The sequence below is a fragment of the Microcaecilia unicolor genome, chromosome 8 (genome assembly GCF_901765095.1).
Source record: "Microcaecilia unicolor chromosome 8, aMicUni1.1, whole genome shotgun sequence".
NCBI classification, from domain to species: domain Eukaryota; kingdom Metazoa; phylum Chordata; class Amphibia; order Gymnophiona; family Siphonopidae; genus Microcaecilia; species Microcaecilia unicolor.
The window spans coordinates 228,736,067-228,880,245 of NC_044038.1; the positions used below are offsets into that span (position 1 = coordinate 228,736,067).

At 44.9% G+C, this 144,179-nt stretch overlaps 1 protein-coding gene and 1 pseudogene across 1 annotated transcript; both read right to left on the minus strand.

The window, feature by feature from the left end:
• Nucleotides 1-3,245: 3,245 nt before the first annotated feature.
• LOC115476894 lies at nucleotides 3,246-32,548 on the minus strand (annotated as a pseudogene).
• Nucleotides 32,549-37,396: 4,848 nt separating this feature from the next.
• LOC115476895 (protein-glutamine gamma-glutamyltransferase E-like) lies at nucleotides 37,397-52,206 on the minus strand. The gene is made up of 3 exons (XM_030213467.1): nucleotides 52,131-52,206; nucleotides 40,247-40,417; nucleotides 37,397-37,560 (listed from the first exon to the last, which is right to left on the minus strand). The coding sequence occupies exons 1-3, from the start codon at nucleotides 52,141-52,143 to the stop codon at nucleotides 37,397-37,399; spliced, it is 348 nt and encodes a 115-aa protein (XP_030069327.1). The 5' UTR covers nucleotides 52,144-52,206.
• Between the last annotated feature and the right edge of the window lie 91,973 nt (nucleotides 52,207-144,179).

Here is a 144,179-nt window from a genome sequence, read left to right on the forward strand (position 1 = left end):
AAGGATTTACTGGCTGCTTGGGGGTTGGCTGCTAGCTTATACTGGTTTAAGTTTTAGTGTTCTCAGTCTCCCTCTGCTGGTACGCGTGCATAACCCCTATCCTGCGGATCTCTGAGAGCAGCCCCCCATCAACCGAATAGCCGTAGCCTTGGTAACCGCGGTCACCACCGCATCCACTGTCGGCGACTTAAAGGAGTCCTTATCCCCTTGCGGAATAGGGTACAGTCTCGCCATAGCTCTGCTCACCCTACAAGGAGAATCTGGGAGGACCACTCCTGGACTATCATATCTCTGAGATCCGAATTCATGGGAAACGTACGCGCTGCCCACCGAATTCCCTTAACTAAAGGGTCAAGCTGCTTAGCATCCGCTACCACCAGCTCAGGCGAATCAAACCTAAGCGTGGACACTACCTTGGGTAAAAACGATGGAACAGGCTTCAAAGAGACCTATGTTGCTATGGCTGAAAGGTATCGTACTTAACTACTACTACCAGAGCCGTAGCTAGGTGGGATGCCAGGGGAGTGACTGCTCCCCCAAATGGATGGCGCCTATTTTTCACTCGATCTGTCGTGTCCGCTCTCCACTCCCCCAATGGCTCAACCTGGCTACCATTCTGACTACTACTACTACATATCATTTCTATAGCGCTACTACACGTACGCAGCACTGTACACTTGAACACTAAGACACAATCCCTGCTCGAACAGAACTTACAGTCTAATCAGGACAGACAAGCAGGACAAATAAGGGATAAGGGAATTATTTAAGGTGGGAATGATAAAACAGACACGGGTACTGAACAAGTGAATAGGGGTTAGGATTTAAAAGCAGCCTCAGAAAGGTGGGCTTTTAGCCTAGATTTGAAGATGGTCAGAGATGGAGCTTGACCTATTGACTCAGGAAATCTATTCCAAGCATATGGTGCAGCAAGATAAAAGGAACGGAGTCTGGAGTTAGCGGTGGAGGAGAAGGGTGCAGGTAAGAGAGATTTACCCTACGAACGGAGTTGCCGGGAGGAGTGTAAGGAGAAATAAGAGTGGAGAGGTACTGAGGAGCTGCAGAGTGAATGCACTTGTAAGTCAATAAGAGAGTTTGAACTGTATGCGGAAATGGATAGTGAGCCAACGAAGTGACTTGAGGAGAGGGCTAATATGAGCATAGCGACACTGGTGGAATACAAGTCGTGCAGCAGAATTTTGAACAGATTGAAGGGGAGAGAGGTGGCTTAGTGGAGACCTGTGAGAAGCAAGTTGCATTTAGAATAATGACATATATACGTATATGTGCATGCATACGTGCAAAACTTCTAAGTGCCATTCTGCAAATACAGATTAACTTACACGGGACTAGGATGAAAGGTCACGGCCACCATATTGAATGAGGCCGCCACCATGGGCAGGAGCAACTGGCATCAATTCTGCCCAACGGATCCCTGCTAGACCACCAGAGATTCAGAAAGGCATTGAGTGGGCCTACTGGGAGTGCGGTGTGTAGGGAGGGAGGCCAGAAGAGGGGACCCTGTTGTTGCCAAACCCGTTGGCAAATGAAACCCTGCCCACTTTCATTTGCTAATGGTAGGAAACGACAGAGGGAATGTCTTTTTTAACAACTGTTCGTTTCTATGATTATTTGACCTTCTCAAAGGATATTTCAAGTCTAGGACTAAATATGGTAGCATGGGCAGCACTGGATATCTAGCCTTCACTCATGCATGCACTCTTTCTCCACAAAATCCAACCCTATATTACCTAATCTACAATAATCACAGACCAAAAACTGGAAAGCAAGGACTGCAGCTTTATTGTCATGACTTAGACATGTAACATTGCTGAACTAATCGATGACACAGGTATTGCCTGAGTGACCTCTCAACTATATCTCAGCAAAAAGGGCTATCTCCAGTGGAGGAGTAGCCTAGTGGTTAGTGCAGCGGACTTTGATCCCGGGGAACTGGGTTCAATTCCCACTGCAGCTCCTTGTGACTGTGGGAAAGTCACTTAACCCTCCATTGCCCCAGGTACAAAAGTACCTGTATATGTAAACTGCTTTGAATGCAGTTGCAAAATACCACAGAAAGGCAGTATATCAAGTCCCATTTCCCATAAGCCAGCCAAATACTGCCATGTCCTAAAACCCTGCCATGTCCCACCTGGGTCACCATCTTCAGATATGACTGCACCTGGTCATATCAATGATCCCCAGTATGTTGCAATGTTGTTTGCTCGATGAGCTGCACAAGTCACATCAAGATGCCATGAACAAGAAATGGCTTGTATTTTTTTAATCCCCCCCCCCCCTTTCAGTTGTGAGATAAATCAAATGAACAAATGCAGCAGTAGAAAAAATGAAAATAAGAAGGTAAGTGGGAGGGATGGCTGCTTCTGAGGGTATATCAACACTGTGCTGAGTAAGAAATGCCTTGAATTTCTCCAATAAGCACTGGACTGTCACTGACTAGTCTATGTCCTACCAGCAAAGCATGAACCTTGATCACTGAACCAATATGTGTTCCAAGGCTTCCTGAAAGGCATTATTGAGGGTCATCTGCCCAATGTCTGAAAAACCAAATCATTCCAATAAAGAAGCCAGAACAATCCAATGCCCAACTGTGAGAGATTCACTGACCATCATGAAACTGCAACCAAGAGCCAATTTGCAGATAAGATTTTCTGATTTTGAAACCAGTGTGCCCTTCTATCAGTCTAGGAATCATATTAGGTCCTTCCTAACAGCATCGATTACTTTCTGGTAAGACCGTTAGTGTAAGTCATGGTCACCTAAGTTTATATCCACCTTCCTTGGACAGTCCCCTTTTTCATAGTGACGTCATCAATGACAATGCCTCTTCATAGTCAGAGCCACGTATCTCTTCAAGCATGATCTGGAAGGGCCTTGATAGATTAATAGAGATGCTTGCTTGTTGCTATACCTTTTCTTTGCTACCACTGCGTTCAGAAGAGTCTCCATTGCATCAAGGTTTCTGACCGACACAAGAATGTTCATTGAGCTGGCTCCACTGGCTCTCTTCTAGGTCAGCTCAGTGCCTTTTGCAATGTCCAGTTTCCCACCTCACTTAGAAAACACAGAAACTTCCCCATAATGAACATATTGGGTGAGCCAGTTACTGAATTGAGTTAGGCCAAGGGGAGCAATTGATCCCAGTGTGTTCCCCATTGACCAAATCATCATACTGAGAATCCGCAAGACCCTAATGACAGTCATATGATCTCAGACAGGCTCACTTATGTGCTCAAAATATAACAGAATGCCCAAGAATCCAGGCAGTTCTCCCTCTTAGTGGAAGATCTAAAAAACAAAACAAAAAAACTATTACTAAATAAACACCTATTCCTGCCAGGGCTTGATGTAGGAAACATTGGTCTCCGATTTCCATCTATCAGTGGGCTGAATGATAGCACCAGAAAACCTCGACCAGTAGCTGCCATAATATGGGGAAAGAGTGAGACTCAAAGAATTGGGTAGCCTCACTGTGTTAAAATCCTACTGTTCAATAACGGGCAAGTCAAACTGCCAACCTTCTGCAGCACAATAAACTCACCAGCCCTTTTCTGCTCTTTCTACGAAAAATGAATCTGCAAATGAATTGGGCCCCCCCCCCCCCCCATCCAGAAGACATGTTCATTGAGGTACCCAGAATTCTTTGCTTGCTTCCTAGTCATTGCTACTCATCTACCCACCCCAGTAAAAGACAAAATTAGAAGCCTACCACAGCAACACATGCACAATAAGCTGCTGCCAAACTTTTTCAGGCTTGGAGATCCTGACCTACCTAGACAACATCTGCTTCATGATAAAACGTTCATGATAAAGTTACCCCAACGAAATGCCTCTGTGAAGGAGAAACCCGTAATGCAACAAGCCACTATTGTCTTTGAATATACAATTTCCCTAACATATATGATTACTAGTAAAAAAGGCCCGTTTCTGACACAATTGAAACGGGCGCTAGCAAGGTTTTCCTTGGATGTGTATGTTTGAGAGAGTGTGTTTGAGAGTGACTGTGTGACGAGAGAGAGAGTGAGACTGTGTGCGAGTGTGTCTGTGAGAGAGAGAATGTGTGCTTGGGGCCCCTCCCTCCCACCCAGTTCCAGTGTCCCCCCTTCCTCCGTGTTCCAGGGTCGTTGTTCCCCCCCTTCCTCCGAATTCCAGGGTCGTCCCCCCGTTTTGTTTTTAGTTTTTGTACAGGTGGTGCATTCCACTCCTCCCCTTTTCGTCCCTGCCTCCAAGATCCTGACCCCCCCAGTTCCAGACCCCCTCCCTCCCTCCAAATTCCAGACCCCTCCCTCCCCCCTCCCCCCTGCAAATTCCAGACCCCCCCCCTTCCGAGTTCCAGACCCCTCCTGCTCTCCAAGTTCCAGACCCCACCCTCCTTCCTCCCTCCCTCCGATTTGCAGACCCCTCCTCCCCTCTCCGAGTTCCGGACCCCACCTCCCTGCCTCCCTCCCTCTGATTTGCAGACCCCCCTCCCTCTCTCCGAGTTCTGGACCCCACCTCCCTGCCTCCCTCCCTCTGATTTGCAGACCCCCCTTCCTCCGATTTCTGAACCCCCCTCAGAGTTCCTGACCCCTGGACCCCTCCCCTGCCGCGACCCTCTCAAGCCCCCCTTCCCGCCGCCAACCCTCAGGGCTTCGGAGCACATCTGTGAAGAAAGTTACGGACACAGGCAGGCAGACGCATAGAATGTTGGAGGTGAGAATTATTATATAGGATTCTATTCTTAGAGCATCAGCCATTGTATCTGTATCCACCTCTTAATAAGAACTTTACCACACTCACTGCTTAATGACACCCAGGTCAGGATCGGGAGGTATGCAATTGGGTTCATGCTGCTGGTTTCCAATTGCTAAAGGTAATTGAGCTTTTGCACTCCTTAAAGTTTCATTCCGGGGTCTAGACCCCAGAATAGAGACCTCTTGGAACAAGGAGTCAGCAATCAAATTGTGTAATCAACGTTTGGGACATGCTGCACCCAAGCAGTAATATTAAACCATAAAATAGTAAGTAGTGCAATACATTCCTATAGTAATAGTGCAATACATTCCTAAAGTAAGTCTGAAACCACAATACATTTTAATAATGGCTAATTAATTATCTCTACCACACAAAGGCTATAATATCAGAATATTATCATCTCACAAGCCTCGTGATCCATACTGTCCTTGGTAATCAAGCAATGAAGTGATGTGCCATAACCCCTAGCAATACACCACAAAACCAGCATCCTTTGCAGCATCTATGCAAAAATGCAAGTCCCTGGTGGAGACAAGATCCACTTGTCAAAAAGACCCTAAATCAGGAAAGAAAACTATCCTATACTTTCAAATCCCCCCCCCCCCCCCCACAAATGATGGTTACCTGAATAAAATTATGTTTGAAGTGCATACCAGACATAATGACATATGAGGGGCATAAGCTAATGGGGGCACCCATCTATAAGGTGCCCATCTCTAAGGATGGCGCCACGAAAGGGCGGGTTATCAGAACAAGATGGGCGTCCATCTTTTGTTTCGATAATACGGTCGGGGACGCCAAATCTCAACATTTGGGTCGACCTTAGAGATGGTCAACCTAAATGTTGAGATCGCCGACCTTAGAGATGGGCGACCTCGGGTTTCACCGATAATGGAACTAAAGACGTCTATCTCAAAAAACGGCTAAATCCAAGTCCTTTGGTCATGGAGGAGCCAGCATTTGTAGTGCACTGGTTCCCCTCACATGCCAGGACACCAACCGGGCACCCTAGGGAGCACTGCAGTTGACTGCACAAATTGCTCCCAGGTGCATAGCTCCCTTACCTTGTGTGCTGAGCCCCCCCCCCCCCCAAAACCCACTACCCACAACTGTACACCACTACCATAGCCCTTATGGGTGAAGGGGGCATCTAGATGTGGGTATAGTGGGTTTGTGGTGGGTTTTGGAGGGCTCACATTTACCACCACAAGTGTAACAGGTGGGGGGGATGGGCCTGGGTCCGCCTGCCTGAAGTGCACTGCACCCACTAAAACTGCCCCAGGGACCTGTATAATGCTGCGATGGACCTGAGTATGGCATTTGAGGCTAGCAAAAAGTATTTTTCAACTTGTATTTTATGGTGGGGGGGATTAGTGACCACTGGGGAAGTAAGGGGAGGTCATCGCCGATTCCCTCCGGTTGACATCTGGTCAGTTCAGGCAACTTTTTGAGTCTTGGACGCAAGAAAAAATGGACCAAGTAAAGTCGGCCAAGTGCTCGTCAGGGATGCCCTTCTTTTTTCTATTATCGGCCGGACGGCCATCTCTTAATCATGCCCCAGTCCCGCCTTCGCTACCCTATCGACACGCCCCCGTGAACTTTGGCCATCCCTGTGATGGAAAGCAGTTGCGGACGGCCAAAATTGACTTTCGATTATGCCGATTTGGGCAGCCTTGCGAGAAGGACGCCCATGTGTCGAATGATAGGTGTCCTTCTCTTTCGAAAATAAGCGTGATAGTCATCTCAAAAGCATTCAACACTGAGGGAAGTCATTTAGCTTCTAAATTTACATTAAAAATAGCAGACCTAAAATTAAGCAGCTATGATCAGGAACATTTTCAGCCAAGCTACTAAGCAAGGATTGCATATAATGCAAAATTACCTTCTTTGATATGAGTTTGTGACACTAATCCCTTTAGATGCCAAAATTTGTTTCCTGACATATGAGAGGTCATTTGAACGAATCAAGTTCCGTTACTACAAGGTCAACTGAGTGGCTGCCCATATGTCTTGATGTGGGTAGCAAGAATACTATTACCCTCAGCCATGTGCAATAAGCTACCCATTACCCAGCTGTTTTGCTACAGTATTTTATACATAAATGTGGTTGTGACAATTAAGTGCGTTTATGACTAAAACAAAACATATTACAATGTAACAAAATGATACTAAAAGGAAATTCATGATTATGCTCATCACAATGGTCAGAGGGCAACAACTGTGAACTTGCTTTTGGTTTCTAAGTCAACAGAATCAATTCAACTGTGCCTGTAAAAACTGAGGTCTCCCCTTAGTTGACTGGAAGAATATGAGGTGCCATGTGGCATCAGCGTCCTACTGCATTTAGCTCACCTGCCTGAAGAATGGTCACTTCTCACTATAGTTATCATCTTGAAAGCTGCCACACTCATATTGCCCGGGAAGGAAATATAAACATTTAACTCACCCTGCACAGAGGCATTGAGACCACAATCCAGTGAACATCTTTTGCCAGGACCGCAGTGTTCCTCTCCTGCTGACTACACTCCGCCCCCCAGATATCCTCTCCGAGTTTCCCGCTGCGGTGTCCCCAGAGTATCTCCAGGTTGAATGCATGTCACCAGGCCACCTACATTAGGAAGACGGGGGGAAAAAAAGAAATAGTTTCATTCCGGAATACCCATAATCTTTTTCTCGGTCCATCCGTGTTTCAGACTGTGAAAGGGCTCTCCAGTAGATGGAGTTATACAGATCTGGGGAAACCAAAACCCAACAAACATTCCAATCCCATCTAGAAAGTTCTCTGTTGTACCACTTCTTTGGGGACCTTCTAATGACCCCTACTGCCATCCAATGTAAAAAGAATTAAACAAATTTCAGGTCTGGAAAGCTACAAAATTTCAAGTATTGACTGCCCATAGAACTTTGTCCCATCCAAGAACTCAGGAAACTATTCACCATTGGTTCACAGCTGTTAGCATACTGGCTACCACATTCAATTGATGAAAGTGCTTCTCTCTTAGGAGTCTGTGGAAGGACGTTTTAGAAGGGACGTCTAACTCAGAATATGGACTTCCAAGTCAGTACATCACACGTGGAAGTACATCTCACATGTATTTTAGAATAGGATACCGCCTGTTTTAAAATGAATTTGAGATGGACATCCATGTGTTGGAGATATCCAGTGTGAACATTCATTTACAAACTGAAACATCCAAATTATGAATGGGGAAAACAAGAATCATAAACATCTGTGTGGCAACATAGCAACATCTATTAAATAACATGGCCGCACAGATGTCCATGCAGAACAGAGGGGTAGACTAATGGTTAGACCAGTGGGTTGAGACTCAAGGGACCCGGGTTAAAATATCCTGGCTTCATATAATCAGGATTTGGACGTTCATGCAATATGGATGTCTAAATGCCAGTTTTCAGACACCCAAACAAAAAAGAGCTTCTAAAATAACAACCTATGACTTCAACTCTCCAATTACGAGTGGGAAAAACATTGCAAGGGAAACGGTACTGGACCCTGAATTCTGACACCAATGGTCCTTGCAACTCATCAGTCACAATGACAATACTCTCATCTGGAAGCTGTTTCCATATTTCTCCACCTGCAGCCTCGGTTGTGAAACCACAAGGTAGCAGCTCAAGGCTACAGGTAACGATGCCATCAAGAAGTAGATTTATCACCACCCAAGGGGCACCAATGAAAGGAGAGCCTTATGCCTCTCACCTTTTTATTTTTGCACCCACAGGTTTCTCCATCTCCTGAGTCTTCCAGGACAACTCATAACCAGAGGTGAATTTTCCTGCTGAGTGAGGACCATTTGTAATTTCATCAGGAGTGTGTATGTTTGTGTTTGGGGGAAGAAGAGGGGACAGACCAGTCCAATCTGGAGGCCTATCGTCTCTGGCAGCTACAGAGCAAGCTCTGCTAGCCCTAAATACTATATACACTCAAGGCAATCTTGAATCCCATCTAAAAGGTCCCCTGATAAATGCCCTCCTTATTGTGAGTAAAAGTTCCTGATTTGCTGAGAAAGCAGATATTTTTTTTTTACCAGCAGTGAAGAAGAGCAGTGTCGGATTGAAGAGAGAAAACATGAGAACGTCTTTTGTTGAGGTGTCATTGGTAATTTCTAAATATTCATACTGCTTCAAGAGGGCATTCAGTGTGTTGCCTGCTTAGTTTTCAAAAGGAAACCCCACTGAGAATTCCCCTTTGAAAATGAGCTTACAGTGTCCAACATATCGTTTATCTAGTGTTACACCATTTTGCTACCCGAATGAAGAATCCCTATATGGGTTCGTAGATTGCTCTTCCATTTGTACCTACCTTGCCATTGTTTGCACAATGCCCATATTTTAATATGTTACAATGCATGAGGCAAAGTGCAAAGCCCAATGGCAAACTTGTTTTGGTAAGAGAGAAAAATGGACCAAAGACCGATTATGTCAATAACGTCTGGGTAGAATGTTACTACTATTTTTTAAAACATCTGCTATAGTGAAAGAGCAGACAATAACCATTCCACATTATAACTATCATGCAGATGATCATGATGGAATCAACTGTGTGGAATCTTCTCACCCAACCATCCAATAAAATTGTCAAGAGATGTTCATTTCAAACTTACGTCATTTTGACTTCCTTCTCAGTCAAGCCGCTGCCTTCTGCAGTTACAATGCAATCATTCAGTTGCTCATTAAGAGGGTTGAAAATTGTGACTTCTATTTTAAGTTTCTTATCTTTTATGGGTTCTCCAAGAACCTGTGGACAAGGAGAAGTGTCATTTTGAGAATTCTTCGACCATGCAACAAGCCATACAAAATTACATCACCAACCCACCCAGTTATTAACGTCCACCTTCTATTCTGCCTAACACCTTCCTTCCTTCCTTCTTTCCTCCCTCACTTAATCTTTGTACGTTACTAATTGTTTCTGATATCATGGAATGATTATGACATAACCAAACTCTGTAAGCCACATTGAGCCTGCAAATAGGTGGGAAAATGTGGGATACAAATGCAATAATAATAATAATAATAACAACAACAATAACATCATACCTATAAAACAAGGATGACTTTGAAACATGAAACAAGTTTTGGGGGGATTTTTAAGGACTGATGATTGGTAATCCATTTCTAAATTGGATGTGCACATGTTCAGTATACTGCAGCACAACCATGGCAACTGTCGGCAGGATGAGCGGAGGCTAATATTAGGGGACTTCCTTGAAAAAGCAATTTAGCAAAACGCATGCCGTGTCGAAGAGTGCCCCTAAGCCGACTAGATCAGAGTTTACATTTTAAAGATGAGTATAATAATAATTTGATGATAATATTTTGAAGAACATAAGATAAGTTTATTCATGCACAAAAAGATTTTGTAAAACATAAACGGCCCTAAGGCCTGCTTCAGGGGTCTTCACAACCTCAGAAAATGTATATCAAGGTATGTACTCCAAGGCAATTATCTGAGCGGAAAATCTCTAAGATCTGTGTACTCCTCTCTTCTAGAAAAACATATATAAAATGTGCTGAAAAGCACAAAAAGCGTATAATTGTAGACATCTCTTTGGAGAGAAGCATTATACGCTTTTTGTGCTTTTCAGCACATTTTATATATGTTTTTCTAGAAGAGAGGAGTACACAGATCTTAGAGATTTTCCGCTCAGATAATTGCCTTGGAGTACATACCTTGATATACATTTTCTGAGGTTGTAAAGACCCCTGAAGCAGGCCTTAGGGCCGAAACACGGCCGTGTCGGGTCCGTTTTATACTTCATATAACCATTGTTATTTTTTTAATTTTGATTTTTTATGCGAATAAACACAATTTTTGGTATCCTCATCCATTTTCCTCACTTTTTTTCTTTCTATCTCACGGTTTCGTGAGGGTTTTTACCTCCTTTTTTTTTTTTTTGTAAAACATAAACAACATAGGAAGGTGACAGTCAAGGGACCAGTGAAGACTTGAGTATGTAAGACACTGTGCATGAGTAGATTAAACATAGTGCATTACTGCTGAGGTTCATTGACCAACCCTTTACTTGTGTTGATTCTCTGGAGTTTGTGGATGCCTATGAAGAATATTAGACATCCCAAAGTGTTTGCTATATAAATCCAGTATTCATTTAAAGTGGTGCCTGGCTGATTTGGTCCTTTGAACATATTATAATAGCCACAAAGCTGTCCATGTAGAGGAATAGTCTAATGCTTAAGCAATCTACTGAGAACCAGGGCAGAGAAGCAAATTCCATTGCAGCTATTTGAAAATTTCTGGGGGGGGGGGGGGGGGGGGGGTTCTTGTTTTCAATTGTGAGACCTCCAGAAACAGAAAAATACCTACTGTGACCTTCCTTACCCATGTGGAGAACTGCTCCATAGGAGCACCTTTATGTCACCAAGACAGAAGCCTAGCTGAAATTGGGTGGCGGAGCAGGTGGGGGGAAGAGGGGTTGGTGGTTGGGAGGCGAGGATAGGGGAGGGCAGACTTATACGGTCTGTACCAGAGCCAGTGATGGGAGGCGGGACTGGTGGTTGGGAGGCGGGAAATACTGCTGGGCAGACTTATATGGTCTGTGCCCTGAAAAGGACAGGTACAAATTCAAGGTAAGGTATACACATATGAGTTTGTCATGGGCAGACTGGATGGACCATGCAGGTCTTTTTCTGCCGTCATCTACTATGTTACTATGTAAGTACCAGGTCTAAATATGGACATCCATCTCTTTGTACAAATGCTAGTGGCACGTACTAGTGGCCCTACACCTTCTGCAATAGGGGTTGGATGTCCATATTTTGGCCCCTCCCTTGTCCCATTCAAAAAACATCCAGATTACGCCTCCTTCTCATATGGATGTACAGCAGTTTTAGATGTCCATATCCTGTCTTTATAAAATTGGAATTTGGATGTTTATACAATATGAATGTCTAAATGCCAGTTTTTAGACATACAAAACATGAATACAGCTTATAACATACCCAGCAAACTATAATATATATGTTCTTCTCTCTCTGTCATTTTAAAGCAAAGACCCTCCCCTATTACGTTACAGTATTTCCAGGATAGAGCTTTGGTTTACCTTAATGATGATAGGAGGTTGTGCTAGGGTGATGACTTTCTCCACTATTATACTTCCCATTTGATCATCTTCACACACAGCTGTCACTTGGATCATATTGTCCTTAGTCAAATTATCTTTATACATGTCATAAGTTATAATTATATCAATTTCCTTCACTGGAAAATAACATGAAGTTTATAAGGTTAAAAGAGTGTTCCAATGTATAGAGTAATTTTATCCATGAAAAACTTTGAAAATTACTCTCACAATCTTAGAATAACTGTGATTTACATAGATCAAACTGTGGAGGAGTGGCCTAGTGGTTAGGGTGGTGGACTTTGGTCCTGGGGAACTGAGGAACTGAGTTCGATTCCCGGCACAGGCAGCTCCTTGTGACTCTGGGCAAGTCACTTAACCCTCCATTGCCTGCCGCATTGAGCCTGCCATGAGTGGGAAAGCGCGGGGTACAAATGTAACAAAAATGAAAACATTAGCAGACTTTAACGAATCTACTTGTTAACAAGGCTGAAAAGTGTATTAAGGATGATACGTGATAGTCAGTGGCGTAGCTATGGGTGAGCCTGGGTAGGAACAGGCCCACCCGTTCTTGACTCAGGCCCATCTTAAATAGCCCACCAAAAACATTCAGTGGCAGTGACCTCGCTCTGCTCTCTTCTGCCCCAGGATCTGGCATTCCCCTGCTATGGTCCGGAAGCTTCCCCTCCCTCTCTGATCTACCTCAGCATCTTCACCGGCAAAGCAGCAACGCACTTCCACTGCCAGCATCAGCCCTGCAGGTTTCCTTCTGCCTCATCTTGCCCTCACTGATGTCACTGTTTCCTGGAGGCCAGCATAGGCAACGGAAGTGCATCACTGCTGTGCTGGCAAAGATAATGAGGTAGACCAGGGAGGCTGCTGGGCCACAGGAGGAGAGCAACTGCTGAATTTGGGTTGAACGAGAGAGGGAGAGATGCAGGACAAATGGGGGGAGAAGTTTTGAAAGGCCCACCCATCCTTACTGTGGGCCCACCCAAAATGATGGTAGTATTGAATTCTTTAGAATTGTACCTTCATTAGCAGAAAGAATAACTGACTGTGAATCCTTCCAGATCTGATGTACTTCTCTCTTGGTATAGGAAATGGAAGCAGCACTCCTGTTTATTTTCACATTCTTTGAGGTATCATTCAAGTTCTTGACAGTCAAAGTTCCTGTGATACTGTCACCAACCACAGGGCTTCCAGACCAGGTGATCTCCCCAGAAATGTGAGGATTTCTTGCCGGGGCAGCTGACGACCCTGGGCTAGGTTGTGCTGACATAGCCCTAAAATGAGGATTTTCTTGGATCATCTTCAAAGCCTTCTGATAGACGCTTCTCTCTCTACTAGACCCTGTTAGTGGAAGGAATAGGCTAATAAGAACCAGGCCGATGATGACATCCATTGCTCTACATCTTGGTTACTAATAATGCACAAAGGAGGCGATTCTATGACAGGACACCATCATCGAGGCACTTCAATGCCCACATAAAGAGACATAGATTCCATTATAAAATAATAGTGCAACCTGGCATCAGTGCGCCTAATATTTACATGTTCACAATTACACCAGCCATAGCCCGAGTGGGCGGCCTGATGGAGCAAGGGTCAGATAACCTACAGTAAAGAGGTCTTTTACTAAGGTGCGCTAGCATTTTTAGCTTGCACTACACATCAGCTGGCACTAAATGCTGAGACGTCCATAGGAATATAATGATCGTCTCAGCATTTAGCGCCAGTCTGATTTGAAATATGAGTTAAAATCGCAAGCACACCTTAGTAAACGAATCCCTAAGTTATATGCATAAGTAGGAGCCCCATCCTTGCCCTTCCCATGCTCCACCCATGCGAATGCTCCCTTACAGTTACACGCTATCGCCTAATTCTATAAAAGTTGTTAAAAATTGCAGACACAAATTTGGGCGTGTGCCCAATTTAATTGAATAATGAGCTAATTAGTGTCAATAATTGGTTTGTTTAACAAGCAATTATTGGCACTAATTAGATTTAATTGGCATTTACACATGATCTGAAAAAAGGGGGTGGAAATGGGAGGGTCATGGGCATTATGGGGGCATCCCTAAAATTAATGCATGTTGTTTAACGCATGTTGTTATAGAATAACAGAGATACGCACCTAATGTAGGCGCATGCATTTCTGCCACATTTCAGTTGGTGCAAATGGCCATGCCTATAGTTAGGTGTGATTCCCGGGCGTAAGCACTATTCTATGAATCACGCCAAACTTGAAGCACGGCTTATGGAATAATGTTTTTTCAGCGTCAATTTTTTTAGCATCATATATAGCCTTATGCCACTTACAGAATCGCGCTTAGGCACTCTGCTAGCGTTTACGCCCCCACTGCTATTGCCTTACCTCTTCCAGGATGCAGACTAAAGTTTCAAGCGGACTCCGGGTCTGCGCGTCCCGCCCTCCCCCTGTGTTGGAGGGAGGGCAGGATGTGGAAGTGCTTGAGCGTCAACCCACGTTTAGAGGGCACATGCTGCTTGGAACTTTGGCCTGAGTCTGGGAAGAGTTAGGGCAGGGGCAGCGGAGGCAACAAATGAAGGCCAATCAAATTTCGGTTTTGGTTTCAGTTACAGTTCTGAAACATCATTTTTGTGCCCGGTTTCAATTCTGGCCGAAAATGACCATGCATTGTCAGTGGAAGTCAAAAATGTGTGCTTTGTCCCATTTGTCTCCCTCACTCCCTCCCTCCCCCTCTTCCCTGAGTGGGATTGCCCTTCCTCCTGGACCCCACGAGTTTTTCTCATCCACCCAAATTGCCCCTGGCCCTATCTTAAAATCCCTAGTGAACTAGGGGTATAGTTGGGGCAGGAATGGTCCCCCCAGTTGCTTTTGCTGATTCCAACTCTGCTTTGAAAAATACTAGGACTAGGGGGCATGCGATGAAACTACAGTGTAGCAAATTTAAAACAAATCGCTTTTGGATCAACCTACTCAGGCAAATTGAGAGCTTATGGAAGGCAAAATGGAGGTATGGGCCACTATTACTGTTTGGCAAACCAGAACTTAGTAGGCCTGGGCCTAAGGGCTATGTGGCCTTCGTGAAGAGAGCTACTATGATGGCAAAGAAAACTATCTTAATAGACTGGCTAGAGATCACAGGACCCTCGATTCAGACATGGCGAAATCAAATGATAAATCTCATGAGGATGGAAAGGCTACAGACAAAGGAGCAGCCACGTACAGAGTTTGACCATTTTATGGACAGATGGAGCCCGTTTCTGGCAACGCTGACCTCTGAATCTAGAAGTCAATTATTGAACATGTAATAGGAAGAGAATGATAATCGTTGTATCTGTCTCACATTAAGATGGGGCGGGGAAGGGGTGGGGGGGGGAGGGGAAGGGACAGGGAGTTAAAGTGTTAAAATGTTGGTATCAGAACCTACAGAATTGCTTGTAAGAATTATTCAGTCTGTTACCAATAAAAATGATTTAAACATAAAACAAATCGCAGAAAAGTTTTGCTCCAGGTTTCGGTATCTTTTCCACTTCCTGCTTCAGGGTCCGTGGTCTTGGCGTACTCTACAGTTGCTATAGAGTACGCCAAGAAACCTGGACCAGAGTTGGCCGTGGCAAAGAGAGCGTTAAAGAGAGCAACATCAGGTCGAAGCTAAGATAAGTGCGAGTTTTGACTCTCAATAATAAGCAATAAAGTCGAGGAGGTTTTTTAAGCTTGTGATGACAGATAGAACTCCTATGAACTGATAGTCGTAGAGGTAAATTTCAGGAGTCTGTTGAGGCGTTTTCCTCCTGTACAACAACACATAGAGGTTTATAGCTTAGGAAATATAGAGATACACCAGTAAACCACCAGGGTTAATAAGGTAGTCCGGGGGATGGGGGGGGCTGCTCTTTCTATTCTTTTTTTATTTGTACTGCAATTGCAAGTAGTGTGGTTTATGATCTTGCACATAAATAAATAGAATGTTCCGAATAAATGTTTTGATACAAACTTTTAGCAGGAACCTAAATCTGTAACTTTGGAATGATAAGCCCCTTAAGGAATTAGCCTGTCCGTGGAGTTATGACATCAGTTTTCACTCTGCGTGAGGCACAAAGTCAGCCTCTGTAAAAGCACTGTGGCTTTCAGTATCAGTTTTTCTTAGCTCCAGTCCATGTGTGTGGAGGCTACTTTGCTTGGAGGTAAAATATGGTCTTTTCATTATTTAAATTATTATATTTTAGCTTTGGGTAATGGGATTTAGCAAACGAATGCAGACTGCAAGCTCTGACAATCCCCAGAGTTGCCCTTACTGGTTCACATTCACGCAACCAAAATTGAGTCGGACCGAAACCAGATGATGAGTTTTGGCTGTAGTTTTGGTTTTGGCCAAAAAAATCTTTCAGACAGTTTGGGTGGCAGTTTCGGTTTCAGGCAAAACTGAAAAAGAAAAGCAGTTTTGATCGGCCTCTAGCAGGAAAGAGGGGGGAGACGCTGAACACAGGATGGGGAGGAAATGAAGGACAGGGTATACAGGGGTCGTACACCTGTCCTATAAGCATTCTGTTATAGAATTACTAGTAAAAAAGGCCCGTTTCTGACACAAATGAAAAGGGCGCTAGCAAGGTTTTCCTCGGCTCCCCTGCAGCTACCCGTGTCCAGCGACCCTCCTCTCCCCTGCCCCCCCTGCAGCCACCCATGTCCAGTGACCCTCCTCTCTCCCCTGCCCCCCTTCAGCCACTCATGTCCAGCGACCCTCCTCTCCCCCTGCCCCCCTGCAGCCACCCATGTCCAGTGACCCTCTTCTCTCCCCTGCCCCCTCCAACCACTCATGTCCAGCGACCCTCCTCTCCCCCTGCCCCCCCTGCAGCTACCCATGTCCAGCGACCCTCCTCTCCCCCTGCCCCCCTGCAGCCACCCATGTCCAGTGACCCCTCTCTCCCCTGCCCCCCTTCAGCCACTCATGTCCAGCGACCCTCCTCTCTCCCCTGCCCCCCTTCAGCCACTCATGTCCAGCGACCCTCCTCTCCCCCTGCCCCCCCTGCCCACCCATGTCCAGCGACCCTCCTCTCTCCCCTGCCCCCCTTCAGCCACTCATGTCCAGTGACCCTCCTCTCTCCCTTGCCCCCCCTCCAGCCGCCCATGTCCAGCGACCCTCCTCTGGACATGGATCAGCTGTGAGGCATGTTTTTCTTTCCCCCGGGTTCTGAAGTTGACATCATAATGGCTACGGTGATGCCAGCCTGATCTACGGAGCCTAGCGGACCAACTCGGAATGAGCCACGGTCCCAGGCAGCAAGTCAGAACGTTGGAGGTGAGAATTATTATAGGACAATATATAAATTTCCTCTTGAGGAGGTAATAAATTGCAGCTGTGCTGACTGCATATGTAATAGCATGTGCTAAGTTCTATGCACAGTGTGCAATACACGCCCAACTCTCCACCCATAACCCGCCCAGTTCCTGCTCTCTAGCACAGCATGCAGTTTATGCATGAATTACCATGTGCCACCATGCTGCTCCGGTATAGTTACAGCATGCTAATTCAGGATTAACTGCTTACTGCATTTTAGCAAAAGGCCCCTCAGCGTTTTCCCCCCTGCTTTAAAAAAAATAAAACTTGCCGGGAACCAGGAATATGTGGCTATCACTCCTGTTCACAATATGTTGCACAACAACTGGATCTCACCAAAACAAGAACATATACACGATTAGGGACAACTCTTATTGATTGTTAAAATGAATGAACAATAATTAAAAAAAAAACTTCTTAGACGCAATTAGAAAATAAACAAGAAAACAATATGGGATAAAAACAATGGATACAGGTTCTCATACCTTCTGCATACTTATAATTAAGTGTAATGTCCATCCGCCCATCAGAGCCCACAGCCTTTGTGCTGATATATTTTCCTACTGCGCTCGTGTCGGTATAGGTTTTCGCTATATAACCATTGTCATATACAATGAAACGTTCATAATCTGCATTCACCTCAGAAAACACGAATGGAGCATCGAAGGGGTGCTGCACTTCTCCTTCCTTGATGGCTTTCACTGAGGTGGGGCCAAGGCAGAATATACCTAAGAACAGAAAGACAAATAGGAACAATCATGTTTTGTAAATGCGCTTCTGTTACATGCGAGCTTGTTGCACTCTCTGTAACATAGACTAGTTCCTTCTATCTTGTTTAACTGTACATAGAACTCGGGTGATTGTGTTTGAGGACCTTAATGTGGCCAAACAGGTAAAAAAGGAGACAGTCAAAGCCAGAAAGATGCTTGGGTGCATAAGGAGAAGGACTACCAGCAGGAAAAAAAGAGGTGATAGTGCCCTTGTATAAATGCCATTTAGAGTGTTATGTGCATTTCTGGAGACCGAACCTGCGGAAAGAAATAGGCCAATCCGATTAGGAGGGGCCGGACACAACTGGGCTGAAGGACAACGAGGGGTAGGATTGGGAGGGGGGAGAGAGAGAGAGGTGTTGCAAGGAAGGAGGAAAGGTGGGAGATAGGTAAGGAAAGGGTTAAGGGGAGGGAGGGGGAGGAGAGAGAGGGTGATAAAAGCTGCTGACATAAGGAGGGGTCATTGTGAGGAGCAGCAGCAGGGTTAACGGAGCTGATCCGGCCCACCCACCCTTGGATAGGGGCAGTTGTCGCAGCTGGGCAGTAAGTGACGGTGATTGTAAGACTATAGTGGGTACACAGCATGTCAGCACATAATAGTGCTTAGCTATTGGTGAATAATTGCTAAAATGTTACTTTCAAGATGAAGTTTAAGGTTACGCTGTATGTTGGCAGGTTGCAGTTAATTGAGTGTGATTATAGGTTGTCTCCTGGCTTGGACGGCCGGGAGGCCAAGATCTTCTGCGGGGTGCATCCTTAATTGGGATGCACCATAATCATCGGGTGCTATAAGAAACAGCACATATAGGAAGAGGTGTGCTTAGACGGCACAACTGGAAGGGAGTTAAAACGCGTTGGGGATGAAAAGCTGTGTACCCAGGGTTTTGATGGGTTGACATGTTATAAGAAGTTATCCAGTTTTGTAACATATTAAGTGGCAGTTTGTGAAATAGAATGTTGAAAGTGCCTGGCTGTGGCCTTAATAAATTTCAAATTCGTTCAGAGGAATGTGGCTTATGGGTCTTGTTGGTTTGCAGAAGGAGAGTGGATGTGCGAGTTGGTGCCGAATGCCCCAGTTGAGATATAAACAGGATGGAGTGGGTCTAGAGGGCGAATACAAAATTAGTAAGTGGTCTCTGCCATAAAATATAGGGACAGGCTTAGGAACCTCAACATGTATACTCTGGAAGAGAGGCGGGAGAGAAAGGCTATGATAGAGACATTTAAATACCTCAGTGGTGTCAATGTACAGGGGACGAGCCTTTTTCAAATGAAGGAAAACTCCAGAATGAGGGGGATCATATGATGAAGTTAAGAGGAAATAGACTTAGGAGGAATCGTTCACCGAAAGGGTGGTGGATGCGTGGAATGGCCTCCCGGTGGAGGTTGTGGAGGCAGTACTATGTCAGAATTTAAGAAAGTGTGGTGCAGGCACGTGGGATCCTTAGGAAAAGGAAAAGTTAGTGTTCACTGAGGATGGGCAGACTGGATGGGCCATTTGGCCCTTAGCTGCCATCATGTTTCTATGTTTTTATGTCTATTGAAACACCCCCCTACTGGTAGCAATGCACCTAAGTTTACATGCAGAGCATTATTATTCTGTAATTATACTTGTAACTCGAGGCCACACCCCTGTTCCACCCCAAAACACCCATGACCCTCCCATTTCCACACCCCTTCTTTGGACTGTGTGTAAATTTTAGGCGCAGATCCTGCGCCTAACTCTACGCACAGCAGTCCCCAATAAATCTAATTCATATCAATAATTGCTTGTTAAAAAGCCAATTATTGGCACTAATTGGCTTGTTATTCAATTAAATTGTCCGTGCCAATTGGGAACACACCTAAATTTGGGAGAATCAGGGTAATATGCGTAAACGTCAGGACCAATTTTACAGAATTGCCCCTTACACCCAACAGAGCATTTGCTTATTTATAACAGATCTGATTTACTTATAGATTATTTTTTACTTGGTGGAGTAGATAGATATGTGTGACTGTCAGGCAGACTGGATGGATCACATAGGTCTTTATCTGTCATCATTTACTATGTTATTATGATATAGTTTTAGTTACAGATATAGTTATAATCAGCGCGTTTTTTTCTAGCAAAAAAAGGTGTCGGTACTCAAATTCCAGGCCACCCGTCAGAGGTGGGGTGATCACTGAGGGACCCACCCCACAATAGCCAGGCCCCCTGCAACCAGTCACAGAATCTATGACAAGGCAGAATTGGTGTGAGAGCCTGAGCTCTTTCATTACTAACTAACTAGCATTTCTAAAGCGCTACTAGGGTTACGCAGCGCTGTACAATTTAAACATAGAAGGACAGTCCCTGCTCAAAGAGCTTACAATCTAAAAGACAAGAGAACAATCTAGAGACAAGTGAACAATCTAGAGGACGAGTGAACAGTTAATCTGATAGGGTGGATAGATTGGGGCATTCTATATATCTCGAGCAGTTAGGCGCCGAAGGCAGCATTGAAGAGGTGAGTTTTAAGCAGAGATTTGAAGATGGGTAGGGAGGGGGCATGGCGTATGGGTAAAGGAAGATTGTTCCAGGCATAGGGTGAGGCAAGGCAGAATGAGCGGAGCCTGGAGTTGGCAGTGGTGGAGAAGGGTACTGAGAGAAGGGCTTTGTCCTGTGAGCGGAGGTTACGGGCGGGAACATAGGGGGAGATGAGGGTGGAGAGGTAGTGAGGAGCCGCAGACTGAGTGCATTTGTAGGTAAGGAGGAGGAGCTTGAATTTTATGCGATATCTGATCGAAGCCAATGAAGTGATTTGAGGAGGGGGTGATATGAGTATATCGGTTTTGGTGAATATAAGACGTGCAGCAGCGTTCTGAACTGATTGAAGGGGGATAGATGGCTGAGTGGGAGGCCGGTGAGGAGTAAGTTGCAGTAATCAAGGCGAGAGGTAATGAGAGTGTGGACGAGAGTTCTGGTGGTGTGCTCAGAGAGGAAAGGGCGAATTTTGCTGATGTTGAAGAGGAAGAAGCGACAGGTCTTGGCAGTCTGTTGGATATGCGCAGAGAGGAGAGGGGAGTCGAATATGACTCCGAGGTTACGGGCAGATGGGACGGGGAGGATGAGGGTGTTATCAACAGAGATAGAGAGTGGAGAGAGGAGAAGTGGGTTTAGGAGGAAAGCGAGGAGCTCGGTCTTGGACATGTTCAGCTTCAGGTGGCGGTTGGACATCCATGCCGCAATGTCGGATAAACAGGCCGATACCTTGGCCTGGGTCTCCGCGGTGATGTCAGGTGTGGAGAGGTATAGCTGGGTGTCATCAGCATAAAGACGATACTGAAAACCATGAGACAAGATCAGCGAGCCCAGGGAAGAGGTGTAGATTGAGAAGAGAAGGGGTCCAAGGACAGATCCCTGGGGAACTCCAACAGATAGTGGGATGGGAGTGGAGGAAGATCCATGGGAGTGTACCCTGAAGGTGTGGGGAGAGATAAGAGGAGAACCAGGAGAGGACAGGGCCTTGGAACCCAAAAGAGGACAGCGTGGCAAGGAGTAAATCATGGTTGACAGTGTCAAACGCGGCGGAAAGATCGAGGAGGATGAGGATGGAGTAGTGACCTCTGGATTTGGCCAGGAGCAGGTCATTACAAACTTTAGAGAGTGCTGTTTCTGTCGAGTGCAGAGGGCGAAAACCGGATTGAAGTGGATCGAGGATGGCATGAGAGGAGAGAAAATCAAGGCAGCTGCTGTGAACGGCGCGCTCAAGTATTTTGGAAAGGAAGGGTAAAAGAGAGATGGGGCAGTAGTTGGAGGGGCAGGTAGGGTCAAGTGAAGGTTTTTTGAGGAGAGGTGTGACAACGGCGTGCTTGAAGGCATCAGGACAGTTGCAGTGGAGAGAGAGAGGTTGAGGATGCGACAGATGGCGGGGGTGACAGTATGGGAGATGGTGTTGAGTAGGTTGGTGGGGATGGGATCAGAGGAACAGGTGGTGCATTTCGAGGAGGAAAGAAGGCGGGAAGTTTCATCCTCGGTGATCTCAGGAAAAGAGGAGAAAGAGACCTGGGTAGGTTGGTTGAGGGAGAGGGTTAAAGGGTGAAGAGGAGTGGTGGCTTGGTCGTGAACTCAAGGTTGATCTTTTGCACTTTGTCGCGGAAATAGTCAGCCAGTGATTGAGGAGAGAGAGAAGGGGGAGTAGGAGCGGGGGGCACTTTTAGGAGGGAGTTAAGGGTGGTGAAGAGACGAGAGGGTTGGAGCTGAGAGAATTGGTCAATTGGGTGTAATAGTCCTGTTTTGCACGGAATAGGGAGGAGTGGAGGGAGGATAGCATGAATTTGTAATGGAGGAAGTCTGAAAGGGTACGAGATTTCCTCCAGAGGCGCTCAGCGGATCGGTGCAGAGCGAAGGTAACGGATGCAAGGAGTCAGCCAGGGCTGGGGATTGGTGCGCTTTGTGGGACGGGAGATGGATGGCGCGAGGGTGTCCAAAGCAGAGGAAGAGCGGTATTGTAAGCGGAGACCGCTTTGTCGACAGTTTCGGAGGACGTGATGGAGGGGAGGAGATTAGAGATAGTAGATGATAAGGTGGAGGGTCAATAGCCCGGAGGACCATGGGTCAATTTTAGCAAACAATGGAAAAGATGCCGGTACTCAGTACCCCCAAGTACCCCCTCAAAAAAAAGCCCTGCCCATGCAAATGATGCTTTGGGCCTTTCCCTTAGATTTTGATAACAATCAAAGATGCTTGAGCAGGAATATGCAGAAATACCCAGTGTACCTGAATGTAACTCACCTTGAGCTACTACTGAAAAAGGTGTGAGCAAAATCCAATAAATTATTTGAGATTCTGTTGCTACTATCTGAGGTTTTATATGGAATGTTGATATTATCTGAGATTCTACGTGGAATGTTGCTACTATTTGAGATTCTACATGCAACCAGTCACAGAATCAATGACAAGGCAGAATTGGTGTGTAGAGCCTGAGTTCTTTCATTAAAACTTGGGGACCATGGGTCAATTTTAGCAGACAATGGAAAAGGTGCTGGTACTCAAATGCCAGGTCACCCTCCAGGGGTGGGGTGATCACTGAGAGACCCACCCCTCAAGCCAGGCCCCCTGCAACCAGTCATAGAATCTATGACAAGGCAGAATTGGTGTGTAGAGCCTGAGCTCTTTCATTAAAACTTGGGAAACATGGGTCAGTTTTAGCAGACAATGGAAAAGATGCCGGAACTCAGTACCCCCAAGTACCCCCTCAAAAAAAAAGCTCCGGTTATAATACCAAATGTATGCAGCGTTGATAAAAGTGACTTTTTTATAGTACTAGTTACAGTTATCCATTATTTTCATAAATGATTAAGCACAGACATTCATCGTGAAGTGTCATCTGATATAAAGGTTGGAAATTATGGTGCACAAACTTTTCTATTTATTTCATCAGTATTTATGGGTCTTGGCCATGTGTTTAATGTCACTGCCCCAGACTGTTCTTTTCGATCCTTTTCCCGCCTCTCATGTGATTGTACTAACTTGCAGGAGGTGCGTGACAATATCTTGAATAGCAGAAAAGATAAAATGTCAGGATTTTAGTGTGGCTTTCTGTGCGAAACCCTATTTGCAAAAAAAAATAAATAACATTTTGGCACCTTGCTGTAGAAAACCTTTCTATGTAGCCTACAATGCATCAAGGTTTATTTAAATTCACGAATAACAAGCTATTGCAATGTGAAAGCTTGCAAAATGGCTCATTAGTTTGACTTTCATTTACAACCAGGGCATGAAAATGGTCACACATTAGTTTTTCCCCCTCCCTGCCCATCTTCAATCTCTGCTTAAAGCCACCTCTTCAATGCTGCCTTCGGCACCTAACTCTTACCTTCAGGATGTCCAGACTGCCCCAATTTGACTGCCCCTATCGAATTGACTACTCACCTGTCCTTTAGATTGTAAGCTCTTTGAGCAGGGCCTGTCCTTTTATGTTAATTGTACAGCACTGCGTAACCCTAGTAGTGCTTTAGAAATGTTAAGTAGTAGTTGTAGTTTTTGCAAAAAGTTTCATATGCAAGTTTCTTATGGATCTCACTTGCAGCAAACCTTTTTCTTCAGAAAGAAGCAGCTAACCCATGGGAAATCCTGTGGTTTCGTTCATTAGCGCCTTAATTATCTAATTTGTTTATATAGAAAAAAAGTAATCACCCAACTAATGAAATCATAAAAGCAAACCTGGTGGGGGGGGGGGGGGGGGGGGGGGGGAGAGAGAAAAGACTTCAAAACTTTTATGTTGCATAGGGCCTGCGCCAGCTATTCCAAACCCATGCGTTAACTTGCACTGTCTTATCGGGTGTCAAAAAGGTCCCACCAGTTGCATCAAACTTTATTACACTACAATAATAATTTATGAAAAGTCTTCAGACTAAGGAAAGAAAAGAAAAGTGACCGCAGTTGTATCAGGACAACAAAAGCCTGTGTTAACCAGGTAAATATCGGGATACTGCTTCTGAATATCGGAGATACTCAAGGAGTTTGATGAACAGGAGATGCCATGACGTCACAAAGCTGATGTCAGTCCACCGAGGAGGTTGTCATTCTCCTCAGTGCAGCCACCACCATCTTGGTGCACCAAACCGCCTCTCACTCTCTCATGCAGTCATTCCTGTGAGATTCTCTTCTCAGCTAATCCCCAGAAATCTATATCTAGCATTTCAAATAGGCATAAAGGGGTAGATGTTGTAAGTGGTGCTTAAAAAATCAGTAACGAAAAAATAGCGGTTAGCGCTGTTCTATAAACCATGCTTAAAGTTAGGCGTGGTTTGTAGAACGCGCTTAGAGTTGGAAGTCACAGCTACATTAGGCGCTACACCCAATGAAAACCTGGTGCAAATTCCCACGTGCAAATTAGGCGTGGATGCCACTAATTCTATAATAAGTGCATAACTTTAAAATGCCCTGACCCCCCATACCCCCCCACCCATGCCCCATTTTCGATCTGCGCACTAGAATTTACGTGCACCCTTTTATAGAATATGCCTAAGAAGATGTGCGCATAAATTCAAATTATTGTCAATTTGCGCCGGTAATTGCTTGCTATTGCCCAATTATCAGGACTGATTGGCTCGTTAATCAATTAAGCTGCGCGTGCAAAATTGGATGTGTGTCCAGATTTGTCCATGCAACCCAAAGCGCCATATATAGAATCCAGGGCAAAATATGCAGCTTCCCTAGCCTGACGTTCCGCTACAAATCCCCTCGCTGTTTTCTAATTCGGGATTTAAAGTTTCTCTTTCAGTGCTTTACACATGTAGAAAAGATAATTAAAGGATAATAGATAGTCATAAGTATATATATATATATATATATATATAGAGAGAGAGAGAGAGAGAGAGAGAGAGAGAGAGAGGAGAGAGAGAGAGAGTATTCATGCATAAATCTTGGATTACCACCACTAGTCTCCTGGGGTTGAATCCAAAACTTGCCATCCATCGTAGGATGGTCCAAGGTCAGGTCGCCGAAACCAACCTTCATTCCACACATGAAAATTCCTGTAACAATAGCAATGGAATGGGACAATGAATGACTGGACCACCTTGGTGGAAGATCCCAGGGCTGTCAAACTATTTACTATTGTCTTCTGACATGGAAAGTGACCAAAGCTGTATGGCAAGATGGCCAGTCTTATTAATGGAGAAACATTCCTCCACAATGATATGTATCATATTTGAATTAATTTCGGTTATAAACATTTTCGATATCCTTGTGACCCTGGGCAAGCCACTTAAACCATTCATTGCTCCAGGTATAAATACACTGGCCCACTCAATAGTTTAAGTAGACAGGAGTCTCTCTTTCTCCTTAAACCCACCAATGAATATCAACCTGTTCCTGTCTATAAAGTTACAACAATAGGGAAGTTAAACACAGGGCCCTGTTTATATAAGGTGTGTTAGCATGTTTAGCTCACGCTAACTGTGTAGGTGCCCCTAGGAATATACCATAGGGTATATATGGGATAGAGGGTAGTGGCATTCAGAAATTAGTTACAAGGAATAAAATGGAGTTTCGTATTGGGCATCTCTTTTGTGACGTTGCTGCTGCTGATTTTCACTTCCGGTTTGGTGGGTGGCGTTTAGGCGTTAGCGCCATCTTGTAAATGACATGCAACGCCGTGAAGTGTCAGTGTTTTTATACCAGGTATGTGAATGTATCCGTTAGAACGTGTTATGCTATGACTGATTTTGAAATAATGGAATCATGTATTGAATTGGGCATATTTATGTATTTAGGGCCAGTGTCCTGACGCAGCTATGGTGAAACGTGACCATGTTGACGTGGGTCCTGATATTTTCTATAAGTGAATAAATCATTTTTTATTTTACATACCATTGAGTGTTAAGAAGAATTTTTAGCACTGGGATGTGTAACTTTTTTGAGTGAAAGCCTCCGCTGGTGAGAAACAGGATCATTTGATTTGAATCATAGGACTATTATAGGCATCTATATGGTCAGCATGCTCTAATGTTAGCGTGCGCTAAAAACGTTAGCGCAGCTTAGTAAACAGGCCCACAGTTTGTTACATTCAAACCTCTAAGATCGATATAGTGTGCACTTAAGTGGAGGGGCATAATCGAATGAAAACGTCTATCTCCATGAGCGTTTCTCCGAGAACGGGTCCGTGAAGGGGCGGACCGAACCGTATTTTCGCAAAAAATAGACGTCCATGTTTTTTCGACAATTTGTGAGCTGGGCGTTTTTGTTTTTCAGCAATAATGGAAAATGAAGCGCCCAGCTCAAAAACGAATAAAATCCAAGGCATTTGTTCGTGGGAGGGGCCAGGATTCGTAGTGCACTGGTCCCTCTCACATGCCAGGACACCAACCGGGCACCCTAGGGGGCACTTTTACAAAAACAAAAAAAAAGGTAAAAGAGCTCCCAGGTGCATAGCACCCTTCCCTTGTGTGTTGAGCCCCCCAAATCCCCCTCAAAACCCACTGCCCCAAGTCTACACCATTACTATAGCCCTAAGGGGTGAAGGGGGGCACCTACATGTGGGTACAGTGGGTTTGGGGGGTTGGACGACTAAGCATTACAGCACAATTGTAAAGGTGGGGGGGGGGGATAGGCCTGGGTCCACCTGCCTGAAGTCCACTGCACCCCCTAACAACTGCTCCAGGGACCTGCATACTGCTGCCAGGGAGGTGGGTATGACATTTGAGGGTGAAAAAAAAAGTTGTGAACATCATTTTTTTGTGGTGGGAGGGGTTAGTGACCACTGGGGGAGTCAGGGGAGGTCATCCCCGATTCCCTCTGGGGGTAATCTGGTCATTTAGGCACTTTTTGGGGCCTTATTCGTGAAAAAACAGGGTCCAGGAAAAGTGCCCTAAATTCTAGCTTCAAATGCATACTTTTTTTCCATTATCGGCGAAAGGCACCCATCTCTGTTCGGGTGATAACCATGCCCCATTCCCGCCTTCACCACGCCTCCGCCCCCGTCAACTTTGTACGCTTCCGCGATGGAGTGCAGTTGAAAACGTCCAAGTTCGGCTTTCAATTATACCGCGTTATTCGTTTTTGTGAGATAAACGTCCATCTCCCGATTTAGGTCGGAACTTGGGCGTTTTTCTCGTTCGATTATAAGCAGGATAGTTGTCCTATGTGGGACCTTTGTGAAGTTAAATATGTTGAGATGCTGATAGTTACCAAATGCTGTCATCACGCATGCCTGCAGGCACTCCAGACACATCAACGTAAGATTCCAATCTTCAAATTTTATTTGTGTCATGGGCAGAGGCAAAGTTTGAGATACAGCGGGCCCCAATTCCAAGACATCTTAGTGCTGGAAATTTAAAAAAAAAGTTTCATTTCAATTACAGAAGTTGCTCTTGATTTTTAAAGACAATCTGACTGACCTCTTGTTGATATGCAGTTTTCTTGATCTATAAAACTCTCTTCACCACTAGAGTGCACTAGACATCAGACAAGGATCGAATCAGACATTGCAACCAATTCTTTAAAAATATGTGACTACCTCTAGGAAAAGGTTACTAAAGTTACCAGAACAAAAAAAATGAGGTTGAATGAATTCTGTTAGAGAAAACAACCTGTAATACAACAGTCCAAATCTCATCCTTTTATGTAAAAAAAAAAAAAAAATAACAGTTAACGAAGTTTAAACATTTAGGGGCCCTTTTACAAAGACACATTGAAAAAATGGCCTCCGGTAGCGTAGACACGTGTTTGGGCGCGTGCAGAATCATTTTTCAGTGCACCTGTAAAAAAGATTTGTACATTTGTACCCCGCGCTTTCCACTCATGGCAGGCTCAATGCGGCTTACATGGGGCAATGGAGGGTTAAGTGACTTGCCCAGAGCCACAAGGAGCTGCCTGTGCCTGAAGTGGGAATTGAACTCAGTTCCTCAGTTCCCCAGGACCAAAGTCCACCACCCTAACCACTAGGCCACTCCTCCACTTTTAAAAGGCCTTTTAAAAAATGTTTTCCAAAAATGGACGTGTGGCAAAATGAATTGCTGTGCGTCCATTTTGGGTCTGAGACCTTACCACCAGCCATTGACCTAGCGGTAAAATCTTATGCCATAACCAAGCAGTAATGACCTATCCGTGTCAAATGCCACTTGGTGCGCGCCAATATGCGCGTCTGAAAAAATTTTTTTTCGGACGTGCATATTGGACGCACACTAAAATGAAATTACCACAAGAGCCATACGGTAGCCGGGCGGTGACTCCATTTTGGCGTGCATTGGGCACACGTAGACGCTTATGCAGCTTAGTAAAAGGGCCCCTTGACTTTTTCAGCTTGCTTATGGACCCATGACACGAAAGATTAGTCATTCTCAACATTTTGGATCTGCTATCTCAATGGAAGTAGGATTTCGTAAACTGCCTCTCTGTGGTTAAAATCAAAACAGTTTACACATTTATATACAGCTACCTATTTTGTACCAGGTGCAAAGGAAAGTCAAGTGATTTGCCCAGAGTCACAAACAGCTGCAATGTAAATCAACCCCAGTCTCCCTGGTTCACAGGCCACTGCTCTAACCATTAGGCCAGGGCTACTCAAGTCCAGTCCTCAAGGTTCACAGGCAGGCCATGTTTTCTGGATATCCACAATGAATATGCATGGGATAGATTTGTATGCACTGCCTCCTCAGTATGCAAATCTCTCTCGTCCACATTTATTGTGGATATCCTAAAAATCTGGCCTGTCTGTGGACCTCAAGGACTGGAATTGAGTAGCCCTGCATTAGGTCATTCCTCCACTCACCTGTTCCTAGAAACGGTCATATATTATTCTAGGACAGAAAAAATGAGATGAAGTATTGTGAGAAGCTCTGATTTTTCAATAATAGTAAACCTAATTTTCCAAAACCATTAGCAGGGATAAAGTCTATGGCCTGGGCCCTCACTTTCAAGCCTCAAGGGTCACCAATAGAGATCTATACGATGGAGTCAGTAGGCAAACTTTCTCTTATGAAAATGTATTAGTTACATCCTAAAAACCTGACTCAATGGTGAATGGAAGAATGGGAGTGAAGACCAAGGGCCAAGGGTACTTTTGTACTTATTTACCATTAGCAGAGTTTTCAGCAAGAAGCTACTTGAATAGTTTGTCTTGATGATGGACTAAAGCTATACTGGTATATACCGGCAGAGCTGGTGGGGGGAGGCGGGGCTAGTGCTGGGCAGACTTATACGGTCTGTGCCAGAGCCGTTGGTGGAAGGCGGGACTGGTGGTTGAGAGGAGGGGATAGTGATGGGCAGTATATGGTCTGTGCCAGAGCCGGTGGTGGGAGGCGGGACTGGTGGTTGGGAGGAGGGGGTAGTGATGGGCAGACTTATTCGGTCTGTGCCAGAGACAAATGGTGGGAGGTGGGGCTGGTGGTTGGGAGGTGGGGATAGTGCGGGGTAGACTTATACGGTCTGTGTCCTGAAGAGGACAGGTACAAATAAAAAGTAGCACATGAGAGTTTATCTTGTTGGGCAGACTGGATGGACCGTAAAGGTCTTTTTCTGCCGTCATCTACTATGTTACTATGTTACTTTGTTACAGAGAGTTCCCATAAACTTTTGGGCAATGCAGCTCATTAAAATTTGCCCCCTATATAGGCAAATTCTTTAAAGCCTTCTGTCTACTGAGTCGTTCATCAAATTTCATGGGATCCCTTGAGGTTTTATGAGATCAGCCCAACAGAAATACTTTAGACTCATTCTGTTCTACATTTGAAATATTGGTGTTTCCTAATTAATTTTTTATTGGTGCTTTGTTTCACATTAGAAAATACCTGTACATAACACCCCTGCAAAGACCCACTGTCCATACTTGACAGGCTGAAATCCACTGCTTTGCCATTGGCGCAAGATGGAGGCACTTCCATTCCAGCTGGTTGGGTTCTTCCCTTGAATAGTTTCCACTCCAGCTTCCAAGCACCCTCCATTATCATCATTGCTGTTGACCTGGAAGTGATATAATCATATAAGAGAAAGGGAATGGTGAGAGGGACAGTAAATCAGAAATTAATGATATGTAAATGGAATATCTAGTGGCCCTTTCACTAAAGGGCATTAAGCCCTAACACAAATTTACCCCCAGATTCGATATATAACACTAAACATTGCATGCTCACAATTGGCAGTGCAGCCAAATTGCACACGCAACTTAATTGGTTAACAAGCTAATCGGCACCAATAATCGTCCCTAACAAGCACTAATTGGCACTAATTAGAATTTACGCATGCAACTTTCTAAGCATATTCTGTAAAGTGGTGCATGTGAATTCTAACATGGGGGGTGTAGCCATGGGAGGGGCATGAGTGGGTGATGGGCATTTCTAAAAATTACACGCACGGGCATTTATACGAAGTTTTAGTTGGAGTAAATGGTTGCACCTAAATTTTAGTCATAGGAATGGGTGCTACAAGTATTCTATGAACTGCACCTAACTTTAGGCGAGGTTTATAGACTAGCGCTAAGTGCGGTTTTTCAGCCCGATTTTTTGGGGAGCCCTTTTACTAAGGTGCACCTAAAAGTGGCCTGCACTGGTATAGCTGCGCGTTTTGGACTTATGCGGGTCCATTTCCTCATTGCGCGTGGAAAAAAAGGCATTTTTTTTTTGTGCCAGAAAATGGACGTGTGGCAAAATTAAAACCAGCATAAGTCCATTTTCGGGCTGAGACCTTACTGCCACTCATTGACGTAGCAGTAAGGTCTCATACTCTAACCAGGCAGTAAGTGGCCAACGCGTGTAAACTGGAAATTACCACCGGGTAAGCGCCTTGCAGTAGAAAATAGAAAATATTCTACCACGTGTTTTGTTCGCTTGTCAAAAATGGAATTACCAGCCAGGGCATGCGGTAGACAGGCGGTAGTGCACGTGCAGGACATCAGACTCAGAAACAGAACGAAGCCTTGCCCCGGAAGAAAGGACCTCGGCTGGTGGGGATTGGGGCCCCCTGCCAGCAAAGTTAGGCAACGGCAACGGCGGGTTGGCGGCGGGAGGGGGGGTCGAGAGGGTCATTGGCAGGGGGGTCCAGGGCCAAATCTACGGGGCCCAGGCCCCCGTGGCCCCACGTAGCTATGCCACTGGTAGGCACCTTCACATTTTGTAAAAGGGCCCTTAATCTGGGTTTAGCGCAAGGGAAACTCCCTTGTTAAAACGTGTTAAGGCCAGATTTTAACATGTTTTAGTAAATGAGGCCTCTCGTTTATCTGAATGTAACTTATTTTGAGGTATTACTGAAAAGCTGCAGGGCCAATCCTAAATAGCAATAAAGAAATCATAATAAACAAGTAAATAAAAGTTATATCCTTTCTCACCATGGCACTAAGCACTCTGCCCACATAGATAGGATCATTCCTTCTGGAAATATCAGCCCCTGGGTTACGGCGGTAATTTATGCTCCGGTCCAACATCTGGATGCAGATATTTAAAATATTATCTTCAAACTGCAAAAGAAAAGAAAAAAGACTTAAAAAATACTATTTTCACTTTAACAATAGGCTCACTGGGAATTATACATAAGGCTTTTGATTCTAGGTTTTAACCAATAAACACTTAAAAGTAAAAACTTTAACCTGGAATATGCTCCCCTACTTAATCCTTTCTAGTACATCCCTCTTCCTACCCCTCCATTACATTTCCCACACTAAACAATACGCTAATCCCAATACACACCCCTCCCATTCCCCTACCCATGGCGTAGCTACGTGGGGCCTGAGGGGCCTGGGCCCCCATTGATTTGGCTCTGGCCCCCTCCCGACGATCCCTTTGAACCCCCCTCCCGCCACCAACCCTCCACCGCCGTCGCCGCCTGCCACGCTGCTTCAAATACCTTGTTGTTAGCTGGCCCCGCCAGCCGAGAACCTAGTTCTTCGGCGCCGGAGTAGCGCCTTCATTCAATGCAGTTCCTGGCGTGATCAGCTGTTTCTGACGCCGTACGTCACGTGGACTGCACATAGGAAATGATACTTTGCTGGTTTTCTTGGTGATACCCAGAAAGAACTTAACGACTTTAGTCACTAACCTGACCAAAATCCCATAGTCTGTAGTCTATTTGGGATGCAGTTCCTACAAACATCATTCCAACCTCTTCCATAAGGTACTCCCGTCGTTCCCTATTGTCAGGCATATAACGCTATCACCTAAAAACCCCGAAAGCAAAAGTAGCTGTTGTTATATGTGGCATCATTGGCGGTAAGGAATAATGAGAACCTATTTGCTGAATAACTTTTATCAAAGGATACAAGGTAAAATTTAATGGCCAATACAGACTGGAAGGGTTAATTAGTAGTGCTAGGGGGTACTGTTCCCTCTAAGCTGAGCAGAAGTCCTCCACCTATGGTCCTGCCAGTGGGGGATGATATTTCACTATCACATTTTCAATAGTGAATGACAGACAAACTCTGGAGGACTCCGGGGAACCTACCTGTCCCCTAGTAATTGAAAACACAACATTGAAGCACCGCCCCCTACTGGTAGCAATGGAGTTGGAGGAACTCCTGCTCAGCTTACAAGAAACAGTGCTAAGGGTAATTGAATGAGTAGCTGACCAACTGTAGGTGCTAAGAATGTGTGGCAAATGCTGACATTTTTAGTCATGTATGCATGTAAGTGGCCATTTGTGGATGTAAATGACCTCTTTTAACATGCCAACTAGAATGGAAGTATGTGTGCAGGTCCCATGCTCATCCTTCACTTTGGGCACGTACAATGCAGGGTTTACCGCAAAATATGGCAGAGTCCTCACAAGCCTAGATTACAAATTCTTTTGGGGCCCTTTTACAGAAGGGAATGTGATGGCAATGGGCTCTTGCTGTGTGACAATCTGGAACTACAAAAATATTTCTATTTTGTAGCGCCAGTGCCTTACCTGGTGGTAATTGGACAATGCCACATGTTGCCTGGTTACTGTTGGGTTAGTGCGGGAGCCCTTATAGCAACCTCAATAGGTGGTGGTAAGTACTCCCCTTCCCCCCCCCCGAAATGGCCGTAGAGACAGCCTTTTACCCTCTGCAGTAAAAGTTGGCCTCAAGTGCATCAAAAACACACGCTGATGGTAGCACAGGACCCCTTTTACCACAGCTTAGTAAAAGGCAGGGCTGCCGAGGGGGGGGGGGGGGGGGGGGGAGGCAAAATTCCCCAGGCCCGGGCCTCCAAGGGGGGCCCGGCGCCGCTGCCCCTGCCACTGCATTCCGCGGTCTCACCTGCCTGCCTCCACAGCTACGGGCCCCCTTCATTCAAAGCGGCAGTCGCAGATCACCTCTCTTCTGGCCTTCCCTCACTGTGTCCCGCCCTCGCGGAAACCGGAAATTATATCAGACGAGGGCGGGACACAGGGAGGGAAGGCCAGAAGAGAGGCGATCTGCGACTGCCGCTTTGAATACAGGGGGCCCGGAGCCGTGGAGGCAGACAGGTAAGACCGCGGAATGCAGCAGCGAGGGGGAGGCGACCAGGGGGTTGGGGGTGGGGGGGGGGGGGGGGGTGGCAGCAGTGGGGGGGGGGGGGGGGGGGGTGGGGGGGGGCGGAGGCGCAGCGGCCTTGTCCCGGCCCCGCCTAGTCTCCTCTCGGCAGCCCTGGTAAAAGGGTCCCTTAGCGTATACATCTACATGCATAAAGAATGCTTTAGCATTTACATCAGTCATAGTTCTGTGTAAGTACTTGTGCCAGGTTTTCAGCAGTGTAAGTCTGGCACCCAGAGAATCAGTGCAGATTATTATTCTATCAAGAGAGTTCGCCCGGTATGGAATCACACTTAGCACTGATCTTGTCTGGTACCCCGCCCGCCTTTTTGGAATTCAACTAAAAAGAGAATCACAACTGAATCCACTTATAAATCTCTGAACCAAGGGGAAAAAATGAACCGCAAGATGTTTGTAACTGCCACCTTACAGTGTGGTTAAAAAGAACACATCGTTAGTGTCAGCTCTGGAACTCTTTGCCAGAGAAGGTTGTAACAGCGGTTAGAGTAGTTGGGTTTAAAAAAAGGTTTGGACAAATTCCTGGAGGAAAATCCATAGTCTCCTATTCAGACAGACATGGGAAGCATCTAGTATGAGTATGGAGTATGGGATTTCTAGCATGGAGTGTTGCCACCAGTGGCGTAGCCAAGGGTGGGCTCAGGTGGGCCCAGGCCCACCCTCTTTGGGCTCAGGCCCACCCAGTAGCAGCACACCTATGATTTGGCAGGCAGGGATCCCCAAGCCACACCAGCTGAAAACTCCCAACAACTGTTCCTCCTGCATACCTTGTAAATAGCAGATCTTTGCCTGCATCGAGCAGCGACTGATACATGCTATTCACACCGGCCCCACAGCCTTCCCTCTAGGGTTTACCATTTTGTGTCCTCTGAAAAAGAGGACACATGTCACGCCCCCTACCCCGCCCCCGCCACGCCTCATACCCCGCCCCCCGCCACGCCCCCTTCGAGTCCTCGTTCCGCCCCTCTATTCCCCGCCCCCGTCACATGGTTCCCCCCCTCACTTAACTATCTAGCCCTGGTGGTCTAGTAGGGTCTTCTCTTCGGGGCAGGAAAGAGCCCCCTCTTTCCTGCCCGGAGCGCTGCCTGTCCTTGCCTGCTGCATCCTCCTCGGTCTGGCTGGAGATTCAAAATGGCCACCGAGAGTTGAAGTGGCCTCGCGAGAGTTCAACTCTCGGCGGCATTTTGAATCCCCAGCCAGACCGAGGAGGATGATAGACAGGGGAGGCAGCGCTCCAGGCAGGAAAGAGGGGGCTCTTTCCTGCCTCGAAGACGTCACTAGACCACCAGGGAACATGGTAAGGAAGGGGAGGGGACGGGAGTAGGGTTACCACGGCGCCGATCGCACCGCCCACACGCACGCGCCTGCCCGCACCCGCGCCGACGTTTGTCCAGAAAATCCGGACAAACGTGGGTGCAGGCAAAATCCGCCGGGACGCCCCGGACATGCCCTCAAAAAGAGGACATGTCCGGGGGAAATCCGACGAATGGTAACCCTACTTCCCTCTGATGTATTCCCACCTATGCAGAAAACAGGAAGTTGCATCAGAGGGAAGGCTATGGGGCCAACATGAGCAATGTGTATTAATTTCTGCTCGCTCCGGTGAAAAAAACCTGCTATTTAAAAAGGTATGCAGGGGAGCGGGATGTTTGAAAGACCATATGGTATGCAGGCAAGAGAGGGAGAGACCAAATCACTGTGGAATACGTGGAGTCTTCAGCCCACCCATCTTGGGCCCAGGCCACCCAAAATTCAGTGTCTGGCTACGCCCCTGGTTGCCACGATTTGGGGTTCTGCCAAGTGCTTGTGAGCTGGCTTGGCCACTGTTCGGAAAACAGGATACTGGGCTAGATGGACCAGTGATCTGACCCAGTATGGCTACTCTTATGTTCTTATGAACTCAATCCTTAGTCCCAAAATACCTCAAAGCAAAACTGTAATATATACAACCGTAGTTCTTTCTTCTTATAATTTTTTCTTTCATATGCTAGTCTTTTTTTTTTTTACATTTTGTTCATCATTCTTAAAACATTATGAGCACCATTTATAGAATTCCTTAAGAGTGCACATTATTGTAAAGAGGGGTCACTCTTTCAGAAAGATTGCACACTGTTTCCCAAAAGTGCACTCATGTACACACTGTTTGTGCAGGCACAATGATTCACACATACATGCACTAGCGGGAAAGAGTGCACACTTTTCTGAAAGATTTCACTTTCTTTGCAAATTGTGGGCACCCTTTATGAATAGTGTATACTCTTTACAAAAAGAGCGCCCTCTTATGAAAGAGCGTTTTCGCTATCCTGCTTATTTTCGAAGGAGAAGGGCGCCCATCTTCCGACACAAATCGGGAGATGGGCGTCCTTCTCCCAGGGTCGCCCAAATCGGCACAATCGAAAGCCGATTTTGGGCGTCCTCAACTGCTTTCCGTTGCGGGGACGACCAAAGTTCATGGTGGTGTGTCGGCAGTGTACAGAGGCGGGACGGGGGCATGGTTAAGAGATGGTCATCCTCGGCCGATATGGAAAAAAGAAGGGCATCCCTAACGAGCATTTGGCCGACTTTACTTGGTCCATTTTTTCTTGCGACCAAGCTTCAAAAAACGGTGCCCTAACTGACCACATGACCACCGGAGGTAATCAGGGATGACTTCCCCTTACTCCCCCAGTGGTCACCAACCCCCTCCCACCCAAGAAAAAAAAAATTAACAAACATTTTTTTCGAGCCTCTATGCCAGCCTGAAATGTCATACCAAGCTCCATCACAGCACTATGCAGGTCTCTGGAGCAGTTTTTAGTGGGTGCAGTGCACTTCAGGCAGGCGGACCCAGGCCCATCCCCCCCTACCTCTGGTAAATGTTGAGCCCTCCATACCCCCCTAAAACCCACTGTACCCACATGTAGGTGCCCCCCTTCACCCATAAGGGCTATGGTAGTGGTGTACAGTTGTGGGGAGTGGGTTTTGGGGTTTTGGGGGGGGGGGGCTCAGCACACAAGGGAAGGGAGCTATGGACTTGGAAGCAATTTCTGAAGTCCACTGCAGTGCCCCCTAGGGTGCCCGGTTGGTGTCCTGGCATGTCAGGGGGACCAGTGCACTATGAATGCTGGCTCCTCCCATGACCAAATGCCTTGGATTTGGTCATTTTTGAGATGGGCATCCTTGGTTTCCATTATCGGCGAAAACCGAGGTCGCCCATCTCTAAGGTCGACCTAAATTTCATGATTTGACCGTCCTCGACCATATTATCGAAATGAAAGATGGACGCCCATCTTGTTTTGATAATATGGGTTGCCCTGCCCCTTTACATGCCGTCCTTAGAGATGGGCACCCCCGTTCGATTATGCCCCTCTATGTCATTTCAAATGAATTCACATCCCTAATTCTAGAGAAGTTGTAGTCCATTACACAGGGAACATAGTTTGTACTCTACCTGTAGACCAAGGATTGAAGAGCAAGGTTGAATTTCCCTAAATCACGGGAAACTCCTGAGGTCATGGCACTCAAAGTGTAATGTCCATGATGGCATCACTTGGGGAAGTAATAGTGATGGTCATATTATTTGAACCACTTTGTCCCCTGACAGCACTCCAAGAGTTGATATTTCCAGAAGCAGAACTAGCAGAAAACATAGCCAAAGTCTTAGTATGCACACTTGGAGCTGGTCCTAAAAAGGCAAGAGAACAAAATGTTGATATTCATAATGTTGATACTAATACAAGATTCTACAAAACAAATTATATTTACATAAAATAAGATAAGACAGCCACTCATCCCCTAGAGAGGGTTTTTTTTTTTTAATTTTTGTTACATTTGTACCCCACGCTTCCCACTCATGGCAGGCTAATGCTGCTTACATAGGGCAATGGAGGGTTAAGTGACTTGCCCAGAGTCAAGGAGCTGCCTGTGCCTGAAGTGGGGAATTGAAACTCAATTCCCCAGGACCAAAGTCCACCACCCTAACCACTTGTCCACTCCTCCACTGTTGAGATTCTACATGGAATGTTGCTATTTCCACTAGCAACATTCCATGTAGAAGTCGGCCCTTGCAGATCACCAATGTGGCTGCGCAGGCTTCTGCCTTCTGTGAGTCTGACGTCCTGCACATACGTGCAGGACGTCAGACTCACAGAAACAGAAGCCTGCGCAGCCTTCTACATGGAATGTTGCTAGTGGAATAGCAACATTCCATGTAGAATCTCCAATAGTAGCAACATTCCATGTAGAATCTCCAATAGTATCTATTTTATTTTTGTTACATTTCTACCCTGTGCTTTCCCACTCATGGCAGGCTCAATGTGGCTTACATGGGGCAATGGGAGGGTTAAGTGACTTGCCCAGAGTCACAGGAGCTGCCTGTGCCTGAAGTGGGAATTCGAACTCAGTTCCTCAGGAGCAAGTCCACCACCCCTAACCACTAGGCCACTCCTCCACGGATTCTCAACACGGTCCTCGGGACATGCACAGACAGTCAAATTTTCAGGATATCCATGAAGAATATGATTGGCACAGATCTGCATACAACGGAGGAGGTGCATGCGAATCTAGCTCATGGATATTTATCGTGGGTATCCAGAAACCTGACTGCTGGGTGTGCCAAAGGACTGGTTAAGCAACATGAAATGGTTGTATTGTTTGGGATCTGCTGAGTATACCATCCATGGCAGGATACTATGGTCAATTGACTCTTTGCCTGACCCTTCATGACACATATACTTGCTGAAGGTAATTCTGATTATAAGGTCAATTCTATGACTTGATGCCTAATACTCACATGAGTCAAAAGCTCCAAAATCAGCAGTTATACACTTAAGCATACTAAGGGTGAATTCTATATATGGTGCCCAAAAAATTGGCACAGACAAAAGCGCTATTCTATAAGTCATGCTTAAAGTTAGGTGCGATTTATAGAATAGCGTTTACGCTCGGGACTCACGTCTAACTTTAGGCACGACCCTTTACACCACCTGAAACATGGTGCAAATATCCACGCTAAATGCGTGCACATCTCCCGTATTCTATAACAATGCGCATAATGCTAAGATCACCCTCATTCCACCATGACCCCTCCCATTTCTGTGCCTTTTTTTTTACTTATGTGTAAAATGTAGGCGCAGATTCCATGCCTAATTTAAGCATGTAAGTTCCAATAAAATCTTAGTGACAATAATTGCTTGTTAAAAGCCAATTATTTGCACTGATTACCTCGTTATTCAATTAAGTTACATGCACCAATTGGGCAGAACCCCAAATTTGCACATAAACGTTTGGTACCTTTTATAGAATTAAGGGGTAACTCTAATCTATAAGATTGGATTGAAATGCAATAGTGTGTAATTGCAAGGGAGGTGTACATATGGGCAGGCTATGAGAAGGTCTCCAACCAATGCATATAATTCATCTATGGGAGGCCAAGAAGATGTCTATTTTAATCTATTTTATAATAACATGTAAGTGAAATCTGTAAGTAGCACCATGTATAAGGTACCCTGATGGCTGCTGAGTGCCAATTCTAGAACTGTAGTTGCAACACAGATTCTATTATAGAATACAGGCATTTAGTTATGCCAAGTCAATGGAAGATGTAACTGGATGCAGCTACATTATTATTATGGTTACATTTGTACCCCGCGCTTTCCCCTCATGGCAGGCTCAATGCAGCTTACATGGGGCAACCAAGGGTTAAGTGACTTGCCCAGAGTCACAAGGAGCTGCCTGTGCCTGAAGTGGGAATCAAACTCAGTTCCTCAGTTCCCAGGACCAAAGTCCACCACCCCTAACCACTAGGCCACTCCTCCGCTCTACATCCTACAACATTCTGTAAGTTACTCATGTAAGTGGGAGAGACACCCATGACCCATCCATGCTCCACCCATGCATAAGTCCCGTGCAGTTTACAATTAGTGCACTGACATGTTACTTTATAGAATATTTGCGTGGTGCCCATTCGCTCGTAAGTGCCAATTTTCTCGGCATTTATGTGCATTTATAGACTTGTCCTTCATGTGACTTATCAAATCACCCCTCAAAACCCACAATTATCATGACTAAAATGCAGCTGTGCACAGTTACACTTGCTCAGGAGCTGATCTAAATATACAAAGTATGTGTGCAGAAGTGTATTCCATAACTTACGCGTGTATTTACAACTCGGCTCAAGCTCCACCCAAACTCCTCCCCCAAACACGCCTACATCTGGGTCACTGAAATATACGTGTTTTCTTGTCAGCACACACACTTTTATGCATGAGTGATGATATAAGAGGCCTTTTATATGAATAGAGAGGTATGCATAGGTGGAAAAAAACCCTTTATTAAATTACCCCCATCTGCTTGTATGGATTAGAGATTACCTGTCTTTACAGTAAACGTGATGTCTTCAGACTGGATGGGTACGTTGAAAACCAGAATAATCTTAAAGGGGTCCGCTCTCCTCACTACCAGCTCTCTAGTGCTATATTCAATGGTGTTATGTGCCGTTCGATTTTCATTGTAAAGGAAATCCCAAGACTGAATTTGAACACCTTTAAAACAAGAGAGAACGGAAATTGACCTTTCGTTAAGCCAAGTTTGAAAATCACAGAACAAAGAATATTTGGCATCAAGAAAAAGGAATTCTTACATCAAACAGATCATTTTTACCCTGGAAGAGTAACTGTTAATTATTATACGTTAAAAATGACCAGAATCTTTGAGTCATACCATTAGTTGGGAGTTGATAATGCAGGTGTATTCTTTTCTGTCATTTACGTTATAAACTAAAATGTTTTTGCTGTTCTAACGTTTTGCAGTTGTAGTTATGCAAAAGTAGGGTGCATGGTGCCAATGGTTGAAACTAAGCAACACAGGACAGTTTTCATCACACCAAAATCAAGCTCAAGAAGAAGTGTATATATATTGTGATAAAGTCACCTTCAGGATACCCTGTTTCCCCGAAAATAAGACAGTGTCTTATATTAATTTTTTGCTCCAAAGATGCGCTAGGTCTTATCTTCAGGGGACGTCATTTTCGGGGAAACACGGTAACATGATTGGATTATTGCAGTTCTTTACTTCAAGGCTTACCTCAATATCAGCTGCAGAGGCTACAAGCTGTTCAAAATACCCTACTACAGTAAAATTGCAGCTTCTTAGAGAAAATGGCCACTGCAACTTTGAGCAGTAGCTTTCCTCGAATTTCAGCAGCCTTTTGAATTTCACAGCAGCAGGACAAGAAGTCAGCATTAAGTAATTAAGGGGAAGCCTTGATACAGCTTGGTGAAACATGAGTCGGCACAACAATCCCCCTACAACGAAAAAGGAGACTGAGCAATACAGTGCACAGAATCTCCATTTACCTACCGTAAGATAAGTACAGCATTCTAAGTAAGCTTAGTCCTTAGGGTTCCTAATACCCCCTTCTCCCCCTTCCCTCCATGTACCTTCTGTTGAGACACTCACCCAGTTTTAAAGATGTCAGGAGGCTGCCAAACGTCTGTGGGGAAGGGCAGCGGCGGCTTGACTTCAGCCTTTCCCTTCAATGTCCCGCCCTCGCGGAAACAGGAAATACCTCATCAGAGGAAGGCGGGAGACTGGAGAGACTGGACTCGAGCTGCCGCAGCGACTTAAAATAACAGCTGAGCTTTAAATGCAGGGCGGCATGTCCGGAACGGAATGGAAGGTAATATGTCGGGGAGTTGAGGGCGGGCTCAGCCGGGGGGGTGGGAGGCGGAAGATACAATTTGGAGCTAGGTCTTACTTTCGGGGGAGGCCTTATATTTAGCAATTCAGCAAAACCTCTACTAGGTCTTATTTTCAGGGGATGTCTTATTTTTGTGGAAACAGGGTAGTTGGGTTAAGGTAGTTTCAGTCTGAAATACAAGTCCCAGAAGGCATTGCAGGCAAGGAGCCATAGGGTTGAGATGAAGAACCCGGACTGGACTCCTAGCTGCAATCGGGGAAGACATGGGTGTAAGCTGGCAGGTTGTGTAGAGTGGCTGCCACTGGGCGGAAAGAGAGTTAGGAAACCCTGTGTGCAGGAGCTCATCATTGGTCTCATTAGTCTAAGGCTCAACTCAGCTGGTTTGGGTGTGAGGAAGCTAATGGAAGGAGAATGATTGGTGGTGGTAGCTGAAGTCAGGGATTGATTAGGCAGGTGGGAAGAAGTCCCAGGAGTGGAGTTCAGTTCAGGAGAGAGAAGCAGAAGGAGGGAAGCTGATGCAGGGGAAAACCCTTGGGTAGAAGGGGTCCCTAAAATATTGAACTCTCCTGAAGGCAAAAGAGGATAGAAGGTAGAAACTGCTGCTTGGTGACTGAACTGTGATGATGAACTGAAAGAACTGTTTGTCTGGGGAATTGAATTACTGTTTATTGTGCACTGGATAAAGAGCCCAGACTGGAGCCTGTAAGCCTGTATTGAATCCTGGTATGTGCTATGCTGCTGTTGGAACTGTGTACTAGAAACCTGCATGGAATAAAAGTTCTTAAGATTGAAGTTACTGGTGGACATCTATTTCTTCATTGTACCGGGAGACTGTGGCTGGAGGAGATTGTTCTATCCCTGGCTGCACAAGAGAGGCGCCTGGTTACAATATATATATATATATATATATATATATATATATATATATATATATATATATATATATATATAATGACATTTATAGCCCACATTTTCCCACCCATGGGCAGGCTCAATGTGGCTTACATCAGTCTAAAAGACATACATCAAACAAGCAATAACAATCAAGTACATTGAAGTTGAAGAGGTTAGGGAGTAATTACAGAGGAGACGAGAAGGAGAAGGGCAATAGGGTTCAATAAGTCGTTATGATAGCTACAGTTCAGGAGTTATGGATATAAGGAGGGACTTTGGTGTAAGCTTTTCCAAATAAATTTGTCTTGAGAGATTTTCTGAAAGTCGAATGATCATGAATAGTTTTTACTGATTTAGGTAATCCATTCCACAAATGTGCGCTAATATAGGGAAAGGTGGATGCATAAGTGGTCTTATATTTGAGGCCACAGCATGCTGGGAAATGGAGATTTAAGTACGAACGAGATGATTTGTGAGAATTCCTTGGTGGCAAGTTTATAAGGGTATCCATATAAGCAGGAGCTTCACCATAGAGGATTTTATGCACCAGGGTGCAAACCTTAAAACTTATTCGGTCCTTGACAGGAAGCCAGTGCAGTTTTTCACGAAGTGGTCTTGAACTTTCGAATCTCGATTTTTCCATAGATCACTCTAGCAGCTGTATTCTGGGCAGTTTGCAACTTTTTTGAAGCATTTCTTTACACCCTCCGTATATTCCATTGCAGTAATCAAGTTGGCTTAAACTAGTGATTGAACTAAATTGCGAAATACTTCTCTAGGGAATAAGGTTTTATACGTTTTAGTTTCCAGAGAGAGAAGAATACTTTTTTGATGGTGGCGTTTGTTTGCTGGTCTAGTGTTAGGTTTCCATCAACAATTACTCCTAGTATTTTTAGAGTCTCAGAGATTTGGTAGGGCAAGCTCAGGAGTGATTAAGTTGGAGGGTTTATACTTGTTATAAAGAGAGGAGAATATATATATAAATAGGTCATAAAAAAGTAGACAAATAGGCGGCCTTCAAAAATTCCACAATGAATCAAGAAATATATGGGTAAAATTTTAACGCCATAGTTTGTGTTTCTTTTAAATGCTGTTTGCCATGTTTAAACACATACCCTAATATTCATCAGCGGCTGCTTTCCATATATTGGTGCTGAATTTCCAGGGATACTGACTACTGTTGCTGTTATTCAGGTAATGGTGATATTCAGAGTCAGTCTTCAGCTGTCTCCGAGATCCTCTCAAGCAAGTGAGGTCCCAACAGACGTTACTCTTGCTTTCTTCATGACAGAAGCAATGGTCGGGACCTCACTTGCTTCAAAGGACCTCTGATGCAGATATTGTGCTGAAACAAGGCCATGTTGCACCAGCTAATAAAGATCCTATCATTTTACATAGGGCCTCATTTTCTAACAGAGAAATGTACAAACAGTGTCACCAAACCGTATTTGGACGTTTTTCTTGCCAAACGTTCTAATCGGTATTTTTGAAACTCATTATTTAAATGTTTTGATATGCAGTTCATTAGCAATACATCCAGATCACAAGGGGGGCATGTCGGGGTCATGTTGAGGGTGGGATTTGGGCGTTACTAACACTTGGATGTTTTTCTGCCATAACGAAACAAAACAAAAACGTCTAGAGCTACAATCTAAATGTTTTGGTCTAGATCTGTGTTTAGAAGGAATAAGGCAAAAAAAAAAAGGTGCCCTAAATGACCAGATGACCAAAGGTATGAAAGAAACAGCACATACCAGCCTCTATGACAGCATCAGATGTTATAGCCAGGCCCATTGGAGCAACAAGCAGGTCCCTGGGGTAGCCTAGTGGTCACTGCAGGTCACTGTAGAGAAGGAAATCCAGTCCCATATCCCACTCCAACTGTTACACGTGTGGTGGAAAGTGTGAACCCTCCCACACTTACCAAACACCTACCGTACCCACATATAGATGACCCCTTCAGCCATAAGGACTTTGGTAGTGGTTTACAGGTAGGGACAGTGGACTTTTGGTATGTTTTGGAGGGCTCAGCACGTTATCTAAGGAGGTAATGGTGAGACATGTACCCGAAAGCTCTTATGTGAGGTCCACTGCAGAGGCCCCTAGGGTGCCCCATTGCTCTGTTGGGATGTCTGTGTGGCCAGTCTACTAAGAATGCTGGCTCCCCCTGCATCTCAATGACTTGATTTTGCTGCATTTTTCACTTGGACTTTTTTTTTTTTTTCAAAAATGGACCAAAAAGATAAATGCATTGGGCACAAAACATCTAGCAAATGGAAAGGATCGGCGTCCTTTATAGAATAACCCTAAGCATATAAACAACACCTAACTTTATGGGCGGGCAATTATGCCTGCTGAAAGCAGATGTAAATGCTGATGCCTAAGTTAGGTGTCAATTGAGTCTATTCTGTAACAATGCGTGCAAATTCTGGGAATGTCCCTGGAACACCCCTTAAAAATCCCCAGTCCATACCCCCTTGAAATTATACGCTATAGGAGTTCCACGACAGCATTAGAGAACATGATATGCATGTTACTCCCAATTAAGGAGAATTAGCACCAATAATTGGTTGATAGCAGCCAATTGTGGGTGCTGATTGGCTCATTAATCAATAAAGTTGCACATGCAAATCGGCAATGAGCTGATTTCCTTTAGTGGCCATATATAGAATCGGGGGTTAGTGTATGATATTACTAAACAGTATTCATTAATAAAAGCATTGGACCACTCAAGTTTTCTCAGGTTCTCCAGGATTCAGGAATTAGTACTACTACTACTTAACATTTCTAAAGTGCTACTAGGGTTACGCAGCGCTGTACAATTTAACATAGAAGGACAGTCCCTGCTCAAAGAGCTTACAATCTAAAGGACACGTGAACAGTCAGTTTGATAGTTGGGTCTGCAGACTGGAACAGTTAAATTGGGGCAGTCTGGATTTCCTGAAAGGTAAGAGTTAGGTGCCGAACGCAGCATTGAAGAGGTGGGCTTTAAGCAAAGACTTGAAGATGGGCAGGGAGGGGGCTTGGCGTAAGGGCTCGGGAAGGTTGTTCCAAGCATAGGGTGAGGCGAGGCAGAATGAGAGGAGCCTGGAGTTGGCGGTGGTGGAGAAGGGTAATGAAAGGAGGGATTTGTCCTGTGAACTGAGGTTTCGGGTGGGAACGTAAGGGGAGATGAGGGTAGAGAGGTAGTGAGGGGCAGCAGACTGAGTGCATTTGTAGGTAAGAAGGAGGAGCTTGAACTGAATGCGGTATCTGATTGGAAGCCAGTGAAGTGACCTGGAGACTGGAGAGTGCAGAGGATTTTTGAGCAGACATAACAGACCAGAAGCTCAAGGTTACCCAGAAGTCAAGAGGAGCCAGGTTTGTCATAGAGGAATAGCTGAAACGGGGAGATGATAGACAAAGATCATGTTTTGTACATGTAAAGCCAGAGAATGTTACTTCTTGCAGCATTGTTTAAATTGATGTTTATACGTAAAGTTTTGGAACACCAAAGAAGTGGAGGCTTATTGAGAGACCACGAGAACACCTAGAGGCCTTGAGGGGAAATCCTCCCCCCCCCCCCCCCCCCCCACACACACACAAGGTTTAAATTCCACCTTTTAAAGCACATCAAAGGCTAATGCATACAGTTTCAAAAACAAAGCAAAGCAATTAATAACCTGACAAACACCCATCCCAATGCCCTCCTCCCAAACCTATTTCTAGCACCTGACCTTACCCACCCTACACTTACCTCGTGGTACCCAACCTTCCATTTTCCAACAAGCATAGTCTAGTCTTCAATAACCAACAAAGCTGTAAATTATTTGGGGCTACTTTCTTTCCTACAGACAACCTGTTCTCGGTAGCTGGAAACTCCTGTTTTTTTGATTCCTGGATTAAATAAATTACATGTCTCACTGGATCATAGCCTTCTTTCCAGGGCATACCTTATAATCTCATTTCTCAAATTCTGAGGTTCCAGCCCATGCTATGCCATTTAAGTTAAGACAAAACCATAAGTTTTTTAGGGGGGGGGGGGGGGGAGTTGCTAGCCTGCCAATTCAAGATGGCTCCATAATCCCCCTGACCTGCTCCTCCTCACGCTGCTAAAGCCTACCTAAATGCTGTTTGAGATCAATAATGTCCCACTCCAACTGGAGCAGATTGAGATGATCCTGAAATGTGATCTAGTGAACGTCATTCTCTAAAGACAATCACTGCTGTGCTGCCCCAACGGGGCCAAAAGCAACCGCAAAAGTGGAGAAACTGGATCCGCTACGAGGGGAAGACCAAAAGCAACCGCAAAAGTGGAGAAATTGGATCCGCTACGAGGGGAAGACCAAAAGCAACCGCAAAAGTGGAGAAATTGGATCCGCTACGAGGGGAAGACCAAAAGCAACCGCAAAAGTGGAGAAATTGGATCCGCTACGAGGGGAAGACCAAAAGCAACCGCAAAAGTGGAGAAATTGGATCCGCTACGAGGGGAAGACCAAAAGCAACCGCAAAAGTGGAGAAATTGGATCCGCTACGAGGGGAAGACCAAAAGCAACCGCAAAAGTGGAGAAATTGGATCCGCTACGAGGGGAAGACCAAAAGCAACCACAAAAGTGGAGAAATTGGATCCGCTACGAGGGGAAGACCAAAAGCAACCGCAAAAGTGGAGAAACTGGATCCGCTACGAGGGGAAGACCAAAAGCAACCGCAAAAGTGGAGAAACTGGATCCGCTACGAGGGGAAGACCAAAAGCAACCGCAAAAGTGGAGAAACTGGATCCGCTACGAGGGGAAGACCAAAAGCAACCGCAAAAGTGGAGAAACTGGATCCGCTACGAGGGGAAGACCAAAAGCAACCACAAAAGTGGTTCACATTCCTTTTATTATGTTTTAGATGCTTTTATGTACCTAGATTTTGTGTCTTCCACATACCTTTATATGTGTTTCTAGATGGCTATATATATTGTAACTGTTCAAATTAATATGTACGTAATTACATATCCATCTACTCCACTCTGTTATATGCATTTTAATGGACTCATATTTATATATTTTTTAAATTGTAGACTCCTGAGGCAGGCGTTTCTTGCCGAAACACGGTGCGTGGTCGAGTCTTATTTCCCACTATTAAAGGACATTTTTACTACTTATTCTTCCTGGGTTTTTTTGGAAGTGTCCTGTTGATCATGCTACTCCTCTGTTTCTGGCCTAACATAGTAACATTGTAAATGACGGCAGAAAAAGACCTGCATGGTCCATCCAGTCTGCCCAACAAGATAAACTCATATGTGCTACTTTTTGTGTATACCTTACCTTGATTTGTACCTGTCCTTTCAGGGCACAGACCGTGTAAGTCTGCCCAGCACTATCCCCGCCTCCCGCCACCGGCTCTGCCACCCAATCTCGGCTAAGCTCCTTAGGATCCATTCCTTCTGAACAGGATTCCTTTATGTTTATCCCGCGCGTGTTTGAATTCTGTTACCGTTTTCATTTCCACCACCTCCCGCGGGAGGGCATTCCAAGCATCCACTACTCTCTCCGTGAAAAAATACTTCCTGACATTTTTCTTGAGTCTGCCCCCCTTCAATCTCATTTCATGTCCTCTCGTTCTACCGCCTTCGCACCTCCGGAAAAGGTTCGTTTGCGGATTAATACTTTTCAAATATTTGAACGTCTGTATCATATCACCCCTGTTTCTCCTTTCTTCCAGAGTATACATGTTCGGGTCATCAAGTCTCTCCTCATACGTCTTGTAACGCAAATCCCTTACCATTCTCGTAGCTTTTCTTTGCACCGCTTCAATTCTCTTTACATCCTTCGCAAGGTACGGCCTCCAAATCTGAACACAATACTCTAGGTGGGGCCTCACCAACGACTTATACAGGGGCATCAACACCTCCTTTCTTCTGCTGGTCACACCTCTCTCTATACAGCCTAACAACCTTCTAGCTACGGCCACCACCTTGTCATACTGTTTCGTCACCTTCAGATCCTCAGATACTATCACCCCAAGATCCCTCTCCCCATCCGTACCTATCAGATTCTCCCCGCCTAACACATACGTCTCCAGAGGATTTCTATTCCCTAAGTGCATCACTTTGCATTTCTTCGCATTGAATTTTAATTGCCAAACCTTAGGCCATTCTTCTAGCTTACTCAGATCCTTTTTCATGTTTCCCACTCCCTCCCGGGTGTCCACTCTGTTACAGATCTTAGTATCATCCGCAAATAGGCAAACTTTACCTTCTAACCCTTCGGCAATGTCACTCACAAATATATTGAACAGAATCAGTCCCAGCACCGATCCTTGAGGCACTCCACTACTCACCTTTCCCTCCTCCGAGCGAATTCCATTCACCACCACCCTCTGGCTTCTGTCCGTCAACCAGTTCCTAATCCAGTTCACCACTTCGGGTCCTATCTTCAGCCCATCCAGTTAACGGGGTCCATAGATTCTTGAAAGAGAAGTGCTATAGGGGTTTACAACTTGGAGAAAATTTCAGTGGCGTTGCCACAGGTGGGCCCGGCCCACCCACTTAGGTTTCAGGTCCATCCAACAGTAGCACATGTTTAGTGGTAGCTGGTAGGGATCCCAAGCTCTGCCAGCTGGAGACTTCTCCCTGATGGTAACGAAAACGCTACTCTCCAAGATACCGGCACCTGCGCATGCTCAGTTTTCAGTGCATGCCTGCTGCAGATTACCAAGGTGGAGAGAAGCATTTTCCCACCAGCTGAGATATTGTTCTGGCGTGGGGGGGGGGGGGGGAGAACACTTGGTGCCAACCCATTTCTTGCCTAGGCCCACCCAAAATCTGCTGTCTGGCTACGCCCTTTGGAGAAATGTCTGACCTTGGAAGCAGAAGATGTTGATAATAGCTTTAATAGTAGCACATATTTATGCGGTTTGGCGCATCTTTACAACGAATCCTGTTAGACAAAAAAAAAAAAAAATCTCTCAGTCAAGTAGAAAGAAAGTGTCCGGATTTATTCAATACTCAACCACAAAAAAAGAAGAAAAAAAATGTAGTGGTAAGCAGCACTTTCTCCATATTCAATGCAGCATCAGTTTTTAAAGCGTCTATGGTGTAGTAAAATTAGCGAGGTAAACCAACTAGATAAATACAAATCCCAGAAAAAACCACTGGTGCTTATTAAAGCTTCAAAAATATATAATAAACCAGGGTCGCACTGGAGAGTACACAATGGGAGAATGGCTATGTCTCTATCAACGCAAATAAATCGAAATAATTCAAGTGTATGTGGAATAATCTCAGAGTAAAATCTCACCCAAGCGAGGCTACATTCATGTGATTTATGCCTCTGAGGGTGGCTACGTTTCTCAATCATTGATTTACTCCACTTTTTTTTAGAATATTATGTGAGCAAACACCCAGTGCTCAAATTTTAAACAAAATCCTCACCTTCAATTAAAATAACCATGCTCTCATTGTCCCCCCTCAGTGACTGAACTCCCACTAGTACCCGATAATGATACTCTGGAGTTGTACTCCTAATCTTCTTAATCTCAGGCACTTAGCTTATGCGGAACGAATCCGCTGTCCAAAATCCACTTGTATAATGGCGTCCAATACTTTCCGCTTATGCTGCAACTCGCGTTAGTCCAAAGTAGTAAAATTATCAGCATAAGCAGAAACCACCTGTTGTGCGAAGGACCAACGGGACCCATTTCACCAAAAAATATACGGCTTCATCGGAGTCTTCAACTATATAGGCAACCAATTTTGCAGTTGCTGTGTATGTGGCGAAGACAATCTTACGTCTAGGCCTAGCGCTGAGGTTCTCAGAAATACAACGGTTTGGTGCATCTTTACAACACGTACAGGCCCAATCTCTTGTAAAACCAATTTGAATATTACAGCACTGTTGTGCTGTCTGGCTCTTCCTTCAAGACACAAGAGATCGGTTTCCATAAATAGTTATTTTATTGTTCTTTGACACAGTATAACCTTGTGCAGGCCTTTCATCACACATTATGCTTTGGTCAGTGCACCAGCAGTCTTTCTCGCTTGAGTTATTGTTGACAGTTCTAGTTGTTACATCCATTGTGTCGATTAGAGATCACTTTATGTGAATTAAAATTGTTTTGTATTTTTTAGTGCACTGCTTTTTCGAGTGATTCCGTATCATATGGTCTTATTTTTAAATGACAATGCTTAGTACTATGTTGAATTGCCACATGAGGTACATTGTTTTGTGATGTATGGAAACTACTACTACTACTACTATTTAGCATTTCTATAGTGCTACAAGGCGTACACAGCGCTACACAAACATAGAAGACAGTCCCTGCTCAAAGAGCTTACAATCTAATAGACAAAAAATAAAGTAAGCAAATCAAATCAATTAATGTGTATAGGAAGGAGGAGAGGAGGGTACAGAGTGGGTGACGGCTGAGAATAACAGTACAGATGTTGTTAGATATCAGATTGTGGAGGCCCCACTTGGAGTATTGTGTTCAGTTTTGGAGGTTGTATCTTGCTAAAGATGTAAAAAGACTGGAAGTAGTGCAAAGAAAAGCTACGAAAATGGTATGGGGTTTGCGTTGCAAACCATATGAGGAGAGACTTGCTGACCTCAACATGTATACCCTGGAGGAAAGGAGAAACAGGGGTGATATGTTACAGATGTTCAAATATTTGAAAGGTATTAATCTGCAAACGAACCTTTTCCGTAGATGGGAAGGCGGTATCACATACCATGTAAAATGAGTTTATCTAGTTGGGCAAACTGGATGGACCGTACATGTCTTTATCTGCCGTCATTTACTATGTTACTATGTTAGATACAAACGGAAGATATTCCAATACAAAGATTTGCCCAAGCCCACCCATAGCTACACCACTGTTGTAAACTCCTGGTCTCTACTCCAAAGGTCTTCCCTATCACATATAGATCTTCCCCACACCCATATAGACTTCCTTTTTAAGACCTTCCTGAAGGCCCTCCCTGAGCCTAACTTAATGGCTCCCTGGTGTATAGTGGGTCGAGGAGAATCAATTCCCTGTCACTCCTACCCTTACTGACACCAGGTCTAAAACGGCGCTGGAGACCCTAGCACTGGGGGTCAAGCTGCTGTTTAAGCAAAATATGTACGATAAATTCACGTCTTTTACTGCATGTTTGTAATTCCTTTCTCTGCCCCCCCCCCCCCCACACACCCTAATTGATGTAATCAGGGAAACTGGGAAAGGAATATCAGAGAGGCAGCAAAAGTAGGAACAATACCAGCATATATTATCAGAAAGACGAAATGGGCCTATTTTATAACAAAGCGGCTATGTGAAAAGTCCAAAAAAGGTACCTATGTGCTTATATAAAATAGGATCATAAAATAGCCCCAGCAGCACACAAATGTCATCACACAAATTTACACCTCATAGTGGCAAAAGTTGCAAAGTATATTAAAATGAAATCTAGCATAACACAGAAAAACATACACCTTATCAACACAAATCCAAAAATGTACCATAGCTTCTGTTATCAGAGAAAAATGCACCCTGATAAGAATATAGTAGATACAAGAGTCCTCGTTAGATATATCTACACACTGGTACCGGCGTTAAAAGTTTGGGTTTGTGAGAATCCATTTTATACTAATGCATTCTTATTAAAGAACCAACACACTTGATTATACATTAAAGTCATTTTCACCATTGCACCTACCTGTACCAGCCATGATTTTCCTTGTGCCTTCAGTAATTCAGGCAAGGTTGGAGAAAGATGTGACTACAAGAACCAGCTGATTGCATGAGTACTTATACCTTCTCCTTATGAACAAGCGCATTAACATTCAAAGGAGCTGGGTGTGTCAGTGAGTGCCTGATTACGATGAAACAATGAGTCTTTCCAAATATGCACCCAGGGCTGGTGTAACACATTAGGACTCAAGGCAGAAACTAACAAGCTGTCTCAATGTAAGGAAGGCCTTTATCCTCTAATGATATGGTCTGGGGAATGCTCTGTTCACGTTTTCCTCATTCTGTAGGGCGGAGGATGCTACCTAGCTTGACTTTCTGCGAAAAGGCACTAGATCAGTGGTTGCCAAACCTAGTCCTGGAGGCACCCCAGCCAGTCAGGTTTTCAGGATATTCACAATGAATATTCATGACAGAGATTTGCATGCACTGCCTCCACAATGGACATTAGATTGGCTGGGTTATCCAGGTCCAGGAGGTAGATTTTAGGCTGTATTTAGAATTCTGGTAGTTCCCATCCTGATGCATTGTGGGACCTGCACCACTCATTTCAATGGGTGGAATCAGGGACTGCAAATGCCATGCAGCTTTGGGATGTAAGCTCAAAGTCGGGACTGGTCAAAAAGTCATCCTCCCGGAGCTGGGTAACTTTCTAGTTCAAGGATAGGCACGAGATAGATCTAAATGCAATGGAGGCAGTCCACGTTAATCTCATATATAATCATTATGGATAGCCCCAAACCCTAAGGAATCAATATTCAGCTGGCTGAATTAGACCTAAATACTCAGTGCTGGAGCATATTTAGGCACCGGAACTGAACATCTGGGTCTGGTGAGTTTTCTGTGCGCCGCCAAGATTCAGCAATGGGACCCAGATAGATCCCACTTAAATTAGGACAGCCTTTTTTGTGCAGTAGTTGAATATCAGTGGTGCCTGGGTATCTTCTTCAGCCCTGGCTCCACATCCAGACCAACCTGACAGATAAGGGGTAATTCTATAACTGGTTGTCAACATTTAAGCACCCAAATCAAGCTGGTTGTCCACCTGTTCTACTATAAGAACGCATTGCGTTCAAGGTCTGCACTCTGGTTCATAAGATCATACACGGTGAAGCTCCGGGGTATATGTCAAGCCTTATAGACCTACCAACCAGGAATTCTACCAAATTATCACATACGTTCCTGAATCTCCACTATTCTAGCTGCAAAGGTCTAAAATATAAATCAACATATGCATCCAGTGTCTCCTATATAAGCACGCAAATATGGAATGAATTACCAAAATCCATGAAAACAACACACGACATAAATAATTTCCGAAAATTAATGAAAACTAACCTATTCAATAAGGCATACCACAAAGATCCATCCTAACTGGTCGTACGAAAAAGCCAGCCAGGCGAAAAGTGTGCCTGTCAGCATCTTTGCTGAGATAAGTGATATGGAGGGGCATAATCGAACGGGGGCACCCATCTATAAGGGCGCCCATCTCTAGGGACGGCCCCGTAAAGAAGCGTACACAACCGTATTATTGAAACAAGATGGCCGGCCATCTTTTGTTTCAATAATATGGTCGTGGACGGCCAGTTCTCAACATTTGGGCCGCCCTTAGAAATGGCCGCCATTGGTTTTCGCCTATAATGGAAACTAAGGGCGGCCATCTCAAACCCGGCCAAATCCAAGCCATTTGGTCGTGGGAGGAGCCAGCATTTGTAGTGCACTGGTCCCCCTCACATGCCAGGACACCAAACGGGCACCCTAGGGGGCACTGCAGTGGACTTCACAAATTGCTCCCAGGTACATAGCTCCCTTATCTTGGGTGCTGAGCCCCCCAACCCCCACCCCCAAAACCCACTACCCAGAACTGTACAACACTACCATAGCCCTTAAAGGGTAACGGGGGGGGGCACCTAGATGTGGGTACAGTGGGTTTCAGGTGGGTTTTGGAGGGCTCCCATTTACCACCACAAGTGTAACAGGTAGGGGGGGATGGGCCTGGGTCCGCCTGCCTGAAGTAGTACCCACTAAAAACTGTTCCAGGGACCTGCATAGTGCTGTGATGGAGCTGGGTATGACATATGAGGCTGGCATAGAGGCTGGCAAAAAAATGTTTTTAAAATTTTTTTTAGGTGGGAGGGGGTTGGTGATCACTGGGGGAGTAAGTGGAGGTCTTCCCCGATTCCTCCGGTGGTCATCTGGTCAGTTCGTGCACCTTTTCATGGCTTGGTCGTCAACAAAAAGGGACCAAGTAAAGTCAGCCAAATGCTCGTCAGGGCCACCCTTCTTTTTTCCATTATCGGCCGAGGACGGCCATCTCTTAACCATGCCCCCGTCCCGCCTTCGGTACACTGCCGACATGCCCCCTTGAACTTTGGCCGTCCCTGCGATGGAAAGCAGTTGAGGCTGGCCAAAATCAGCTTTCGATTATGCCGGTTTGGCCGGCCCTGAGAGAAGGCCGCCCATCTCCCGATTTGTGTCAGAAGATGGGCGCCCTTCTCTTTCGAAAATAAGCAGGATGGTTATTCAGCATTTATGATGCTTTTAATGAATATAAAAATACAAAAATGAAAATAAGAACACTGGCATTCATTGATGAAAGATAATAAAATTAGTACAATAAGGGATTTTTGGACCAATGATTGAAGTTTCGCTCATAAGAGAAAGTAGCCACAAAATATGACGGCAATTGCATTATTGAACGTTGTCTGAGGTCCTTTTTTCCCCTGATTAGACAAAATTATATTGTGGAATTGGAGAAGTTCCAGTTGGATTGCCCTTTGTAGAGTGACATTTATAGAATCCAGCCCTGTGCTAATAAGTAATGAACTGTTTTTGCTACCTCATTAGCACACTTTTCACATTAAAACTAATCAAAAGCTTTACAAATACTAACATGAGTAGATTTACCTTGCACACATTAACCACACTAATATAGCTTTTAATATGTGCTAACCCCTGGAATAGCATCAATGCACTTTAGTACATTCACCACCAACAACTGCCGTCGTATTTATTTATTTGTCGCATTTGTATCCCACATTTCCCCACCTATTTGCAGGCTGAATGTGGCTTACAATGTTCCGTCATGGCATTCGCCATTCCAGAGTAAAAGATGCAATTGGTATTACATAAAGAACATGGATGACACAATAGAATTAAGCAATCAGGTATAGAGAGATAACATTCAGAATATCAGGTAAATGGTGATGCGCTGCAGTTCCTATTATGGATCGTTGTGGTATGCCTTGTTGAAGAGATGAGTCTTCATTGACTTGTGAAAGTTGATTGGGTCGTAGATTGTTTTCAGGTCAAGTGGCAATGCATTCCACAACTGCGTGCTCATGTTGGAAAAGCTGGACACATGTATTAATCTGTATTTTAGTCCTTTACAGCTAGGGAAGTGAAGATTCAGGAATGTGCGGGATGATCTTTTAGCGTTCCTGGGTGACAAGTCAATAAGGTCTGACGTGTAGGCCGGGGCATCTCCGTGAATGATTTTATGTACCAGAGTGCAGACCTTGAACGCAACACACTCTTTAAGTGGAAGCCATGTATATAACGTTAACAAAATTGTAAGTTTTATGTGAAACGGTACCTGCCAGTGGCATAGCAAGTGGGGTGCGGGAGGGGCGGTCCGCCCTGGGTGTCGGCTCAGGGGGGGTGCTCCCTGCCAGCTCCCCCCCCCGACCCAGTGCCTACCCTCCTCTGTCCAACCAGCTCCCTACCTTTAAAAAATATCAGAATCCGAGGCGAGGCGCAGCGCCTCGCGCCTGCACATAAAAGAAATGTGGACCATCTCATCGGGCCTTCCCTCGCTCTATCTGTCCCACCCTCCGCCGACGCAACTTCCTATTTCCGCAAGGGCGGGAAAGACAGAGCGAGAGAAGGTCCAATGAGACAGTCCACATTTTTTTTACGTGCAGGCGCGAGGCGCTGCGCCTCGCCTCGGATTCCGATATTTTTTTTTAAGGTAGGGAGCTGGTTGCATGGAGGAGGGTAGGCACTGGGTCGGGAGGGGGTTGTCGATGCGTCGAGGGTGGGGGGATGTCATGGTGCTGCACCCGGGGGGGGGGGGGGGGGGGGCAACGGCGAACCGCCCCGTCTCGGGTGGCAGCTCCCCCCTGCTACGCCACTGGTACCTGCTGTACACTGCCTTGGATGAATCTCTTCATAAAGGGGGTTAAAGAAATCCCAATAAATTAATAAATTATAATGCAGGTCTTCTTGCATTCCATGGACCTATCTTTGTGTTTTGTGCGTGTGCGTGTGTGTGTGTGTGTTTTCATACCTCCAGGTTTTATCTGCATCTCATTTGGGCCAAGTGATGTAGTTTTACTGAAAAGTACTGCCTTTGTTGTCATTTGATTTTCACTGAAAACTTCCTATGGGGAGGATTTTCAGAGATCCATGTGTCTGACTTTAGAAGTTATCCAGATAAATCAAACAAGGGTCAATTTGTGAGCCTTAAATCACAAAGGGAGGGGAGCAGATCCAGAGGCTTCCAGAGGTAAGGTTTATATCAGCCAAGTAAAGTAGGATTTTCAGGTTTTGAAGAGGCTAAAGTTTACGCTCACACAAATGACTGCTCTTAATCTAGCTGGGTATATTTTGTATGGCTAAATTTAGGCAGGATGATATTCAAGGATTATTATGTTTTGTTTTTTTACTAAAGCAGTGAGGCTGACCATTTCTAAATATCTGGCCATTTAGGGGCAGCTTTTTTGCACACTGGGGTGGAGATAAAATGTGTCTGTGTAATAGCAAAATTGGCCATTGAATAGATAAGTTATCCATTTAAGCCATGCCACAGAAACAGCAAGCCTAACCAAACAGCTAAGTTACCTATATATTCAGCAGCTCACTTCAAATGGAGAAGGCTGTTGAATAATATAAATAAAGTTAAGCAATTCAAGCTCCCGCTTCACTATGTGATGGTGGCTCATTTGAATATGGCTCCCAGGAAGACTTTAAGCTGAAAATGTAGCTGTTGAGACGTGACTAACAACTAGGTTAAAATGGCAGGCTACGTCACCTGCTAAGCAAGTTTTTGAAGACTGGCTAGTATATTACTCACTGCATTTAGCAAAGGATGTGTAAAGCTGGGGAAGAGAAATTGAGGTAGAGTTCCGGATCCACCTAGATTTGAACCGGTCTCCGACGACAGCTGAAAGAAACACATCAGATGACAGAGTGTACAATGTTCACAGCAGCACTTCCATAGCTCTTCACCGAACGCAGGCACATGGAATTGAGTGGTGACCGCTCAACTTAATTGATACATCTAAAGCATTTCATGAAAAGCCTCCTGCTGCTGATTGATTTACCGTCCAAGATTTATTATGTGCTTAGCTTAGTTACATTTGTGCCCCGCGCTTTCCCACTCATGGCAGGCTCAATGCGGCAGGCAATGGAGGGTTAAGCGACTTGCCCAGAGTCACAAGGAGCTGCCTGTGCCGGGAATCGAACTCAGTTCCTCAGGACCAAAGTCCACCACCACTAGGCCATTCCTCCACTGTTGCTACTATTTGAGATTCTACATTCCACTAGCAACATTCCATGTAGACGTCGGCCCTGGCAGATCACCAATGTGGCCGCGCAGGCTTCTGATTCTGTGAGTCTGACGTGCAGGACGTCAGACTCACAGAAACAGAAGCCTGCGCAGCCTTCTACATGGAATGTTGCTAGTGGAATAGCAACATTCCATGTAGAATCTCCAATAGTAGCAACATTCCATGTAGAATCTCCAATAGTATCTATTTTATTTTTGTTACATTTGTACCCCGCGCTTTCCCACTCATGGCAGGCTCAATGCGGCTTACATGGGGCAATGGAGGGTTAAGTGACTTGCCCAGAGTCACAAGGAGCTGCCTGTACCGGGAATCGAACTCAGTTCCTCAGTTCCCCAGGACCAAAGTCCTCCATCCTAACCACTAGGCCACTCCTCTGTGTCTTTTGTATTTTAACTTTCTTCTCACACCTTTTTCATGTTCATTTTTTTTTTCTTGCTACAGTGTATAAATACAGACACTGGTTGGCATTAGTTGGGTTCATGTTTGATCTCTCATTGATTGGAACGTGTTGAATAAATTAGTAGTACGTTGGTAAAACTAGTAGAAAAAAAAAGTAGGTTATTAGTTTCTCCCAAATATTAAGAAGACTTTTATAGATTGTACTATGAATTAAAAACCTCTCAAGGTTTGTGTTGGGTTCTTTTTTTCTCCAAAATTAGAAAGTTATTTTTTTTTCTTTTTATAATGTTTTATTTATCATTTTTGGTGTAACGGCACAGATAACGCAATACATTATGCAAATATAAGAATGAATAAGAGCCGAGATGAAAAATATTATTCACATTGGTATATTAAGGGACTCGTTTTCAAAAGAGAAAAACATCTCAAAAAATAGAATAAGTGGCACTTGGATGTTTTTCTCTGAAAAACATCCTAATCATAATCTTCAAAACTTGGATTTGAGATGTTTTTCTCTGCAGTGCATGCAAATCACAAGGGAGCTTGTTGGGGGTGGGATTTGGGTATTTTTTAGCAACATTCCATGTAGAATCTCCAACAGTATCTATTTTATTTTTGTTACATTTGTACCCTGCGCTTTCCCACTCATGGCAGGCTCAATGTGGCTTACATGGGGCAATGGAGGGTTAAGTGACTTGCCCGGAGTCACAAGGAGCTGCCTGTGCCTGAAGTGGGAATCGAACTCAATTCCCCAGGACCAAATTCCACCACCCTAACCACTAGGCCACTCCTCCACTGTTGCTACTATTTGAGATTCTACATGGAATGTTGCTATTCCACTAGCAACATTCCATGTAGAGTCGGCCCTGTAGATCACCAATGTGGCCGCGCAGGCTTCTGCTTCTGTGAGTCTGACTTCTGCTTCTGCAGGACGTCAGACTCACGGAAACAGAAGCCTACGCAGCCTTCTACATGGAATGTTGCTAGTGGAATAGCAACATTCCATGTAGAATCTCCAATAGTAGCAACATTCCATGTAGAATCTCCAATAGTATCTATTTTATTTTTGTTACATTTGTACCCTGCGCTTTCCCACTCATGGCAGGCTCAATGCGGCTTACATGGGGCAATGGAGGGTTAAGTGACTTGCCCAGAGTCACAAGGAGCTGCCTGTGCCTGAAGTGGGAATCTAACTCAGTTCCTTAGTTCCCCAGGACCAAAGTCCACCACCCTAACCACTAGGCCACTCCTCCACTGTTGCTACTATTTGAGATTCTACATGGAATGTTGCTATTCCACTAGCAACATTCCATGTAGAATCTCCAATAGCAGCAACATTCCATGTAGAATCTCCAATAGTATCTATTTTATTTTTGTTACATTTGTACCCCCGTGCTTTCCCACTCATGGCAGGCTCAATGCGGCTTACATGGGGCAATGGAGGGTTAAGTGACTTGCCCAGAGTCGCAAGGAGCTGTCTGTGCCTGAAGTGGGAATCAAACTCAGTTCCTCAGTTCCCCAGGACCAAAGTCCACCACCCTAACCACTAGACCTCCACTCTGGGTAGTCCCAAGACCTGGATGTTTTTCTGCCATAATGGAAACAAAGCAAAAATGTCCAAGGCTAAATGTTTTGGTATAGACCTGTTTCAATAATGACTAGTCACCAAGTCACCACTGGAGGGATTAAGACATGACTCCCTCTTACCCCTTCCCACCCACCAAATATGTGAAAGAAACAGTACATACCAGTCTCTATGACAGCTTCAGATGTTATGGCCAGTCCTATTAGAGCAGCAAGCAGGTTCATTGAGCAGCCTAGTGGTTGATGCAGTGCACTGTAGAGAAGGGGACCCAGGCCCATATCCCACTCTCACTGGTACACTTGTGGTGGAACATGTTAGCCCTCCAAAATCTACCAAAAACACCTATATATAGGTGGCACCTGGATGCATACGGGCCGTTGCAGTGGTGTACAGTTGGGTACAGTAGGTTTTTGGTAGATTTTGGAGGGCTCACCATACAAAATAAGGGGGCAACAGTGAGATATGTATCTAGAACCTTTTCTGTGAAGTCCTCTGCAGTTCCTCCTAGGCACTGCTCTGCTGGGACGTCTGTGTGGCCAACCTACTAAGAATGATGGTCCCCCATCCATCCCAATGGCTTGTTTTTGTGAATTTTTCCACCTTGGACCTTTTTTTTTAATGGTCCTAAAAGATAGATGCACTGAGCACAAAAACATCTAACAAATGGTCATTTTTGAAACAAAAAGTTGGAAATTTTTCTGGTTTGAAAATGGCCATGTTCGCTACTGGATTTTTGGATCTTTTTTGCAAAACATCTAAAATCGGATTTAGACATCATATCGAAAATACCCCTCTACATCAACAACCAACCAACGATCATTTCAAGGTATGTTACAACAAAAGTGTACAACATAAAAAATAATAGAATATACTTAGTTTGAAGCAACATCATAATAACAATAAAAACAATGATACTTGTAATAGGGATGGGCATTCATTTGCAATGATATAGGAAATGTCAATGACATATCCCATATCAAGGTATGTAATCAAATGAAAATGAGCAGAAAAACATGAAAATTAATAACAGTGCACATTCTATCGAAAGAGTGCACACTCATTGCAAAGATAGCGCCCCTTGTGCATGCATGCATGCATAGAGCATGCTCTTTCAGAAAGAATACATCCTCTTTGTACACAGTGCACCTTCTTTTGAAAGAGTGCACGCTCAATGACCAAAGGAAATGAATACAAGAAACATTTCTAGAAACGACGTGGGAAACAATACAAAATAATTTGAACCCTTAATCAATCTTCAATGGCCGCAGGTGTCACAGAAAGCTAAGCAGCTGAAGAAGTCCCTTGAATACGAAAGCCACTCTGTGCTCGCCATTTTTGGAATTTAGCCAGAATGATGCTGGTAGCCACACCTGTAGGGTACGGAGATTTATCTAAACAGTTTCTGCCTTAAACATTAACTTATTGGCCAGCCTTTATTTTTGCCAGAGGAGCAGAATGAAAGGCAGACTTTGATGCAGCCCAAGCAATTTTATTTTCAAAAACTTATGGGGCTGATTTTCAATGCACTAAGACTTACAAAGTTCCATAACAACCTATAGAACTTTGTAAGCTTAAGTGCTTTGAAAATACGCCTCTACATCTCCTGGACTGATATCTGAGTGACTGATTGCTATGCTATGAATAGCATCCAAATTCGGGAGCCAAAAAATCCAGCACTTAGCGCCATTTAATAAAGGGCACGTGGCTTATATAGAATAGTGCTTATTATGGATCCCTGGCCTAACTTTTGGATACTAAAATACAAATGTACTCGTTTTTTACTATAACAATGGAGTGGATGTGAAGCGTCTGTTCACGCTTTCTAAAAATACTAGGACTAGGAGGCAAGCGATGAAACTACAGTGTAGTAAATTTAAAACAAATCAGAGACATTGTTTCTTCACCCAACGTATAATTAAACTCTGGAATTCGTTGCCGGAGAAAGTGGTGAACGCGGTTAGCAGAGTTTAAAAAGGGTTTAAAAAGGGGTTGGACGGTTTCCTAAAGGACAAGTCCATAAACCGCTACTAAATGGACTTGGGAAAAATCCACAATTCCAGGAATAACATGTATAGAATGTTTGTACGTTTGGGAAGCTTGCCAGGTGCCCTTGGCCTGGATTGGCTGCTGTCGTTGACAGGATGCTGGGCTCGATGGACCCTTGGTCTTTTCCCAGTGTGGCATTACTTATGTACTTATGAACTTGTAACGTATACCACACATACATCATAACCTATCCTGATATCTAAGGAACTCACTCATTCAAGCCTTTCATTTCACCATCAGGCCCCCCACCCACTATGACCAATATACATTCTTATATCAATATGTCCAGTATATCTAAACAACTACAGACATATATTTCAATTACTTCCACTTAAGTCCATTTGACAAGCACTGGGCAGTTTATCAAGCTCAAAGTTAGTCCACTTGAGGTACCGTATCCCCTGTACTGTGCATCATCTGTACAGCAGTGTTTGCTACAAGAGTTTTTTTGAAGAAAATCCTCTGTTATAAAATGTCGAAGTAGGCTAGCTCGATAGCAAAGCGCAGTTTGAAGAGAGCTTCCGTATGATATCACCAAACAATCAGCAGCTGATTTCGCTTTAGCTCCTCAATGCGAGACCGCATTTCGTGTTGTCCATGTCTATATCGGTAGCTGTGAAAGTAAATGCCAATTCCCTTGACAAAGCAGCAGATTGCGAAACAGGCTCCTGTCGGGCTGGCATCGGTACCGGAGACATAATTAAATGGTGACAAGAGAAAGAGAAACCTTAGAGGCACGAAAGGTCTTTTACATATGGATACAGCGAACATTAAAAGGGCTCGTAGCTTCAGGTAACCTAAGATAAGTTACTTTTGCATTCCATTTAAGTTGTTTGCAACAGGCGGCAGTGCACTAGAAAACTAGAAAAAAATGATATGAGCACAATGTTAAAGACATTTGGATTTAAGTTATAGCAATTGGTGATTCATCACGAGCAAATATGTCAATGATTATACTGTGTCACTATTGCAGTGGCTTAATATAAGCATGTCAAAAGTTTTCTGCGTGACAGTATGAGACGTCCCCTTTCAAATAATATATTGCTGTTGCAGTCATTTTGCTCTTCCTACGCTTAGTTGTGTCTTCATCAGGATGAGCAACTCCCGAGACCTTCTGGAACAAATATCCACAAGGGGAACCTCCGCCGATGGTATACGTTACAATGATGATTAAAACTCCATTGTTATAGTAAAAAAAATGAGTATGTTTGTATTTTAGTGTGCAGGAATTGTACTCCAATATAATTCATTTACCCCTGCTGGAGTAGATACTAACTTTTGGGTGCCAGGCTTACGCTTGCTGAAACCTGTAAATGCTGGCACCCAAGTTAGGTGCCCTTAGGCATTATATTGTAATTCTGCATCAATGCCCCTGATATAACCATGGCCACAGCCCTTTTCAGATACACACTATTGAAGTCAGGCGCCGTGTCTTGTAGAATAGTGCACAGCCAGATGTGCATGGAAATTTTAATAAGTGCCAATTAACATTAAATTAAATTGGTGTTAGCATCCAGTTGTTCATGGTTCAGAGTTCATTATCCAATTTATTTATTTATTTTTATTTATTGCATTTGTATCCCACATTTCCCCCCACCGATTTGCAGGCTCAATGTGGCTTACAGAGTATGGTTATGACATAATCATTTCATGATAACAAGTACAGTGCTTAATGTTTGAAGATTATGTAAGGGAAGATCAACAGAATCATTTCATGATAACAGGTACAATTCTTGATGTTTGAAGGTTAGGTAAGGCTTGCACATCTTGGAAGGGTACCCCAAAGTTAGGCGTGCAACTTTGGGTGTCATAGAAAGAATCTGGGGGCATGTGCATAACCAGTTCTAGAGATGAAGGGTACCTCTGACATGGGACACCTATGATGTGGCTTGCAGGGATTTCCAAGCCCCACCAGCTGAAAACGCCCAACAACTGTCCGTCCTGCATACCAGCAAGCAGTGACTGATACATACTGCTACTCACACTGGCCCCACAGCCTTCTCTCCGACATATTCCTGCCTATGCGGAAACAGGAATTTGCATCAGTGGGAAGGCTGTGGGGCCAACATTAACAGTGTGTATTAGTTGCTGCTGTGGAGGAGTGGCCTAGTGGTTAGGGTGGTGGACTTTGGTCCTGGGGAACTGAAGAACTGAGTTCGATTCCTGGCACAGGCAGCTCCTTGTGACTCTGGGCAAGTCACTTAATCCTCCATTGCCCCATGTAAGCTGCATTGAGCATGCTATGAGTGGGAAAGCACGGGGTACAAATGTAACAAAAATAAATAAAATAAATACCGGTGAAAATCTGCTATTTAAAAGGTATACAGGAGACAGAGGATGTTTGAGTGACCATATGGCAGGCAGATGAGAGAAGAGAGACCAAAATCACGTGTGGAATGGAGTGGGGTTCTTCTTGCCACCCATCTTGGCCCAGGCCCACCCAAAATTGGGTGTCTGGCTACGGTCCTGATTCAACTGTTCAGTTAGTGGTATCAATGTCATCGATAACTGGTCAGCACTGATCCCCGGATATTCAACACCACCAGGGAGTCAGTTTTGGTGACAGTGTTCTTGAAGAGTCAAGAGGAGTTCCACGCATATTAGACTCCATTGGTGCATTACTGGCTATAATTGAATTTTATTTTAGGTCTCTGATGAAACTCCCAACGCAGGCATAGTGATGGCGAAACACGGCCTATGTCAGGTTATTTATTTTATTTTGTTACATTTGTACCCCGCGCTTTCCCACTCATGGCAGGCTCAATGCGGCTTACATGGGGCAATGGAGGGTTAAGTGACTTGCCCAGAGTCACAAGGAGCTGCCTGTGCCGGGAATCGAACTCAGTTCCTCAGTTCCCCAGGACCAAAGTCCACCACCCTAACCACTAGGCCACTCCTCCACCCTTTATTTGAATAAAGGCCCTTTGTGCTGTTTTTTTCCACACTTGGTGCTGTGTACTTTGCCCCTCTCGTTTTTGTACCTTAATATCAAACTCCAAATTCTTTTAGCTTTGATGTACTATGAAAGAACGCAGACATGCAGAACTATCAGAAGTAGGACATGCCATCTCTGACTGGAGAAGAACAATTTAGTTTCCATAATGCAAGCAAGAGCAAGTGAATTCAGGTTACATCACATCTTTCTTGCTGCTTCTTATCCTGAAAAAACACCCCGTGTTTGTCAAAGCAGCTAATGCATTCCTTTATTTATTTGGTTTTATTCCAGATGTTCATATCATCTGTCGGTCTTCACATATGAATCGATACTAATGGGATGTGAGGGATGGGGGTTCACATTTCTCTGGTCCCGTTAGTGAGGAACGCAGAAATCAATGCAGTATGGGCTGGAATTAAAATGTTCAGTTTAACTTGACCATTTTAAAACCACTGTGTTGAGCATATTCCCCAAGGATTTTATATATGGCACCCAGATATGCACACCCATGCTTGTGCATATGATCAAAATGCTCATTGTCACGAATGTGACTATATTCCCTGTCAGACTTGCTTTGGGGTTCCTCCAGCCAAGCTAAGTTGGCGTGTAAACCCTGAAGCCTGGGTGGAAATCCTGAAATCCATTCCAGTCCAGGCTAGTCCATTCCGGGATCCTGTTCCAGCCAGGCTGTGCTCTGCTCTTGTGTTGCTGAGCCCCACCCTGCTGGTGACCTTACCTGTAGTGCCTTTATTACCACCTGGGAACTTTCTAACTTTGCATCCCTATAGGTCATTTGGTGTGCTTCTGCACTTCTGCTTCTGTGTTCTGTCTGTGGGCTTTTGCCTTCTGCTTCTGTGTTCTGTTTGTGGGCTTTTGCCTTTGGCTTTAGTGTTCTGTCTGTGGGCCAGTGGCGTTCCTAGGGGGGCTGACACCCGGGGCGGATCGCCAATGCACCCCGCCCCCCGGGTGCAGCGCCCCCCCCCCGGTGCAGTGTGACCACCCCCCCACCCTGGCGAAAGACCCCCCCCCCGGTGCATGCCGCTGGGGGGGGGGGGGGGTGCCGCACATTGGTCAGCTTCGTTCGTTTCCATGCTAACAGGTACGGACCGCCCCCCACTTGGTACGCCACTGCTGTGGGCTGTTGCCTTCTGCTTCTGTGTTCTGTCTGTTTGTGGGCTCTCTGTTTTATTTCCCTGTGTGTTGGTGGCTGCCTGGTGTTCAGCCTTCTGTTGTGTTCTGGTATTAGGTGGTAGTTGTAGCCCAGCTTTGGGTTTAGCCTTGTCTGTCTATTTTGTGTTCTTATTTCCCTCTGCCTTTCCCTCCAGGCCTTGTTTGTGCAAGCTTGTTACTGAGTCCTGTTACCTGGGGAGGTTTCCCCAGTTCTGTGTCCTGATTCCTGGCCCTGTTAGTCAAGCTTGCTCTCGAGTCCTTTCCCCTGTGTGTGTGCTCTTGGATCCTGTAAGTCCTGCTGGCCACCTGCACCTGGGGGCTCAACCCCTGGGGAATGGTGGTCAAGTGTAGGTGAAGTCTGTTCCAGTCCTGTATCCCTGCCTGGTTATCTACGTCTGCAGTTCCCTGCCGTGTTGGTCTGTTGCCCAGTACTGGTTGGGGGTTTTGCCTGCCACTGTCACTCGACGGCAGTGGCCCAAGGGCTCACAAATCCTGTTTCCCCTTGAGAGGCCTGACACTCATACAAGTTGAATAATGAGCCATTAATTGGGTGCTAACAACCAACTATTGAAGTTAATTGGTGCTCATTAAAATTTGTGCATGCATCTGGCTGCATGCTATTCTATAAGGCATTGTGCCTAATTCTACTAGTGTATAACTCAAAAGGGGGTGTGGCCACGGGTGTGTCAAAGGCATTCCAAAAAATTGCATCCGTAGTTACAGAATATGACCTCAGCACGCCTAACTTGGGTACCAACATTTACACCAGGTTTTTGCAGACGTAAATGCTGGTGCTTAAAGTTGCAACTTATACTTGGCTCCACAAACTTTCACAAATGCCTAGCTGTCAAAAAGCACTATAAATTCTGAACCTCAAATCCACTAAAACTTTTACCCCATAAAAAATTATTTGTATTGTATTGTTTTGTTTTGTTTTTAACCTCAGTAGTGTCACATGGGGTCAATGTACAGCACGCTCCGTGCTTTATACACGCTGACGTCTTCATCACTTCTTTATCAAATCCTTTAAATAAATATATATATATATATATATATATATATATATATATATACATACATACATACATAGTGCAATCCGCTTAAGTGCAAGGGTCTGGGACCAAAGAAATACATGCAGTTAACCAGAGCGTACACTTAACCGTTGTGACCCAAAGAAGCTTGACATCTGATAAACATATATACAGTACTGTTTATTATTATACGTACAGTATACAGTCTCAGGTAACTGACATTAGGCTGGCTTGAAGTAATCAGTTAGTCCTCTGTACACTCTTGGGTCTGTGAGTTCCATAGACCACGTCTGCCAGACGGTAAAAACTGTCATAGCACTGACATCCAGTGGCCTCCAGATAGGCACACACAGTGTTGAGACTCTCCAGCTCTCTTGCAAAAGTGACAGGAGGAGGTTGTTGAAATAAATGTGCCTCACTGCTCATTTCTTCATCTGTTCCATCATCAGCCATTGTTGCCTGCATATAGGCGCATATCTCGACATCAGTGCTGTCTTCAGCTGTTTGTAGATTGTAATCAACAGTTACGTAGCGATGGAACTCCTCTTCAGTAACACCAGCTGGGACGTCAATAACCTCTTCATCTGACGCGTTTGCAACAGCTGCATCTGTTTCGTCCCTCTCCACATCCTTAACAAAGCTTGCCCACGTAGCAGTTCACAATGGTTGCCTGTGTAACATGATTCCAGGCTTCTTTCTGCATATGTAGGGAATTCACCAGTGATAGATTACGAGCCAGTTCAACAGCACGTTTATCCTTGGCAGTCTGATCTTCCATAACGCTCATCAAATGACGTAGCACAAGAGCCCGATAATGTTGTTTGAAATTGGCTATTATGCCCTGATCCATAGGTTGGATCAGAGAGGTAGTGTTTGGTGTCAGGAAGACCACCTCGATGTTAGACAGCCTGACATCGTCCCTGTGTGCAGCACAATTATCACAAAGCAACAAAATCTGACGCTTTTGTGCCCGCATTCTAGTGTCTAACTTCTTTAGCCACTGCTTCCAAATTTCCCCAGTCATCCATGAATTTACATTAGCCTCGTATGACACAAGAAGTCGCTTAACTTTCTTGAAGCAACGAGGCTGTTTGCTCTTTCCAATGACGAGGGGTTCCAACTTTTCACTCCCATCCATATTGCAGCAAAGGAGGATTGTCAGTCGTTCCTTCGATGTTTTACCTCCAGTAGTTTCGGCATGTTTGAATGCAAGTGTTCCATCAGGAATCGTTTGCCAGTAGAGACCATTTTCGTCAGCATTGAAAATGTCATGAGGTACAAACTCGTTCAAGATGGTAGGAAGAACTGAAACAACCCAATTTTCAGCACCAAAGTCATCAGCGTCTTGTTTCTCACCATGCTGCTTCTTGAATTTTATGCTGTTCCTCTCCTTCAATCTTTCCAACCATCCAACAGTGGCTTTGAATTCAGTCAGTCCAAGACTTTCTGCTACCTGGTTAGCTTTCTCCATAAGCAGTGGACCACTGATAGGAAACTGTCTGCTCCTGACTCGAGAAAACCACCGAAGAAGAGCATCTTCTACCTCCTCAGCTTTTCCCGCCCATTTTCGTTTCCGTTATGGATTTGTGTTGTTTTGCCAGTCTTCCAGAAGCTGGTCTTTCTGCTTCAAGACATGTGAAATTTGACTGGGATTGACACCATATTCTTTATCAATAGATGTTTGACTTTGTTCATTTTCTAATTTGTTCAGCAAGTGTAAACGTCTAACAGTTCCGTCATGACAACGACCCCGGTGGACGCCCTAACAACATTATTTCGTGTATTCTGCCTGTGGCAGTTAAAGAGGCAGTAAATTTGAAATCTTGTTGGTTGTCACGTGCCAATCGGCTTCCATATTCCACGCACGCGCTTATGCGGAGTCTTTCCTGTAGAGGAGCGGTCTTGAACCATGCACATAAGCGAATCTTGCACTTATCAGTGGTGCGCTAAAACAAAGTTTGTCCCCATAGAAATTGAAGTATGGCATGCAATTAAACAGAGCATGCTCTTATCTGACGTGGGGTACAAATGCAACCAACCAACCAACAAACAAACAAACCAACAAACAAATATATATATATATATATATATATATATATATATATTCAAGAATCATCTTTACAAAAGATAAAATTTCCTCATCTTAATAATGTTGGTTAGGGGGTTTTGCATCCAATACATCACGTGTTTCACCCCTTTCAATACCTCCAACTCATCTTGCCGACTCAATAACTTGCCAGCCGATAACCGATTAAGATGATATTAGTGCTAACCAACCATCATCTAGCGAATAAAGGGGCCCTTTAACTAAGCAGTGCTAGGCTAACGTGCAGGTAGCATGCACCAAATCAGTAATACTGCAGGGGTAACGCGGGTGCGCTGTGGTTGTTTTGAAGTTGGCGCACGCTGTTTCTCATGGTAGAGAATATTTTTTTATATATATTTTCTACCACAGGGGGCATTCCTGTTGGTAATTGGCAGTGCAACCACATTGGCGCTTGCTGCCCGATTACTGCACGAGTAACGTGTGAGCCCTGACCGCTAGGTCAAAGGGTGGCAGTAAGGGCTCAGGCAGTAGTTACACACATGGCCATTTACTTCCCCCCCATTAAAAAAGCCTTTTTCCCCAGCCACATCAAAACAAATGGCCCAGCGCATGACAATTTCACACGTTCACACTGCCGCGGGCCACTTTTTACCGTAGCTTAGTAAAAGGACCCCAAAGATAGGACAGTTATTTATGTGGTTCTGTTTAGGAGCTAATCTTTCTTGCTTAGCACTAAACATTGGTTCCTAAGTGTGACCCACTCCTGAAATGCCCCCAAGATTGCTAGTTCCGAGTTATGCGCTAACCGCGAATATTCAGCACAGACAACCGGTTATCTCCTGCTGAATATTTGTAGATAGCCAGTTCTGTGCAATTTAACCGGTCAGCGACTGTTGCCGAGCGGTTAAATTGCTTTGAATATTGGGTCCTCCGTGTTCATGTAATAATAGCTTTAATACAACCTTTTGCACACGGTAGGGCTTGGGAAGTTGTCAAAAAGCAGGAGGAGTTTGCTTACGTACTCAAAAGTAGGGCATCAAGATCCTAGGTAACACACACTTCTTCCTAGAAAAGGTTGTTGTGATGCTGGCATGGAAGTATTAAAAGTAATTGCCAAATGCCAACCCTATCTTAGAGGCATTCCGAACCAGTCTGGTTTTTAGGATATCTTTAGTAAAATATGCATGAGATGGATTTGCATGCACCCGATCTCCAAATGTATGCACATCAGTCTTATGTATATTCATTAAAGGTATCCTTAAAACTAGGTCAACTAGGTGAGCCTCCAGGACAGAGTTGGAAAATAATATCCTATAGGTATTGGGGTTGATATTCAAAAGGGTTTAATGGCCAGTAATCCCGCCCAAGCTCGGCCTATGTGTACATCTACCTTGACAATATGTGCTATGGAAGATATAAGAAAGCTAGATGATACGTAGATCGTACAGAAGCTTCCTTCGAACCTTCAAAGACTCAACATGAATTGTGTTTCGGCCCCAGCGACCTGCATCGGGAGTCTTCAAAATGGATGTTCTCAATACATAAGCTTTCAGTTTTAACAGCAGGTACCAATACACCTTCAAAATGCACCGCTGTCTCATAAATGAACTTCAAAACTTGCTCACTTGCTTGCTACTTAAATAAAGCTTCTGTACGATCTATGCATCATCTAGCTTCATTTCTTGGTGTCATCTTTGCTGTGTTTGCTTGATCTATACGTTGCAAGGGACTTTGTTCTTCTGTTTTTGCTGTGTATGCAAGATATACATATATTTACAGAGAAGTGCCTAGCAGATTGACCACTGTAGGAAACAGGATACTGTTTCTTGAGAAAGAAGAAAATGCATGGGCATTTCATGGTGCATTATGTGTATGAGTAGTACCCCTTGAATTCACATGTATCTAATTCAATGAATTGTGTAATCGTATTTAATTGATAATGAATGTGAGTCCGCTGAAACTCAGCTGATGGACACTGTGTGTGTGTGTGTGTGTGTGTGTTTCCAGGGGCAGAGTATGTGTATATGAAATGACAGATTATGTTTGGGAAGAAGGGGTGTATGTGTGTGCTTTGCTGTAGAATATGAGTATGTAGTGGGGTCAAGGAGGTGTGTGGGGGTATGTTTCGGTGGGTAGAGTGTGTGCATTTTTATGGGGTCAGGGGACAGGTTGTGTATGCATTTGTATCTGAAGGTGAAAGGTTTGTTTGTGTAGGAGGTAGGGGCGGAGAATGTGTAAGTGTATCCATCATGCAAGGAATGAATCTGAAGGGTGTGTGTATGGGGTGGGGTGTACATTTATGTGGGGGAGGGCAGAGTGTGTTTGTGTTAGTGGGGGCACTATCCCCTGGATTCTATATAGTGCACCTAGCGTTCTGTGCCAAAATCCAAGTGGATTCTATAACAGCTTAATTGGCTTATTTTATTTATTTAGATTTTGCTCACACCTTTTTCAGTAGTAGCTCAAGGTGAGTTACATTCAGGTACACTGGATATTTCTCTGTCCCAGGAGGGCTCACAATCTAAGTTTGTACCTGAGGCAATGGAGGGTTAAATGACTTACCCAAGATCACAAGGAGCAGCAGCAGGATTTGAATCAGCCAACTCTGGATTGCAAGACCAGTGCTCTAACCACTAGGCCACTCCTCCACTACAATCAACATTGTTGACAGTACTTAACAGGCAATAATAATTATTATTATTATTACATTTGTACCCCACGCTTTCCCACAGATAGCAGATTCAATGCGGCTTACATAGTAAATAGAATTACATAGTCTTGCAGGAGGATATAACAGTTGAGTAAAACATAGTAATAGTAGGGTTATGAAGATATGTGGATTGAACATGGAGAGGTAAACAAAGATAGGATGAGCAAAAGGAAAAGAGGTTGGGAGGGGTAAGGAGGTAATTGGAATTGGAGGTAATATTATCAATTGGTTAAGAGACTTCATCACAACCAGGTCTTAACAAGTTAAAGGAACCACAAATATATCATCCCCATGGTCGTCTGAATGCGGAGTACCACAGGGATCTCCTCTCTCCCCAATACTCTTCAATATCATGATGATCCCCCTGGCCATATTATTAGCCAAACATGGCCTTAATCCCTTTATATATGCTGATGATGTATTTTTATTCCCTTTAAATCAAATTCATCCGAAATCTCTGATAAAATCACTACTGGTATGTCCACCTTGATCTCATGGGCCAATGCCTTTAAGATGAAATTAAATAAAGAAAAAATTCAATGCCTAGTCCTCTCGTCTCAATACTTCCCATCTCTCCTGGCCACCCTCAATACCCCAGATGTAATCATCCCCATCTCCAGTAGTTTAAAGATCCTTGGAGTTACAATAGATAGTCATCTATCCTTTGATAACCACGCTAAGCTGATCACAAAGAAAATGTTTAATATGATATGGATCCTGAAGCGAGTGAAATCCTATCTTCCATTGAACACTTTCCGAAACCTGGTTCAATCTACAGTCATCACTCAGGTTGATTATTGCAACAGTGTTTTCCTTGGATGTAAATCCCAAGTCCTGAAAAGTCTCCAGACTGCCCAGAACACGGCAGCCAGACTCATATTTGGAAAGTCAAGATTTGAAAGCGCCTCACCCCTTCGAGAAAGGCTTTATTGGCTCCCCATCAAAGAGAGAACATACTTCAAGGTCCATACAATTATCCATAAGATCATATCAGGAAAATTCCCCAGTTATATGAACAACCTGATTGACCTCCCAATTAGAAATAGAACAATGTCATCGCGAACATACCTTAATCTATACCTCCCAAACTGCAAAGGTGTCAAGTACAAAACATATTATGCATCCAGTTTCTCCTTTCTGGGTAGTCAACTTTGGAATGCTCTCCCAAGACCCATTCGAGCTATTAATAATTATTTACCTTTCAGGAAAATGTTAAAGTCCCATTTTTTCAAGCAAGTTTACCCTAATGGACCAGCTTAATTCCACCAGATCACCTACGATACTCCTGCTAAGACGTCAACGCTTACTCTGACCCCAATGTTATACTCAATCCCTCATCTTCTTCCCTCCATCCTTTACCATTTCCCTCCCATTCTCCTTCCCTTTCACCTATCATATCCTTGTCTACCTTCCCTATTCTAGTTCATTACATTCTTTTCACATGTCCTTTGTAATGCCTTTCATAATGTAAGTAGTTATGATCATCACAATTTATAATACTGTTCCTACATTTCCTTGTTTTTACTGTATTCTTTACCATGTATGTAAGCCGCACTGGACCTGCTGTATGCGGGAAAGAGCGGGGTACAAATGTAATAAATAAATAAATAAATAAATAAATAAATAAAGGAGTAGTAAGGATGGAGGAGAAAAGATTGAGGGATGAGCGGAGGAGATTGGAAGAAACTGGTCTGAGGTATGATTATCATCATGACAGAATCATGTGGGTGGCCTGAAAGTTAAGTTGGGTCGTTAGGGTAAGCTTTCTTGAAGAGATGGGTCTTCAACATTTTTCTGAAGGGTAGATGGTCGTTAATTGTTCGGATGGATCGTGGCAGAGCATTCTAAAGCTGTCTGCCCAAAAAGGAGAAACTTGATGCATAGGAGGTCGTGTATTTAATACCTTTTCAGTTGGGAAAGTGTAAATTAAGGTAAGTACGAGAAGACGATGAACTATTTCTGGTTGGGAGGTCAATGAGGTTATTCATGTAGTTAGATTCTCCATATATGATCTTATGAATCAGAATGTGGACTTTAACATTTATTCTTTCTCTGATGGGGAGCCAGTGAAACTTCGCTCGAAGAGGTGTTGCGCTATGAAATTTTGACTTGCCAAAGATAAGTCTGGCTGCTGTGTTTTGGGTATTTTGAGGTTTCTTCAGGATTAGAGTCTTACAACCTAAGAAGATACTGTTTGGCAATAATTAGAATTTACTTTTACAGATCGCAAGGCATAATCTGTAGCGCAGTGTGCCTAAATTTTAATGCACGCAGGCAAAAAGGGGTATGGTTATGGGTGGGGAAATGGGCATTTCATGTATGTAGTTATACAATATGGCTCAATGCACCTAAATCTACGTACTGGGATTTATGCCTTGTTTTCGTTGGTGTAAATGGACGCACATAGTTTTAGGCGCTTGGATATCAACGAAGCGTATTCTATATACCGCGCCTAAATCTAGGCACCGCTTATAGAATACACTTAGGCGGAAATGTTTTCCATGTTGATTTTTGAGGTGCCATATTCAGAATCTCCCCTATATAGGGGATGGGGTGTGTGTGAGGGATGTGAGAAGTGCGGGGGGCATGGATATTTGGCTGTGCGGTGGGTTATGCGGCAGATGAGGTGGATGCTGTGGGTGGTGGTGGGTGAGAGCTCACTTCATCTACGTAGATGAATAGACAGATGAACCTTATATTACAGAGAAGCCAGCAACAACACTATTGGCATGGGGACCCCTCTTTTTTTTTAAAAGAAAAGCACTACCTATGGCAATAGAGAGTTCCGTTTTTTAAGCGAAAGCAACTCAGTTTGAAATTCTGAGCTGTGGCAATCAGATCCTTTGTCAGATTCAGCATTTCATGTACTCGGATCCAAATATCATTCTCCTTGGTAACGTGACTGCACCAGCAGGACAAACCGGTATTGTCCAGACATATGGCAAATTGTGACTCAACACAGCGTTGCTTATTGTGAACCTGTTTAAAAAAGGAACAAGATTGGACCTGTGCCATCTTTCAGTTTCACACCTTTCCCAGAAACAGCAGCTGTGTAGTCTATGAGATCAACCTGTAAGCCAGCTTTCCTTTCTAAAATCATCTTGAGTATGAAAACAAAGAAATTCCATTCAATATTAGCAAGGGAGAAACATTAGTAACAAGGCTAATTAGCCAGAAATACTTTACACCAGCAAGAATTACTATGGGCAGCGGTAAACCCAACGCGGGCTTACCGTTTGTTATACAGGAAGTACCGCTGGGCTACCGCACCAGCCTGGTGGTACCTCCCATCCCTAGCGTGCCGTCATTTCCGATGCTACAAACAAGCTAATTTTAGCGTTGATAACAGCACTTAACAAGCAATAATAAGCACTAATTGGCAATAATTAAAATTTATGTGCACAACTCGCTAAGCGTATTCTGTAGCGCACTGCGCCTAACTTCTAATGCGCATAGACAAAAAGGGGGTGGTTATGGGCGGGGAAATGGGCAATTTGTGGGTGTTCTGAAATTTACGCATGTATTTATAGAATATGGCCCTCTGCGCCTAAATCAATGTGCTGGGATTTGCGCCATGTTTTCATTGGTGTAAATGTAGGCATGTAGATTCAGGCACTACAATTGCCAACTAAGGGACCCTTTTACTAAGCCACATAAGTGCCAACGTGCCCCCAACCTGATGTCAATTTGGAGTCACCGCCCAGCTACCACGTGGCTCTTGTGGTAATTTCATTTTTGGTGCGCGTCTGCTATGCACGTCTGAAAAATAATTTTTATTTTCCGACATGCGTCAGATATGGGCGTCAAGTGGCATTTGACACGCGTAGGTTGTTAGCGCTCGGTTCACAAGTGAGACCTTACCACTAAGTCAATGGCTGGCGTTAAGGTCTCAGACCCAAAATGGACGTGTGCCAGTTTTGATTTTGCCTCACGTCCATTTTTGGCAAAAATTTAAAAAAAGTCCTTTTTTACAAGCACGCTGAAAAATGGATCTGCGTGCGTCTAAAACCCGCGCCTACACTATCGCAGGCCATTTTCCAGCACACCTTAGTAAAAGGACCCCTAAGTGTGTTTTATATACTGTGCCTAAACCTAGGTGCAGCTTATAGAATATGCTTAGGCATAAAGGTTTTCTGCCCGGATTTTTTAGGCAACATATATAGAATCCCCCCCCCTTAAGGGGGAAAGTTGACTTATGGACTGACATTAAGATATGTTATTTTACCACTAACTCATGCTATTGTACCATAGGTCATAGCAGGGGCGTAGCTTGATGGGACCACGGGGGCATGGGCCCCCACAGATTTAGCCCTGGCCCCCTCTATATTGTAAAGGTGCTGAGCGTCTCTCCGCCTCTGGGACTATTCGCCTTTCTCAGCCTCCTCTATCATACACTTCTTCTCCAAAAAAAAACAGGAAAACCACAGGATCAAACAATAACTTTTTCCTTTTATTTTTATCCTTCCGCTTGGTAGAACACAGCCCGGGTTTCCGCTGCTGATTCCCCTCTTCCCCCGTAGTCTTGGGAGAAGCAGCGGACCCGTCAAGAAACCCTTTTCGGGCCGGTCAGGTTTATCAGAACAATGCCCCCCCTACCGCCGGGTTCCCCTAAGCCTAGTTACGGCAAGTACGGCTGGCCCAAAACAGCTCAATATAACTTGGCTTTAAATCCACAGTTCCTGTAACCAAGCTCTCAAAACAGTTCAATATAACTTGGCTTTTAAATCCACAGTTCAGGTAGCCAAGCTCTCAAAACAGTTCAATATAACTTGGCTTTTAAATCCACCATTCAGGTAGCCAAGCTCTCAAAACAGTTCAATATAACTTGGCTTTTAAATCCACAGTTCATGTAGCCAAGCTCTCAAAACAGTTCAATATAACTTGGCTTTTAAATCCACAGTTCATGTAGCCAAGCTCTCAAAACAGTTCAATATAACTTGGCTTTTAAATCCACAGTTCAGGTAACCAAGCTCTCAAAACAGTTCAATATAACTTGGCTTTTAAATCCACAGTTCATGTAGCCAAGTGTGGACTCAAAGCCTGGGGTCCCTCCCTCTTGGTCAGTCTCTCTTTCTCACCTGACCTCCTCCCGCATTGACCCCTCTTTCTTTGGCCCGGATCCTCTCTTTTCCAGGGCCCTTCTTACTTCTATGCGCTCCTCTGGGCCAGGGCAGAAATGTCCATGGGCTCCTCCAGGGCCTGCTCCTGGGCAGTTACCTCCATCTCCCAAGGCCCCCCTTCCCTCTCCTCCTTCTCAGGAGCCCACTCCATGCTCTCTTCGCCCCACCCTTTTTCTCCCAGCTGCTCCTCCTTTTCCTCATTAACCTTTTCCCACCTGTTCCACCTCCCCCTCCCCCAGGTTGTAGAATTAGTATTTCTCCTTCCCTGGCAGCCCCCTTCTGGCGCCTCATGGGAGTACGCCCTGGTTTGTCTCCCTTGTACCAAGGTGGATGCTGGGAGTTGTAGTTTCTAATTTGAAGTCTTCTCCTGGGGAAAATCTGCCTGTAAGGGCGAGACTCCTCTGGGGCTTTTTGGGGTTTGCGGGGTCGTTCCCCCCCCTTTTCTTCCTGCTCTCTACTATTCTCCACATATTCTTTACAATATTTGACCCCTCCTCCTGCTGCTGACCCTCCCCCGCCACTTTCGATCCCCCCTCCTGCTGCTGCCGCTGACCCTCCACCACCACTGCCTGGTACCTTTGCTGGTGGGGGTCGCCAACCCCCACTAGCCAAAGTCTTCTTCAGCGCCGGTCTCTGGTGCCTTCACTGATCTGTTTCTGTGAGTCCTGATTCCTGACGGTGGCAGCGGTGGCGGAAGGGGGGATTGAAAGTGGCGGGGGAGGGACGGTGGCGGGAGGGGGGGGTCAAAAATAGAGGGGGGGTCGAAAGAATCTGGGGGAGGCAGGCTGAACTGTGCCCCCCACCTCAGGCTCTGAACCCCCCTCCCACCGAGGTCTGGCTACACCCCTGGGTCATAGTAAAATAACACGACTTAACGGTAGCCCGCATTGAAACTTCCCCACTAAATGTTAGTCTATGAAGCTCTAAACCCCTTCAAAAATAAACAGCATAACTTTTGTGAATTTTTGAAGAGAAAAGACTAAGGGTCGGCAGCCAGAAAAGTTTCATTTTGTATTGTCTTCTATCTTAGGGGGAGCCCTTTTACTAAACTGCATTAAGCAGCTAACATGGGGTTTTCAGTGAGGAAGAAAATAGCGCGGGCTCATGCTACTGTTTCCTGTGCCAAAAAGTAAAAATCCTGCATTAGCTATGTTAACTCAGAATTGGGTGGGATCTGGGCAAGAGAGGTGTGACTGGTTGCGACAGCTAGCGCATGGCTTGGTACAACATGCTATCTGTCGCAACTGTTGATTGCGCAGCTGAGCTTACTTCCGCCTCAATAGGAGGTAGTAAGAGTAGTTGAGATCGCAGTAGGTTCAGTAACATGGCTGCCAACAAATGAAGGGCCATGGCAGTGCTAACCAGGGACGTAGTTACGTGGGCCATGGGGGCCTGGGCCCCCGTAGATTTGGCCCTGGACCCCCCTGCTGACGACCCTCTTGACCCCCCTCCCGCCGTCAACCCGCCGTCACCGTCGTTTACCCCAACCCCCGCCAGCCGAGGTCCTCTTCTACAATGTGCAGGATGTCAGACTCAGAAACAGAACGAAGGAAGAAGAGGACCTCGGCTGGCGGGGGTTGGGGTCTCCAGCCAGCAAAGGTAGATGACGGCGACGGCGGGGGAGGGTTGGCGCCGGGAGGGGGGATCGAGAAGGTCGTCGGCAGGAAGGGGGGGTCAAAGTTGTTGTTGGTGGTGGTGGCGGCGGTGGTGGAGGGGTCGGCAATGGCGGTGGGTGGGTCAGCGTCACTGGGGGGGGGGGGCTAAAATTTGCCCCCTCACCTCGGGCTCTGGACCCCCCCCTCCCGCCGAAGTCTGGCTACGCCCCTGGTGCTAACCCCAGTCTCCTGATCCTGTCTCATGTCCTGTACCTCTTCTGATCCTTCCCTTGATGTCTTCAACACCTCCTGATCCATCTGCCTTTCAGATCTGACACATCCCCCCCGCTCTTAATTTGATCCCTCCTCTATAAACACCCCTTCAAATCAATCCCCTCCCCTGTCAGTCAAAGGCCACCTCCCTACAGAACATTCCTGCTCACTAAAGCCACTTTTCCCTCCCCCACCTCGAACCCACACCCCAGGACATACCCAGTGGTCTGTTCTGGTCCAGACATCAGTTATGGACAGCAGCGCTCCCTCCTTCTCTGCTGTCTGGTCAGCATCTGAATCTAAAATGGCACTTCTGCCCCCTAGTGGTAATCTCAGGGTACACAGTAGTAGTCTGAAGATTGCTGCAATCCAGATAGCTATGATGCAGTCAGCTCACTGAATCTGTGATTTCTTTTAAATTCCTCAGTTGGTGTTTAATTGGAATACTGATCGTGGAGTTTAAATACCAGGCCTCGTGTTTTTATGATTATAATCCACCAAGATATGAAAATGTTACACGAATAAGCATGCATTTATTAATAAATGCATGTTAGACCTAGCATAGACCCTGGCAAGCAGGATAGAGCTGGTCTTTGATTCTAGAGATTGGCCTGTAGAAATCTTCTTTGCGGGAATAGGCAGAGATTTCATGCTTATCCCCGAGGCATTTTGGTAGGCAATGAGAATTGTTCCAGCGTTTTTAATTCCATTCCAAATAGCCTTTTCTGCTAATCATCTCAATTAGAGTCTCAGCCTTTAAGCGGTCTGCACAATTACCTTTACATGCCTTGTTAATTTGACTGGCTGTATTCTTAGAAAATGTTTTCTAATGGTTTTCATTAGCGTCGGAGCCAGCCTGAGCTTTTTGGTATGTTTGCATATATGGGAATCTGCTGTTGCCTCCAACAATGACAAAGTGTCTTTTCAGACTGTCGTTTGTTTACCATTCTAAGACCTGCAGGGCTTTTTTTTTTTTTTTTTTAACAATTATATTTCAGTAGTGAATAATGGTTTAACTGTTTTTGGCTTTAAGAGATTTACTCTTGGATTATGGGTTTGTTTTTCCTGGTTTTGTAAATGTACAATAGCTCCTCCTGCTCCTTTCACAAATAAGCCAACAGATCTGGGAAACCTTGTGTTCAGTCAATGGCCACGTTCCATGACAGACATCTTTTCATCGTATTATAATGGATGGCTAATATTTGTACTGACAGAAACATTACAAATGTCACAGGAACCTTCTGCCAACTCATGTGTGTTAGGAAGAAGCCGTTACAAAACAAACACACCGATTCCAAAATGGTAAAAAAGAATATTGCTTCTTTGGTGGCTCGCTAGCTGCAAACTTTGGCTTCCCAACAGAACAAAAATATACGCCCACTGTATGTTGTTAATGTCACATTCGGACTACTGCAATATCATTTATGTGGGCTGCAGTAGTGTCATTCGTTGCCGTCTTCAGACACTGCAAAATACAGCTGCCTGTATTTATTTATTTGGATTTTGCTCACACCTTTTCAGTAGTAGCTCAAGGTGAGTCACATTCAGGCACACTGGGTATTTTCCCTGTCCCTGGAGGGCTCACAATCTGTTATGATTCTGCTGGATAGGCAGGGGAAGGTTTGGGACTCACTCCTGATTGGCTTGTCAGGGGCTGAGCCAGCAGACGTCAGAAGCTTGATCCATTTAAGCCTGCTTTCCCTTGCAATCATTGCTTTGGCGTTGATTGCCTTGCTGAAGACAGCCTGTGTTTGGGCGCTTGTGTTACCTGGGAGTTTAGCCTTTCTCCTCGTGCTTGCTGTTTGTGTGTGTGTGCTGGGTATTTCCAGCATGAGTCTGATTGCCTCACTTCCCCCAACTGGTTTGCTTCTCCTGCTCTAACTTGCTGTCTGGGGTAAGCTGTTGCCTTGAATCATTTCAGTTTGTTTAGCTTTCTTTCCTTTGGTGTTCCCTTGCTTGTGCTGAGCTGCTGCTGTGCTCCCTGTGGTTCTGCCTTCCCTTGTCCTTGTAATTTTGCTCCTGTTTGTTTGTTCAGTTCTCTTTTGTTTGCTGTAGCTGTCTCCTGTGTGTGGAGAGCAGGGTTCCTGTTCTGGTCTGTGTGTGTCAAGGCAGCTTCCTCTGTTTGTTTACTCTTCCCTTATCTTGTCTGCAGAGTGTTCTGCCCTGTTCTTTCCCTTTAGCAGGTCCTTTTTTTTCCCTTTGGGATTGTGGGGCCAGTTTGTGTATTCCTTAGGTAGTTCTCCCTTTTCCTTTATGTGCTGTAAGTACAGCCTTGTTCCCTTGTGTGCTGTGTTGTTTCAGGCTAGAGTATATTCCTGCTGTGCTGTTTAAGCCTAGAGTGTTTCTTTCTGCGGCTTTCTGTATTCTTGTTTGCCTGTGGCACAGCTTTGTTTTCCCATAGTGGCTTCTGCCTCTCACCCTTTTGTCTGTGGCTTTACCCTGCACTGTGTGCGCTACAGTTCCGTGTGGAACCCTTGTTATTCTTTCCCCCTTCCCAGAGTGTGAAGCAGTTCCCAGCCGGCCTTGAGGCCTGCTTGCTTGGTCTCTGTGTGAGTGGGTTACCGATAGAGCATTCAGGCGGGCCTCACAGCCTATCTTCCTCTTTCTGGTGGTGCCTGTTGGTTATTGTGAGTGTGCAGGGTTTGGTGGCTGGGGTGGTGCATAGGGCCTGTTCGGTCCACCCTAGGCCTTGGCCTAAATTCTATACTAGGCCTTGGCCTGGGCTCAAGGGTTCATGTCCAGAATAACACAATCTAATTTTGTACCTGAGGCAATGGAGGGTTAAGTGACTTACTACTACTACTACTATTTAGCATTTCTATAGCGCTACAAGGCGTATGCAGCGCTGCACAAACATAGAAGAAAGACAGTCCCTGCTCAAAGAGCTTACAATCTAATAGACAAAAAATAAAGTAATCAAATCAATTAATGTGTACAGGAAGGAGGAGAGGAGGGTAGGTGGAGGTGAGTGGTTACAAGTGGTTACGAGTCAAAAGGAATGTTAAAGAGGTGGGCTTTCAGTCTAGATTTAAAGGTTGCCAAGGATGGGGCAAGACTTGCCAAAGAACACAAGGAGTAGCGGTCAGGTCCGCCGAGAGGGGGGGAGGGGGACAAAATGGCCCAGGCCTCCAAGGGGGGCCCGGCGCCGCAGTTCCCTCCACCTGCCCCCCTCTGTCCGCCACCGGGCCGGGCCCCCCTGAATTCAAATCACAGCACCTCACCTCGACCTTGCTCCGCTTCAAAGAAACGCAGCAGCGGCAGTCTGCAGATCACCTCCCTTCGAGCCTTCCCTCCTTGTGTCCCGCCCTCGCACAAGTTACGTCAGATGAGGGCGGGACACAGGGAGGGAAGGCCCGAAGGGAGGCGACCTTCAGACTGCCGCTACTGCGCTTCTTTCACATGCAGCGAGGTCGAGGTGAGGTGCTATGATTTGAATTCAGGGGGCCCAGCCTGGTGGTGGACAGAGGGGGATGGGTGGAGGGGGCGCGGCGGCCTTGCCCTGGGCCCAGCCCAGTCACTCGGCGGCCCTGGCAGTGGTGGGAATTGAACCGGGCACCTCTGGATGTCAAGACCAGTGCTTTACCTACTAGACCACTCCTCAGTGGTGTGCTGGAGCAGGCTTTCACAGGCTTGCAAGAGCCGGTTATTAGGTTTTTACGAATTTTGGGAGCCGGTTGTTAAAGTAGGGCCCTCCATGGCTACTTTAACAACTGGCTCCCAAAATGTGGGCTTGGGCCCCCTGCTGAATTATCTTTTACTTTGCTGGTGTGGATGCTGAGCCCTGCCAGCCAAGTAAATAGACTACTGCTGCTCCCCGCTCCTTGTTTCCAGCTCTGGGCAGCAGGCTGGGACTTCTCGAGCATGTGAGAGAAGTTCCAGCATGCTGCTCAGAGCAAGACGTTGGGAGTGGTGGCAGTCCATTTATTGGCTGCCAGCAAAGGTATGCCTAGCGTGCCCACACGAAGGGAGGGAGGAGATAGAGGCAAGTGTTGCTTCCCCCCCCCCCCCCCCCCCACCCCTGGCCCATCCAACTGCAGAGCTGGCTACATCCGGAGAAAGAGCCTGTTGTTAAAGATTTACCAGCACACCCCTGCCACTCCTCCAAAAAACATAAAAAAACGGACAGGCTAGTTGAGTCCCAAGGACTGGGTTGATGACCCCTGTGCTAGATTTATTATTATTTTAAACTTCAGTCATCAATCAAAGCAATCGCTTGCAAGGTTAAATGCAAGCTGCATTACTCAATTTCCATAATAATGAAGTATTTTGCATGCTTTTGATACTTCTGCATCTCGTTATAATTTTTGCTCGTGTTGTGCTGCCAAAGCACATGTTAACGGCAAATAACCATGTACTATTGCCTTAACGCAAGTTGGTAACTGCATCTCTAAGATGATTTTTCCATCCTTAAAATACAAACATCAAGAAATGCAACTGAAGCCATAAGATGATTTTATTGTAAATGCGGAAAGGACACGTAAGATCTAAAACTGTAACATGAAATCCAGGAACAAAAATGACCAAGAACACAAAACTATTCCCTTCCCATTCTCCGCAGCTCCCACCCCTACCAGCCCGCTGAATGGTTTGTTCCAAAATCTTCTTTTAAATGCCCATGCTTTAATGTTTCCTGTTTGATTGAGTTGATTGACTGTGGTTCAATCCTAACAACAACAACAAAAAACTTCCTGGACAAGCATTTGAAGGTGATTTTCCCTTAAACTGGGAAGGACTGGGTACAAAGACGGCCTCCCACCCTTCCAACCTGAAATCCCCAGTTAATGGACAAGATAGTGATCAGGCAATGAACGAAGCTGTTGCAGTTAAGCCTTTGGCTCCAACTCCTTGAGCAAACCTCTCCAAGGGATGTAGCTCATGTCTGTAGAAATCAGCACGGAGTCCTGAGGACAAAAAGAGCAGAAAATGCACTCACAATTGTTTCTATTTATTTATAGCATTTAGATCCCAAATTTTCCCACCCACGGGCAGGCTTTAGGCTTTCTAGTTGCAAAAGTGAAGTGGAAATTATGGCTATGCATTGTTCAATAGTAAGAGTGATGAGATAGATACAATGGTTATATACGTGGAGGGACATAATCGAACGTACCCGACTGTATTATCGAAACAAGATGGCCGGCCATCTTTCGTTTCGATAATACGGTCGGAGCCAGCCAAATCTCAACATTGGGGCCGGCTTTAGAGATGGCCGGCATTGGTTTTCAGCGATAGTGGAAACTGATGGCGGCCATCTCAAACCCGGCCAAATCCAAGGCATTTGGTCGTGGGAGGAGCCAGCATTTGTAGTGCACTGGTCCCCCTCACATGCCAGGACACCGACCCGGCACCCTAGGGGGCACTGCAGGGGACTTCAAAAATTGCTCCCAGGTTCATACCTCCCTTACCTTGTGTGCTGAGCCCCCAAATCCCCCCCAAAACCCCACAACTGTACACCACTACCATAGCCCTTAGGGATGAAAGGGGGCACCTACATGTGGGTACAGTGGGTTCTGGGGGGGGGGGGGGGTTGGAGGGCTCAACGTTTACCACCACAAGTGTAACAGGTAGGGGGGGATGGACCTGGGTCCGCCTTCCTGAAGTGCACTGCACCCACTAAAAACTGCTCCAGGGACTTGCATACTGCTGTCAGGGAGCTGGGTATGACATTTCAGGCTGGCATAGTGGCTGGCAAAAAAGTTGTTGGATTTTTATTTTGGGTGGGAGGGAGTTGGTGACCACTGGGGAAGTAAGGGGAGGTGATCCCCGATTCTCTCCGGTGGTCATCTGGTCAATTGGGGCACTTTTTTGAGACTTGGTCCTAAAAATAAATGGACTAAGTGAAGCCGGCCAAATGCTCGTCAGAGCCGGCCTTATTTTTTCCATTATCGGCCGAAGCCGGCCATCTCATAACCACGCCCCCCCCGTCCTGCCTTCTGTACCCTGCCGAAATGCCCTCTTTAACTTTGGCTGGCTGTGCGACGGAAAGCAATTGTAGCCGGCCAAAATCGGCTTTCGATTATAGCGATTTGGCCGGGTTCAGGAGATCGCCAGCCATCTCCCGATTTGTGTCGGAAGATGGCCGGAGATCTCCTTCGAAAATGAGCTGGATAGTAACATAGTAGGTGACGGCAGATAAAGACTCGTACGATCCAACCAGTCGCCCCCAACAAGGTGAATGCTATAGGTGCTGGGAAAAATATAGATAGTATCTGTGTACAGGAAGAGGGGGCTGTAACATTGTTTAAATTCTGCCAAATAGACTTGCAGAATTTGCAACTTTTGTGCACAGAATTTTGAAATTTTTTTTTTTGTAGAATTCTGATTTTTTTTTTTTGTGCAGAATTCCGGCAGGAGTAATATGTATACTTGATCTTGATTCATCCTTGCAATTTTCAGGGTACAGGCCATACGAGGCTGCCTGACACTGGCCAACCACTGAAGTTGTCATGGAAGCCCCACTCCAGCCCATCCAAATATGTCCAGCCACAATCAGGGCACAGACCATAGAAGTGCACCCTGCACTGGCTGTGCTTCCCAATTACTAACTACTAATCACTGCTAAGCTTTTTTTGTTCCATGCCTTCTACACGGGATGTGTTTATCTCACACATTTTTGAATTCTGTTACCGTTCTCATCTCCACCTCCTGTGGGAGGGCATTCCAGGTATATACCACCCTCTCCATAAAAAAAGTGCTTCCTGACATTATTCCTGGGTCCTCGTCCCCTGCAACCTGAATTCATGTCCTCTAGTTCTACCACATTCCTGTCTGTGCAAAAGGTTTATTCGTAGATTAATACTTTTCAAATATAGTCGTGTGTGTGCATTAATCTGTTAGTTCACAGGATGGCAGCACAAGCTCTGATTTGCCTCTTCAGTCTGCTTTCTTGGCAATGATGCAATACCTGTACTGTTTGCAACCTTAAATGCTTCAAGGGACTGCATTGTTTGAGCTGTTTTAAGGAGGAATGTGCAAATGTTTGCAGAAAGCTTGAGCAAAATTTCTTGTTTCAAAAAAAAAAAAAAGACTAAACTACGCAGCTGTTGCATTTAAAAAGACTGTCACCATTAGAAAAAAAAAGTCAAACAAATAAAAAAAAACCCCTTCACTCACCCCTCCCCAAGTCTCTCTTACCCTTTCAGGAATATTTGGGGTCCTTTCACTACAGTGTGGTAACGTTTTGCACAAAAGTTAATGTGCAGTTAAGTGCAAAGCCTTTGCACTGGGGGTGGGGGTGGGGATTCTATAAATAGCACCTAAAGCGAGGTGGCAGATGGGTGTGGAAATACACTTATGCGCCCAGTTATAGGATTGTGTCTAAATGTATCCACACAAAACTACAAAGGAGGGCATGGGTAGTTCCGGGACATGCTGGAAAATTGCGTATAATATTATAGAGTACCACGGACAGGGCTTTTTTTGAGGGGGTACTTGGGGGTACTGAGTACCGGCACTTTTTCCATTGTCTCATAAAATTGTCCCATGGACCCCAAGTTTTAATGAAAGAGCTCAGGCTCTACACACCAATTCTGCCTTGTCATAGATTCTACGACTGGTTGCAGGGGGCCTGACTATTGTGAGGTGGATCCCTTAGTGATCACCCCATTCCTGAAGGGTGACCTGGCATTTTGAGTATCGGCACCTTTTTCGCTAGGAAAAATGCAATGACCATGGATGCGCGCAAGGGTGGCCCAAGGCAATTGTCGCCTGAGGCAAGGATGAGATGGCACCCTTGCCCCTGCCCCCCACCAGATCTGGTATCTCCCCCATTCCCTCTTCAACCCTCTTCCTGAGTTGACCTTATTTTTTTCATTTTCAAAAGGCGGCAGCAGCAGCGATTCCCATAGGCTGCCCTCTCCTCGCTCTACTGCATCCCAACTCCAAGGAAACAGGAAGTTATGTCAAGAGGCGGGCCGCAGTAGGGAGAAGAGGCCAATGCCGGCGGCAGGGCAGCCTACGGGAATCTCTGCTGCTTCTTCCGCCTTTTGAAAAAGAAAAAAAATAAGGTCAACTTGGAGAAGAGGGTTGAGAAGGGAAGGGGAGGGATGCCAATCCATGGAGAGTGCCACGTGAGGCCCCCGCCTCAGCTTGCCTACTGGTAGGGTTGCCACTGGTTGAGTGCCATGATTTATACCGAGTCCTCGCACCCGAAGTTGGGTGTGCAATTCGGCACCCAACACTGTTCTACAAAGATCGTTTATACCGGAGCTCCCTTTATAGAGTAACACAGGGCACCGATTTTTTTCTCAGTGCCCATATCTGGGTGCCATTTACTGAATCTAGCCCAAAGGGAATGATTCTAAACTAGGCTGCTCAATCTGGGGGCTCTGAGGCTGAATGTTAGGAACCTTTTCTACAATGGAACCAGGCAGGGACATAGCTACATGGGGCCACGGGGGCCTGGGCCCCCGTAGATTTGGCCCTGGACCCCCCTGCCGACGACCCTTTCGACCCCCCCTCTCGCCGCCAACCCCCCTTTCGACCCCCCCTCTCGCCACCAACCCGCCTTTCGACCCCCCCTCTCGCCGCCAACCCCCCTTTCGACCCCCCCTCTCGCCGCCAACCCGCCTTTCGACCCCCCCTCTCGCCACCAACCCCCCTTTCGACCCCCCCTCTCGCCGCCAACCCGCCTTTCGACCCCCCCTCTCGCCGCCAACCCCCCTTTCGACCCCCCCTCTCGCCGCCAACCCCCCTTTCGACCCCCCCTCTCGCCGCCAACCCGCCTTTCGACCCCCCCTCTCGCCGCCAACCCCCCTTTCGACCCCCCCCTCTCGCCGCCAACCCACCTTTCGACCCCCCCTCTCGCCGCCAACCCCCCTTTCGACCCCCCCTCTCGCCGCCAACCCGCCGTCGCCTACCTTTGCTGGTGGGGGACCCCAACCCCCGCCAGCCGAGGTCCTCTTCTTCCTTCGTTCTGTTTCTGAGTCTGACGTCCTGCACGTTGTACGCGCAGGACGTCAGACTCAGAAACAGAACAGAAACAGAATGAAGCCTTGCGCCAGAAGAAGAGGACCTCGCTGGCTGATCTGCAAGGCTTCGTTCTGTTTCTGTGAGTCTGACGTCCTGCATGTACAACGTGCAGGACGTCAGAAACAGAACGAAGGAAGAAGAGGACCTCGGCTGGCGGGGGTTGGGGTCCCCTGCCAGCAAAGGAAGGCGACGGCGACGGAGGGTGGGCGGCGGAAGGGGGGTCAAGAGGGTTGTCGGCAGGGGGGGGGGTCAAAGTTGGTGGCAAGGGGGGTCAGCGGTGCTGGGGGGGGCTAATATGTGCCCCCTCACCTCGGGCGCTGGACCCCCCTCCCGACGAAGTCTGGCTACGCCCCTGGAACCAAGGTGCCTGAATTTTGTTCTAGAATTACTAGCATTGGTGAACCTCACATGTAAGTGCCCACATTCACACCAGCCGTAGAACTGGCATAAGTGTGGGTGCCTATAAATGTATTAGAGCCCATTCGTAGGATACCAAGAGAATAAAGGATAACAGGGCTTCAGAGGCATTTCTCCTCCAGCCTCAGGAGTGTTCAGCGGCGGCTAAGAAAGCAAATAGAATGTTAGATATTCTTAGGAAAAGAATGGAAAACAAAAATGAGGATGTTCTAATGCCTTTGTATCGCTCCATGGTGCGACCACACTTCGAGTATTGTGTTCTTTTCTGGTCACCGCATCTCAAAAAACCTACAGTGGAATTAGAAAAGGTACAGAGAAGGGCGACGAAATGATAAAGGGGATGGGATGACTTCCCTATGGGGAAAGGCTGAAGCGTCTAGGGCTTTTCAGCTTGGAGAAAAGACGGCTGAGGGGAGATATGATAGAGGTCTGTAAAATAATGAGTGGAGTGGAACGGGTAGACGTGAATCGTTTGCTTACTTTTTCCAAAAATACTAGGACTAGGGGGCACACAATGAATCTACAAAGTAGTAAATTTCAAATGAATCAGAGAAAATGTTTCTTCACTCAACATGTAATTAAACTCTGGAATTTGTTGCCGGAGAATGCAGTACAAGGAGTTAGCTTAGAGGGGTTTAAAAAACGGTTTGGATGGCTTCCTAAAGGAAATGTCCATAGACTGTTATTCAAATGGACTTGGGGAAAATCCACAGCTTATTTCTAGGATAAGCAGCATAAAATGTATTGTACTTTTTTGTGAGCTGGATTGGCTAATGTTGGAAACAAGACACTGGGCTTCATGGACCTTCGGTCTGTCCCAGTATGGAAACGCTTATGTATTATGTTATTATGTAAACTCTAACAATACCTGGAGAACTCAAGCTCTCAATAAATAATTACAAACTACTAAGTGGAGCTTGAAATAGAAATAGAAATGTAGCAAGTTTTGAAGTGTCCCTTAAACAGGAGGAAAAATCAAACCTCTGCAAACTTTATCTAACCAATGGAACCTCAAAACTCCAACAAGGAACCATACCACGGTATTTATAAATCCTTGTATATACTGGAGTAAATTCCTATCATTGGTTCCCCTTAAGAAAGGAGAACAGAAAAAAAGCCCAGACGAAAAAACTCATCCTAAATGAGAAAACCGTATGGGTTAAAAAACTGTCCTCCCCTCTTGCATATATACACACTGTAAAAGGAACACCCAAAAACCTAACCTACCTCAACTACCCCCCACCCAGAACCAGACTATTTATTAGGAAGCCCCTCGAGGTAAAAGAGCTAATAAATAGTCTGGTTCTGGGTGGGGGGTAGTTGAGGTAGGTTAGGTTTTTGGGTGTTCCTTTTACAGTGTGTATATATGCAAGAGGGGAGGACAGTTTTTTAACCCATACGGTTTTCTCATTTAGGATGAGTTTTTTCGTCTGGGCTTTTTTTCTGTTCTCCTTTCTTAAGGGGAACCAATGATAGGAATTTACTCCAGTATATACAAGGATTTACAAATACCGTGGTATGGTTCCTTGTTGGAGTTTTGAGGTTCCATTGGTTAGATAAAGTTTGCAGAGGTTTGATTTTTCCTCCTGTTTAAGGGACACTTCAAAACTTGCTACATTTCTATTTCTATTTCAAGCTCCACTTAGTAGTTTGTAATTATGTTATTATGTAACATTTATGTTACCATGTTACTATGTATTTATGTGCTTAAGTACTTATGAGACACCTGTACTGACCCTGCATCTCAGAGGAAAGCAACATGATCTTAAACACCGTTCCCTCCTCTGGCTTTAGAAGCTGAGTCCTTGATAAATTTTAAAAGCCTGCTTGCTGTCCTTCTGTTATTCTCTGAATATCAATGTTCTAGAAGTGAGATTGTAAGCTCTCTTGAGCAGGGAATGTCCTTCCCCATGTTTTAACTTGTACAGTGCTGCGTAACCCTTGTAGCGCTATAGAAATGCTAAGTAGTAGTAGTAGATTGCCTATTTCCCCTATGGGAAGTGCAGGTTCTGTTTCAGGGAGGTACAGAGAAGGCAGAATCCATCCCTCGCACAGTAAGAAAAGTGAGCAAGCAAAACTATTTTAAAAAAGACAAAAAAAAGAGAGAGAGAGAGAACATGAATTATTCAAATTCTCTCATTCTTACCCGGTTGATATGAATCGCTGGGTCATCCAGAGCAATGTCATTCAGGGACGGAAGAGGGAATCCTTTTGACAGTCTCTCTGAAAGAAGAAGTGCACTTTATAGAATACACTTTGATTTCCGCACGTCAATCGAGGCGCGATATACAGAATCTTAGACCTTAATCCTGCCATTCTCCAGGCGGAAATAAGCCCATCCTAAAACCGGAAAATGTTTGTATCAAATTTATTGTTAATGTGATTTACTTCAATTGATTTACTTGAACCTTTGCAGACTCTGTGCGTCGCATTGAGCCCTAAAAGGACAATTCTGTAACTGGGTGCCACTGCTCCCTCTAAGCAGAGTGGGAGTCCTCCATCTACAGTCCTGCCAGTGGGTGGTGCTATTTCACTGTCTTATTTTCAATAGTGAGGGACAGGCAAGCTCTGCAAGACTCCAGGGAACCTGCTTAACCCTAGCAACTGAAAATACCCCGCTCCTGACTGGCAGCTTCTATTTAGGTAGCCCGAGGCAACATGATAGCAATGAGGTAGCTAAGGGTGATCCAAGAAAACAAGAAGGCAGATGATCCGCAAAATCCAACGTGGAAGCAAACAAAAGAGCAGATCACTGGGTGGTAATAATAAGACTTTATTGGAGAAATAATCGCCCGACACAGACTGTGTTTCGCCCACAAGGGCTGCGTCAGGGGCTTTTGGTTGCTGTAATATCAAACAAAGCAAAAGCATATAAACAGCAGGTCAGCTTCTTCCCAAGCAATATTGCGCTCAAAATCGGGACATCATATGATCAAAAAGATCTCCTATAGTAAAAAAACCGGAAAACCTTTGACATCTGTACTAATAATACAGCAACTGAAAGCCCCTGACGCAGCCCTCGTGGGCGAAACACAGTCTGTGTTGGGCTTTTGCTTTGTTTGATATTACAGCAACTGAAAGCCCCTGTAGCTAAGGGTGGGCCTGGGTGGGCACATTCTTGGATCAGACCCACCCAACGGCAATGCCCCACTGCTCTCGCCCCCTCCTCCGAGGCATCCTGGCATCTGTATTCCTGTCTCTCAACCCCGTCCCTCCCCAGTGTCAGTACAGGCATCCTCAGCATCTGCAGCAATGCATTCTTGTTGGAAACAGGCAATGATGTTAGCGAGGGCAGGGCGCTGCAGATGGAAGCCTGAGGGACTGGCACCAGCAGCGAGAATGAATTGCTGAAGGTGCTGGAGAGGGTTGGGTTTTCAGAGGCAGGAGTGCAGATGCCGAGACACCGCGGAGGAGAGGGAGGAGATGTGGGGTAGTTGAAAAAAAAAATCTGTGTTCTTAAAAAATATCTCTGGGAAGAAGATGTTTGTGGTGTGGTGTGTGTTTGTGGGGGGGAGGGGGGAAGGTGGTACATGCACATGGAATGGCCCATCCAATTTACCTCTGAGCCCATGCAAAATACCGAGTCTGGCTATGCCTCACATGATAGGCACTTACGCCTAGGTTCCATTATAGTACATAAGTACATAAGTATTGCCATACTGGGAAAGACCAAAGGTCCAACAAGCCCAGCATCCTGTTTCCAACAGTGGCCAATCCAGGTCACAAATACCTAGCAAGATCCCAAAAAAGTACAAAACATTTTATACTGCTTATCCCAGAAACAGTGGATTTTCCCCAAGTCCATTTAATAACGGTCTATGTACTTTTCCCTTAGGAAGCCGTCCAAACCTTTTTTAAACTCCGCTAAGCTAACCGCCTTTACCACATTCTCCAGCAACGAATTCCAGAGTTTAATTACACGTTGAATGAAGAAAGATTTTCTCCGATTCGTTTTAAATTTACTACATTGTAGCTTCATCGCATGCCCCCTAGTCCTAGTATTTTTGGAAAGCGTGAGCAGACGCTTCACATCTACCCATTCAACTCCACTCATTATTTTACAGACCTCTATCATATCTCCCCTCAGCCACCTTTTCTTCAAGCTGAAGAGCCCTAGCCACTTTAGCCTTTCCTCATAGGGAAGTCGTCCCATCCCCTTTATCATTTTCGTCACCCTTCTGTGCCACACTAGTGTAACTTGGTATCAGTGGTCCTAACATTTATGAAGCCCAGAGGTACCTAAGAGGGTAATTCTGTAACAATGCACAATTCTGTACAATTCTGGAGATCACATCTTCAAAAACATATAAACAGGATGGAGTCTCTCCAAAGGGTGACCACTAAAATGGTCAGTGATCTTTGTCATAAAGCATATGGGGACAGACTAAAATGATGTAAATATGTTTAATTTGGAAGAAAGGCAGAAGAATGGAGATATGATGGAGACATTTAAATTCTTATGCTGCACAAATGCACAGGAGACAAGTTTCTTTCAACTGAACAGAAGCTCTGGAATGAGGGGGCATAGGACGAAGATGAAAGGGGACAGACTCAGAAGTAACCTCAGGAAATACTTCTTCAGGGAAAGGGTGGTGAATTTATGAAACAGCTTCCCAGTGGAAGTAGCGGAGATGAAAACAGTGTGTTTCAGGGGCGTAGCCAGACTACAGAGTTTGGCTGGGCCTAGGCAAGAAGTGGGTGGGCACCAAATGCTCTCCCCCCCCCCCCCCACACCAAAAAAATATCTCAGCAGGTGAGAAAACACTTCTTTCTAACTTTTCAGTCTGCAGCAGGCGTGTGCAGAAAACTGAACATGAGCAGGTGCTGGTATCGTGGACCATCAAGGGGAAGTCTTCAGCTGGCTGAGCTTGGGATCCCCACCAGCTACCACCAAACGTGTGCTACTGTTGGGTGGGCCTGAGCCCTAAGTGGGTGGGCCCTGGCCCACCCGGGACCACCTGTGGCTACGCCACTGGTGTGTTTATGTTTATTAAAAGTTTCTACACCGCCCTAGCTGACTGGCAGATCTAGGCGGTTTACAAATCTAAAAATACAAACTCAAAAAGAGGAAAGGAACTACAATAACTTGATAGGAAAGAAACCAAGCAGTCAAACGAAGAGACAAGGGTCTAAGGGAAACCAACAATTTGGGGGGGGGGAGGAGGGAGGGAATAACTAGAATGGAGGGTGGCACAAAGTAAGGGAAGGTACAGGTGATAAACCAACTGCAAGCGTCTTTAATAACTAGGCATGTGAATTCAAGAGAGTTTGGGTCAAGTACATAGGATCTCTATGGCAATGATAGGGAGAGCAGATGGCATGGGTAGGTCATATGACCGTTCTCTGGCTTCATTTTTCTATGCTTCTATGTTTAAGCACTCTTTAATAAAGGCAAACCTTAATTCCAGTTAGTAAATAGGGCCCTAAATGAATTATTAATTGTAAAAGTCAGGTTAAAAATCACAAATAAACATTCATTTAGGCCTACCATTGAGAGCTGGCAGAATTCCATACTGCAAAGCATGATTTATAGGGTTCTTCAGTGCTGACTCCTGAAACAGAACACACATAGACTATAAACAGGGGTATGTGTGTGTAGTTGTGAGGGCATATAGGTGTGGGTGGCGGAGCAGGTGGGGGAAGAGGGGTTGGTGGTTGGGATGCGAGGATAGTGGAGGGCAGACTTATACGGTCTGTGCCAGAGCCGGAGATGGGAGGCGGGACTGGTGGTTGGGAGGCGGGAAGTACTGCTGGGCAGACTTGTACGGTCTGTGCCCTGAAAAAGGCGGGTACAAATCAAGGTAAGGTATACACATATGAGTTTGTCTTGTTGGGCAGACTGGAAGGACCGTGCAGGTCTTTTTCTGCCGCCATCTACTATGTTACTATGTTATGTATGTTTACCTATGAATTGAGGCTCTTTTTTTTTCTTATGGTTCATTTTGTGATGTTCCTTTTTTTGGGGAGGGGGGGTATTTTTAGAGCATCTGCTTTTGGAAATGAGGCATGAGAACTTGCTTTACTGATGCAAACTTCTGGCTGTCCCTTTTTGTTGCTTGCAAATGGGGTAAGATACTGTGGGACAGGACCGTGGAAATATCCAGGGAAACTTTGAATGAATGACTACAGCCCTTTTTAAAACAAAATGAAAAATAATGAAATTCCATTTATTTATTTTATTAATGAAACAAAATGGGAAATGTTGTTAGAAGTTTCTCATGTTTCAAAGGAAAGCACATCTTTATTCTGAACCGGTCACTGTGATACATGGGCAATCTTTCAAGTCTTCAAGGCGTACAAATTTCACCAGGGTGGCAGTTGAAAGATATTGCAAAATATGAGAGTTCTTAAGGCTTATTTATCATTTTTCCACCAAATGAAAGAACACTTGGATCTTAACTGCTCACGGCCTCTGACGATAGGTATACATGGAAATATGTGTAGGGACAGGATCCTGAAGGGCTCCCCCCGAAATACGTGTAGGGACAGGATCCTGAAGGGCTCCCCCCGAAATACGTGTAGGGACAGGATCCTGAAGGGCTCCCCCCGAAATACGTGTAGGGACAGGATCCTGAAGGGCTCCCCCCGAAATACGTGTAGGGACAGGATCGTGAAGGGCTCCCCCCGAAATATGTGTAGAGACAGGATCCTGAATGGCTCCCCCCGAAATACGTGTAGGGACAGGATCCTGAAGGGCTCCCCCCGAAATACGTGTAGGGACAGGATCCTGAAGGGCTCCCCCCGTGTAGGGACAGGATCCTGAAGGGCTCCCCCCGAAATATGTGTAGGGACAGGATCCTGAAGGGCTCCCCCCTGTATTGGCCACGCAGCAAGTGCTTTACTTGCCTGTACGACCATTTCCTGCAGGAAACAGAGACTTCCTACTACTACTACTAACTAGCATTTCTAAAGCGCTACTAGGGTTACGCAGCGCTGTACAATTTAAACATAGAAGGACAGTCCCTGCTCAAAGAGCTTACAATCTAAAAGACAAGAGAACAATCTAAAGACAAGTGAACAATCTAGAGGACGAGTGAACAGATAATCTGATAGGGTGGATAGATTGGGCCATTTCATATTTCTAGAGCGGTTAGGCGCCGAAGGCAGCATTGAAAAGGTGAGTTTTAAGCAGAGATTTGAAGTTGGTTAGGGAGGGGGCATTGCGTATGGGTGAGGGAAGATTGTTCCAGGCATAGGGTGAGGCAAGGCAGAATGAGCGGAGCCTGGAGTTGGCAGTGGTGGAGAAGGGTACTGAGAGAAGGGCTTTGTCCTGTGAGCGGAGGTTGCGGGCGGGAACATAGGGGGAGATGAGGGTGGAGAGGTAGTGAGGAGCCGCAGACTGAGTGCATTTGTAGGTAAGGAGGAGGAGCTTGAATTGTATGCGATATCTGATCGGAAGCCAATGAAGTGATTTGAGGAGAGGGGTGATATGAGTATATCAGTTTTGGCGGAATATAAGACGTGCAGCAGCATGCTGAACGGATTGAAGGGGGGATAGGTGGCCGAGTGGGAGGCCGGTGAGGAGTAAGTTGCAGTAATCAAGGCGAGAGGTAATGAGAGCGTGGACGAGAGTTCTGGTGGTATGCTCAGAGAGGAAAGGGCGAATTTTGCTGATGTTGAAGAGGAAGAAGCGACAGGTCTTGGCAGGGAAACAGAGACTTCCCTTTTACTCACTGCAGTAAAAGGGGCCCTGAATATCTTATTTCTATTCATAGTTTCAAATTAAATGACGATAAAACTAAGTTATTCTGGTTAGCTCGCAAGGGTAGTATTATACCTGAGACTCTGTCCTTTCTAAGGATTTTTTCCTTAAAATTGACTTAACCTCTAAAATTTTAGGTATTATTTTGGATTCCTCTCTTTCCTGAGAACCTCTGGTGAACCAACACGAATTGCTTTTTTTTTTTTTTAGATTACATCAATTACGATGTATTTGAAAGTATTTTGACAAGTATAATTTTACTGTTTTAGTACAACTATTGCAGAACATCCTGCTTATTTTCGAAGGAGAAGGGCAGCCATCTTCCGACACAAATCGGGAGATGGCCGGCCATCTCCTGAACCCGGCCAAATCGGTATAATCGAAAGCCGATTTTGGCCGGCTTCAACTGCTTTCCGTTGCAGAGCTGGCCAAAGTTAAAGGGGGCGTTTCGGCAGGGTATGGAAGGCGGGACGGGGGCGTGGTTATGACATGGCCGGCTTCAGCCGATAATAGAAAAAAGAAGGCCGGCTCTGACGAGCACTTGGCCAGCTTCACTTGGCCAATTGATTTTTAGGACCAAGTCTCCAAAAAGTGCCCCAAATGACCAGGGGACCACCGGAGGGAATTGGGGATCACTTCCCCTTACTCCCCCAGTGGTCACCAACACCTTCCCACCCCCCAGCCTCTATGCCAGCCTGAAATGTCATACCCAGCTCCGTGACAGCAGTATGCAGGTCCCTGGAGCAGTTTTTTGTGGGTGCAGTGCACTTCAGGCAGGCGGACCCAGTCCCATTCCCCCCTACCTGTTACACTTGTGGTGGTAAATGGGAGCCCTCCACCCCCATAAAAAACCCTCTGTACCCACATGTAGGTGCCCCCTTCACCCATAAGGGCTATGGCAATGGTGTACAGTTGTGGGTAGTGGGTTTTGGGGGGGATTTGGGGGGCTCAGCACCCAAGGTAAAGGAGCTATGCACCTGGGAGCAATTTATTAAGTCTACTGCAGTGCCCCCTAGGGTGCCTGGTTGGTGTCCTGGCATGTGAAGGGGACTAGTGCCTTACAAATGCTGGCTTCTCCCACGACCAAATGCCTTGGATTTGGACGGGTTTGAGATGGCCGCCATTAGTTTCCATTATCGGCAAAAAGTAATGGCAGTGATCTCTAACGCCGGCCATCTCTAAGGCCAGCCCAAATGTTGAGATTTGGCCGGCCCCGACCGTATTATTGAAATGAAAGATGGCCGGCCATCTTGTTTCGATTATACGATCGGGTATGCCGCTTTCCGTGGCCGACCTTAGAGATGGCCGCCCATATAGATGGCTGGCCCCGTTCGATTTTGCCCCTATGGCAGCCAAAACTCATATTAAGTCTGAAAAGATCTGATCGTTCAAAAGCTGCTTTAGCTGCTTTACATTGGCTTCCGATTCGGTCCAGAGTTAGGTTTAAATCGGCATGTTTTAATTTTGAAAATGTTTGACGGTTCTGGACCAGAATATATTTTTGAAATGTATCTCTTTTCCTTGTGCTCATGGACTATCGAATGTTAGGGATCCATTTTGGCTTTTATTGCTTTCCTTCACTTGTATAAGATTTAGACAGATTTTGGAATTGTTCTTTTGTTTTCAGGCATCTCAATGCTGACTCTCTCTCTCTACCTCATGCTTTGAGTAGGTCTAGTAGTTATTTTTCTTTCAGGAAATAGTTGAAAATCTATTTATTTAAATGATTTATGTCGTACATTTTTTTGACTTAGTTTTTTCTAGGTCTTTTTTTCTCATTGTTTTTTTTTTCCTTTGTTAAACCGCTTTGAACCTCTATTTTAGAGAGAGTTAGTTAGCAGTATACCAGAAAATATCACATCACACATCACAGCATGTATTGCAAATCACCAACTTACGTCAACTTCGCCAACTGCAGACTTGATGTCAAAGATCTCAAACCTAAATGAAATAAGAAAGGAAAGCAAAATATTAGCTGGTTTCATGGTTTATTAATAGTCTTGATAACACTATTCAATCGGGGAACTCCCGCTTGAGTAAATAACATCAACAACAAAAATACAAGTGGGTTTACAAAATAGGTACACTGCTTAAGTGAGAAATGGAGACAAAGGAGAAAAGGACCTCAGATAAGTGACATACAGCGATCACACTGAAATATTTATGCTCATATGAGCGTCACTACTTGTCAATCATTGGTCACTTTCCCAACGATTGACAAGTAGTGATGCTCATATGAGCATAAATATTTCAGCGTGATCGCTGTATGTCACTTATCTGAGGTCCTTTTCGCCTTTGTCTCCATTTCTCACTTAAGCAGTGTACCTATTTTGTAAACCCGCTTGTATTTTTATTAATAGTCTTGATACACAGTGGCGTAGGAAGGGGGGGCGGGATGGGCGGTCCGTCCCGGGTGCACGCTGCTGGGGGGTGTCGGCTCTGCTGGCTCCCTGCTCCCTCTGCCCCAGAACAGGTTACTTCCTGTTCCGGGGTAGAGAGAGCAGGGAACCAGCAGAACCGACATAGCTCCCAGCAGGTAAGACCGCACTCCGGGGGAGGGGGGTTGCTGCGCTGAGGGGGGTATCGATGCACCAAGGGGGGGGGGGGTGTTGGGCTGCACCCGGGGTGGGGGTGCGCAGCGGCGACCCGCCCCGGGTGGCAGCCGCCCTCGCTACACTACTGTTGATACACTACATAGCTAACCAGTTAAGTGCTGCTGAAAATGACCAGATAGCTGCATGCAAGCAAGTTAACCAGTCAGCATCAGTTCCCGGCCAGTTAACTCAAACTGAATATCGGCTTGATGGTGTATAAATAGATTTAGAAGAAATAAATACTTAGAATTGTCCAAGCCACACCCAGAACACATCCCTATAAAATTTCTGCATGCAGCTGCTTTGACTCATAAGTGGTGCCTTTTGTAGAATCACTGCTTACATGTTGTATACCAATTTGATACATATAAATCAGCTTTTTACACATGTAAATGCTGTTTCACTCTTCTACAATCACTCTCTATGTGTGGAGTAGAAATTTCAATTGAACTGCATAAAGCTTGTGCAGTTAGACAGGAGAGGTATTTGCATGGACAAAATTGCCCTCACAACTCAAGGGTCCTGTTGAGTGGGAGGATTTTTTTTTTTTTTGCATGTACCAGTCACAGAGTATTTTTTAGGTTTTTTTTGTAACTTAATCAAAACATGAATGAAATTTGGCTTGGTTTTCTTGTTACATTTATACCCCACACTTTCCCACTCATGGTAGGCTCAATGTAGCAATGGATGGTTAAGTGACTTGCCCAGAGTCACAAGGAGCTGCCTGTGTTTGAAGTGGGAATTGAACTCAGTTCCTCAGGACCAAAGTCCACCACCCTAACCACTAGGCCACTCTTCCACTGAACAAAACAAAATGAAATAGAGTATTTTGTTCACATTTTCTATTTCATTTTGACAGTCATGTACTAATGGTTAGCATGCACTAGAGGGGTGCATAAATATGGGGACAACGGGAAAGTCATCAAATTCCACTGGAATCCACGGTATTGAAACATAGAAAATGATGGTAGAAAAAGGCCATATGGCCTATCCAGTCTGCCCATCCGTATCATCCGCTATCTCTTCCTCCCCCTAAGAGTTCCCACATGCTTGTCCCATGCTTTCTTGAATTCAGATAAAGTTCTTGTTTCCACCACCTCCACCGGGAGGTCATTCCACACATCCACCAAACTTCCGTAAAGAAGTATTTCCTTACATTACTTTTGAGTCTATCCCCCTTAATCTTCATCTTATGCCCTCTCATCCCAGAGCTTCCTTTCAGTTGAAAGAGACCTGCCTTTTGAACATTTATGCCGTGGAGATATGCTTGGGTGCTCCATGCACCCAAGCATCCTTCTGGCTTTGACCATCATCCTTTCTACCTGTTTGGCCACCTTAAGATTTTATTTTACTTTATTTCAAAATGTATAGACCGCTCTTATGTCACAGTTCTAGGCAATCACTTCCAAAGTATTGGTGACAAAACAGTCATTAATACCGTAGGGGTGGGAGGGGATGGATCCAAAGTGAATATGGGCAGGTGGGGATAGATCAGAAATGAATGGGGATGGAAGAGGATGGGACATACACACCTTGACTCAGAAATGTGAAACACCAATACCTCAGCTAAACAAATACATAAATACAATTGAAAGAGGAGCTCACCTTGGGCAGCAACTAACAGCAACCATCATGCACCCACCCACTAGGAAAACTGTTAATAATATGTTTGGATATCTTCTGTAGAAAAATGCTATCAGTTGCCTTCAGTGAAATACAGGTCAAGACAGGCTTAAAGCTGAGAACTAGGCCTCTAAAAATCAAAGACCATCTCTGACACAGATAATGTCACTGTGACTTGTCTTAGTGCTGTCGCTGCAGTGTGGTTTTGACATAGACGTTAAAGTTATATCTGTACATAACACTAATGGAGGGTGTTTTTTTAGCCTATGAAGATTCCATCCCGCTTTATCAGATGTAAAACACATTCTGAATCGGGAATACAGAGGCTTTTTCCTCCAACAACGCAATCAACCATAGCCTAGTTACATTTGGTCATTCCAGCAAGTTAAACATTTATACTCTTACATGTTTTTCTTGCATAGTTAACAAAGTAATGCCTATTGTAACAAGTGATAGGATGCATGTTATGTTTTGTTTGAATTTACAAGATTTTTTAAATGCGGGTTGGGGAAGGGAAAGAAAACAGTGGGGATGGTGAGGGGATAATGGCCTAGTGGTTAGGGTGGTGGACTTTGGTCCTGAGGAACTGAGTTCAATTCTCACTTCAAGCACAGGCAGCTCCTTGTGACTCTGGGCAAGTCACTTAACCCTCCATTGCCCCATGTAAGCCGCATTGAGCCTGCCATGAGTGGGAAAGCGCGGGGTACAAATGTAACAAAAATAAAATAGATACTATTGGAGATTCTACATGGAATGTTGCTACTATTGGAGATTCTACATGGAATGTTGCTATTCCCCTAGCAACATTCCAAGTAGAAGGCTGCGCAGGCTTCTGTTTCTGTGAGTCTGACGTCCTGCATTGAGTTCCATTCCCACTTCAGGCACAGGCAGCTCCTTGTGACTCTGGGCAAGTCACTTAACCCTCCATTGCCCCATGTAAGCTGCATTGAGCCTGCCATGAGTGGGAAAGCGCAGGGTACAAATGTAACAAAAATAAAATAGATACTATTGGAGATTCTACATGGAATGTTGCTATTCCACTAGCAACATTCCATGTAGAAGGCTGCGCAGGCTTCTGTTTCTGTGAGTCTGACGTCGTACAAATGTAACAAAAATAAAATGATGGGATGGAGTGGGGATGGAAAAGAATTGACTGGGGATGGGTGGGGTTTGGGACCAGAGCATATCCCCATGCTCACCTCTAGGGTGCGCTATTAGTAAATGATCCCATTTTATAAAAAAAAAAGCACATCTCTTGTGTACAACTCTACAGATCTTTATGAGAGCATTTGATCAGTCTTTCCTTCTTGATTTATCGATATCTTTCTGTTTCCCTTTATCAGTCATTTAGAATAGCTTTATTTCCTAGCAAAATTTTATCATATATTGTACTTGTATGCTATGTAATATGCAACAATTACTGCATTAGCCTCTATCCCAAAAATTGGCCTGTGACTGCCTGGACTATGTGGAAAGAAGAAGGTATAAACCTATTTCACTCTCGCATTCTCAAAGAACTGACATCTTCACTGCCATAGAATTTCACAGCTGGATACAAAGCGTAAGTTTGTGACAGACAACAATGAATGCTATTTTTTTCACTACTACTACTATTTAGCATTTCTATAGCGCTACAAGGCGTACGCAGCGCTGCACAAACATAGAAGAAAGACAGTCCCTGCTCAAAGAGCTTACAATCTAACAGACAAAAAATAAATAAAGTAAGCAAATCAAATCAATTAATGTGAACGGGAAGGAAGAGAGGAGGGTAGGTGGAGGCGAGTGGTTACAAGTGGTTACGAGTCAAAAGAAATGTTAAAGAGGTGGGCTTTCAGTCTAGATTTAAAGGTGGCCAAGGATGGGGCAAGACGTAGGGGCTGAGGAAGTTTATTCCAGGCGTAGGGTGCAGCGAGACAGAAGGCGCGAAGTCTGGAGTTGGCAGTAGTGGAGAAGGGAACAGATAAGAAGGATTTATCCATGGAGCGGAGTGCACGGGAAGGGGTGTAGGGAAGGACGAGTGTGGAGAGATACTGGGGAGCAGCAGAATGAGTACATTTATAGGTTAGTAGAAGAAGTTTGAACAGGATGTGAAAACGGATAGGGAGCCAGTGAAGCGACTTGAGGAGAGGGGTAGTATGAGTAAAGGGACCCTGATGGAAGACGAGACGGGCAGCAGAGTTTTGAACCGATTGGAGAGCGGAGAGGTGACTAGGTGGGAGGCCAGCAAGAAGCAGATTGCAGTAGTCTAAATGAGAGGTGACAAGGGTGTGGATGAGGGTTTTGGTAGAGTGCTCGGAAAGAAAGGGGCGGATTTTATGGATGTTGTAAAGAAAGAAACGACAGGTCTTGGCGATCTGCTGGATATGAGCAGAGAAGGAGAGAGAAGAGTCAAAGATGACCCCAAGGTTTCGAGCTGAGGAGACAGGGAGAATGAGAGAGCCATCAACACTGTTCTGTCATGTATCTATGTTGAGTCTTTTTGTGTTCAGATATCTTTATTAGTTTTATTTATTTCCAATTTTTTAATGTTGGTTGTGTCATGTATAAGAATGTAGTTGAAAGGTGAGATACAAATATTATGGATTACAAATTCATACACATATTATGGCTAAGTATATTTTCTTGGTGACTTTTGTACTGTGTTGAAAAGAAAGAGGAATTTGTCACCTGTTCAGGGTAAGGGAGCTGGTTAGGTTCAGTTGTGATAATCGAAGGTCATCCGTGCTGAGGCTGGCTTCCTGTAGGAAAGAAAGGAGAAAATACCAGAAGCATTCGAGGCATCTATTTCTTTTTTTTTTAATTTAATTTTATTTTTATTAAATTTTACAACTATACAAAACAAACAAAACACTTGCATAAATGCATTATACTGCAACTAACACTGAGTCCTGTATACAACCAACACTATATATCTAAGCATTACAAGATAAATACAAATCCAGAGTTTTCCACTTCTTAAGACCAGCAAAATGTCCCACTGAAGAATAATAAACAGATTAGTACATAAGTACATAAGCACTGCCACACTGGGAAAAGACCAAAGGTCCATCAAGCCCAGCACTCCATCTCCGACAGCGGCCAATCCAGGCCCCAAGAACCTGGCAAAACCCCCAAATTTAATAACGATCAATGGACTTTTCCTTCAGGAATCTGTCCAGACCCCCTTTAAACTCAGCAAGGCCAGTTGCCGTCAATACCTTCTCCGGCAATGAGTTCCAGAGTCTAACCACGCGCTGAGTAAAGAAAAACATTCTCCAATTTGTTTTAAACCTACCACATTCTAATTTCATCTTGTGTCCCCTGGTTCTGTTATTGTTAGAAAGCGTAAACAAGAAATACGAGACATCTATTTATATGATGAGCATGAGAAAAGAGTATCTTTAGGATAAACTAGTCATATTGAGAATCAGAGTATTCAACTGTATAGACTGAAAAATAAATCAGAGTCATGTCCTTCTCTGTGTCGGTGTATGTTAGAATCCTGCCTTGATCTGGAGACCTTTTGAATGTGAAAATCTCTTCTGCTAATGACCCATCAAGTACTGGAGAGATCATTCAACTATCCATGCCATACATCATTTGCTTTATTTTAGAAAGAACACAATATTTTTGTTTCTCTTTTCAATTCTTCTCATGAGATGCAGCACTATGTTTTGAGGCCCTTCTACTAATATGTGAGGAAATGCTTACTGCAAAACACGTTAAAGTATTTTGCAAAATTTCCCCCTTTTCTGCTCACTCAACGTGTGTTATTTATTTATTTTTTATAAATTGTTTTTGGAGGGAGCGTATCATGGGTGGGAATGGTTGTGGAAGCATGTGTGTTCACATAAGTGTGTCCTAAAGGATGGATTCTATATAGTGCCGGTACGTCAAGCTCCATCTCTGGCCGTCTTCAAATCTAAGCTAAAAGCCCACCTTTTTGATGCTGCTTTTAACTCCTAACCCTTATTCACTTGTTCTGAACCCTTATTTTATCATCCTCACCTTAATATTCCCTTATCTTTTCTTTGTCCTGTTTGTCTGGCCTAATTAGATTGTAAGCTCTGTCGAGCAGGGACTGTCTCTTCATGTTCAAGAGTACAGTGCTGCATACATCTAGTAGCGCTATAGAAATGATAAGTAGTAGTAGTATAGTGCGTAAAAAATTGAGGCTAAAAAGCCACATAAAGTTAGGCACGATTTATAGAATAGTACTTAGGCACTGGGGTCAGGCATATATTTAGATGTGACCATTTGCACCAACAAAATTAACGTGAGGCAAAATGAAAACCAGCGCGCGTTCATTTTTGGCCCGAGACCTTAACACCACCAATTGACTAAGCGGTAAGGTCTCACATGCTAACCAGGCGGTAAGTGTGCAGCTTGCGCCAACTTCTGGTTACTGCTGGGTAAGGGCCTCACATTAGAAAATAGAAAATATTTTCTACTGCGTGTTTTGGACAGGTGCCAAAATGGAATTACCGCCCAGGGCATGTGGTAGATGGGCGGTATTGCCAATTTGACCTGCATTGGACGTGCGTAGGTGCCTACACGCTTTTGTAAAAGGGTCCCTAAGTGACCAAAGGTGACGTCATGCAACTCACATTTTGGAAAGATTATTAACATCATCATTTTTATTATTTGTTACATTTGTATCCCACATTTTCCCACCTAATTGCAGGCTCAATGTGGCTTGTATTTGTACTGTAAAGGCGATCACTAGTTCCGGTATGAACAAATACAAAGCAATGCAGTGGTAGAATAAAGTTCATGTGTGACAGACACATTAGGAAATCGTAGAGGGGAAGAGTTAATTAGTGTCCGATACTAGCTTTGGTTTCGTTGTGTTGCGGTTGTTCAAGCATTTAAGTTGGGTCGGTGGGGTATGCCTTTTTGAACAGGTTGGATTTTTTTAGTAATTTCCGGAAGTTTAAGGGGTCATGCGTTGTTTTCACGGCCTTAGGTAATGCGTTCCATAGTTGTGTGGTGATCTGAATCCAGTAGACACATGCAGACATCTTTCCTATCAAATTAATCACCCAACTGGCAGTTTTGTCTCATCCCTGTTGGATGGTAATTTTATCACTGCTTGCATTAGGAAAAAGTACATGTATCGCTCTGTGGTACTTAAAATGTTTCCGAAGTTAAAGAAAACGCACATTTTGACTTTGAAAATTACCCCAGGAAAATTACCTGTACAGGTTTTCAAAATTCTGCCCTAATCCCACCCTCAGAAATTCCTCCCTCTACAGCAGGTAAAAGTGGACATGAAGGAGCACATACAAACGTTTACCCACGGGCAATTCTGACCTTCCCCACAATTAAATCAACTGGCTTCTATTCTTTGTAGATGCTTGATAAACTGAGTACCTTATGAACAGATTTGCATTTCCATATCCCCATGGTTTAAATCTGTTCTATTACCATTCATCCTTTACAAACACTAAATATACACTTAAAATATCTTGTTTATTGAATTGTTGTTTAGAACTGAAGGTTATAATACAGGTAAAATAGTAGATGATTAAAGAGTGACAGCTGCAATTTTCTAACCAGCGACTCTTTGAGATGGTGATGGGACAACCTGCATAGAGTGACAGTTTAATTCTAAAAGGCAGTGTCGCTGCTTTCATAGGTTAGACGATGGATGCGGGGAGAGGTTTTCAGTGTTGCAATAAATGTCAAAATCTATGCACTTCTATTCAAACGCCTTGATTCTATGAAGGTCGCCAAAATTTGGGCGCACACCTAATTTGCACACACAATGTAAGTGGATAACGAGCCAATTAGTTCCAATAATTGACTTTTTAACAACCAATTAGCACTAATTAATTTTAATTGGCATATACACATGTAAATTTAGGTGCATGATATGTGCCTAAATTTAACATGTGACCCAAAAATGGGGCACGGAAATGGCAGGGCCATGAGCATCTCGGGTGGAACATAGGCATGGTTTTGCGTTAGTCATATAACTTGGGCACCATGTGTTTTTGTTGTTGCAAATGGTGATGCCTAAATTTATGTGTGACTATCCTGCTTATTTTCGAAGGAGAAGGGCGCCCATCTTCTGACACAAATCGAGAGATGGGCGTCCTTCTCCCAGGGGCGCTCAAATCGGCATAATCGAAAGCCGATTTTGGGCGTCCTCTGCTTTCCGTCGCAGGAATGATCAAAGTTCCCAGGGGCGTGTCGGAAGCATAACGAAGGCGGGACTGGGGCGTGGTTAAGAGATGGGCGTCCTAGGCCGATAATGGAAAAAAGAAGGGCATCCCTGACGAGCATTTGGCCAATTTTACTTGGTCCATTTTTTTCTTGCGACCAAGCCTCAAAAAGGTGCCGACCTGAACAGATCACCACTGGAGGGAATCGGGGATGACCTCCTCTTACTCCCCCAGTGGTCACTAACCCCCTCCCACCATAAAAAACAAGTTTAAAATACTTTTTTGCCAGCCTCTGTGCCAGCCTCAAATGCCATACTCAGGTCCATCGCAGTAGTATACAGGTACCTGGAGCAGTTGTAGTGGGTGCAGTGTACTTCAGGCAGGTGGACCTGGGGGGGTTGGGGGGCTCAGCACCCAAGGTAAGGGAGCTATGAACCTGGGAGCAATTTGTGAAGTCTACTGCAGTTCCCCCTAGTGTGCCCGGTTGGTGTCCTGGCATGTGAGGGGGACCAGTGCACTATGCTGGCTCCTTCCACGATCAAAGGGCTTGGATTTGAACGTTTTTGAGATAGACGTCTTTGATTTCCATTATCACCGAAAACCGAGGCCGCCCATTTCTAAGGTCAACCTAAATGTTGAGATTTGGCCGTCCCCAACTGTATTATCGAAATGAAAGATGGACGTCCATCTTGTTTCGATAATACGGGTTTCCCTGCCCCTTCGTGGCGCTGTCCTTAGAGATGGTCACCCTTAGAGATGGTTGTCCCCGTTCGATTATGCCCCTCTATAACGCTTAAGCACTATTTTAACTTTAGGCACGGCTTATAGAATAGCACTTAGGTGATTTTTTTTTTTTGCGCCAAATTTCTAGATGCCATGTATAGAATCTAGCCCAAAATGCACAAATCACTAATGAAAAGACCAATGTCTTTGCCACTAATATGTTTCATCCCAATTAAATATACTTAAATCAATGCAGTATGATTTGTTTGAAAACAATATGTTTATTAGATAAACTTATCTAGGCCATCAAACTAACTTTCGCATCACGCTACAGTTCTTACCAGGTGCAGTGAAAACAGGGCTTTGGTGTCTGAGTCTGGCAGAATTGTAAATGCCTTAAGAAAGCCGAACATGGTGATGGTCAGATTGCCTGGTGTTAAGGACACCAGAGGTGCTCGGGTGGCTGTTACTGTCATTTCTACAGGCCGTGCCTCTGAATAATGCAACTTATTCTGTGGGGATTTTAGAAAAGAAAAATGAATATGATTGAGAAAAACAGATTAAATTCTACCATATAACTACAATAGATGTGAAAGGACACTGGAACTATATACATATTTTTTTTCCCAGAAATTTTATTAAATTTTCATATAAGAACAAAACTTATAAAGTTCGAAAGATACGAAGCTGGGCTTTGCAAACAGATTTGTGAAGTAAAATGAAATGTTTGTTTAGCAATTCTGAATTCTGGACTTAATTTGTACACAGATCAATAGCAATAAGCTTGAAAAAGTGCCAGATTAGGCCTAGGGTGGACCAAGATAACTTTAATACAATCAGAGAATTAGACTGATAACAGATAATCTGAACCTTAGACAAACATCAGCTCAGGGTAGATAAGAGCACATGTGATCCTAGTTATCTCACCAAAATTAATCAGGCAGGAAATTCTCCTGAATTCTGTCACACAGAGCCCCTCAGCCCTTAAGAATAAATCTTTCTTACTGCATATGTGTGAAACCTACGTTTGAGAAACTTAGTGGCAGATGCAGCAACCAAACGTAAAAAAATCAAAATCGTTAAAGTCCCTAACGATTTTAAAAAAACGAAGAATGCACCAAAAAAAAAAGTCACACATGCTCAGATCGGTATTCAAACGTACAATGTATCAAAGAATCACAATACACATCGGTAATCGGCCCCTAAATCATGCGCAGAGCAGCCAAGCGTTTTGCTGGCTGCTCTGCGCATGCTGCAAACGTAAAAACAAACAAACAAAAAAGCCACAACACATACACGTGGCTACCCGGTCAGCAAAATCCAAAAACAAAGGATCGGGAGGGGGCAAGGGCGCTCATCAGGAGCGTCCTGTATGGACGGCCTTGCCCCCCCCCCCCCCCGCTGCTCCCCACTTTCCGCCGCTTTCCCACCCACCACGAAAAAGCAAAATTCTAGCTGCCCCGGTCCCCCTCCCTTCCTGTTCTTGTGTTTTGCAAAGCTAACTCCGCCTCCCGTCATTCTTCCGCCCTGTGCCCCGCCCCCGCTGCCCCCCCTGAGGTCGACTACGCCGCTCCCCCCCTCCACCGAGACCCCCCTCCCTATTACCGACCCGAGCAGCGCCTCTCACCTCTTTCTGAAGCGCTGCACGGGCAGGAAGATCTGTTGTGTAGGTCGCAGAGTCTCCATGACGTCTCTTCTTCCCTGGCCTAGGCCCGCCTCCTTCTGACGTAACGTCAGGGTGTTAGGGTGTTGGAGGGTTTCTTATGATTCTCAAGCTTCTCTCATGATTCTTTCTGCAAACTCTGCTGGTTTCGATTGCTTTTGGAAGCCCATGCAAGCCCTTAAGCTCCGGTCATGAGAAACAGCAGACACAAGTGAAAACACACGTTGGCGTCTGTTCTCTGCATCTAAATATAAGTGTCCAAGCTAAAAACAGAAATTAAAATGCTTATATTTAGGCCACAGAAAACAGATGCCATTGTGTGTTTCACGTTTGGGTTTTACCAGGCGCTTACGCACAGGAGCTGAGCTTACCGCTGAACTCTCCTGTGCGTATGTCAAGCACAATCCTCCCACCGCACTCCCTAATGTTCAACGCTATGAGTGCGTCTATATTTGCATCTCATTAGGGCGTTGTTCTGCGCTGTTCTGGCATTATTTTTACAGCGCTATTCGGAACAGCGCTGAAGTTTTGAGCATGGGAGCCTTAAAGCTTTGTGGGAGTCCTCCATCAGCCTTTCTGCTGGTGAGGAATGGTAACGTCAGAAGGAGGCGGGCCTAGGCCAGGGAAGAAGAGACGTCATGGAAACTCTGTGACCAACACAACAGATCTTCCTGCCCGTGCAGCACTTCAGAAAGAGGTGAGAGGCGCTGCTCGGGTCGGTAATAGGGAAGGGGGTCTCGGTGGAGGGGGGGAGCGGCGTAGCTGACCTCAGGGGGGGCAGCGGGGGCAGGGCACAGGGCGGAAGAATGACGGGAGGCGGAGTTAGCTTTGCAAAACACAAGAACAGGAAGGGAGGGGGACCGGGGCAGCTAGAATTTTGCTTTTTCGTGGTGGGTGGGAAAGCGGCGGAAAGTGGGGAGCAGCGGGGGGGGGGGGGGGGGGGCAAGGCCGTCCATACAGGATGCTCCTGATGAGCGCCCTTGCCCCCTCCTGATCCTTTTTTTATTTTTTTTATTTGGTGTGTTTTCTGACGTCCTTTGGACCAATCACAGCGCTTTTAGCTCTGCTAATGCGCTGGGATTGGCTCAAAGTTTCACTTTACGATTTTTCCTGGCACAGAGCTGTCCTAACGAGAGGTCCAGACCTCTCGTTAGATTTCCTGCCTTTTTCCTGCGTAAAGGCAATCGGAAAAGGTTAGTGCATCTCGTTTCAATGGGGTTTTTACACTAATTGCTCATCTCCATTCTGTTTTCGTTAGCTGCTAGCTTCCTCGGTAAAAGCCCTTTCATGCATGCAACGGATCAAATTTTCCTCGTTGGAGGGTAATTAAAGGCTCATTAAGCTTTAGTGCATCTGCCTCTTAAACTCTTGAAACCAGGAAGACAGGCTCAACCTTTCACCACCTTTAGTGAATCCCTTTCAAAAGACGGCGAATAAATTATAATAAATAAATAAACCTTTCATGAAATTAAACGTGCCCACCTCAGAAAATGCATGATTATACCCATCGGTACTTAGCCAGAATGCTTCAGGGAACTGCAAGAAAATAGAAACAATGCATTTAATACATGGATATTACGAGTCAGGAATTAATCCTTAATTGTATTTTTGTGCAAAGTTGCTCATGGAAAAGGGATCACAAACTCCTGGTTTCACTGGAGTACTAAGGATGGAATGAGGGTGTGGTCCACCCTGGGTGCAGATGGTAAGGGGGTGCATCGAGCAGTCGCGGAGCCACACTCTACAGGCGCATGGCTATCGGCTCTGCCGGTCCCCTGCCCCAGAACAGGAAGTTGATGTCAGAAGGGACAGGTGTCCAGCAGAGTCAACAGCTGCACACCTGTAGTCTGCGGCTTCGCGAATACTTAATGCACCCCGTACTGCTTAGAGGAGGGGGGCGTGGGGGTTGATGTGCCTGGAAGAGGGGGGGAGATCTGCCCTGGCTGGCAGCCAAGCTAGATACACCATTGCCTGTTTTTTGTTTTGCAAGTGACTGCTCTGAGGACAACAGTCCTGCTAAGAAACTTGGGCCCTGATGCTCAAAAGTAAATGTGGGCACTAGAGGCCATTAGCTCTGTACTAGCTCCCACATTTACCTGTGCAGAATGTTCAGAAGCCTGGCGCATGGGAACAAACGAGTGTGCAGATGAACAACACTAGTAGGATGCTAATGTAGCTAAGCTCATGTAAATGAGGTTACTATCGGGCTCATTGTCGAAAGAGATAGACGTTCAAAAAGTGACATAAGTCAGCAATTGGACGTTTATCTCACAGAAGCGTCCAAATCGGTATTATCGAAACTTCTTTTTGGACGTCTTTCTCTGAAGTCCGTCAGAAGGACGTCCAAATCTCAAGGGGGTGTGCTAGGGGCGTGTTCAAGGCGGGGCTTGGGCGTTCCTAAGACTTGGACGTTTTTCAGCCATGATGGAACAAAGCAAAAACGTCCAGGACTAAAACGTAGACGTTTTGAGCTAGACCTGTTTTTATAACAAATAAGGCACAAAAAGGTGCCCCAAATGACCAAAAGACAACTGGAGGGAATCAGAGATGACCTCCCCTTACTCCCCCAGTGGTCACTAACCCCCTCCCACCTCCCACAAATGTGATGAAAAGCATTACTTGCCAGCCTCTGTGCCACCCTCAGATGCTCTACTCAGGTCCATCAGAATAGCTTGCAGGTCCCTGGAGACAGGTGGACCCAGCCTCCTACTTCTCCCTACCTGTTACAATTGTGGAGGAAACTGCGAGCCCTCCAAAACTCACCAGAAACCCACTGTACCCACATATAGGGCTATGGTAGTGGTGTACAGTCGGGGGTAGTGGGTTTTGGGGGGCTCAGCAGACAAAATAAGGGAGCAATGGTGAGTTGTGTACCTGGGAGCATTTTATGAAGTCCACTGCAGTGTCCCCTAGGGTGCCCTATTGCTGTCTTGGGATGTCAGGGGGACCAGTCTACTAAAAATGCAGGTTCCTCCTATGTCCCCAATGGCTTGATTTTGGACGTTTTACACTTGAACATTTTTGGGGGGGAAATGGCCAAAAAACAAAGACATCCAAATCACAAAACGTCCAAATCACAGGACATCCATAGTATTTTCGAACGCAAAAGATAGACGTCCATCTTTTTAGAAAATGCCCTTCTTTCCTGTTCGGAATTTGGACATCTTTGTAAAACGTCCAAATTCTGTTTTAGACATTTCTTTCGAAAATGCCCCTCTATGTGTTTCTCCGCAATGCTCAGAAAAGAGCGCCCAAAACAAAACTGCCTTACTGCTGCAAAAAATAACACCGGGTGGAACAGGCGTTAGGGTGTTGGAGGGTTTCTTATGATTCTCAAGCTTCTCTCATGATTCTTTCTGCAAACTCTGCTGGTTTCGATTGCTTTTGGAAGCCCATGCAAGCCCTTAAGCTCCAGTCATGAGAAACAGCAGACACAAGTGAAAACACACGTTGGCGTCTGTTCCCTGCATCTAAATATAAGTGTCCAAGCTAAAAACAGAAATTAAAATGCTTATATTTAGGCCACAGAAAACAGATGCCATTGTGTGTTTCACGTTCGGGTTTTACCAGGCGCTTACGCACAGGAGCTGAGCTTACCGCTGAACTCTCCTGTGCGTATGTCAAGCACAATCCTCCCACCCGACTCCCTAATGTTCAACGCTATGAGTGCGTCTTTATTTGCATCTCATTAGGGCGTTGTTCTGCGCTGTTCTGGCATTATTTTTACAGCGCTATTCGGAACAGCGCTGAAGTTTTGAGCATGGGAGCCTTAAAGCTTTGTGGGAGTCCTCCATCGGCCTTTCTGCTGGTGAGGAATGGTACTAAAATCACAGTGGACCCCTTTTACTAAGCGGCAGTAAGCCTAACACGGGCTTGCCACTCGTTGAAGAGGAAGTACTGCTGAGCTACTGCAGCAGCCCAGCAGTACTTCCCACACCTCGCGCGCCATCATATCCGACGCTACAAAAAATATTTATTTTTGTAGTGCCGGAGTGTACCCGGCAGTGATCTGCCCAGTTACAGCTGGGTTAGCACGAGAGACCCTACCACCATCTGAAAAACACACGCCGATGCCATCGCAGGCCCTCTTTTGTCGCAGCTTGGTATAAGGGGCTCTCTGTCAGATAGGCAAACCTGGGAGACTGTGGTAAAATATCACACTTTCAATCACGAGAGTCAGGCAGACACGTTAGCAGGGCAGTGCTAAAATACCACAGTTTTAATTGCAAGAGACAGGCAGAGCTTTGGTGTTTCCGAACAGGGGCGTATCTGTAATGGGGCCACGGGGGCCAGGGCCCCCATAGATTTGGCCTGGACCCCCCTACCGACGGCCCTCGCAACCCCCCCTCCCGCCGCCAACCTGCCGTCGCCTACCTTTGCTGGCGGGGGACCCCAACCCCCTGCCAGCCGAAGCCGTCTTCCTTCGTTGTTTGATTCTTCTTTCTGAGTCTGACTCTGACGTCCTGCACGTACGCAACGTGCAGGACGTCAGAGTCAGACTCGGAAAGAAGAAACAATGAAGGAAGACGGCTTCGGCTGGCGGGGGTTGGGGTCCCCCGCCAGCAAAGGTAGGCGACAGCGGGCGGAGGGTCGGCGGAGGTCGAGACAGTCGTCGGGCTGGCCACGGAGGTGGTTCTGGCGGCGGGGGGTGGCGGCAATGGCGGCGGCGCTGGGGGGGGCAGCGGGGGGGGGGGGGCTAAAGTGTGCCCCTTCACCTCGGCTCTGGACCCCCCTACTGGCGAAGTCCAGATACACCCCTGTTTCCGAGAGGAGCAGGGTTAAAATATTACACTGTCTGTGGGGGTTGGGATGGGGGCAGTATGAAAATATTGCGCTGTCAATCATGAGAAGCAGGCAAGTCCGTCAAGGTGTGTGCGTGTGTGTGTGTGTGGGGAGGCAGTGAGATTCTAAAATATCATGCTTTTCAAATGTGTCTGTCTCTCACGATTCAAAGCACAATATTTTAACATCACTCACCACAGGCAGGTACTCTGGCAGAGGACTCACACAGTCTGCAGCTGCTGAGCACCAACATTGTTCAGGACACAGCAAAGGCCTGCGTCCCTCCTACAGCTGTTCTGCAGGGGAGAGCAGAAGCTGCTTCCTTTCCTTCTGACTCTTCTGTCGCACACTGACACGTACTTCTTCTAAACCCCCAGGGCTCCATAATAATAAGCCGCGTAGGCACATCCGCATGTCCTATGTGCATCAATTTGGCGTTCCCGCCTGGCTGCCACGTGATCCGGGCGGTAATTTTGTTTTTTACGCGCGTCCGCTACATGCGCCGGAAAATAGTTTTTATTTTCCTGCGTGCGGCGGAAAACGGGCAGTAATCGGCATTCTACACGCATAGATGATTACCGCATGGAGACCTCACCACTAAGTCAATGGGTGGCGGTAAGGTCTCAGACCCAAAATGGACGAGCGACAATTTTTATTTTGTCGCACACCCATTTTTGGCAAAAATGAAAAAAAGGCATTTTTTTACAGGCGTGCTGAAAAATGGATCTGCTGCGTGCCCAAAACACGTGCCTACAATAGCACATTCCATTTTTCAGCGCACCTTAGTAAAAGGACCCCTCAAAGATTCTCTTTACTCACTAGAAAACTCCAAAGGGGATGCGTTAGCAATCGGTAATACCATTCTCCCACACTCCACTAACACACTCTTTGTGAAAGGACACGTTGCTTAGTAAGAATCTTATAGCGTCTTACACGTGCAAATATTTTGTGTAACTACAGTCATGAACTACATACCTCCTTGGAATAAAATGTACTTCATGCCAATTACTTCTAAAGAACCAGGGAATATTGGATCAGAACTTTCTAAATTTATGGGGTCCTTTTACAAAGGCGTGCTGAAAAAACGGCTTGCGGTAGTGGAGGCGCGGGTTTTGGGCACGCGCAGAATCATTTTTCAGCACACCTGTAAAAATGGCCTCTTTTGTTTTTCCTCAGAAATGGACGTGCGGCAAAATCGAAATTGCTGCGCGTCCATTTTGGGGCCTGAGGCATTACCGCCAGCCGTAGACCTAGCGGTAAAGAATTTGGGTGGTAATGACTGACACACGTCAGATGCCACTTGACGCGCGTCCGCTACGTGCGCCAGAAAATAAAAAATATTTTTCAGACACGCGTAGCGGACGCGTGCCAAAATTTAAATTACTGCAAGGGCTACATGGTAACCAGGCGGCAACGCGAATTTGGCGCATGTTGGGTGTGCATAGACGCCTACTCAGCTTAGTAAAAGGGGCCCTATGTTCTTCTGTTCTTATGCACCTTGCTCCAGTATTTCTGCTTATGGGATAAGTACATAAGTACATAAGCACCGCCATACTGGGAAAAGACCAAGGGTCCATCAAGCCCAGCATCCTGTCTCCGACAGCGGCCAATCCAGGCTTCAAGAACCCGGCAACCCCCCCCCCCCCCCCCAAAAAAAAAAATAATAATAATGTTCAATGGACTTTTCCCTCAGGAATCTATCCAAACCCCCTTTAAATTCCATAAGGCCAGCTGCTGTCACTACATTCTCCAGCAACGAGTTCCAGAGTCTAACTACACGCTGAGTAAAGAAAAGCTTTCTCCTATTTATTTTAAAGCTACCATATTCTAGCTTCATCTTGTGTCCCCTGGTTTTGTTGTTGTTTCAAAGTGTAAACAAACGCTTCACATCTGTCCGCTCTACTCCGCTCATTATCTTGTAGACCTCTATCATATCACTCCTCAGCCGCCTTTTCTCCAAGCTGAAGAGCCCTAACCTTCTCAGCCTTTCCTCATAGGAAAGTCGTTCCATTCCCTTTATCATTTTTGTCGTCCTTCTCTGCACCTTCTCTAATTCCTTTATATCTTTTTTGAGATGAGGCGACCAGACTTGGACACAATATTCAAGGTGCGGTCGCACCATGGAGCGATACAACGGCATTATAACGCCCTTTCCTAATAATACTCAATGCAACTTACCTTCCTCTCAGTGATAGTAATTTGTAAGACGTTGGTCCTGAAATAGCTGGCTGCTAAAGTGTCAAAAAAGTAGTCGGAGAGGCCAGCATATAACATGTGGTTTCTATCATCCGGAAGAGAAATTGACTTTGGAGTGAACGGATACTCCACAGGATTTCCAATTGGGTAAACTTCTCCCTACAGAGAGAGATAAGGAGTGAAACAAAGATGTCCTTTGTTCATAGAAGTACAACTGTTGAGTATCAGCAAATAATTTTACTCTGTCATTGGCTATTCAGAACAAAATAATGTGAAAGTCCAGTGTAACTGCAGCAGACATTGCAAACTGTGACAGCAAGGCTTATATTTTCAGTGTCCAACTTTGAAAGGGTTACTCCGCTGTTGTTAATATTGCACTGGTTGCCAATGGAGGCCAGAACAATTTATAAGCTCTGTACTTTAACTTTTTCTATTACTTATGGTGAAGGGCCAGATTATATGAATAATATCATTTTACTATCTAATAATAATACATTGGGTGTAGCCAGATGTTATTTGGAACTTACTTATCCTAGTCCAGCACATGTAAGTATAAAATCATTTTAATAAATACATATCTACTACTACTACTACTACTATTTAGCATTTCTATAGCGCTACAAGGCGTACGCAGCGCTGCACAAACATAGAAGAAAGACAGTCCCTGCTCAAAGAGCTTACAATCTAATAGACAAAAAATAAAGTAAGCAAATCAAGTCAATTAATGTGTACAGGAAGGAGGAGAGGAGGGTATTTATTTATTTTATTTATTTGTTGCATTTGTATCCCACATTTTCCCACCTATTTGCGGGCTCAGTGTGGCTTACAATAAGACTTGAATAATAGAAATACATTTGTTACAACTAAGTTATGGATTACATTGAACAGAGTTGTGCGAGGCATTCGAATATCGTTGGTAGTATAACAATGGGACAAAACACAGAGACATTAGAAAGAGACAATGGGAAAAAAGGGCATTATTAGGCGCCTAGACATATAGTGTACATAGTTCCGTGGACGAATGTATGGTTGACTGGATAAAGGGATGATGGATCAGATGTGGATGTGTATTGCATTGTGGACAGTGAGTGGTCTCTATGTGTATTGGCTCTTTCCATAAGTTTGTTCGAACAGGTGTGTCTTCAGTAGTTTACGGAAGGAGGCTTGTTCGTTGATCATTCTTAGGTTGCGTGGTAATGTATTCCAAGACTTCGTGCTCTTGTAGGAAAAGGTTGACGCGTGTATCGTCTTGTACTTCAAGCCCCTGCAGGTTGGGTAATGAAGGTTGAGGTGAGTTCGGGATGATCTTTTGGCGTTTCTAGGTGGTAGGTTTATTAAATCAGACATGTACGCTGGGGCTTCACCGTAAATGATCTTATGGACTAGTGTGCAAGTTTTAAAAGTAACGCGGTCCTTGAGTGGAAGCCAATGTAGTTTCTCTCGTAGTGGTTTTGCCCTTTCATATTTAGGTTTTCCGAAGATGAGCCTGGCTGCTGTGTTCTGGGCTGTTTGAAGTTTCCTTAGTATTTGCTCTTTGCAGCCAGCGTATAATGAGTTGCAGTAATCCAAGTGGCTAAGGACGAGGGATTGCACTAGGTTGCGGAAGACGAATCTTGGGAAGAATGGTCTAATTCTTTTCAATTTCCACATGCTGAAGAACATCTTCTTGGTTATGTTGTTTGCGTGAGTTTCGAGTGTTAGGTGGCGGTCGATAGTCACTCCAAGGATTTTTAGTGTTTCTGAGATTGGAAGTTTTAGGTTTGGTGTGTTTATCACGTTGAATTCTGTTGTGTTGTATTGGGAGGTGAGTATCAGGCATTGGGTTTTTTCTGCGTTCAGTTTCAGGCGGAATGTATCTGCCCATGTGTTCATGATGTGTAGACTTTTATTGATTTCGCTGGAGATTTCTTTGATGTCTTGTTTGAATGGGATGTATATTGTCACATCATCGGCGTATATGTACGGGTTGAGGTTATGGTTTGATAGGAGTTTTGCTAAAGGGATCATCATTAGGTTGAATATAGTTGGAGAGAGAGGTGATCCCTGTGGGACTCCACATTCAGGTATCCATGCCTTGGACGTGGTTGAATTTGATGTGACTTGATACGAGCGCAGGGTTAGGAACCCCTTGAACCAATTCAAGACATTTCCTCCGATGCCAAAGTATTCAAGTATGTGTATTAGGATTTCATGATCAACCATGTCGAAGGCGCTGGACATGTCGAATTGTAAGAGGAGTAAATTGTTGCCGGTTGCAATTCTTTGTTTGAATCTGGTCATTAGGGTGACTAATACTGTTTCTGTGCTGTGATTCGAACGGAATCCTGATTGGGCATCATGCAGTATTGAATGTTTGTCTAGATAGTTTGTGAGCTGTTTGGTTACCATACCTTCGGTTAGCTTGGTTATTAGTGGTATGGATGCAATTGGCCTGTAGTTGGTTATTTCGCTCGTGTTTTTCTTTGTGTCTTTAGGAATTGGTGTGAGTAGGATTTTTCCTTTTTCTTTTGGGAAGAGTCCATTTTGTAGCATGTAGTTTATGTGATTTGTTAGGTTTGTTATGAATTGTTGAGGAGCAGTTTGCATGAGGCTATTTGGACATATGTCTAGTTTGCAGTTGGATTTGGCATATTTTTTGAGAGTTTTAGAGATGAGTTCTTCTGGTAATAGTTCAAATTCGGTCCAGGTTCTGTCTGCTGGGTGTGTTCCTTCTTCTGGATCTAGACAGTCTAGGAGAGTGGTGTATTCTATAGTGCTGGCGGGTATTTTTTGTCGTAATTGTACAATCTTCTCCTTGAAGTATTTTGCAAGGTTGTCAACACTTGGTGTATCTTTGCCATTGGTTGTAACAGGTGTGGTGTCTAACAGTTTGTTCACGAGGTTGAAGAGTTTATGTGTGTCTTTGTAGTTTGGTCCTATTAATGTTTTATAGTGTAGTCTTTTTGTCTGTTTGATGGTGTATTTGTATTTTCTCCGAAGTTGTTTCCAGTCGTTTAGTGTTTGTTCATCTCTCTTTTTATTCCAGGCTCGTTCAAGTCTCCTGACTTGTGTTTTCAGTTTTTTCAGCTCTTCGTTGAACCATGGATTTGCATTTTTCCTGTGTGATGTTCTGGTTTGGACTGGGGCGATTTTGTCTAATGTTGTTGTGCTTATATCGTCCCATTCTTGGAGGAATTGGATGGTGCCAGCGTTTGCAGTCCATTCACTCTGGTAGATCTGTTGCCAGAATGTTGTGGGGTCTATTTTTCCTCTTGTTGTGTAGGTTGTTCGCTCATGTTTGTTGATTGTGTTTGGTTGTGTTTTTTTTTGCCAGTAAAGTGTGACATTTGCTTTATGGTGGTCTGACCATAGTGTGGGTGTCCATCTTGTGTTGGTGAGTGTGATAGTTGAGTTCGGTTCGAGTCTATTTGTTATGATATCTAGTGTGTGTCCTTTTTCGTGTGTTGGTTGTAAGTTGGGTGTTTGCAGATCCCAGAGTTGTAGGAATTCTTTGAATTCTCGTGTACTTGGTAGGGTGTCATCTTCTAGGTGTAAGTTGATGTCTCCTAGTATGAGGATGTTTGAAGTTGATACGCAGGTATTCGAGATGAAATCCATGAGTTGTGTTTGGGCGTCTTGCCATTTTCCTGGTGGCCTGTAGAATAGGATTGTGTTAAGGTGTCCTATTAGACTTGGATGGTTGATTCTTGTCGATGCAATTTCAAGTTGTGGTGAGGTAGATTCGCCTGTGATTGTGATGGTGAATTCAGGTTTGTATATTAAAGCTATTCCGCCTCCTCTTTTTTCTCCATTTCTTGTCCAGTGCGTGATTTTGTATTCTGGTGGGCACGTTTGTAGGATGGCGGGGTCTGTAGGACTATGGAACCAGGTTTCTGTGATAAATAAGAGGTCTAGTTTGTCTGTGGTGATCCAATCTAGTATGTCTATCGAGTTGCTTACTGCTGATCTTGCATTGACGTATCCTAGTTTGATTTGGTGATGTGGTTCCAAGGAGGGGTTAGATGTGTTTATTTTTATTAACTGTCTGTGTCTTCGATGGTTGAATTTGCTGTTGTCATTGTTTTCCCTGTTTTCTCGTAAATATTCGGGGTTTGTTCCTGTTGGTTGGTTGTTGTGTCTTTGATTTGGTAGGTTGTTTAAAGGTTGTGCATGGGATTGGTGATATGTAAGTGGGTTGTTGTGGTTGTTGTTTTGGGTGTGCATGGTGTGTGTGTGAGTGTTATGCGGATTGTGAGTAGTGGAGTTGTTGTTGTCTAGGTTTTGTGTTGTGTTTGCATGTGAGAATATAATGAGACACTGGATGGTTATGAGTGTATTGCTGGTGTTCATTTCTATGTGTTGGGTGTTGTGGCAAATAAGTAATTGGTGTGTATTTGAGCAATACTACGTTACAATTGCATTTGAGCTTGGTTACAATTTAAGCGAAGTAGTGCTAACATTTTCAGTTAATCTAGCAACAATTTAGTTCAAAGCTGGCAGCAGTTCAGTGCTAGGCAGGCACAGTGTCACTTAACTTTGTATTTTAGTATGGCAACAATTTAATTTAGAGCTTGGCAACAGTTTATTGCTGGGCGAGCCTACTCTGAATGCTTGCCAACAGTTCACTATTAGGCAGATGAGGTAGTATTTGCATTCGCGTTAGTCTTAGCAGCAATTTTAATTGAAGCATGGCAACAGTTGAAGGTGCTATTTTGGCATAGGACACTGTGGCTTTCAGTTTAGAGTAAGCAGAGCAAAGCAGGGTAAAGCAAGGATTTTTTAAATTATGTAAAAGCTAAAGCAGTGCATGCAAGCTTGCTTGGTAACAGTTCGCTGTTATGCGAATGAGGTAATATTTACATTTGCATTAGTCTTAGCAGCAATTTAAATTAAAGCATGGCAACAGTTAAGGTGCTATATGCCATAAGACACAGCAGAGTATAGCGAGGATTTTTAAATCATGCTAAAGCAATGCATGCATTTAAGATGAGCAGGTATTTTATTACTCTGTTCAGCTTCGGCAGGCAGCTCCTGTTCCCGGCAGGTTGGTCCTCTCAGTCGATCTTGGTTGTCAGCATTCGGCCTTGATGTCCCGAACGGCGGCCACGGGACCAGTGGCTCGGTTGTCTGGTGCTCGGTGTCTCGGGTAGGTGGAGGCGAGTGGTTACAAGTGGTTACGAGTCAAAAGCAATGTTAAAGAGGTGGGCTTTCAGTCTAGATTTAAAGGTGGCCAAGGATGGGGCAAGACGTAGGGGCTCAGGAAGTTTATTCCAGGCATAGGGTGCAGCGAGACAGAAGGCGTGAAGTCTGGAGTTGGCAGTAGTGGAGAAGGGAACAGATAAGAAGGATTTATCCATGGAGCGGAGTGCACGGGAAGGGGTGTAGGGAAGGACGAGTGTGGAGAGATACTGGGGAGCAGCAGAGTGAGTACATTTATAGGTTAGTAGAAGAAGTTTGAACAGGATGCGAAAACGGATAGGGAGCCAGTGAAGCGACTTGAGGAGAGGGGTAGTATGAGTAAAGCAACCCTGGCGGAAGACAAGACGGGCAGCAGAGTTTTGAACCGATTGGAGAGGGGAAAGGTGACTAAGTGGGAGGCCAGCAAGAAGCAGATTGCAGTAGTCTAAATGAGAGGTGACAAGGGTGTGGATGAGGGTTTTGGTAGAGTGCTCGGAAAGAAAGGGGCGGATTTTACGGATGTTGTAAAGAAAGAAACGACAGGTCTTGGCGATCTGCTGGATATGAGCAGCAAATTTTCAAATCAAATTTTGACAGCTCAAAACTTCTTAACAGGGGTAACTCACATATTGTCAGCAAAAACCCAACTCACCAAACATTAAGGGGTCCTTTTACTAAGTGTGCTGAAAAATGGCCTGCAGTAATGTAGGCGTGTGAAATCCATTTTCAGCGCGCCTGGAAAAAAAAGCATTTTTTAAATTTTTTGCTGAAAATGGACGTGCGGCAAAATAAAAATTGCTGCACCTCCAGTTCTGCTCTGAGACCTCACCACCAGCCATTGACTTAGCGGTAAGGTCTCTCAAGTTAACCATGTGGTAATCGCCTACGCGTGTCAAGTCGGAGTTTCTGCCCAATTTTCTCCATGCGCCGGAAAATAAAAATTATTTTCCAGAGCGTGTAAAAAAATGAAATTACTGAACCGGCCACGTGGTAGCCAGCCATTAACTCTGAATTGGCGCACATTGGACACATGTAGGTGCCTACGAGACTTAGTAAAAGTGCCCCTAAAACTCATGTTATGTGGATCAAATATCACTACTCCATGATATAAAAAGCCCCCAAGGTCTTAGCTGTCCTACATGTTTAATTATTCTGAAAACCAGGGCAGTTTGTAGCTCTTGAGGCTCATGACTCATATATATCTCAAAATTTACACTCAAGCTTAAGAATCTAATTATCTGAAAATCTCAAAAAATTATATTGATGGGTTTCAAGGCACCGGTAGCCTACCACAATTCACTACACTGCCGATCTGGGAGTGCTATAATCGGCGGAGGGCTGGATTGAAAGGCTGAGAAGAACACAAGGGTTGGAAGTGTTACCGTGGAGCGTTCGATTCTGCTGCCCTATCCCTACCACCTTTTGCCTTTCCCGTGAATGGTAGCGGGTTGTATAGACATTGGGACCAAATGACATAACGTTCCTACACTGTGAAGTAAGTGGACTTGTTTTTCCTATGATGGTAAGCTGTGCTCACACTTTAAAAGCATCGTAGGTGGGGTCGCTTTACTGCGTTTTTTTTTTCTCCACGCATAGACGTGTAGTGAACTGTTATAGGGTCTCGGTGCCTTGAAACCCACCAATATAATTTTTTGAGATTTTCGGATAATCATATATATATATATATATATATCTCAAGCCATGATTCATAAATAATTACCTTCAAGTCCAGGTCAACGTGCTGGTTGATTATTTTGGGGGGATCTATCAGAAAGTACTTTATGTCAGTATAAATATCAGGTTGGATCTCAACTGCATGGAAAGGAAACACAGAGCAAGACAGTTTCACGATGCAATATATGGAATGTTGGAACAAAGGCAATCAATGGTTATCTAATTAGTAATAAACTTCGACGACTGGAAAATGACTCAGCTAAATACAGGTGAAACTAAGAAAATTACAACAGCTTCTTATAAATGACCTGGGCAATCTTAAAGCATATGAAAGGCTCTTCTATAATTAGGCATCTATATTTATGCATGCAGCCCTGGATTAATCATTAAGCAAAATAAGCTTATGCTTAGGGCACCAAGGGAAGGGGGCACCACAGAGTAGGGCTGGTCCAAATAGTCATCCGGATCCCAGGACACAGGAACAGGAGACCATAGACTGAGGGCGGAGCAGTCAGATATAGAAAGGTAAGGGGGTGGAGCGGCAGCTCGAGTGTGGGAAACAGCAGCCCGGGGGGGGGGGGGGCGTGCAGCACAGTGTTGGCGACCCAGGTGTGTGTGGGGGGGGGGGGGGCGGTCCTGCCCCAAGTCCGGCTGTGTCTCTCGGTGGCCCTGCTATGATGTAAACACCCCCTCTAGTCTGTGAGCTAGAAACTCAAGCTCCTGATGGGGTTCTGAGGCTTTTTCCTCCTCTGGAGTGGAGGAGTAGCCTAGTGGTTCCTGCAGTGGACTTTGATCCTGGGGAACTGAGTTTAATTCCCACTGCAGCTCCTTGTGACTGTGGGGAAGTCACTTATCCCTCCGTTGCCCCTGGTACAAAATAAGTACCTGTATATATGTAAACCACTTTGAATGTAGTTGCACAAACCTCAGAAAGGCAGTATATCAAGTCCCATTTATCATTTCCCTTTCCCTCTCTCTTTTTATTTCAAATCCTTATGACATTAATTCTACACTCACTATACATGTGATTTTCAGTGGCACCTGCTGATAAGAACTTAAGAGGTCATTTTACTATGGTGTGCTGAATATTGGCCTGCGGTAGTGTAGGCGTGTGTTTTGGCCGCACGCAGAATCATTTTTCAGCGTGCCTGTAAAAAATGGACGTGCGGCAAAATGAAAATTGACGAGCATCCATTTTGGATCTGAGACCTTACCGCCAGTCATTGACTTAGGGGTTAAGGTCTCACGCGTTAACCGGGCGGTAATGGTCAATGTGCGTTCAAATGCCGATTACCGCCCGCACGCCAGAAAATAAAATTATTTTCTGGCGCATATAGTGGATGCCTGTAAAAAATGAAATTACCACCTGGGCCACGTGGTAGCCGGGCGGTAACTCAGAACGGACGTGTGTTGGGCGCATGTAGGTGCTTAAGCGGCTTAGTTAAAGGGCCCCTTACTTTTGCCTAGTGGGGTTTGGTTGTTTTGTAAGTAAGTGGTGCCCCACTGCCCTGTTTCCTGGTACATTTCAATTGCTAATAACAGGCTGCTCCCAGACTCCGCCCCCAGACAGCCCCAGCCCTAACTGGATAGTTCTGCAATAGCTGTCCAGATTTTAAGTGGCACTAGTATATCATGTATTATTTGTTACATTTGTATCCCACATTTTCCCACCTATTTGCAGGCTCAATGTGGCTTACAGAGTACCATAATGGCGTTCGCCAGTTCCGGTATGAACAAGGCGTTTTTGCGTTAGAATAGGGTTCATATATGGTTGATATAATGGGGAACTTAGGGAGGAAGGGGGAAATTGGGTGTGTCCAATACGATCTTTAGTTTTGTTGTGTTGCAGGTAGTCAGTCTTTTATGTTGGGTCGGTGGGATATGCCTTCCCGAACAGATTTGTTTTTAGTTCTTTCCGGAAACTGAGGCGGTCGTACGTTGTTTTTACCATTTTTGGCAGAGCATTCCATAGTTGTGCGCTGAAATAGGAAATGCTGGATACATATTATTATTATTAACATTTGTATAGCGCTACAAGACACATGCAGCGCTGAACACCTGACATAGAGAGACAGTCCCTGCTCAATAGAGCTTACAATCTAAAAGTAATACAGACAGACAAGACCATTAAGGGCGATGTCAATTAAGATAATTAAGACAATTAAGTCAATTAAGAGAATTAAGTCAATTAAGACAAGACAATTAAGGGCGAGGGAAGTACTGGGTGAGAAGGAACAAGGGGAGCATATGTTGATTTGTATTTGAGGCCTTTGCTGCTTGGGTAGTGAAGATTTAGGTATGTTCGTGCCGATCTTGTTGTGTTTCTGGTTGGTAGGTCTATGAGGTCTGCCATGTAGGCCGGGGCATTGCTGAAAATCTCGGTATGACTTGATCAGTGCTAGTTAACCAAGTAGGAGCTTTTCCTACCCAGATAAGTAGCACTGAAATTTGGACCCAGGGTGTTTTTTTTGAATCATGAATATTATGTTCAACTGGAATCGACTGTTAAAGAGAGCAGCTCAATTCACAACTCACCCAAAAACGTTTTCAACTCTCGATTTAAGATGTTGATTACTTCTGTGACTTTTGGACACAGCTGCACAAAAACATATAAAAGGATATTAAAAAAAAATACATAATATATATATATATAATATATTGCAAATCTTCATGTACTTCTCATTTTCACCTTACTCATCAGCTCAAAACTTGCCTATTTTATTTAACACCTTTCGAACACAATGGTTGAAAGCACAGTACGTGGCAAATATACTACATATAAAGGAAAACATAGACAAGGCCAGGGCATAGCCAGACCTCTGATTTTGGGAACACAGAGTTGGACTGGGGGGCAAAGTATTCCCTCCCCCCCCCCCCCCCTCCCAGGGGTGTTAAAAATACCTTTACTGGTCGGAATGACGAGGCCCCGCCAGGCAAAGAAATTCACTGACGAGCGGGACCCTTCTCGTCTTGCTGCTGCAGGAAACCGGAAGTTGGCAGTGCGCCTCCAGCTGCCGACTCCAGGACTCCCCACTCTGCATGTTCAGTTCTTGTGCAAATTGAGCACGCAAGAGGAGCCCCCTGCGTCAGCAGCTGGAGACATGCCGCTGACTTCCTGTTTCCTGTAGCAAGAAGAGGAGGAGGGGATCAGCTCGGCAGCAAATCTCTTTGGTTGGCAGGGTTTCAACGTCTCTGTCAGCCATTTAACAGGTGCTGCAGGTTTGGAGGAGGCCTGATCCCAAAGGGGGGGGGGGCAGGCTCCGATGGTCCCCTAAACCTATACTAGTTTATATCGGGGAAATTCTGTAAGGGGGCCACCAGATTCAATTGGTAAGAAGGCAAATTTGCAGAAATGACCATTTTCTATCTATGGGTTATTCTGTAAAAATGCACCTTTTGCAGGTGGGCATTCACATGGGTGGAGTCTAGATGGGGTGTGGGCAGGGTGTACAGATACATGGCACCCAAAGTTAGGCACTAGGGATGATCCAAGCTAAGCTAGTATTCTGCAAAGGGTGCTTTGCACAGGTCGACCGTTACAGAATTCTAGCTTAGAGGCCCCTTTACAAATCGGGGTAAGCGCAATTCGAGCTTACTGCTTGCTAAAAGGGAAATACCGCTGCATTACCGCCTGGATGTCTCACCGCCATCTGAAACTAAACATGACCAAGACTGAGCTTTGACTCCTCTCTCTCCTTCTCTGCTCATAGTCAACAGATTGCCAAAACTTGTCATTTCTTTCTCTATAACATTAGCAAAATCCGTCCCTTCATCTCTGAGCATTCTGCCAGAACCCTTATCCACACTCTTATCACCTCTCGTCTTGATTATTGTAACCTGCTTCTCACCGGCCTCCCTCTCAGCCATCTCTCTCCTCTTCAATCAGTCCAAAACTCCGCTGCGTGACTCATTTTCCACCAAAGTCTCTATGCACACATTAGCCCCCTCCTTAAGTCACTTCACTGGCTCCCTATCCGTTTCCGTGTTCAGTTTAAGCTTCTCTTATTGACCCATAAGTGTATTCACTCTGCTGCTCCCCAGTACCTCTCTACTCTTGTCTCTCCCTACGCCCCCCCCCCCTTGGGTACTCCGTTCTGTAGATAAATCTCTCTTATCCGTCCCCTTCTCCTCTACTGCTAATTCTCAATGGGTGGCGGTAAGGGATCCCCATCGCGTGGTCATGCGGTAAGAGTTCTCTTACCGCATGGCCATGTGTGTTTTGGGGGCATTTTACCCGCTGCGCTAGAAAGGGTCCTGGTGCACGGGAAAAATGCCCCCCCCCCCCCCTCTGCTAGCACAGGACCCGCAGCTTGGTAAAAGGACTCCTTAGTTTGGCGTCATTCATTTAAGTCTCCAGCAGATTTTCGAGCCAAGGTTGTTTCTCTTTACTGGATGATTGATTTCCTTGAATTTAGATACCATCCTTAGACCCCTCATGCAGGCGTTTCTCGCCAAAACACAGACCGTGTCGGGTCAGAATAATAAAGCAGGTTGAGACACCCCCCACACTCTTGAAGGCTCCCTGTGCTTTTTTGGCACCTCGATGCAGGGAATAAACACATGACTGTTTAGTATGTTTGAGTCTCCCTGTGTTCCACACCCGTGTGTAAAGCCTACTTCGTAGATATATACCATGTCCCTTCCAATAATATTCTGTAAAGTAAAATCGGTACCAACTTTTCTTTACGGTGTACAGAATGCTTCAAATAGACGCTGTCCTATCACATAATTCTGGCCACACACTCTGGACAAAATTATGATATTGTATTTTTTTTCCATTTTAAAAATGAAACAAAACGGGAAATTCTGTTTCCAAAAAAAGTACGTGTTTAACAATTGACCAGGGCTTTTCCTGCTATCTTACCTTCTTGTTCAGGTTAGTTCGGATGGGTTTCTCCAAAAAAACAGAGAACAAATTATAAAGCCAGCTGGGTAAGAAGAAATGGACAGAAGTAAGTTTCAGGTCTGAAAAATCTGAACACACCTTTCAAAATCAACTTTATTTAAAAATTCCAGTGTTAATTGGATGAATTTGATAGTTATATACAATTGATATAAAACAAATTCCCTATGGAATGAGCCATAATCTTGTTTTTGCAGCTGTTTTTTTGAACTACGAACACCAGAATTTGCAAGTGGCTGTTTTGGGTTACTGGTTTTAGAGGTTATTGGGTACCACTACTACTACTATTACTATTTAGCACTTCTATAGCGCTACAAGGCATACGCAGCGCTGCACAAACATAGAAGAAAGACAGTCCCTGCTCAAAGAGCTATGTAATAAAAGTGAGCCAAGTATAGGACAATCAAGCCATTGTGACATCACTGATGAGGTTGGCTCTTATTGGTGGCCTGAGGCATTATGACGTCACAATATTAGCTTTGGTTACAAGAGACTACTACTACTACTATTTAGCATTTCTATAGCACTACAAGGCATACGCAGCGCTGCACAAACATAGAAGAAAGACAGTCCCTGCTCAAAGAGCTATGTAATAAAAGTGAGCCAAGTATAGGACAATCAAGCCATTGTGACATCACTGATGAGGTTGGCTCTTATTGGTGGCCTGAGGCATTATGACGTCACAATATTAGCTTTGGTTACAAGAGACTACTACTACTACTATTTAGCATTTCTATAGCACTACAAGGCATACGCAGCGCTGCACAAACATAGAAGAAAGACAGTCCCTGCTCAAAGAGCTTACAATCTAATAGACAAAAAATAAAGTAATCAAATCAATTAATGTGTACAGGAAGGAGGAGAGAAGGGTAGGTGGAGGCGAGTGGTTACAAGTGGTTACGAATCTTGCATGGAATCTTGTCACTCTTTACGATTCCAGAATCTTGCTGTTCTTTGGGGTTCTACATGGAATGTTGCTACTCTTTCAGATTCTGCATGGAATCTTGTCACTGTTTAGGATTCCAGAATCTTGCTATTCTTTGGGGTTCTACATGGAATGTTGATACTCCTTGAGGTTACTACTACTACTATTTAGCATTTCTATAGCGCTACCAGGCGTACGCAGCGCTGCACAAACATAGAAGAAAGACAGTCCCTGCTCAAAGAGCTTACAATCTAGTAGACAAAAAATAAAGTAAGCAAATCAAACCAATTAATGTGTAGAGGAAAGAGGAGAGGCGGGTAGGTGGAGGCGAGTGGATACAAGTGGTTACGAGTCAAAAGCAATGTTAAAGAGGTGGGCTTTCAGTCTAGATTTAAAGGTGGCCAAGGAAGGGGCAAGACGTAGGGGTTCAGGAAGTTTATTCCAGGCGTAGGGTGCAGCGAGACAGAAGGAGTGAAGTCTGGAGTTGGCAGTAGTGGAGAAGGGAACAGATAAGAAGGATTTATCCATGGAGCGGAGTGCACGGGAAGGGGTGTAGGGAAGGACGAGTGTGGAGAGATACTGGGGAGCAGCAGAGTGAGTACATTTATAAGTTAGTAGAGGAAGTTTGAACAGGATGCGAAAACGGATAGGGAGCCAGTGAAGGGTCTTGAGGAGAGGGGTAGTATGAGTAAAGCGACCCTGGCGGAAGACGAGACGGGCAGCAGAGTTTTGAACCAATTGGAGAGGGGAGAGGTGACTAAGTGGGAGGCTAGCAAGAAGCAGATTTCAGTAGTCCAAACGAGACTACTCATTAATGGCACATTGTGAGAGATGCTGTGAAGGATTAATAAAGTCAGAAATGACTGGTTATTCGCTAATGACACAGGAGAGGGAATCCATAGTACACTCACTCAGTATGAGTACAACAAGTAGCTTTAGGAGCAGAAACCTGCATAGGTCAGAGCTGCCAGAAACCGGCAGAGTAACGCTTCCAAAAGCTATTTGTTGTACCCGTCCTGTTTTTGGCGTCCTTTTAATGTTTTTGAGCCTATCACCACAGATACCAGGGATTTGTTGACTTATTTGACGCAATTTAAAACCAAATATGAAGGAAGTGAGGTACTTACAATCACTAAAACATCAAAAAAACTCCTCACCAAACTCAAAACAAGTAAATATTAACTTCAATCGTTCCAAATCGCAGGGAGGAAAGAGCCTCAGCAAACCCTGACCATTTTATTATTTGGTCAATCCTAGGTTTAGATGCAATCACAGGCATAAACAACTTCCAGTGATAACTTATTCTAACTTTCAACAAATTCTAAGGACCCCTTTTACCAAGCTGTGGCAAAGGGGGGGGGGGCAGTGCTGGCATCGGTGCATGTTTTACATGAGTGCCGAGGCCCCCTTTTACCACAGCTGGTCAGGGCCGCCGAGAGACTGGGCCAGGCCCGGGACAAAGCTGCCCCCTGGCCCCCCCCACCCGAGGTCGCCGGGCCCCCCTCCACCCACCATCGGGCCCTCTCTCCACCTCCGGGCCCTCTGCACTGACCTTAAGCGCCTCACCTTTGAAAGCACAGCAACAAGCAGCGGCAGTCCACTCCTTCCTTCCGTGCACCGCCCTCGCGGGAGTTACGTCAGGCGAGGGTGGAACACGGAAGGAAGGAGTGGTGTGCCGCTGCTTGTTGCTGCGCTTTTGAAGGTGAGGCGCTTACGTTCAATGCCAGGGAACGATGGAGGGCAGGCGGGCAGGACTGTGACGCTGCCCCCCCCTCTCAGCGGCCCTGCAGCTGGTAAAAGGAAAGGTCTCGATTACCTGCAGGAAATAGCTGGGCGGCAAGTAAAGCACTTGTCGCATGGCTATTTCATGGAGGAGTCCCTTACCGCCACCCATTGAGGTGGCGGTAAGGACTCCCACGCTAACCCAGCAGTAAGCAGGCAGCGTCCAATTACCGCTGGGTAAATCCAGCGCTACAAAAATAAATACATTTTTGTAGCACCGGAAATGACGGCACGGTAGGGGTGGGAAGTACCACCGGGCTGCTGCGGTAGCCTGGTGGTACTTGTGTTATAGCGAGCGGTAAGCCCGTATTGGGCTTACCGCTGCTTAGTTAAAGGAGCCCTAAATACTTTATTTGAATTTTTTTTAAAAACAGCACTTAGCTTAAAAATGTCTCTCTTCTTCACAGCATTCGTGAATTTGATTTTTTTTCAATGCTGTGAAGAAGGGCATGTTAAAAAAAAATGTGAAATAAGTATTTAGAATTTATTGAAAGTTAGAATAAGTTATCACTGGAGGTTTTTAATGCCTGTGATTGCATCTAAACCCAGGACTGACCAAATAATAAAATGGTCAGGGTTTGCTGAGGCTTTTTCCTCCATGCGATTTGGCACGATTGACGTTAATATTTACTTGTTTTTGAGTTTGGCGAGGATTTTTTTGATGTTTTTTAACAATTGAAAACCGTCCATTTTGAAAGACCCCCGACGCAAGCAGTTTCACCGAAACACGGACCGTGTCAGGTCTGCTCAATAAAATGCTGAGTTGACGCCCCCCCCCCCCCCCCCACTCTCGAAGGCTCCTGGGTATTCACGAATGCAAGGGTCTGCATCAGTCATAACCTGTCAACATGAATTTTATTCATTGGGTCAAAGTATGAAGACCTGTGCTCGTGCATGAATTCCTTTGGCATTCACACCTACCTTGCTGATCCAGAAAAATGAATCTTTGCTTTGTCAACAGTGGACTGGCAGTTGGCAAGGAAAACTGAGGGCCGCCAAAAATCATCTCGAAATATTGATAGTAGTGCCTTGACGGTCACGTCTGAAAGTCTTAGAGTAAACCTTCCATCATTTTTTCTGCAGGGTCAAAATAAGTGATTGATATTAAATGGATGACTGTCTGCATTCATTTGCTTCTTCATCTTCAAAGATTCTATGGGGTCAATATTCAAAGAGCAGCTGGCCAGCTGCTGATTTTCAGTGATGCTTAATTGTCCAGTACCACTGAATATTGGCTCTAACCAGCTAGGTTAAGGGCATTTGGGGGGCAGAGTTTGAGCAGCGACACTACTTAACCAGTCAGCGGTGATATTTCAGTCCACTCACCAGCTAAACAAATGGATAAAGTTAGGACAGAAAAAAGTCTGTCCAAACTTTATCCGCCAAGTTAACTGGGCAGTGGTCTGAATATTGGTCGGAGCCTGATTAGCTTCTGGGCATGGAGTTAGCACTTGGCCAATTACTACTACTACTTAGCATTTCTATAGCGCTGCCAGGGTTACATAGCACTGTACAAGTTTAGACAAGGGGAAGGACAGTCCCTGCTCAAGAGAGCTTACAATCTAAAGGATTTAGCACTTAATTGGCCAAGGTTACCACATAAATAGAATTGCATAAAACTCAGTCCTATCTTTATGCAGTGCCCTGTAGTTGGTTAGGGGAAAGGGAAATGGGACTTGATATACTGCCTTTCATAAGAGATCTACAACCTATACTCCAGGAGGATGAATTACTGAAAGAGATATTCCCATCCCCACCAGTACTGGCCTTCCGACAGCCACCCAACTTAAAACACAAGCTAATCAGAAGTAAACTTCCTTCACAGACTGAAAAGGAACAGAAGGGCACACTTCCCTGTAATTTATCCAGTTGCAAACTATGCCAAAATATTTCACAGGACCCCAAAGTCATCCACAAAGGAAAGATATTCAACATAAAGGGATCTTTCACTTGCTCATCTTCCAATGTGGTATATATCATTCAGTGTAAAAAATGTAACGAAGGATGCTATATTGGAAAAACAGGCCAGATGCTTAATACAAGATTCAATTTACATAGACATCATATGAACAATACTGGTGCCAGCAGGGTTCCCACGCCTGTTGGTCAACATTTTACAGGACCAGGACACTGTACCAGTGATTTCACAGTGAGAATCCTCAAAGGTAACTTTAAAACCATACAAGAACGTAAGACCTTTGAAGTCAGAATGATTGAATATTTTAACACCCAACAGAAAGGACTTAACAAGGATCTGGGGTTCCTAGCCCATTATAAACCATAAAGCTGTATGTCTCTGTTGATCACCCTCCCCTCACCTATCCACACCCACCCTGTTAGAATATCAATGATATGCTTTGATGTCCCCATGCATACTTCCTACCCACCCCCCTCCTCCCACCCTGTCAGACTGTCACAGTAATGCTTGAATGTTTTCACTTATAAACACTGTCAGCTAGCACATTTGCTTATTTCCGATCTGAGGAAGAAGGGCAACCTTCGAAAGCTAATCAAGAAATGTATTAAGTTAAGTCCAATAAAAAAGGTATCATCTTATTTTCTTTTCCATGTTTTATTTTGTTTGATTTCTATTGATAACCTTAAGAGTGAGTGGACTAACATGGCTACCACACTCCTCTGCAACTACACTCAAAGCGGTTCACATATATTCAGGTACTTATTTTGTACCAGGGGCAATGGAGAGTTAAGTGACTTGCCCACAGTCACAAGGAGCTGCAGTGGGAATCGAACTCAGTTCCCCAGGATCAAAGTCTGCTGCACTAACCACTAGGCTACTCCTCCACTAGCAACATTCCATCTAGAATCTCCAATAGTAGCAACATTCCATGTAGAATCTCAAATAGGGAAAGGGAATTGGGACTTGACATATCGCCTTTCTGTGGTTTTTGCAACTACATTCAAAGCGGTTTACATATATTCAGGTACTTATTTTGTACCAGGGTCAATGGAGGGTTAAGTGACTTGCCAAGAGTCACAAGGAGCTGCAATGGGAATCAATTCAGTTCCCCAGGATCAAAGTCCAGTGCCCTAACCACAAGGCTACTCCTCCACTCATTCCACCAATAAGAGCCAACTTCATCAGTGATGTCACAATGGCTTGATTGCCCGACTGATATTGTGATGTCATAAGGGGAAGGGGAAAAGGGAAATGGGACTTGATATACTGCCTTTCTTTTTTTTTTTTTAATTTTAAACCAGACGTTTATTAATGAATCCAGCAAATATACATTGTACAAAACAGTGTGACATAACAGTACCAAACAGTTAGATTCATCTGCAGCAAGAGTCCTACAGAAGCAGGAACCCCCACACTCAGCCAAATGTAACCCAGTTATGTTTTTGTATAAAGAAAATTCAAAGAAACTATTGATATAGAAAGCTTTCTGAGGTTTTTGCAACTACATTCAAAGCAGTTTACATCTATTCAGGTACTTATTTTGTACCAGGGGCAATGGAGGGTTAAGTGACTTGCCCACAGTCACAAGTAGCTGCAGTGGGAATTGAACTCAGTTCCCCAGGATCAAAGTCCTCTGCACTAACCACTAGGCTACTCCTCCACTCATTCCACCAATAAGAGCCAACCTCATCAGTGATGTCACAATGCCAATACTTGGCTCACTTCTGATATTGTGATGTCATAAGGGAAAGGGAAATGGGACTTGATATACCACCTTTCTGAGGTTTTTGCAACTACATTCAAAGCGGTTTACATATATTCAGGTACTTATTTTGTACCAGGGGCAATGGAGGGTTAAGTGACTTGCCCACAGTCACAAGGAGCTGCAGTGGGAATTGAACTCAGTTCCCCAGGATCAAAGTCCACTGCACTAACCACTAGGCTACTGAGCCAAGTGGCATCGTTATGTTTTTACCACAATCACATAAGAGGAATATTTTTGATGGAAATAATTCCCTTATTGTCATGGCTGGAAAGGCTTGAAGTTCCCAGTCACAGAAATGCATGGAAAAATTGCTCACAAAATGCAGCAACAGTATTTAAATAAGCTATGAGACACTTGTTTGTGCATGCTTGTTTCTCTTTTTCTGACTTTTATTGTTTCATTATAATTTTGTAAACCATTTTAATGGATGTTTTTCATAAATATAGAACACAAATTTTATAAATAAAAATAATTAGCATCCTGTAGTTAAATTGTACAAAATTGGTCACTAACCTGTATTTTTTTCACAGCTGAGTACATGACCTCTGTGTTTGACGAGCTAAATATGATCCTTCTAAGGGATCCTTTTATTAAGGTGCACTGAAAAGTGGCTTGCGGTAGTGTAGGCGTGGGTTTTGGGAGCACGCCAATCCATTTTTCAGCGCGCCTGTAAAAAAACACCTTTTAAACATTTTTGCCGAAAATGTACGTGCGGCCAAATCAAGATTGCCACGCGTCCATTTTGGGTCTGAGGGCATACGGCCAGCCATTGACCTAGCGGTAAAGAGTCACACGATATCAGGGCGATAATGACCTATGCGCACCAAATGCCAATTGGCATGTGTCCGTTCCGTGCGTCCAAAAATAAAAAAATATTTTTCAGACGTGCGTATCGGACACATGCCAAAAATGAAATTACCGCAAGAGCCACATGGTAGCCGGGCGGGTAACTCCATTTTGAAGCATGTTGGGTGCACGTAGACACTTTTACGCGGCTTAGTAAAAGGGCTCCTAAATCAGTTTAAAGAAGTGATGTCTTTCATGGACAGAACTTACACTAACCAGTGATTTACTCTCCAGCTCCCAGAAGCAGTTGCGAAAGCATCTTCAATGGATATCTGAACATCGGCAGGGGCTATGAGAGTAGCGGATGTTCTTGGAAGCTCAAATTCTTCAACCTTTATCCTGCAAGATCAGATTTAAAATATGAGGCAAAAGGGCAGAAAACAAGGGAAGAAGAATGCACCTTAAGGGGACAATTTTAAGACTGTCCAGAGGCCTGGAGCTGACAGGAGAGAGTGGGTAGTTTATATCTTACACTTGAGAGCCAAGTTAACTCCATTGTAAAGAAGATGTTTCATTCTATGTGGAAACTTAAACGTCTAAGACAGGCTTTGTTCTGTGAGTCTGACGTCCTGCACGTACAACGTGCAGGACGTCAGAAACAGAAGGAATAGGAAGCCTTTTGCGAGGAGGACCTCGGCTGGCGGGGGGGTTGGGGTCCCCCGCCAGCAAAGGTAGGCGGGTTGGCGGCGGGAGGGGGGGGGGGGTTGAGCGGGTCGTCGGAAGGGGGGCCAGGGCCCAATCTACAGGTGCCCAGGCCCCACATAGCTACGCCACTGGTCTAAAACCTTACTCCCCGAGGGAAACATTCCCTAACTTGACACAAGCAATGGTTCTGAGCCATGCAGATTACTGCAATGGAATATATGCGGGATGCAAGAACAGCTCATGAAGAAACTCCAGGCAGCCCAAAACACAGTTGCCAGGCCGATATTCGGCAAAACATGATTCGATAGTGCCAAACCTCTCCGAGTAAAACTGAATTGGCTCCCAATCAAGGAACGCTTTACTTTCAAAATTTGCTCTTTGGTCCACAAGATTATCTACGGTGAAACTCCAGGATACTATGGTTGACTTGATAGATCTTCCGACCACAAATAGAACTAGAACATCACGTACCTATTTGAACCTCCACTATCCGAGCTGCAGAAGACTCAGATATAAATCAACCTATGCATCCAATTTCTCCTATTTAGGCACACAAATGTGGAATGCACTACCAAAGACTGTGAAAACGATTTACGACCGTCTTAACGTCAGGGGATCATTAAAGACTTACCTGTTTTGCAAGGCCTATGCCACTGACCCTACTTAAATGCATCAACTGTGCAACACAACATAATCTTAGATCATATTAGACATTATATATTCCTTATTATCGTTGACCCTTATTGTACCTTATACCCTAACCTTACCTGACCCCTGATTTCAATCTATATTTGTTTACCCCACAGGACTTGCTGTTCGCCTTTACGGTATTTTGTAAGCCACATTGAGCCTGCTAATGGGTGGGAAAATGTGGGATACAAATGTTACAAATAAATAACTAAATATGTGGGTATTTACTTATTTTGGGGTCCTTTTACCAGTGGCGTAGGAAGGGGGCGGGGGGGCGGTCCGCCCCGGGTGCACGCCGCTGGGGGGTGTCGGCTCCGCGCTGGTGCACTGCCCTCTCTGCCCCGGAACAGGTTACTTCCTGTTCCGGGACAGAGAGAGCAGTGAACCAGCGCGGAGCCGACACACCCCAGCAACGTGCAGTCGGGGCGGATCGGCCCTCCCGCCCGTCCCTCGCCACAGGTATGCGCTCCGGGGGGGTGCGCTCCGGGGGGGGGTGCGCTCCAGCGGGAGGAGGGTGCGCCGTGCTGCACCCGGGGGGGGGGGGGGTGCGCAGCGGCGACCCGCCCTGGGTGTCAGCTCCCCTCGCTACAGCTCTGACTTTTACTAAGGTGTGCTAACAGATTTAGGGATCCTTTTACTAAAGCTTAGCACAGCGCTCGCTAGGATTTAGTAAAAGTACCCCTTAGTGCACTAACAATTAGCGCCTACTAAATGATGTCACCCATAGGAATATAATGGGCATCTTATCATTTAGCGCATGTTAAATCCATTAGCATACCCTAGTAAAAGGTCCTCATTATTTTTTAGGTGGTTTCCAACACAAGTACATAACCGGCAAATACAATAAAAGCATCATAAAACATTTAAAACATTTACCCCTAAATTCTATAAATGACATTACTGTGTGCAATTTAATTGAGTGATAAGTCAATTAGTGAGAGAGGGCATTAACAATCATTTATTGGCATTAATTGGCAATAATTTGGCATCATGCTAAGCACTATTCTATAAAGATGCACATGTAAATCTTTTAGCGTGTGACTGAAAAGGCGGCATGTCCTTGGGTGGTGAGGTATGGGTGGGTCGGGGCATTTACTAAAGCTGTGTGTAGTATTATAGAACTCAGGGGACCCGCGCTTAATTTGTGCGCCAGGATTTACACTAGGTTTCAGTTGGGTGTGGATCCCAATGCTACACACTTTTCGGAATGCCGTTTAGAGAAGAATGCTCAACACTCAGGTTTTTTTTGGCCTCCATTTACAGTAGGTCAAGCTCCATCTCTGGCCGTCTTCAAATCCAAGCTAAAAGCCCACCTTTTTGATGCTGCTTTTAACTCCTAACCCTTATTCACTTGTTCAGAACCCTTATTTTATCACCCTCACTTTAATATTCCCTTATTTCTTGTTTGTCCTGTTTGTCCTAATTAGATTGTAAGCTCTGTCCAGCAGGAACTGTCTCTTCATGTTCAAGTGTACAGTGCTGCGTACGTCTAGTAGCGCTACAGAAATAAGTAGTAGTAGTAGTCTTTGGGATTCTGGAATCTTGCTATTATTTGGGTTCCGGAATCTTGCTACTCTTTGGGACTCTGCACAGAAGCTTGCTACTCTTTGGGATTCCGGAATCTTGCTACCCTTTGTCCTTATCCCTTATTTGTCCTGTTTCTCTGTCCTAATTAGATTGTAAGCTCTGTCGAGCAGGGACTGTCTCTTCATGTTCAAGTGTACAGCGTTGCGTACGTCTAGTAGCGCTATAGAAATGATAAGTAGTAGTAGTAGTCTTTGGGATTCCAGAATCTTGCTACTCTTTGGGATTCCGGAATCTTGCTACCCTTTGTCCTTATCCCTTATTTGTCCTGTTTCTCTGTCCTAATTAGATTGTAAGCTCTGTGGAGCAGGGACTGTCTCTTCATGTTCAAGTGTACAGCACTGCATACGTCTAGTAGCGCTTTAGAAATGATAAGTAGTAGTAGAATCTAGTACTTAGGGGTGCCATTAATACAAAGAATACAAAAAGAGCCATATTTACGTCTGCTGTATAAATGGCCTTAGCGTGTGCTAAAAACCTGCGCAAGGGTGCACTAAGATCACCTTTTATCACAGTTTAGTAAAGAGACCTGTTATTTACTCTGGGGTCCTCTTACTAAGCCGCGGTCAAAAGTTGCATGCGGTACTTGTGGGTGCGTGTTTTGGGTGTGCGCTGGGTCATTTTTTTTACTGCGGCTGGGGAAAAAAGGCTTTTTTTTTTAATAGGCTGGGAAACGGGCATGTGTTGAAATTAAAACTAGCGTATGCCTATTTACGGCCTGAACCCTTACTGCCACCCATTGAGCTAGCAGTAAGGGCTGACGCGTTACCCGCACGGTAACCATGCAGCGCACATCAACTGCTGACTACCACCGGGAACGCCCTCCGCGGAAGAAAATAGAAAATTATTGTCTACTGTGGGATACTGCGGGATTCGGCATGTGCACTAGCCCAGCGGTATTGCCAATTTGGTATGTGCTACCCGCACCTTAGTAAAAGGGCCCCTCTATAAATCATAATTAGTAGATTTTAGCAGATTAATACTAATCAGCTCATCCAGTCTGCTGCTTACATACTCTAACTACAAGTCGAGAAGCTTGACTTCTTGATGGATATCACTGTTTATCAATCTGTTTTATACCCTCTTAAAATGCCCCTCCCTAAAATGTATTACAATAAGGAACTGTAACACATGTTTCTCACAATGACATTCATGATAAAAGGTTATGATTAAAGCCTTGAAATGATAGTTTTATATTAATCCAGGAAAACATTGTCCCTCTCCTTATGAGGCTGAATTGTCCTATTCATATGGTTATTTAAGTTCATTTTTATTATTTTTATTGTACCCTAGTCAGAATGATGGATGAGGCAGGTAATGTATTTTAAATAAATAGATCTCATTCTCTGGACGTTTCCTTTTTTTTTTTTATTTTACAGGATACTCACCTTGATATATAATAATCAACTCTCCCGAACATTTTAGTTGAGCCACTGATGTCTGGAAGCATCTCATTCTGCAGTTTCTTCTTCAGAACTGCCATTCCGATCTCTCGGACTGTGAAAACAGAGCTATTTAATGTAGCCTAAGGATAAGGATACCAACTGACTCCTGGTCATTGAGAATACACCGAGGCAGCCCTCATTTTCTCTCTCTCTGCATTTGCTAAAAATTAAAAATGAGTCCCCCAGTATTTAGCCCATGGTGGGGCAGCAATGTTTGACCACAGGCTGCATTTGACCTGGAAATTTAACACCAGGCTTTTTATCTGGGCATCGGTGCTGAATATCCAGATCTTGTCTGACTACTGGAAATTAATTGACTGCTGGTCAATATTCAGTGCCAGAAAGTTTGTATCAACAGTTATCTGGGTACAGGCTCTGAAGAGCGGTGGTGTCCTATTAACTTTTGGATCCACCCAATTCCACTCCTAGACTGCCCTGGTACTAACCAGAGAGTGCTGCAGACGCCAGGGCCCATATTCAGTGGCACTCTTTAGTTAAATACAGGTAAATATCTGCTCTAGGGCCATTCAGCACTATGTAACCAGGCACAAGTTTCACTGTTTACCTCAGGGTGCATTGCATTTACATGGGCTCTATGGCAAATGGCATACACTAATGGATTTGATGCATGTTAACATTAACATTAACAACAAAACTTACGGGTCAATTCGGATTACATTACAAAAGATACTGGACATTTCCAGGAAATACAGCATTCATTCATCATGTACAACTGCTAACTAAACCGAGAAAAATGATGTGAAGGGGCATAATCGAACGGAAACGTCTATCTCCATGGGCGTTTATCTCCGAGAACGGGTCCGTGAAGGGGCGGACCGAAGCGTATTTTCGAAAAACATGGACGTTTATCTTTTTTTGAGCTGGGCATTTTTGTTTTTCAGCGATAATGGAAACCGAAAGCGCCCAGCTCAAAAACGAATAACTCCAAGACATTTATTCGTGGGAGGGGCCAGGATTCGTAGTGCACTGGTCCCCCTCACATGCCAGGACACCAACCGGGCACCCTAGGGGGCACTCTTACAAAACAAAAACAAGGAAAAACAGCTCCCAGGTGCATAGCCCCCCAAATCCCCCTCAAAACCCACTGCCCACAAGTCTACACCATTACTATAGCCCTAAGGGGTGAGGGGGGCACCTACATGTGGGTACAGTGGGTTTGGGGGGTGGTTTGGAGGGCTCCCATTTACCAGCACAAGTGTAACAGGTGGGGGGGGATGGGCCTGGGTCCACCTGCCTGAAGTCCACTGCACTCCCTAATAACTGCTCCAGGGACCTGCATACTGCTGCCAGGGAGGTGGGTTTGACATTTGAGGGTGAAATAAAAAGTTGTGAAACGGCATATTTTGTGGTGGGAGGGGGTTTGTGACCACTGGGGGAGTCAGGGGAGGTCATCCCCGATTTCCTCCAGTGGTCATCTGGTCATTTAGGGCACTTTTGGTTGCCTTATTCGTGGAAAAACAGGGTCCAGGAAAAGTGCCCTAAATTCTCGCTAAAAACGCATATTTTTTTTCCATTATCGGCGAAAGGCGCCCATCTCTGATCGGCCGATAACCACGCCCCACTTCCGCCTTCACCACGCCTTCGACACGCCCCTATCAACTTTGTCCGCATCCGCGACGGAGTGCAGTTGAAAACGTCCAAATTCGGCTTTCGATTATACCGCTTTATTCGTTTTTGTGAGATAAACGTCTATCTCCCGATTTGGGTCACAATATAGGCGTTTTTCTATTTCGATTATAAGCAGGATAATACCCTAAACTAATTGTGAATGACTCACTTAAAATATTTATAAATGTCTTTTGACAACTCTGCTCTTTTCATGAAATTTACATGTCAACGTGATAAAGAGATGTGGTGGGGCATTTTCGAAAGGGACATCCATGTTTCGATTTAGACGTCTTGGCAAAACGTCCCGATCCAGGGGCGTAGAAACCCGTATTTTCGAAACGAGATGGACATCCATCTTTCATTTCGAAAATACCGTCAGGGCCGTCCAAATCCTTAAATTTGGTCATCCTTAGAGATGGATATCCCTAGACATGGACGTTTCTGATTTTCAGCGATTTTCGAAACCAAAGACGTCCATGTCAGAAACGACCAAATGCAAGCCATTTGGTCATGGGAGGAGCCAGCATTTGTAGTGCACTGGTCCCCCTGACATGCCAGGACACCAACCGGGCACCCTAGTGGGCACTGCAGTGGACTTCATAAATTGTTCCCAGGTACATAGCTCCTTTGTGTGCTGAGCCCCAAAAACCCACTACCTATAAATGTACACCACTACCATAGCCCTTATGGGTGAAGGGGGCACCTAAATGTGGGTACAGTGGGTTTCTGGTGGGTTTTGGAGGTCTAGCTGTTTCCTCCAGAAACATAACAGGTAGGGGGGGATGGTGCTGGGTCAGCCTGTCTGAAGTGCACTCAAGCACTAAAACTGCTCCAGGGACCTGCATACTGCTGTCACGGACCTGAGTATGACATCTGAGGCTGGCACAACATATTTTTAAAGATGTTTTTTGTGGGAGGGAGGGGGTTAGTGATCACTGGGGGAGTAACGTGAGGTCATCCTCGATTCTCTCCGGTGGTTATCTGGTCAATGCGGGCACCTTTTTGTGCTTTAGTCGTAATAAAAACAGGTCCGGGTGAAAACGTCCAAGTGTTCATCAGGGACGTCCTTCTTTTTTCCATTACGGGTCAAGGACGTTCAAGTGTTAGGCACAGCCAAGTCCCACCTTCGCTAGGCCTCCGACATGCCCCCTTGAACTTTGGCTGACCCTGCGATGGAGTACAGTTGGGGACATCCAAAATCGGCTTTTGATTATACCAATTTGGACGTTCCTGGGAGAAGGACGTCCATCTTCCGATTTATGTTGAAAGATGGACGTCCTTCTCTTTCTAAAATGAGCCCAATAACCTTTGAAAGCTAGTCATAAAGCTGGAAGTTAAAAAAATGATATTTATATTAGCGATATGCGGGCAAAACAACAAAATGTTTTTGTTTATTTTCCTGCACCATTTGCAGTCTTTTTATTTGTTTCATTTTGTTTTTATAGTTTAGTTTATTGAGATTTGCTATACCACCTTTGCTAACTTAGCAAATCAAAGCGGTTTACATAGATTAAAACCAGAAGATATGAAAAAGAACTACAGTGCTCAAATAGGAAAAAATAGAAGCACCATTCATACAAGTTAAATCAGCATTAGAAATGTGACCAACAGCATGGGAAGAGGGTAGAAGAGGAAAAGAAGCAAGGAGGAGGAGGATAAGGTAATCCCGACATGAGGAAAGCCCAAAAGACACCTATTAAGTGGGACTAAAAGCTAACATGAAAAGCCAAGTTTTTACAGTTGCTTTAAATCTGTCGAAGGATAGTTCACCCTGAATCTCCTTCAGGAGTGAATTTCAGTTAGAAGGTGCTGCAAAAAAATAAGGCACAATGACATGTGGATTCCATACTACCCTTTTTTGGACCAGGTAGAACCAGCCAACGGTCATTATTGAGCGCAGGGTATGTGTTGGAGATTAGGGAATGGTGTGCATCGAGAGATAGCCAGGGACAACTAACCAAAAGCCCTGAAGGTGAGTGTGAGGAGTTTAAACTGGATTCTTTGTTCAACTGGAAGCCAATGATGACTTTTTAGACAAGGAATGATCAGAATGACGAGCATGGCAGAGGAGACGTATAGCTGTGTTTTGAAGTAATTGAAGCTTTTTCAACTGGAAATGAGGGCAACCAAGGTAGATAATGTTTCACTAGTCCAGCCTTGTTATTAACAGAGACAATATGAAAGAATGAAAGGATTGAAAATTGAAATATCGATAAACACATCGTAACTAATGTAGACTAAAGAAACCGGTTTTGCAGACTGTGGAAATATGTTGTTCAAAGGAAAGTTGGGAATCTAGACTCACTCCTAAATAATGGAAAGAGCTGACTGGTAGAACATCTGTTTCCATGTGTCAAAGGGGTGAAGTAGGAATGGAAAGACCACCAGTAAACTAGCAGGCTACCATTTTTTGTGGGTTAATGATCATTTTATGATTTGACAGCCAGTTTGCAATCGATGTAAGACATTTCTGAAGAGGGGTAAAGTACGGGGAATACAGATCTGTAGGGAAGAGAAGTAGGATGTCATTTGCATAGAAATAACTGGAGGTACCTAAAGATTGGATAAGAGTAGCAAGGGGACTGAGGAAGAGGTTAAAAAGAATAGGGAATAATATAGAACCCTGAAGAACACCACAGGGAAGAGATTGGGGAGAAGAAACGGAAGAGTTAGTAACAGCCTGATATGAGCGGTCCGAAAGAAAAGATCAAAACCAAGAAAGGACAGTACCTTGGAACCTGGGAGACAAAAGGCAATATAATAAAAGAGAGTGATCAACTAGATCAAAAGCAGCTGATAGATCAAGGAAGACAGCAAGTACAATATTGTGCTTATCTAGGTGAGAGTGAATTTCACTGAAACCAAATTGTCTGGGGTGAAGAACATGAGTGTCCTTGATAAAGGATGAAGCTTAAAGGAATACTATATTTTCCAATACTTTGGAGAGAAAAGGAAGGTTAGTGAGCTGGCTCTTAAGGATGCAGAAAAGCTTTTTTTTTAGAATTGGCCAAACTATGGCCATCTTCCAGAGTGAGGGGAACTGACCAGAGGACAAACTAGTATCGGTGACGTCAAAATAATAGGTAGTAAATTCAGGTTAGGAAGTTGGAACCACGTGGGAGGGAAGTGGATCTAATTGACATAGAGGGGTCCTTTTACTAAGGTGTGCTGAAAAATAGCCTGCAGTAGTGTAGATGTGTGTCTTAGGCGCACACTGAATTATTTTTCAGCGCACCTACAAAAAAATGCCTTAATTTTTGCTGAAAATTTACGTGCGGCAAAATGAAAATTGCCACGTGTCCATTTTGGGTCTGAGACCTTACTGCAAGCCATTGACCTAGCAGTAAGGTCTCTAATGCAGTAACTGGGCGGTAATGGTCTATGCATGTCAAATGCCACTTGGCGTGCGTAGCAGCCGTGCGTCAGAAAATAAATATTATTTGGATGCGCTTAATGGATGTGCGCCAAAATTGAAATTACCACAAGGGCCATGTGGTAACCAGGTGGTAACTCCAATTTGGCGCACGTTGGGCACGCATAGGCGCCTACGCGCAGTGGTGTGCTGGAGCAGGCTCTCACAGGCTCTTGAGAGCCGTTTGTTAAGTTTTTAAGAATTTTGGGAGCCGGTTCTCCATGGCTACTTTAACAAAATGGATCCCAAAATGTGGGCTTGGGCCCCTCCTGAATTCTCTTTTACTTTGCTGGCGAGAGAGAGCCCCCTGTTAACAATTTACCAGCACACCCCTGCCTACGCGGCTTA

Bases quoted from the DNA above. Each gene is read 5' to 3' on its own strand.
- LOC115476895 (XM_030213467.1), bottom strand. The intron at 37,561-40,246 runs GTAATCTCTAAT...TTGCCTTTTTAG, and splicing joins CACGTTTACTGTAAAGACAG to GACCAGCTCCAAGTGTGCAT.